This window comes from Tauraco erythrolophus, chromosome 5, assembly GCF_009769465.1.
Source record: "Tauraco erythrolophus isolate bTauEry1 chromosome 5, bTauEry1.pri, whole genome shotgun sequence".
NCBI lineage: Eukaryota > Metazoa > Chordata > Aves > Musophagiformes > Musophagidae > Tauraco > Tauraco erythrolophus.
Genome location: NC_141469.1, coordinates 1,337,168 through 1,481,346, shown reverse-complemented (window position 1 = coordinate 1,481,346; position 144,179 = coordinate 1,337,168). Strand labels below are relative to the sequence as shown.

At 49.6% G+C, this 144,179-nt stretch overlaps 1 protein-coding gene across 1 annotated transcript; it reads right to left on the bottom strand.

The window, feature by feature from the left end:
- Positions 1-42,306: 42,306 nt before the first annotated feature.
- On the bottom strand, positions 42,307-139,016 carry ADAMTS3 (ADAM metallopeptidase with thrombospondin type 1 motif 3). The gene is made up of 22 exons (XM_086611529.1): positions 138,948-139,016; positions 138,369-138,396; positions 130,883-131,283; positions 107,529-107,685; positions 67,975-68,174; positions 63,835-63,918; positions 63,237-63,393; positions 62,217-62,322; positions 61,175-61,318; positions 59,562-59,694; positions 58,967-59,080; positions 58,034-58,179; positions 57,330-57,505; positions 56,593-56,726; positions 55,805-55,928; positions 52,515-52,595; positions 50,752-50,915; positions 49,998-50,163; positions 49,184-49,316; positions 48,571-48,778; positions 47,730-47,847; positions 42,307-42,884 (listed from the first exon to the last, which is right to left on the bottom strand). Exons 1-22 carry the CDS (start codon positions 139,014-139,016, stop codon positions 42,307-42,309), a joined length of 3,621 nt encoding a protein of 1,206 aa, XP_086467655.1.
- Between the last annotated feature and the right edge of the window lie 5,163 nt (positions 139,017-144,179).

Here is a 144,179-nt window from a genome sequence, read left to right as displayed (position 1 = left end):
ACTGACACAAGGCTAGAAGCAACCGCAGGACTGAACTCCACGTTTCCGCAGGTGAGAGGACTGGGAAGCAATTGTAGCATCCTTGCACATCAGAGTTTCTGCTTCAAAGCAGAAAACAATCACTGAAGGTACGGGGTGTTTAAAGACAACAAAGTTCCCAGCTGCTCATTTAATAAAAATTCCTTTCTCTCATGGAACACTCTGCTCAGACATAAACTGAAATCCATCAATCAGCACGTCACCTACTGCTCTGCAGGACTATTGTTCCATCAGTGTTGAGATACTGATCTGCAGTATCAGTTTTTCCAGGGTAAACGTGGCTGCTGCTCTTGAAGTGAAGAGGAGAAAACCAGCAAACAAATGGACAACTACAGTAACAGAGTACCTGAATTTTGTTCCAGTAATTGGCTCTAAAAATTCCAGCACCATAAGTAAATTCAGGGTGACTTCTTGATCATGGCAAAACATGAACAGAAATCGTCTCAAGGCTATAAAAGTAAAACAGATGCACGCTGACAGGGCACATTTTAAAATAATTCTTCTCAAGATCTCTACGCAGGAGTCTACTTGCAGAAAACAGAAAGGTAAAAGCAGTTGGAGGAAGCAAACTCTATAAAGGAACCAGATGAATTGGCATCATCAATTTAATTGTTTGGGGTTTTTAATCCTCCCTGTTCAGTACCAGACAGCCTTCCAGATTTCCTCTCCAGAGGGGTAATTCAGGACTCCAGGAACGCTACAGGACAATCCACCTGTTCTTATTGTCATTGTCCTTCGGTATTGTGCCTCTGGCTGGTCTTTCTCTGGAAATACAGACACAACCATCATTCCCGAGTGAACAATTCATCTCCCACCTTTCTGTTCTGACATCTCCTCAGAGCTCTTGATGTTCCAGGTACAGCTCAACAAGGCAAAAATGGAAATCCGGATCTTCCCACTTAAGCTAACTCTTTCCAAGTCACACAAGGCCGTACTCTGCTCTCTGCCACTCAAGCTCATCACTTTTAAGTCACTACTAACTCTTTCCCTCCCATCCAACAGCCAGTTAAACCTGGGTTATTATTCTTGCTGTTTTTCAGGTTGGGCTTCCCTATCCACCCACGCGACAGGTTTTCCCAGCCACTGTTCTCACCACACTACATTTATACTACTGTCATACACTCAACACTGTCTAGAAAAAGCAGTCTGGCTTCACTTCCACATTTAAAATGCTTCTGTAAACTCAACCTTCCTGATTGATTGTTTTGATCACCATCGGAGTATCTTCTTTACCAATCCTTCACTACCTTTACTTTAAAAATCAGCACTCCACGCAAGCTCTGATGCGCACGACTTGTTACTGGTTACTCAAAGCCAACACTAGAATGTTGCTTATAACCCTACACCACTCATATCCACTGACTCAACTGCTCATGATTCCCATAAATCCTTTTTTTCTCCACCATGTATTACTACTCATCCTAGCAGAAGGTGTCCTACACACATTTGCGAGTCATCTCATTGACCCGTCCTCCAACTTCGACGCCTCGCGTCACGCTTTCCCTTATCCACCACTATCTTAACTACAATTTCATCTCTTTCAGAAGAAATATTTTTTAAACACAACTGTGTACAGTGCGAACTCCGAAGTTGTAGTCAAGTAACAGCAACGTACACAGGTTCCAACCATCACTGAGCCAACTACTGCATCACCATCACCACACACATCAAATAAATAACGCAAGTTACTGTATGTAAAGACGAGGAAACTTCACAGATCACACACTAGACCAGGCACATGACAAGAAAAAGATCGAGGTGGAACAAATGGCTATTGCAAAGCAGAAAAATATCTATTAGGAGCATGGACATAAAGGTCAGAAGGAAAGCAGGCAGAACAAAAAAGCAATTTTTTTCATGACATACAAGGGAAGTGGTGAGAAAAGCAAACATAAGATAGTGGCTACATGAAGAAAGCAAAGCCAAGTGATGGTTCAACATTTGCCAGAAGTGTCCCGTTTCATTGAACCTTCACAGGCAAGTGTTTTTTAAGCCAAACTCCTACTCAAGAGTGATGGGAGCCAAAAATAATAGAAAATACTAAGAAAGGGAAAAAAAAAGATGTGATAAACGTGGAAGTTGAATGGTCCATCAGGATGTAAGGATGTTAAGACCAAAGCGCCGCTGCACAGAAAGACAAAACAGCTCTCATCTGCTCAAACTCAATAAGAAGAATTTTCAATTTTGAATACTTTTAATCAATAAATCAGTTTTTGGTTTGGGGAACAGACAGAGAAGAGGAGAATAAATAAATTTGCAGGTGAAAATTAATTATAAAGAAGGACCTTTCCCAAGGGAAGACGATACAGCCTGAAAGACTGATTTTATCCATTCTTATTGCTTGCTTCATGCATTTACAGGTCAGTTGTAGTTTCTGCAGTTAATGTTTCAACTGTATTTTTTCATCTCTGTAAATACAGTAGAAATACATAGTAATCACACCAGTAATGTTAATCACCATCTTCATTAAAATTCATTTACTCAACAAGTCTCTCCTTTCCACACGAAGTAGAAAAACAACCTTCTGACTACCAAAGCAAAATTTTAAACCCAGCTTTGTACACATTTTTACACCTCCTGGAGGAGGAAACTGGAAATTGCTATAGACACCCAGTTAATTTTTTTTTTTTCCAAGTTACTGTTACTTGCCAAACAATTTTATGTCATAACACATAAAAAGTATCTTGGTTCTTTCAGTGCCATGCCCATGCCAACAGAGGAAAACAACCCTGCTCTCTTCCTACAACTGCTTGTTCCCCAGGTAACAATTAACATTCAGGCAACAAACTCTTAAGTGGGGCTGGAAATAAAATAAACTTTCAACCATCACTACTGGAACAGAAAGATGTCCCTTCATTAAATGTCCTGAATAACACACTGGAATGCATTATTTCAGCGATGACAGAGCCTGTTGCTGTAGAAACCACTGACACAACACAAGTACTGGCACACACTGTGGTCCCAGACAGCCTGTGTGCCACACAGACCCTACTTTTCCTTCCTGGATGCCTCTTTTCTAGTGGAAGGCATTACACCAGTTTCATGACTTGCTTAATTTATGCTTTGACAGCGCTACATGGCAGCGTAACAACCAAAAACCAAGCCCCTTTCCTTAAATGACACGTTTAATACAGCAGAGTGCCCTTAGGAGATGCTCTGGAGGCCACACAGAGACCACCAGTTCACCCACCCTGAACCCAGCACAACACCCAGGCACAGCAACATCCCTCCTTCTGCACCTGAAAGACTACTGCTCATTTTCATCAACTGTCCTTAAGCATCAATTCACAGAAGTCACCCCAACACACCGAAAGCTTCCTGCAGCAGAAGCAAAGCCGAGCTGCACCAGCAGCAGCAAACATTTCCGCACTTGTATCCCAATTAATGCCATCCCAGTTACCAACAGGGGATGGGGAAGGCAAGTCAGCCTGAGTTATCACACCCAACAACTCTCTACTGCTTTGTATTAACTAACAGTAACTCTCTCCCACCACATAAACACACCTAATACTTAACCAACATCTGCAAAAAATTTATCATGTCCAGACAAATGGAATACGGAATATTGACCTTAACTGGCTGGATTCAGTATTTCCATTTACTTAGTTTATTTTTTATTAGTGCTTGCCTTACATTTTGGACTATTTTCAAGATCTATGCAGCTGGGAAAATCCATCTGAAAGCAAACAGCAGTAAATAAAGCCACTAGAGAAAAATTTTCTACTCCAAAATCTATTAGTTTGGGGAGGGAGTGATGCATTTGAGGTTTGTTTGGGTTTCTCATTCTAAAAAACTTATTTTTACATAGCATGCCCAAACAGCAAACACATCCTGTTTTTACAAATGTTTCCCTGCAAGGAAATTAAGTGAAAATGCTCAGTCACCATCATAAAAGAAAATATCCATCTTTGTTATACCTACACACTTGAATTTCCTGTATTTTTAACATGTTTTTTCATAAATAAGACTGTGTATAACACACACAATGACATCTAAACTACAGATCATATCTACTGAAACAGTTAAAGTAGTAATTTACAACAGACTCATGAAACATTTTACAAACAGAAAATGTCGTTTGTGATTTTTTTTTAAAAGCTGAAATAGAGTTCAAACAGTGAGGCAAAACACAAGTATAAAACAGAAACCTCATTTTGCTGATTTGGGGGGTACAGACACATTGGGACAAGGGTAATGCAAATTAGAGAGGTTCATCCCAGTTTCCAGAAGGAGCCATATGGACACACAGAACAAATGAAAAAAGATCACAGCAATTACTGCGAACTGGGAAGTTCAAGTTACACACAGTAATAAGTAATGTCAACAAGGCAAAATTCAGGGGCAAAACCCAAGTCAATTTCTCAAAGGATACCAAGAGAAGTGTACAAGCAGCGGAACTGATGAAAAAGCAATGTTCTCCTACAGAAATGGCTGCTTCCAAAACATTGACAGTATTCCATGGTAACACTTGAACTTCACAACAGAAAAAGAAGAAACTGTCAAAACCCCTTGAAGTCCTTTTCTCGAAAATGCAGAGCTACATTTACATGAGAAGACTAAATATTTTTTCCAAAACTAGCTGAGAAGGATGTATTTAGAAGCTGCCACCACCACTGAACACTCTCAAAACACCAGCAGCTCCATGACTTGTGTTTGGCAGTTTTTAGAGAGCTGCTCAAGAGCAGAACGGACCAGCAGAACCAACCTGCCACGCTTCACCTCTCTGCCTGCACGACACGCACCATACCCAACACCTGCACCTAAACCCAGCAAAACAGGAAGCATGGGAGTCAGGGAAATAAACAGTGGAACAGCTAATTGAAAACAATAATTAATTATCACATCATTAATTAGAGTATCTATTGGATTTATGGTAATAGAGGGTGTCAATATAGCCCATGGTACAACATTTGGTTCTACTCCAGCCACAGCTATACAGGATAAAAGAGATTCAGCATCAGAAATAACATTTAGTTCTACCTGATCTCAGCTATTTAGAGACTCCCAGAAGGCGCCTGCAATGACACCAGAGGAGCATCTGACTAAGACAGATGCCTTCAAAGCGTGAGATGCTTCCAACAGTACATTCCAAGAAGCGGAAACTAAAATCAGAAAGCAGAAATTATGACACACATGTTGTCGGTTAAAGTATCCAAAGGGAATGTCTCACTCAACCTGACCTTACTCCCCGCTTTCATCAACATCCCAAAGACTCAGCCAGATCCCTTCAGCCAACTATTCTGGGATGCACCAGCAACATAGACTCAATTAAACAACATACTGGTTTCTTTTAAGTAAAAGGTAGTCTCTTTAGGTGTTCCTCACCAACATAGGCTGCAGCTCCACTGCAGGTTGTTCCATCTCCCACAGCCAGGAGGAAATAGCCCACACCTTTTGTAGGAAGGGCCTAAGCCTTAATTAATTACATAACTACAAACTCATACCAGCTGGATGCATATCTATATTCAGGGAAAGAAATAACCATACTTTCAGATGAATTAAAGACTTGTTCCTATCATGGTTTGATATAAAAGCCTTTTCTAGCTCAAAAAACCCATCTTTATATGAAGTCTGTAATCAATGGAAGCCTATGGACAGCCTTATTGCCCCCCAAGCAACTCAGAGGACAAAACCTCTGCACCAGCTTTCACCAGTAAAGAGCAGGTTCACTCCAGATCAAGGTCAGGTCAGTGAGCTGAGCCCATTCCTACTTACTCAGGAGCACGGATGAACAGCTTGAACAGGATGATGGATCCAACAGCTTCATCAGCATTTGCGAGCTCCAGCAGCGGCTCTCGGCACACACACAGGATTCCGAGTTCAAATGGAATTTTTCCCAAGAGGAACAGAAGTTCCTACAGCAAGAGATGAACAAACTATTAGCCCCAAATGCAATGGAAGACGACTGACTTTTACATGTGAGATGCCACTTGCCACCTCCCCCCAGCAGAGAAGAGTTCACAGCCAAGACACAAACCGCTCTGGGAGACGAGGAGTAAACTGGTATTTGGATAAACTGGAAGGGAAACAATTTCCAGTATTAATAATGCTGCAGCAAGGCCCTATCCAAAGCCATAGGCAGTGAACTTGACTTAAAAAGCTCACTTTGATTGAGAAACCTTTGGAATTACTGCACCCGTAACAAATCCTCACTGCCTTCCAGGAAGCCCAGGATATAAAAGATGTTCCTGAGAAATAGAATTTCATTGTCTTTTGCTTTGGAGAAAAACATTCTGCAGACAGACTTTTAAAATCCCTGGTTTGTTCTGCAGCTACTGCCAGAATCAGCCAAGGAATCAAGATTCTCCACAAATCCTACAGAGCTACAAACTGCCATGACAGCACCACGTCCTTCTGCAAAGCAGGAGGCACAATTTTACACCTGTGCTGCAGAGATACACACCTTCCACAGGGAAATTCCAGCCATGATCCCAGCTTTTACCAACACCTGATGAAAACATGGAAAGCAAGCTGCACTTGGCCAGCCATCTGGCTCAGAGCCATCTCCAGGATCACCACACACTGGGCCATGAAGAGATGGAGAGCGGCCCAGCCAAGGAGGACATGGGGATACCAGTGGACAAAAAGCCTGGACACGGGCCAGCAAGGATCACCACATTTACCCTGGGCTGCAGAAAGAGAAGCACGGCCAGCAGGTCACCCTGGGTGGGTCTTCCCCTCTACTCACCTCTCCTGAGACCCAGCCCGGAGCGCCGCATCCGGGGTCCGCAGAACGAGCCATCACGGACCTCTTGGAGCAGGTCCAGAGGGGAGGGAAAACAAAATGGCAGGAACCCCTCTGCTGTGAGATGGTCGGCCCGGGGCAGAGATGGCTCCAGGAGACCTTATCCCAGCCTTTCCATGAACAAAGGGGGGAGAGAAGGAAGATGGGACGGGCTGTTGTCCCACCGTCCGCAGTGACCAGACCGGGGCGACGGCTGCAGACGGGATCGGCCATTTTAGATGGATCCAGGGAAGGGCTGGGCTCCTGGGGCCGTTGGCTCAGCCTTTTGCAGGGGCTTTTCTTCTTGGGGGGTCCCTGTTCTTTTTGGGGGTTTTTTTCCTCCTTTTGCTGGCGTTTCCTTTCCCTTTGGAGTTTTCCTGCTCTTTTTAGCACAGTTTTCCTGCTCTTTTGACACAGTTTTCCTGCTCTTTCGGGTTTGCTCGCCCTTTGCCAGGTGGCAGCTTTCCCTCTTGGTGCCCTTTTCTCTCTCTTTTGTGAGCAGTTTTTTTTTCTTGGGGGTTTTCTGTTCTTTAGTGCAGTTTTCAAGTTGTTTTGCTGGTGTTGTCCTTTCATTTTTTTCCTTTTTCAGGTGTTTCTTGTCCTTTAGATGGTGTTTTTTTCTTTCACTTGCGGGTGGCTTTTCTCTTCGGCTGGTTCTTGGGATCTTAGGGTGGTGGCTTTTGCTTTAGGTTTTTTTTCCGTTGGGTTTTCAGCTGCTTTTCCTGTTTTTCTCTTTTCTTTCAAGTTTTCCTTTGGGGTTTTGTGCTCTTTAGGTGCACTTTCAGCGCAGTTTTTATCTTTTCTTTTCTTCTCCTCATGTCTTTAACTTTGGAGCCTTTTTTTTGGTGTCTCCTGCTGCTGGAGCCTGTTGGTTTTTTTTTGTCTTCTGATGCTCTATTTTTTTTGGAGTTGTCTTCTCCTGGTGTCTTTTTTTGAGTCTTTTTTATCCTCTACTGGAGCCTTTTTTTTACGTTTTCTTGGGGTGCCTCCTGCTCCTGGAGTCTTGGTTTTTTTGGGGTGCCTCCTGCTGCTGGAGTCTTGGTTTTTTTGGGGTCTTTCCCCCCCCGGTGCTCGTGCCTTCTTTCCCCCTGCGGCTTGTGCCTTTTTGGTGGCTTTTTTTTGGCTGCTGGTCACTTTTTGGTGGCTGTTTTTTCAGCTGCTGGTGGCTTTTTTCCCCCCCTCCAAGTCTCCCGGGATATCACTCTTCTGCAGTGCATGTGCTGTAGATAAATACATATATTTCAGTTAGAAGCCTGAAATCTCTGGCTTCTCTGTAAAAGAGTGGCATTTTTGGGGAGAAGTGCCAACTGCAAACCTGACCAGCACATAAAAACCGCCATCTGCTGCTACATCCAACCTCTGCACCTTCACAACAGATCGACTCAGCCTCCTTGGAGAGACTGGTACGGCCACCAAGATTCACCAGTTAAATAACTTCTGTTCCACAGAGATCACAAACTCTGTGCTCTGTTCCACATTATTTAAAGGTTTTTACCCCTCACTGCCAGGTTTCCCTGTACCCTTAGACAGAACCAATGTTGGAACCAGCAGTTGCCCAAGTTTGGCTTTTGCTTCTTTGTGGTTGTTAGCCATTATGTTTCAAAGAAACCCACACACAACTTTAAGTTAAACCAGTCTATTTTTAGCAGTGCAGAAGCTCTGATTAATATTTTTTTCGTTTTAGTATTTGCTGTAGGACAGCCAGTCACGTTTAATCATATCCATAGGTTACCTCAATGAATACAAACATGTTACATGACCTTTAAATAAAGGAACGTCCACATGTTCTGAAGTAACAGAAGTAACTGCATATTCATAAGTCATTACCATAAGTCCCAGCTGCCAGCAGAAAATCCATTTGTATTTTTTAATAAGGTGCAATATTATGGTCTGTTTCAACATGATAAACTATCCATTTCCCCACAGATAAAACAACATCACTTGAATATCACCAACAGACCATGTGAAGAGATAAAATTCAGAATGTAAACCTGCAAATTCTAAGACTTTACAGTCTTTGAAACCAGGGTGGACATGCCAAGCACCTTGGCACACCCGATCCCAGGGAATCATTCATGGTGCGGATGCACGTTCCTTCCCACCCACCCAGCAGCAACTCACACTTTACCCTGAACTCCTACAACTGGTATTACACATTTTGGGTGGCAGTTTGGTACAGCTTGCACAGTGATCAGAAAGGCACTCGAGCCAGGGGCTCCTCCTCATTTTTCCAAGATCCAAAACTTTGAAGCCAGCTCAGGCAGGGAGCACGTTCCTCAAAAAAGCTTCCTCCTTGCATGAGGAGTCTTACTGGGGAAAGAAGTGTTCTGCTGAACTCCTCTGGAACAACACGGAATTAACTCCGTGCAGTTATTCCACCCGAATCTCAAGCCCCAAACTCTCCATTCCACACCTAATTCCAAACCCAGAACGTTCCAGAACAGAACGTTCCAGAACAGAACGTTCCACACTCCAGAACGTTCGTAGGGAAGAACCACTAAACCCACCCCGCCAGCTGGCCGCTCTGCCGCCCTGCGAGGCCTCACGCCGGACGCAGCTCCACCGCCGCGCACCCGGTGTCCGTCCACAGCCATCGCTGCCGCCCCATGCGGTTCCCGCAGCATGAAGCCCCATCAGCCGGTTGCCATGTGCCCCCCATCTGCCCAACAATCAGGGCCCCCACCAGCCAACAGCCAAGTGGCCAGCCGCCCAAGGCGCCAGCTCTGCCGCTCCGGGCAGCAGCACTCGGGGCACTGCCACAGGTCGGCAGCCGCGGCACAGACTGTACCTGGTGCCCGGCTGAGCTGCCGGCCGTCCTCCGGAGAGCCAACACGCACGGCTGTCTTCTCCACAGCTGCTGGGGCAGGAGCAGATCCCAACCAGGACAGGGGGCATCGTGACCTGCAGGTGTCAGTTCTGGAATCCGTACAGAACATGAGGCACACATACCCACTGAAAATGCCACCTCCTCATCCTGGTTCCCTGGCTGTCATGTAACCAGTGGATCTGCCCAGGGAGATTCCCCAGGTCCCCGTCGTTTGGCTTCAGCAACCACCTCAGGCTTTAATTGAGGGCATTCCTTTCTCCAGTGCCCTCGTTTTCCACAGTAGGCACACTGATCTCATGGCAATGTTTGGAAACTCCCTTGAGATGCTCGAAGAGGCCATGCTCTTCCTCTGCCTCCACAGGGTCCCTGGGGTCCTGCACTTCCTTCTTCTAATGCCAAGATAGTTGCTGTGGCTCTTGTTGTATCCCATTTTCTCCTTTCTTTGCTTTCTCTGATCCTGTACACCCTTCGCGCTGCTTCAATTAATTTCTCTAAATCCCACACTTCAGGCTCTTTTGGTTTGTGGAGTTTTCTTCTAATATCTTCTGATGACTGGCCCAAAACCAACGATACCAATTGTTGCCGCCCTGCATCACATGAGGGGTCTAAGGTGGTGTATTTATGCATTGCCAATCAGAATCTAAGAATTCCATGCGGATTCAGTTTGCCCTTGCTTCACAGCATGGAGTGCTGACCAATTTACAGCCTTCAGGATCATGTTCTCTAACCCAAACTTTATCCAATTTTGATTATCACTTTCATATGCGACAGTCTGTGTTATCATCCCTATCCCAGTGCAGGGCAGTCTGGGCAACACAAGGATCAACTCCCCCTGCCAGTGTTCCAGCTCTGACTTGAGCCTGTGTGAGATTTTTGGGAAGTTTTTAACTGTTTCTCAGTTTCAGTCACTGCATTTAACATCATGTCTACATCTTTCTAGCCCAGGTCTTGATTTTTAAGTGTTAATTCAAACCAATGCCAAAACAAGCTGGGGCAAATTTAAGAAATCATCCTGAGTGGCAAAAGGAATGTGCTATTAAGAGAAAATTATATCAGCGTAGACCACCTCATCCCATTTAGAATTTCTTCTGAGGAACAGCATCAACAGCAATAGAGTATTATAATTCCATCATCATTATTAAAAGCATTAGAATTATATATTCTAAGTGTTATTCTATTCTAAGGATTATTTTTCAGCCATGTTTCCTCATCTTCCAGTTTATATCACGGCCACCACTGGTTACAGTATTTAACTAAAGTTTGCTTATTTACATTTCCTCCATCAAAAACGTACCAGGATACATCTCAATGGACTCTTTTCAAAACCCACTCTGCTGACCACCCATTATTTACTGAATTATTATTATCCCAATCCTATTAGCAAAAAAATGACTAAAATTAAAAAAATCACACCACCTTGGTATAACTAATTATCATGAAAATAACTCCTTCACTCTCACTAACCAATTGCTTCGTCCATCTCCGTTTCCCTCGCAGGAGGGCAGAACCGCGGATCACGACTCCGCGCTCGCTCCGTGCTCTAAGTACGTCCCAGTCACTCACACACAAACAGGATGAAAACAAGTTTTACAACCAGAAAAATATCCAACCATGAAAACAATTAATACAACTCTTAGAAGCACACAAACAAGTGCACACGAGTCAATCATTAATATTTCAGCTTCCAGATGGTTTCTGGTGGGACTGGGACCCACAACTGTAATCGCTTTTATTGGCTCTGGTGGGACTGGAACCCACAACTGGAATCCCTTCAGTAACCAAAGCACACCTTGAAGGCACTGGCTGCCCAGTACATGCTGCCCTGCACCAGTCTCACCTTCCAGCTCACCGAGAGCTGCCCTAACGGACCGCTCCCCCAAAAAGCAAACCTTTCCAAAGATGGTCCTTGTCTGCTCCCGCAGCAATCCGATCGAGGCGAGGATCCCTCCGAAGAAATCCCTGGGGGCGCCCAAGGGAGTCCTGTTCTCACGGGTCCTGCAGCCCAGCACAGAGGGTCCCACCTGGGTCGCCAAATCCGGTACCTGAAAAGGAAACAGAACTTTCCAAGCCTCCTTCTGGAGTTTTGGAAAGGGACATTCTTTATGGCGGCACCGGGAGCACAGGGGATTTCTCCTCCTGGCTGCACACCCGGCTTCTGGACAGAACATCAGTTCTACACTGCAATCATGCATATTCATAACGTGTTTACATGTCCTTAAACAATTAGATCATTTTCTCTTATTTTACATCTAAATTCCTTGACAAGCTCAGTTCTCTCCTCCACCCCTTTCTTTTGCATCTGAGGTGTGTTCATGGCAGGTGGTCTGTGGTCACCATCTCCCCCTGCCAGAATTCCCTTTTTCCCAAGCTCCCAGTAAGAAAAACAGGAGAACAAAGTTTGTGAAGTTTCTGGGATGTTCCCTCCAAGGGCCGGCACTTCTGGACAAAGAGTCTCCTTTTACTCACTGCTGACAGCTCCAAGGATGCTCATCTCAGTATTTCCTTTAGGTGTGTGTCCATCACCTACTGCCTGCTAAACCCTTCATGGACCTCTTACACAAAAGCTTTAACCCCTTCATTGCTGGGTAACACTCTGCTGAGGGGTGCTACAGCACAGCTGCTCTCCACACACAGACACTACCACGCAGCAACAACAAAAAATTAATTATCCTTTATTTCTGACTTATTTTTAACACCTTTAGTATTCCTGTTCATCTCTTTCTTCGTAAGTGTTTCAACTCCAGGCTCCTTCATCAGGCTGCTGCCTGCTTAAGTGAAACCATCCTCCCTGCTACATTTCTTCCCACTGTGGCTTTCATCAGGAGCATTACCTGTTACTCACCGAGCACGACCTCACCCAACAACTCAATGCCTTTGGCCTTCAGACAACCTGGACAAACAGCAGCTTCTCCCCATCTTACTAAATCAGATCCAGGTTACACTAAAGAGCCTGGTAGACAATGAAAACCTCATCAAGATCCCCTGGCTGGGTACATTTGTTGTCCAGGATGTAGAAAGGGGTGTGCTATCATCCCTTTTTCCTTTTCCACCAAAACAAACTCAACTGTGAGCAGGGGAATAGGTGAAAGGAATGGACAAAGCAGGGAAGCAGAGAGTTTTATTAACCACAAACCCACAGACAATGAACACTGAATGGACTTGATTGAGCTGCCACGCCAAGATGTTCCCATCAGGCCATGGCAAGAGCTGAACACAGCACTACAAAAAGAGTGACAGGGGCTCAGAATAATGAACCTCTCACCAGGTTATGGAGGCAGGGGATGACATTTGGGAACAAGGCTTAGCTGACTGGAAGGGATTCACTCATCAGGGCCAGCCCAGCCTGGAACAGCAAGTCCTGCTCAGCCAGCAAGTGAATTCAGACCCTTTATCAACAGCAGGAGTGGATTTTCACACCTCTCCTCAAATACCATTGAGGGGTTAAGTCAGCCATGAAGGCCCCTCATCACCCTCACTCCAGCAGTGAAGACTCTTGCCAACCTTATCCCAAATCTCACCAAGCCATGCCCACCTGGCCACCAGCCAGGCTGAGCACCAAGGAACACACCAGCAGCAGCCATGAAGAGCAGACAGTGCTGGGCCAGCCCTCTGCAAAGCCAACACCAAAAACCAACCCCTGTGCTTGGCACAGGCACACTTGCACCCTAGTGAAGGCTATTTCATCCTTTCACCACAATTGTTCTAGCAAACTTGTATATTAGTTTTTTTCCTAAAAACGATGAAATACTTCCTGGAGCAGATCCTTCCAACATATTTCAGTTACAGAAAACCTTGTTTCCACATATATAAAACCTTCAGCAAGGACCTCGAGAATTCAAGTGTGAATTATGAGAATTTATTTGAAGTCACAAGCAGCAGAGGTCAAGGTTTTAAATACAAGGGCAGTGAACAGCTTCAGCTGCTTGTCACTCAGGCTACTACAGCAAGGGGAGTTTTCCCCAAATTTCATGTCAAGTGTGTCTCTTGGAAGCTCAACAGGTAAACCAACCAACACCTAGTCCAAGGCTGATTTTCTTTATACTTGAAGTAGCACAGACCCACCAGGAAGAACTAGAATGAAAGAGTTGATCTAAGGAAATATCTCCCTGCCAGCTGCCCTCCGCATAACTTCCACTTCAGGTAGCAGAGCTGTGCCACTCATGAAAGACAAGAAAAATGTCTTGCAGGTCCTCACAAAACCTGTCTGGAAAGACAAGGATACCAGGACCCACCAGCAATTTCCGGGACTTTTTGCTTACAGGTGTTGTCTTTGTGCTTCATTTCCACAGGTTCTTTTTCACCAAGCTCCTTGATTTTTATCTTGTGAAGTCTTTTGTCCAAGTTGAGTTTGTGTTAACTGTGAGCACCATCTGCAGTAACAGAAGCCACCCTAAACCACCGGGTGTTTAACAGAAGTGAGGACTAACCTATTTAAACAAAACCTACAGCACAAACAGGGGTTACTTCCCTAAGAGTTGGAATTTGCAACAGGCTTCCCATATTTCAGGGTTTTTTTAAAAGTGCATCTGCTAATATTTTGAAATGTATCACCAGTGAGCAAAGCTATTTGTCCAAACCTTAAGGGAAAGATGTTGGGTCCTCTAATTAATGCAGCAAGAGCACAACCACCCCATTGCTGACTTCAGTTCACTTGACATCCACACAGGTTCTGGAGAAGAACATGAAGGGTAACTGCTTCAAAACAAACAGAACACACTGCAGCCATCAAAAGGTCAGTGTCCTCCTATTCTTTCATTTCAGACTATAGAGCTCACCAGCCAGTTCTCAGGAATCATTGACCAAATCCACTTGGAACCACACTGTACCAACTGACTGAATTAGCCTAAATTTTCTCCCCTCCCTAAGGAAGAGTGTTCATGGGCAAGGTGGAGGTAGCAGTGACCAGCAGTCACATCATCCTTGTAGACACCAAGAAGAAAGCTTTCTTGAATCCAGGTGTTACCAACTAGAAATAGAAACCAGGGTGCACTCACAGACCTGTGAGATGCTGGCAGACTCAGCCACTCCAGACTCCCAGAAACTCTCTGAAGGAGCCTCACCAAGGCCCCACTGAAGACGACTCAGCCAGGAAGGAATGAACCAACCCTCTCCACCACAACGGCAACTTCTCAGTCACCCACAGGGTGACAGCAACACAGCAGTCCCATCCCCACTAAGGAGCAGATGGGAAAAGCACCCATCTGATCTGCAAAATCACCCTGCAGCAGCCCATGCACCTCACCAGGTCGTTCAGTCCAAGTGGTTACTGGTGTTAACTCCAAATGCAGCTGGACTCTGATCCAGGATAGAAGTGCTGTCACAGAAGCGATACAAAATAATTCTACCTAGATCCAAGTAAAGCAAAAAAGCAGTAGTCCCACATGTTCGTGTGGGGATGCCAACCCTTTGTTTTGACAATCATTTCCAAGACCAACAATTCAGGCGTTTCTGATGTTTTTCAAGTCATTGCTGAGTAACCAATGATTTTTCTGAAGTCAAAGTCTATTTATGTTCCTCTGAAAAGGGCAGGCAAGTTCAGTTGTTGAAATAAACCACAACTGCTCCAGAAAAGCCTTCTGAGGACAGTTCCTGAACACAGGCCACCATCTCACACGTACACCCTGCAGCTGAGCCCAATGCTAAAACACACAACCAGGCAGTATTTGCTGGGAGCCAGCTGTTACCAACCTGGAGCCATCATTCCTTGACACACATGGAAGACAGGAGACATGCCTAGTCACATGCTGGACACAGTATTTAACTGGAATTTAACCAGCATAGAGGGAAGGAAATCTCTCAGCAGCAGTTTGTACCAGCAGGAACAGCCAGCCAGTGCGCTCCCAGAGCTTTCGGAGTTACAGACCCTCCTGTTTCTCTGCTCCCTGCCGTGCCTGAACCAGCACCAAGCATCTCAACAACCCAAAGTTCAAACTCTCCAGGGAAGTTGTCTCCCTGCACCCAGTTTTTGACCCCATCCCTTCCTCCTCCAGACACACAGTACTAGCACAGGGGAACCGGCACTGAATGGCACAAGCTGACCCAGCCCAAGAGTCCCACTCAGTGCTGAGACGAAGAGCTGAAACAGCAGGCACAGCCCTGCAGCACAAGACTCCTGTAGCTCCAGGCCTTCAGCCAACAAGCACAGGCAGTGAGCCTCAGTCAGCCTGTGCCCATCCTGCTAGCATGGCTGCACAACTGCTGCCAGGCTTCTGCTACAGCCACGGCTCTGCCTCCTGGGTTGGCCAGCAAGTTCACAAGTTAGCTCAGCACATGGTTTCTACTATTGTCCTTTTTCTGTCATCTTTGCTTCTTCCCTTGCCTCTGTCACAACAGAAGCTTCATTCTTTCATCTCAGCCAAACATGTCTGTCATGCCATCTGTTATGCCACCAGTACAAGACGGTGTCTTTCAGCATGTGCCGCTGCTGAACCCTTCACTGCCCTGGAGCCTCACCAAGGATCACTTAAGTCATCTACAACAACTGACACAAACACCACCCTCCCCAGAGAGCCTTTGCTCCACTCACCTAAGTGAACTTTTTCATGAGAACCAGTTCCTTCTCCTTGTTATACTGGGAGCCTTCTGGTGCTACCCTTGCCATGCTTCTTTTGGCCAGTAGAACCTCACCAACTGCCCCCAGCCTTTGCATCCCATTTTCTCTCTTCTGTGCAAGTTGGACTATTTGACCAATCTCCCAGGAAGAGCAATATGTTAACTTGAGAACGACGGCCTGTTGTGCCAGCTCAGCATACCATAATAATAATAAAAAGGATGGCTTAACTGTCTTTCTGAAGCCAGAACACCCCTGGCCTCACTTCTCCATTAAATATTTTCTTCCCTTTGCAACCAAAGCCTTTGAGGTGTTTGGCAAGTGTCAACCAGGGGATCAAAAATAACCACCCTGCCAGCGAGGGCTGCCAGCGCAACAGGAGGAGGATTCCAAGGCTGTCCCTGCCAACACTCAGCTGCTGAGAACAGGCCCAACTCCACAACACCCATTCTGAAGGACCATGCCAGGCTCACCAGCATCATCACCAGCACAGCCACAGCCCAGTTGAAGGCTGAGCCCTGTGAAGGTCACAGAGCTGAGAAACTACTTCTGTCCCAATAAACATTTAAAACGCTGCAGCCACCAGTGAACTGTCACTGCAGGAAGAAAAGCTGCTTTTCAGACACCTGAAATCTTCCATAAGGTACCACTGGAACTGAATGTACAGTGTAAGTTGTGAGAAGCCATTACCAAAACCAGTACCTTGTAGTTCACTTAAGGGCACCTGTTCACACAACAGCAGCTCAGAGGTACCGAGTGAACATCTCACCAGAACTACATTATAACTAATGCCAACACCTCTAAAAGCACTTCATCTTTTAATCATTTTTTTTAAGCACTAACAAAAAAGCTTTTCAGACACATTGAAAAAGTTGATGCCATTTTATTTTAACAAAAAATCTAAGACTTGTTCCTTGCATCTTGATGTTCATTTCTCAACTTGCATATAGCTGCTCAGATCAGAGCTACTTCTACAAACCACCATTAGGAGCAGGTCACCTACAACTTGTCATTTGTCAGCTCTTGTGAAAATTTTTATAACATACAAGTCAACATTCACATCTTGAAGTTAAATTTAACACCTACAGACCAAAAACACCACCAAGAAATATCACAAGCTACATGCCAACACAGGACTAGAGCTAATATGCTGCATGACACTGTATCCCAATCACCTAATGGATAATAAAGAAGCTTTTATGCTTATCCAAACAGAAAATGAAACCATCCTGTAAATATGAAGTCCACCCTGGGTAAAGATTAACACTGCTGACTGAAGATCCTCGTACCAGCAACTCACAGCACGTCTTCGACTAGGAGGACAGCACATAGCCATTAGCTGCTGCTTCAGGGCTGCTGTTGTGCCAGTCACCCGAGTGTCACCAGGATCACCCTGGCAAAGCCAGGGAGCCCACACAGGAGCTACCAGCAGGGCAGGGCACGATCTTCCCCTCCAATCCAGACAATTCCTGGGAGCACCAACTCAAGAGCTACACAGGAGTTACTCACCTTCCACCTCTTCCTCTGCTGTTGGGTTGGGCTCACCCTTCAACCACCCCTCTGGGTTTTGATGTCAGCTGCAATCCTTACCCAGACAACTGTGACATGGGAAAAGGGGACAGTAAGACTCTGCGTACTGGGCTACCTGTGTACATTTAAGTCATGTCTTGCTCCTCAGTTATTTTCCAGGCCACAACATGACAAGACACATCATGAAAAGGGATATATCAGATCTTTCTTCCTGGTTCTCTTGAACTCGAGTCCCAGCTCTGAAACGTTCAGTGCTTGTACTGAGTTTTTTTTATAGCCCCAGTGTTTCTAGTGTCACCCTGTGCCCCTTCCTTGTCAGCCCTGTGCTCCAAACTGCTTCATTTATCTTGTCTCTCAAATCCCTGCTACCACACCAGCCTGTTTTGTACACCACAGCTTCAACAAGAACCAAAACTCTCTCCCTCCACACAGTGGCAAAACACTTGACTGCCACCTACATGAACATGTGTTACACTTGGGCTACAGAAGGGTAAAACCAACCATCACCAGCTCAGGCAACAGCACCCAGACATGAGAAAACACTGCAGTGCATTCTCCTCATTCCAGCTGAACTCACACCAGCTCCACAGGGGAACACAATTTACAACAGCAATGGGATACATGTCAGACCTGAAACCTTGCCAAGTCCATCCTAGGTCAGTGGCCTCTCACTAGCCATGTCTGTAAGATTGATGTAGTGCCAGAGAGATGGATTTAGTGCTTTCTTTCTTAGCGCTAAATCAAGCAAGCACTCTATCTATCTGTTCGGATCTAGAGGGCTGAAATTCTCCCTGCTACCTCTGCATTCCTGCCTGGGAAATACTCCTCGCAGCTGCCTCCACCTCAATCTACAAGAAAAAGAAATCAAGTTTCACCTGGACCCTCCTGGTTCTGTGCAGCTCCCATACTTCAGGAAGGGGACAGCAAATGGAGGAGTGGTGTCTAGTCCAACAGCAGGTGATGCTGACAGAACAGTGGGGCTCATGCCCATGCTGCAACATCTTTGGCCAATGCTCTTCCCTTGGCAGTGCAAGATACATTCCAGCAGGCACACATCTCCCCTAAAAGCAAACAAAATGTAACAAAAACATCAGGAGTTAGGAAGAATTCTCAGAAGTATGAAGGACTCTTGATCCTATACAACACTACAAAGTGTAGTCCAGGAAGGAGCTACAGACCTGATGCAACATCCCAGGGCCTGACTACATTCTCTGATCCCACCAGCAAACTCCTGGATTCAGCACAACCTGCTCTGATGACCTGGCCAGGGAACGAAGACCCAGAGATGGAGGCTCAGTCCCAAACTCAAACTGAGGAGCACAACTCAACAGTACCCAAGTCACCCAAAAGCAGGCTGGGACACCACAGCACTGAAAGCTGCAGAGTCTCCAGCTACTGCACAGACCTGTGGTCAGAGAGGACCACAACCTGCATACATCCCAGCAAGCCTTTGCTTTAATACTACAGCTTATAAGCTCAACTGTGGGCAACAGTGTTCTTCCATTTGCCTCCATTTTTGTTTATTTTTCCACAAAGTAACAGGTGAGACTGCTCAGGGAACCTATCAGCACCTCAAATCTCTGCCAACTCACAAGTTTTTCTGCCTGCTGGTATGACATCAGTGCATGAACCAGCAGGAGCACCAAATCTGCTACACCAACTCGTTCCACAGAAGGCTACCAAGAGCCCTCTTGAAGAACTCCTTGAAGAGACAAGTTTTTCTATTTTGTTTGGAGACAAAAGGGAGTCTGCACCAGGCAATTGAATACGTCCCATCTATTTAGGGGAAAATGGTAAGTTAACAGAGTGTTTTGAGAAAGCTCTGCCACAGAAGTTGGAAAATATCTTGATTATGATGGTGATAAAAGCTTTATTTGACTAAAAGCATGTTAATACACATGCTTCCAAGGAAGCTTTATATATTCTGTTTTTACACCATCAAATTTGGATAAAGTTTTGTAACAGCTGTTATCTAAACCAGCTTTAAGAAAACATCCAAACTGTCTTACCTTTTTTGCTACCAAACCTGAAGAACAGCTTGGGTGCTGCCGTTTTCATCAACACTTGAACACCTCCAAATTAAGAAATAACTGCTAAAAAAGAAGGAAAAAGTTAATGAAGGCAACATAACCCTTCTGCCTCCCACTGTCTGCCATACAAGAATCCTGCTCTTCACCACAAAAACTTGAAAAGTTTGCATGCTCATGATTTGCACAAAAACTACCAAAAAAAGAGACTTTCCCACAAACCCAGCTGTGCTGGACACCCCCCCCAGCACCAGAGCTAGAACCCGCACCCACCCACAACTGGAGATGGAAACCCAACAGGGAAAAGCCTTGAATACCCCTCAAACAGCTCAATAAGAAGAAATTTTAAAACTTGTTGCTTCAAAAACTCCATTTTGAACTAATCATTTCTTATTTAAGAAACTCAGAAAAGAAAAACTGCCCCAAAGCAGCCCAATCACAGCCACACCTGCCAACACCCATTACCTGACACATTATTAACTGCTCTAATTTAAAAAAAAAAAAACACAACAAACCCCGAAAAAACACTAATTCAGCATAAAAATACAAAGAAACCCGCGCAAACACCGAAACCAACCCCCGCACGAGCCGCCGCCTCCCGCCAGCGGCCCTTATGGCCTCCCGCCCGGCTCATGATTGGCGCGGGCGGCGTGACGATCCCAGCGCTGATTGGGCACCGGCACTCAGGCCCCGCCCCTCCCGCAGGTGCGCGGCGGCCCCCGAGGCCACACGAAGCCCTGGGCGGGGCGCGCGCCGCTGCAGTACCGCGTGCGGCAGCCAGGGGGCGCCATGGCGGGACGGCGGGAGCAGGTGCGGGGGGGGGCGCGGCGGGGGGCGGGGGGGGTCCCGCTGGGGGGGGGGGGGGGGGGGTCGGGCGTCGGGTCCGGCCGCGGTGCGAGGAGGGGGTGTCCGGGGCCGGGGGGGTCGGGGGGGTGCCCGGGGCTGGGGGTGCTACCGTGGAACAGAAGCAGGTGTGGGAAGCGGGGAATGTGGTTGTGAAAGAAGTTGGGACTTGATTTCACTTGATTGTTCTGAAAATCACATCAAAGGCGAAATAATTGTCTGTATATGGAAGCATCAAAGTAATTAAGGCCTGCAGAGGGTGGTATGGGAGTAGTGTACATATATTTAATATATATATGTTTTACAAATATATACCATATATATGTTTATATAGTCATGGTATATATATACTCATACAGTATATATGTACTATATATAACACATAATAATAATAATAATATAATGATAATTAGATAAATTAATATATAATAATTTATAATAATTATGCATAATAATTGTATATAATATAATAATTATATAAAAATATAATACTATATTATATTTTATATAATGTATATTATATTATACATAGAATAAAAATATATAATATATAATATACATATTATATTTGTATGATATTTATGTAGTCATATAGTATATATATAATTCCCATGGTATTATGGGAAAAGTGGAAAGCCACGTGGTGTGTTAGTTATAATTGTCGTTGTGCCCACGTGAAATAATGACAAATTTAGTGAGAAAGTGGTATTGGCTGTAGACGTAGTGCATTCGGTGTCTTTGGAAATTAATTGCTGGAGCTTTCCGTGGGATTTGGGTTAACCCTGTTTGCAAAATTCTTTTTGCCGTCGGGAAGCAAGGAAAGCTGCTTGGAATCTCTGGGGCAGGGAAGCTCCTCTTCCCTCTGCAAAAACTCCTCTTAATGCAGATGTCGGCTGTTTGCTCGCGGACGTCGGCGAGAAGGGCTCTACAGGGCGCGTTTGCACGAATTCCCATGTCATTATGGGCACGGTGCCAACGGGGCACGGCGGGCACAGAGCTGGGCAACTACTGTATTTTGCAGGGAGAGAGAGACGGGTCACTTCAGCCTGCGGGTGCGGGCGGTGTGGGTGAGGGTGGAGGGGGAAGAAATCCAAGGAATGTGCCGCTGTCGGAGCGGGTGTTTCGGTGCATTTCCCACGGACGCGTTTTCCCGGGAAGCACGGCAGGCGGGTCTGTCAGTGTCGTGCTGCGGGGTGCGAGCCATCGTTTTGATGTCGCCTGTGACGTTTTTGGTACGGCCCGTGATGTCGAGAATGATGCCGCACAGGGATGTTTCACAGCGATCCGAAGGGACGGGGATAGTTTGGGAATTTATGACGTCAGGGAGCCAAGACGTCACGTAGGGGCTGGAGGACACCAGCAGTTCACCCCTTGGAAGCAGCTTACGGAGGGGCTCGGCCCGGTGCGTGACCGCATCGCTGCCACAGCTGTGTTTGCGTCACCGGGAGGCAGTGACGCAGCCGCAGGCGGAGCCGTCGGATTGGTCGGCGCGGGTGACGCGCCGGCCGCCCGAAGCTTTAAGGCGGCCCGGGGCGCAGTACCGGGCGTCGCCGCCAGGGGGCGCCCCAGCGCGGGGGCGGTGCGCGGCAGCGGGCGGCAGCGCAGGGAGCGGCGGGGCCGGGGGGACCCTGGCGGGGCCGGGGGGGCGGGAAGGGAAGCGAAGGGGGTCCTCGCCGTGCCCGGGCTCTCGGGGGTCGGCACCGGGCGGCCCGGGGGCTCCGCTGTGCCTCCTGGCGAGCGCCAGGCCCCGCCGCGGGGAAGGGGGGTGCAGAGCCGGGGAGTTCGGAGGGTGCCCGGGGCGGGGGGTGCTGCCCCTTTTCCCCCGGTGGCGCACAGAGGGTGCGGGGCTCGGCTGGGATGGGGGGTCGGTGGGTCCCCCCCCGGTGTGCGGCGGTGGGGGGGCAGCGCTGTCCCGGAGCAGCCCCGGGGGCTCGGCCGGGGGGTGCGGGGCCCCGTGCGCAGGTGCCGCCTCGCGGGGGACGGTCCCGCCGGCACCGCGGCTGTTGCTTTCGGGGTCCCGCCCGTCCTGGGCCGGGGCACGGCGACCCCCCGAGCGGGCTCCGGGCCCGGGGGGCTTTGGGGTGGGGGCTGCGGGTGCTGCCGCGCCGGGAGGGCTCTCGGGGGCTGGCAGATGCGGGGGGTGCAGGGTGTGCAGTCATGCTGGGAACGGTGCTCGGGGTGTCCCTGGGGGGGTTGACGTGGCTTTGGGACAGGTTTTGTGCTCCCCGTGTCACGCAGGAACTGCTGGATTCAACAGGACGCCCAAAGGAGACGTTTGCTCTGGATGGCTCTGGGCCGCACTGGTTTCCAGCCCCGGACAGGCCAGGATGGTTTGGCTGCACAGGTGGGGCATTCCCTGGGCACCAGGGCATGGCTTGGCATCCAAACCCCCCCGAATGGGTGATTGAGTGACTGTCAGCATTTCTTGGGGTTCTGCAAAGAGGGGAGCAGAGATGGTGGTTCCCACCCTCATGCCAGTGAGTACCAGGGGCAGGTGGAGACCACTGAGAGCTGCAGGCACTGGAATTGGCTCCACCTGCATTCTGGTGCCTGGGTGGGTCCCCAGTTCCTGCTGGTTCTCAGCTTCAGATATCAGGAGTTACTTTGAAGAATGTTTTTTGTTTCTTCCTTCAGAAGCCCCAGAGCTGCAGCTGGTTCCCAGTAGGGCCTGGACTGGGAGGAAGGATGGCGTCCCCTGAGCTGCTGGGGGCCGCGGGGCTGGGACCAGAACGGCCGCAGCGGCTCTGCAGGTCACCCGGACAAGAACAGCCTTTGTGCAGGAGTTTCTGGTAAGCCCCAGGGTGTAATTAAATGCTTTTTTGTGTGGTTTTGGTTAATGTCCTTTTTTGGCTGAAGTGTTTCAGCAGCTGTTTGCCAGTCCCCTGGGTGAGCTTGCCAGCCAGGGGCTACAGGTAAGGTGTAAGTTGAAACTCAAGGCTCAAGGGTAAAGTTTTGACTTGGCACAGGAGTTGTTGTGTTTGTGCTTTGATTTTTACCCCCGTTTTTTTTCCTTTCCAGAAAACAGAGTGTTTTAGTGTCCCCTGTCTCTCCCGGACCCTTCCCGTCCGTGTCCCGGACTCCGCAGTCTCTCAGCCGCTGGGTTGTCACCAGGAGCCCACAAGTGACCGGGCGCAGATGCGGTGCCAGCTGCCAGCCACCATGTTGCCCGGCTGCAGGAGCTGCTGTTGCTGCGCTGCCCGCACTCCGGCAGCTCCGCAGGGCTCTGCCACGTGCCGGGCACGACGGCCGCTCGCTCGCAGGGCCGCTGGCATCGCCGGGGCAGCCACGGCTCCAGGAACCGGCTGGCGCCGCGGCTGCTCCCGCAGCTGGTGAGTGAGGACTTTGGTGGCGGCTGCGGGGACTTTGCTTGGGCAGCGGGGAGAGAGGAGCGGAGCTCCCGGGGTTGGGGCTACCGCAGTGCCGGGGGCTGATGCCCCCCTGCAGGACACGCTGCGAGGGGCTCGGGGAGCCGGGGGGGGGTGCTGCCCGTGCCCCTGCCCGGGTGTGTTGAGAAAAGCCCGGCCCTGGCGGTGCCATCGGTCGGTCTGTACCGTGTGACGGCGCATTGACTGTGCCCCTCTGTGCCAGTGCCCGCTCTGCGCCGCAGCCTGATGGGGCGATGGAGTTTCGCTGGAGCCGTGGGCAGCGTTCGTGCTGCAGTGCGACAGACTGAAGGGCGGCCCGGCCCCGGGCGTGAGGACTCTGCTCCGTGGGAGCTGCGCGCTGTTCCCGAAGGATAAAGGACACCCCGACAGCCGAGGTACCGCCGGCATCCCAGCCCAGGGCTGGTGACTCCCAGTGGGTTTCTGCACTGACCCTCTGGGTCCCCTCTCGGGGGGCAGCAGCTGCAGCTCGGCCTGTGGGGCCGGGGGTCCCCGGCAGCTCCCGATTCCAGCCGCGGGGTCAGCCCCTGCTCAAACCATCAACCAGCAACGGCCGTACAGGCTCTGCACGCCGCGTCTCCCACCCGGTCCTGTCCCCAGCAAGAGGGACTCCTGTCCCACCTCCCAGCCCGCTGCAGAGGGGCTGTGGGAGGAGCCTGGGCTACTGGCCCTCGCTGCCTGCCGCGGCTGTGGCCATGGAGAAGCTGTGGAGGGCCCTTGGCACACCCTGCAGCCCTGGCACGCGCCGGCTGGCAGCCCAGGGTGCGTACGAGCAGTCCCTGTGCCACTGGGGTTTGCCCGTGGTGACGGGTTTTGGTGCCTCTGGGCAGCCGGCACGGGAAGAGGCACCGTGGCCGCACAGACGAGGTCGGGGACGCCGGGCTCCTCCGATGGCACGGCCACACGGGGAGATGCGTTTGCACCGGGGGTCCCTGGGCACGGGGAGCTCCCCCGGCATCCCACCGCGGGCGTTTGGGGGTGGTTCTGAGCCACACAGGGAGCCATTGTTTAACTTAAAAACTTATTTTTCAGCTCAGAACGTGCTGCGGTGGGAGCAGCTGCTTCAGGGGCCTGTGCCAGCTCCCGCAGCCCCGTCGGAGACACGGTGAAGCCGGCCTGGCCAGGCCCAGGACCGATGGCCGTGCCGGTGCTGCTGGTCCCTCAGGAGGTGTCGGTGACCCGGGCGATGCCGCGTGGCTGTGCCAATGTGTGGGGAAGGCTCATCCCGGCACCCGGTGAGGAGCACGGCACGGAGGCGGCGAGCGCCGGGGGACGCCGGCGGGGAGGATGTGGCCGGTGAGGTGAGTGCCCGGACGCGTTGGCGGAGCGGAGCTGTGCGGGGCGAGCGGGGCTCGTGGCTCCAGGGCCGGCTGTGCTGGGGGGGATCTCCGGGTGCCACAGGAGGCACCGGGGCCCCCAGGGTCAGAGGGGTGGGTGAGGGCCAAGCTCCCCCCAGGACAATGGGAGGGGGCTGCTGGCTTGTGGGTAGGTGCTGGGGGCTGCCGTGCTCCAGAGGGTCGGGCAGTCGGGAGCTCCGGGAGCGGTTTTGTGCTTGTGACACTTGGGGTTTGCCCGTCGTCCCGCTGGTGGGGCGGCGAGGGGCAGGACTGTGCCCCGTCAGGGCTCCCTGCAGGGCCCTTTGGGGGAAGGAGGGGTCCCGGCGGGGCGGTGCTGCTGTGGGTGCCGCTATGTGTCCCTCGGGGCTCAGCACCGCAGGGCCAGGGCCTGCACCTGCCCAGGCAGGGTCCCCCCGTGGCCAGAGGCTGTTTGTGGGTGCAGGGGGGGCCCTGGGGGCCCCGTGGTTCTTGTCCCCGCAGCCCACCCTGAGCCAGGGCTGGGCGGGTCTGGGCTGTGTGTTTTGGGGGGCCGTGGCTGCGAGGGGCATTTGGGGAGGTGGGAGTGGGCGCTGTTGGGATCCAGCCCAGACCCTGCTGGCACTGGTGCGGTGCCGGCCCCGGCCCCACTCTGGGCTGCTGGCTGGCTGTGCGTCTGGTGCTGCGCAGGGCGGGATTCCAGCTACAATTTGGCTCTCGTCCACCCTTCTGGGGGAAATGGGGTGTTTCTGGGGTCCTGTCCCCATTTCTCCCTCCCTCCCCTCATCACAGGGGTGCGGTGCTGAGCTGCTGCTGCCGAGGGGGCCGAGCAGAGCTGCCCGTGCCTGGAAGCTCCGGGGGCTCTTTGGGCCGTGCCGCAGTGCCAGGAGCTGATTGTTCCACATCTCTCCCTGTGCAGGGATGGACGGACAGAGAAGACACAGCCACACCGGGAGCCGCCTGCGCCGGAGGGACCGATGTGGGATGTGGAGCCTCAGGAAGAAGCCGGGCTGCCCGCACCGAGGCCGATGCTGCCGCCTGCCCTGCCCGTGGCCCCACTCCTGGCTGGGGACGTGTCCGCCTGCGCCCGCCCGGAGACACTGCAGGGACTGTGTGGCTCCAGGTGAGTTGTTTGGGCCCCTGTTTATTTCAGGTCCAGCTCGGTTTGGGCTCCATTTGTTTCAGGTCCAGCTCTTGGATGGTTCCTGTCCAGTTTTGGTTGCAGCGTGGTTGCAGCTCGTTTGTTTCTGCTCTGGGTTCAGGTCCAGCTGGTGGACAGCTCTGGCCAGTTTCAGCTGCTGTTGGTTGTGGCTCCAGCTGATTAGCACCTCCATGTTCCATGGTTCTGCTCCCATTTGGTTTCTGCTCCAGCTCGTTTGCAGCTCCATCTCGTTTGCAGCTTCAGCTCATTGTTTCTTCCTCTGTTTTTTTTCAGGTCCTGCTCTTGCATGGCTCCAGTTCCATTTTGGCTGCAGCTCGTTTTCATCTCCAGTGCAGATTGGTCTCCAGTTCCATTTGCTGCTTCAGCTCCTCTTCAGCTCCAGTTGGTTTTCGCTTCCAGTTCCTGGCCTGCTCCATCTCCAGCTGATTACAGCTTGTGCTTGTTGGAACCAATGAGCTTGGCTTTTGGCCAGGTCGTAAATCAATCACTGTCATGACTTGTATATGAATATGACCTGTCATAATTGCACAGTGTCTCAATATGGCAATGCCTATTCCGGTGGTTGTACGTGCCTTGAATAAACAGTTGGATCCTCGAAAAATGTGTGAAAAGTGCTTTTTCGCCCAGAGACTATCTCATGCGTTTAATTTTGCCTGGTGCATGCCAGCGTCCCAAACTTCGGGGAACAACGCGACCGGACCCCCACCTCCGGCAGGGGTCCACGCAACCTGCCCACCCCCCTCCCAGCCACCCAGGCCCCAACAGCCTCCCACCTCCCCCCAGCCCAAACCCCAACAGCCTCCCACCTCCCCCCAGCCCAGACCCCAACAGCCTCCCGCCTCCCACCTCCCCCCAGCCCAGACCCCAACACCCTCCCACCTCCCCACTGCTGTGGCCAACTCGGCCCCTGGGTTTGGCCCCAGAAACAGCCGACCGGGTCTCTGTTTCCGAGCCCAAACTCCCAGCACTGAGTCTCTGCTCCAGCCCCCAAAGCCCCTTTCCCAGCCCCGGGAACGCAGCTCCAGGCTCCGTTCTCGGGCCCGGGAAACACCCGGCTCCCCCGCTGCTGCTGAGCCCCGAACCCCCCAGCCCCACGTGTGATGTCGGGACGGGCCCGGGAGCCCCGGCGGTGTCGGGCGGTGCTTGGAACTGACCGGGGGGACCCGCGGGGCGGGCCCGGCCCCGTGTGGCCGCGGGCGGCTCGGGCGAGGACGGGGGGCGCCGGGCTCCGGCCCTCCGGGCTTTATTGTGCCCCGGCGCCCCGAGCCCCGCGGCTCTGCCCGCTGCTCCGCGGAGCCAGCGGCAGCGCGGCCGCCCGGGCACCGGCACGTACCGACCCACCCGCCTCCGCCCCGGCCCCGACACCCCCCCGGGGCCGCGGCCCCTTCGCCGCCGCCGGCCCCGGGCCCCCCTGCCCCGGCCGGGCCCCGCGGCTGCCGCGGACCGACCCCCCGCGCCTCACCTGGCCCCGCCGGCGGAGCCCGGCCCGGCCGCTGCCGCGCGCGGCGCCACCGGAGCGGAACGAGAGGAGCGAGAGCGCGCGCGGCCGCCGCGGCTCAAATCTGCTCGGCCCCGCCCCGCGCACGCGCCCTGCGGCCCCGCCCCGCGCACGCGCCCTGAGGCTCCGCCCCTCCGCGCCCCGCCCCGCGCACGCCCCCCGAGGCCCCGCCCCTCCGCGCCCCGCCCCTCGCCCTGAGGCCCCGCCCCCTGAGGCCCCGCCCCGCGCACGCGCTCTGAGGCCCCGCCCCGCGCACGCGCCTTGAGGCCCCGCCCCTCCGCGCCCCGCCCCGCGCACGCGCCCATTTCTCCGCCGCCAGAAGCCGCCGGCAGCGATCGCAGCGGACGTCGGTAGCGGAGCGCGGACGGGACCCTTCCCTCGGGACGCGGGGCTGCAGCGCCGGCTCGGCCCGGGGCGGTGAGGTCGGTGCGGGGCCGGTACTCGCGGTCTGCTCGGTGCTCGCGGTCTGCTCGGTGCTCGCGGTCCGGTCGGCGCTCGGGTTTCTGTCAGCGTCGGGTCTCGCGGGCGCCCGGTGTCGGCGAGGGGCTCCCGGTCGGTGCCCGCCTGTTCCCGAGCAGCCAGTCTGCAGGCCCCGGAGCCGGCGGGCCGGGGCAGGGTCCTGGCTGGGCCCGGTCTCGCGGGCAGCGGGAGCCGCGCTCCGGGACCCGGCCTGGTTCGGGAAGCGGGAACCGGCGGCCGGGTCTCGGGGCCGCAGCCCCGCGCTGTCCGCTCCTGCTGCCGGCGCGGGGCTGGAGCTGCTCCGCCGGGGCGCCGGGCGCGGTGCCACTTCTGCCGCGGTGGGTGCGGAGGAGCCGGGGCTCTGCCGGTGCCGCGGTCACGGAATAACGGCGGCGGCTCGGCGCTGGCATTCAATAAAGGCTGGAACGGGTGGGGGCGGCTCGGTGGGACCGTGCGCAGCGCTCTCCCGCCTGTCCCGGGTTCTGCTCCGCGGGGACCGGAGAGGGGCTGCAGCCGCTGCCGGCCCCGGAGCTCCGACACGCGGGCCGGGGGGCTGTGAGCCCTGGGACGGGCCCCACGAGCCCGGTTTCTCAGCTGAAATAAAGGACTTGGTCTCTGCTCCACATCCCTGCATCACACGACACGGTCTCTATTTCTTGTGTCTACAACAACCTGAAACAGCCGCGGCTCAAGATGGAAAAACGCAGCACTTGGTTTCTCGTTCTCAGCCCGGTCTCGGGCCCCAACACACAGCAGTTGGTCCCTGTTTCTGAGCACCCAACTGGCCCACTGAGCCGTGTTCCAAGCCCCAGACACAAGGGACTTAGTGTCTGGGGCCAAGACCGGAACATGCATAACAGCCAACACTCCCTGAGCCCCATACACCCCTGGATCCAGCCCCTGTGCCCAGTTCTGAGTGTGCCAAACGCAGGACTTGGGCTGCTTCAGAGCCCCAGACTGGCCCATGAGCATAGCCTCCAGCCCCTGTAATGCAGCACTTAGTCTCCCCATGAGCCTGGTTTTGGGACCCCAAAACGCATGACTTAGTCTCTCTCCATGAGCCTGCATTCAGGATCCCAAAACGCAGGACTTAGTCTCTCTCCATGAGCATGGTTTTGGGACCCCCAAACGCAGGACTTAGTCTGTGTCACTGGGCCAATGAGCCTGGTGTCATGATTGGAGAACACAGCGCCTGGGTTCGGGACCCCAAAACGCAGGACTTAGTCTCTCTCCATGAGCCTGGGTTCAGGAATGCAGGACTTAGTCTGGGCCAAGGAGCCGGGTGTCACGGCTGCAGAACGCAGCACTTGGTCTCTCTCTGTGAGCCCCAACACTGACCCAGGGAGCCCACTTGCCCACCCCAAGAACACAGCACTGGGTCTCTGTTTCTGATGGCCAAGTGACCCCGGGTTCCAGACGGGAAAATGCAGGATTTGGCTTCTCGTTTCTGGCCCAACGCCCAGCTCTGGGTCCCAGTTTCGGGGCCCTCACTCTGCCCACAAGAGCCTTGTTTCGGTCTCCGGTTCTGAGCCACACACGCAGCGCTCGGTCTCTGTTTCCCAGCCCGGTTTCCAGCCCCGCACACGAGGGACTCGGTCACGGTGTGTACCGGCCTCCGCCCCGTGTGCCCGAGCCCCGAACCCCGCGGGGTCCCTCTCTGTTCACACGCCCCAAACCAGCAGCTGCAGCCGGTTCCGGGTCTGCACAGCGCGGGACTTGGGCTCTGGGCCGGAGCCGGGCCCGGAGCCCCCCCGGCAGCCGCTGTCCCGGACGGGGCAGGCGGGACTCGCTCTCCGCAGCCCCCGACCGGGGCCGGGCTCCCCAAACCGCGGGGCGGGGACTCCGCTCGGGCTCTGCTGAGCCTCAGCCCCCGCCCGGGACCGGCTGTGCGCCCCCAGCCGCCGCCGGAGCCCCGGACCGCCCCGGGACCGGGTGTCTGTCCCCGGGCCCCGAACCGGCCCCGGCAGCCCGGGACTCGCTCTCCGCCCCGAGCCGGGGCTGGAGCCCCGATGCCGGTCCCCGAGCCCCGCGGCTGGGTCTGCGCCCGGGAGCCCCGGCGGGGCCGGGAACGGACCGGGAAGGGGCCGGGAACCGGCGGAGCGGCGCGGACAAGGCCGCCGCGCTCCGTCCCCCCGGCCGGTGCCGGTGCCGCCCCCGCGCCGCGCCCGCCGCCCGCCCCGGCAGAGCCGCCCCCGGGCCGCGCCCCCCGCGCCGCGCGCACTCACCGCTCCGGGGCCGCGCCCCCGCCCGCCGGGCGCGCCCCGCGGCACGCCCACTCCTTTTACGGGCATCGCCCCGCCCACCGGGCCGCCCCGCGTCCTGCGGGCCGCCCCGGGTCCTACCGCCCGCCCGCTGTCTCTGCCGTTACGGACGTTTGAGGCGATTGACTAAACGCGATGAACTCGGGTCCGGCACAGAAATAAAACAGAAAATGCAGCGAATGTGACGTTTCCCTTTACTCAGTGACCGAAACGCGACCCAGCGAGCACAGGAACCGGGGAGGGGGGAGCCCCCTGCCCAGCCCCCTGCCCCCCCCAGCGCCCACCCCGGCACAGGGCGGGGGGTCCCGCACCCCCACACAGACACAGACACATCCAGCCATTTCTCCCGGAACAGCCCCCCCGGCCCCTCCGCCCCCCGCAGCGCAGCCCCCGGCAGCCCCGCAGCCGCGGAGCGGGGCTGGGCTCCCCGGCACGGCCGGGCTCCGCGCAGCCCCTCGCCACCGACCCGCGGCCCCGGGGATGGCCGCAGCCCCCGGCCGCCCCCGCCACCGACCGAGCGGAGCTGCCGGGGCGCCGGGCACCCCGGGCCGAGGGAGGGCAGCGCCGGAGCCGCACTCGGGGGGTCCAGCAGCACCGGGTGCCCCCCTGCCACCCTCCTGCCCAAAAACCTCCGCCCCCGCCCCCGCCGGAGCCCACAGCAGGGGCGGAGCCGTCCTCATCAGCCGGGAATTGCCCACAGCTGGGGGGCTGCCCCACCCACTGCTGAACCAGATGGGAAAAGGAAAAAAAAAAAAAACACAGAAAAAACCGATATTTAAAAAGAAAAAAAAAGGAAAAAAAAGGAAAAAGTGAAAAAAAAAACCAGGAAAAAAAGATTAAAAAAAAAAAGGAAATAAAGGAAAAAAGCGAAACAAACTAGGAAAAACAGATAGGAAAAGGAAAAATAGAAAAAACAAAAAACACACACAAGGAAAAAAAAAAGAAAAAAAATCCCAGGAAAACCATGTAAAAAAGAGAAAATACAAAAAAACCCCACAACCCCAGAATTGAAAAAGCCCAGGAAAAACAGATCAATAAAGAAAAGTAAAAAAAAAAAAAAAGAAAGAGAAAAGGGGAAAAAAAAAAACCAACCCAGAAAACAAGGGAAAACAGAAAATACCCAGGAAAATGAGATTAAAAAAGGGGAAAAAAAAAAGGAAAAAAGAGAGAAAAAAAAGAAAAAATATAAAAGTGGGGAAAAAAACAAAATAAAAGAAAAAAGAAAAATAAAATTCTAACTAAACCCTAAAAAGTAGAGGTGCAAAACAAGTGCAATGAAGAGCTGATCCAGCCTCCCCAACCCATGGGCAGGTGGAGGGGAGCAGAGGAAGCTGGTAAAGCCCCTCCCTATTTAAAAAAAACCCAAACACACAAACCAAAACCCCCCAAAATCCCAAACAAACCATGCCAAAAACATAATTAAAGCACAAAGCAGCGGTGCACTGAGCTGCTGAGAAGCAGGAGGAGGAACAACCCAGCCCAGTTCAGCCCCCATCCCACCTTGGCCAGTGCCCCGCACCCCAGAGCAGTGGGGGTGCTGGTCCCAGCGGGGGCATTTTTTTGGCCCGTCCCTCTCCCTCCTTGAGCCGCTTTCATCGATGGTTTTGTTAAATGGTGGCACTGGTGAGGGGGCATGCCGGGGGATTCAGGACGGGGGGGCTCCTCACGGACAAGAGCCAGGACCATGCCAATACATGTGGTGAAATTAAATTAAACTGGGAAAAAAAAGAATTATAAAAGATCCCTTTCCTGCAGGAAGGCTGCCCGCTCAAGCCCTTTTGGTGCAGGCGATGCCCTAAGGCGATGCCCCGAGTGCCACAGCACCTTTCCCATGTGCCCCTTCCCTGTCTGTCGTGGGGTGGGCTCATTTTCCAAACGCTCCTTTGCTGGCTGTGCTGTCGTCCTCCTCCTCCTCCTCTCCTGTGTCGGGGCCCAGTGCCCTGGGGGGAGCCTGGAGAGCCTGCCAGAGCTGTGCCAGTCTCTCCCACGGCAGCAAACCATCATTTGGCTCTCCCAGCCCACCCGTATTTGCCCAGCAAACGATGAATGAGCCTCCCACCCCCCTGGCTGTTTCCAGCCCCTTTCGACTCTGGAGCCTTAAAATCCCCAGTGTCCATCTGTCCCCCTGGAACTGGGCCCACCACCCATGGGGGGGGCTGCTCCACAGCTTTGCTCAGTGTCTTCACAGCAGCAGGAATGTTTTCAGGGCAGGTTCTCCCAGTTGGTTTGGGTGCTTTATAAAAGGAAATATTGCTGGAGAGTTTATAAGCAAAAGCTGTAAATATTTTCGTGGAAACCAACAGGACGGTGAGGAAACATGCCCAGAACACAGGGGGGATCCCATTGTCTTCCTAAGATGAAAGGGAGATTTCTTCCAGTGGCACAGACTGTGCCCATCACGTGCTGGTTTTCTAATTACTTATTTTCACATCCAAAAAAAAAAAAAAAGAGAGGATTCCCCACGGTCAGGCAAGGTCTGTTTAACAGGACACTTTTCTCTTGACTTCCCGAGTCCTCTGGAATGTCAAGGTCTTGGTGCGTCATCTATGGAGCAGAGGGGGATGAACCCGTCACCATCCCACCCCGTCCCAGGCTGCAAGGGTTGTGTCCTGCAGTGCCCTGACCCACGGCGCTCCAGGACATCTTGCAGCTCTCCGGGACATCTTGCAGTGCTCCAGACAGGGGTGACTTAGTGGGAAGAGGGAACCGGACTCATCTGTATGTTGGTGCAGGAGGAAAAGGCTGGGACTGACTTCCCTTATTTGCGTTGTTTCAAGGAACAATCCCTTGGATTCACATTTCTCTGGATATCTTTTCTGGCTCCTGTTCTCTTCATTACTCAGGTTATCTCTTCCACGCTTTCTTCTCCCTTCCTGTGTCCATCGGTTGTCTGCAACATAACATTTTTCCCGTGTCCTCCACAAAACTTCTGCTACTGTTGAAGCCAGTGATATAATTCTGATATTTTCTTTTCGTCTTTCTAAAAACTGGGAGGGGAAAATAACTTCCCCCCTTGTGCTGGTTGTCTTGTCTGGAGCCAAGACCAAACCGGTCCTTTGGCCACCCAGTGACGTTTCCTTGTCAGTCTGAAACACGGGCTGGAAGCCAGTTGCCATCTCACATCAACTGAGCTTTACTGGCCGTGGGGTATCTCAGCTGTGGGAAAGAGGCAACTGAAGATAAAAAAAATGCACTTGGATTCTGTTCTGTATTGGGAAAGAGGGAGATGGTGGTGGTTTGAACCTGCGTTTGCTGATGTGGAGCATCATTCCTGATCCGATCGCGGGATGCTGCACAGCCCGGAGCTGCCCCTGTTGCTCTGACCTGCTTTCTGTCAAGCACACTTGTCCTCCAACGGGACCAGAGTGGTTTTGGCATATCCTTACCGTGAGCAAGAGCTCTGCTGTGACATTCTGGTCATTGCATCCTGCTGTGTCGACGTTCCTGCACAGCTACGACGACGTGACCCAGCGTGCTGCTGCCTGGCAAGCCCTGCTCGCTGCTCCCAGCGAGGTCTCCCTTCCTCCTGGTCGCCGGTATAAGACGGCTGTGGATGTGAGCGGGTGGGATTGGGCTGGCTGGCAGATGGGGAACCTCATTTTTGCACTAGTGAACGGGTTGTGTTAGAAGGATTGTGTGCTGGAAGGGGATCTTCATCACCTTATATCCCCCTTCCACGTATTGCGTGTGAAATGACGGGCCCTGCGGCAAGAAGGCAAGCGGAAGGATTTGTTTCTGCTGCCCAGTTGCCTGTTTCTGGATTCAGAAACAACTGGATGAGGTGGTGGCTTGTGGGGTGGTTGCTGGACGGTGTCTCCTACCTGCCAACCAACTGGTCAGGGTCTCCTTTCTCGAAAGAAGCAAAGGGAAGCTCTACGGTGCTGATGAGGAATCTCCAGCACTGCTGGAGCCTTTTACAGCTGCTTTTTTTGATTTGTATTTAATCCTGTTCTGACAGCTCCTGCTCTGGAGTCACGTTGACATAAAAACATGAAGCTGAAGCTGTGAAATTACAAAGAGGAAGAGGCAATGCTCGTGGTCACCTGCTGAACCACAACGAGCAAAGCACAAACACCAGTTAATGAATTGGATTGAGCTATTTCTATGTGTATTTGCTCTTTTTAAATCTTTTTTGTTTGTTTGTTTTTTGTTTTGATGTAGGGGAGAGTCCTTGCTGGCTCTTCACCCTTCAGCTGTGTAGAAGTTGAGCATCACCTCACCAAACGCAGTGTTTCACCACTCGCCTTCTCCACAAGGTCGAAATTTGCTACTACAGCTGTACCAGCTCGGTACGAGCCGTGGTGTTGCACCACAAACCCAGCTGGTTTTGAGCACGCTGTGTGCTCTGATGCCCTCCACCTGGCAGTAGCTGCTGGTGCTTCCATTATGTGTGTTGAAATGGTGTGTCGTTTTTAAATTCGTACCCCCTAACTAGAGGCAGGGCAGTAGGTCACCAGATGGATTCTGTTTTACCCCCGAGCTCAGCAACAGCTGTGTTTGGTTTCATGTAATGATCCCTCAGGTTTTGATTTCGTAAGTGGAGATGGCTGGTGTCAGATTCATCAAAAAAAAAAACAAACCCCAAAAAACTTAAGATCAAGAAGAACGTTGATTTGATGGAGCGGATTTGAGAAGCATCCAAAGGGGAAAGGGATTTTCTCACTGAAATCAAAAAGCTGGTGACCGTGAAATGTGTTGGCTTTAATGGGATAAATGGGTCCAGGGTGGTGGTGGTGGGGGGTGTGCGAGTGGGTTTTCTGCTTGGTGGTGGTTGTGTGGGTTCACGTCCTTGTTTGTTCGAGGATTTTTTAACAGCTAGAGAAGAATCAGGTCTGGGTACAGCTCTGGGTCATAGAATCATAGAATCATAGAATGGTTAGGGCTGGAAGGGACCTTCAAAGGTCATCTAGTCCAACCCCCCTGCAAGGAACAGGGATATCTCCAACTAGATCAGGTTGCTCAGGGCCTCGTCCAACCTGGCCTTGAACGTCTCCAGGGATGGAGCAGCCACCACCTCTCTGGGCAACCTGTTCCAGTGTTCTACAACTCTCATGGTAAAAAATTTTTTCCTAATATCCAATCTGAATCTACCTCCCTCTATTTTAAAACCATTACCCCTTGTCCTATCAAGTCCTATCCTACCCGGGTCGTTACAGCCCGGTACCGGCGCGCGGAACGAGTGCTATACCCAGTGTCCTTGCAGTGGGTCCGAACATTCCATAACAGCTCGCCCTACTCCCTTCTTCTGTAGACACCCCACTGAAGCAACCCGTGTTTGACAGCCTCCTGGGCAGTATGAAGGTTCTTCTGCTAGTAGGGGCAGGAATTCTTTGAGTTGTAAACAAACACGTTCTAGCTAGCACGATTCGGAAAGCGCCCACCTTCTTGCTTGGGTTTTATGGAATATGTCAACCAAATACAGATCTCACCGGACAGAAATCCCAGATGAGATGTTAGTTCATCCCCATTTTACTGGGGCGGTACCACCTAATGGATACGAGGAGACAGCTGCCCCAGTCGGCGTGTGGCTCCGTTTTTAGACCCATCAGAGATGTCAGAACATGCTGAAGCAGCTCTCTGCTGGTCACAGACCCACACCGCCGTCTTTCGGGGTTGGTGGGGGGATGGAGGCAGGAGGGGCCAGAGGCTCTGCTAATAACGCTCCTATTTTTGAGCTGCTTTACAGAGCTTTACAGGCAGACTGAAAAAAAGCTTGAGAATACAAACATTTTTGGAAAACTCTTCGGTTTTGTAAGCTGGTTCTGGATGCTGTATGTTTGTGTACAGAAATAAAGCCTTCCCTTTTCTCAAGGTGGGGAGGGAGAGTGAGTCAGTACCCGACTCATTGCTGGCACTCATCAGGCCAAGATCAGTCCCTGGCTTTAACAGGGACTTAAAAAAATATATAAATTTGCTTAAAAAAAAAATAAATAACAACTTCATGTTCTTGATGTAATCTGTGCATCACAGAATCGTAGAATCATGTGATTATGTGATTTCATAAAAGGTGTTTACTTTCAGGTGTTGCTCAGCACAACGCAGACACGTGGTGGCTGATGCTTCACGTGGCCTTAATCTTCCAAAATCCGTTAAATAAATTGAAATTAAGACAGCACGTAAAGCCCGTGTTGGTATTACAGCCGCCACCGTTGCTCTCCAACAGACACGTGTTCTGATCTGCACAGGTCGGAAGAAATAAAGCCATTTATTTGCACCAGCTCTGTGTTAATGAGTGTACTTAATAGGTCTGCATGGAAGAAAAAAAGCTGATTTTCATGTTTTGCAAATGCTGGATTCTGCAGTGAGTTCCTGTTTGTCCTCAGGCTCATGTCCCAGCAGCGTGGTGGAAGGTTAGTTTTATTTAAGGTGGGGTTGTTTGCTTGTTGTGTGGGTTTTTGAGTTGGTTGTGCTGTTTGATTGTTGTTCTTTTTTTTTTTAAAAAAAAAAAATCTTTTATTTCAGGGAGGTTCAATGATTCTGAATTAGAAACCATTTTAATTGATGCTCCGCGAGACGTAGGTGGGAGGATTCCGTGGAGGTAGGGCCCGAGGGAACGGCAAAGAGTGGGAACGCTGCGGCAGCACGACCCGATCCGTCAGCCGGAGATCCAGCTGTGGTAACAGAATTGATACAGATTTATTTGGAATAAACTGAAATTGGCAACAAAACAGACTCTTCTCAATATTTTCTGGGCGTTACGAGGACATAAGACGTGGCAGAATTTCACCCTATGTTCCTTCTCCCTGTTTTTCCACTGGATGAGAAACTCTCTAGTGGGCACTGAAAAAAGTAATTGATTGTCACAAACAGCCTGAGCCAGATTCAAAGAAAAATTGTGCAATTTCAGGCCCGATAAAATAACTAGAAAACATGGCTAGATACCCTTTGAGACACTATTGGCAATGATTTAAAAAAATTTGGATCTGAGTCTTCTAACACACTGACACGTACCAATCAGTGCTGAATTGTAGAATTAAAAAAAAAAAAAAAAAAAACATTTATATACAGGCCTTGGGGAGGGGGGTACACAGGAATTAAAATTATCATAGTTCAGTCAAGGTACCCACATGGGTGCTGTTCCTTTTTAGGCTGCCCCGGCAGTAAAAGAGATTCTACATTTAACACTTGGACATTTTTATTTAGTTAAATCAGCCATTGCACACATTGCAGCTATGTATTGTTGGTGTCGTATTTTTATTTTTTAAATTTTTAATTAATACATGCCCTCCTAGATATATTCAATTAGTGTTATCACCATGGGAACAAGATGCTGATTCGTCAACTTATAATTCACTTGTTGATTTTCCCAAGCCTGAACTTCCTCTGTGTGTTCTAAAAACTTGGGAAGGACTCCTGCTATTTGGAATACAGAGGGTTGGCATCTTGCTGAGATACCAGTGACGACTGCTGGAACGTGCCTTAATTCCAATGGAAATGGCAACAGGCTCAGCCCGTCAACGGGACCTCTCTGTAATTTCAGGAGCTGCTGCTGGAGTGGAAACCAGCCCAGTTTACAACTGGTGTTGCTGGTTGCGATCCGTTTTCCCCAACAGCCACATCTTGAACTGGCATCAGCAGAGCTCTGCTACGCTTTCCAGTGGTGCTTAGGTGGATCTTAGGATTTTTTTAAGTCTCTTGCTATGAAACGTTAGTGTTTGTGCTCTTTAGGAGCACTGGAATTCAACTAGACACTTACTCCAGATTTACTTGCCCAGCTTAAAACCGTCAAAGACATACTCAGAGGATGTAAGTCTTGGCAGAACGTAGTAAGACAGAGGTTTAGCCCCTGCCAGAAGCCAAACGGAGTGATACCAACTTCTCCTCTCAATGCATTGGGTTGGAAATTTGGCCTCTTAGTCTTAATTTTCTGTCCTGCTTTTTTTTTTTTTTTTAAGTAATTCAGCGTTTTTCATGACATCGCTTGGCATTAAAATCACTAATCACAGCCCAAATACCGAAATACTACTGGCAAACTCCAGTGCAAAGCACTGCTCCAGAAGGTGATGCCCCACCGTACGTGTCCGTGGTGGAGGCAGCGGCTGTGCCGCTTCTGCAGGTTGGTGACCGCTCGGTGGGTCTGCCGGTGATGGGACCAGTGATGGCTCATCGCTCTGCTACGGCTGCGCTGGTGGAACTGGTGTGTCCTCAGCCAGGCTGGACACGAGGTTCCCTGCCAGCAGACGTATGCTGGTGGGACACGTGGGACAGAGGACACTCCTTGCTGGCATCTGCATCCTGACTTGTTCATATTCGCCATGTGTGTACGTGTGGCAACTGGATCTCTCCCTTGGCCTCTCTTTAACCTCTTTTGGGTTAAAACTCTGAAGTTTCTCTAAACTCTACCCTCTGAGATGAAGACCTCCCTGTTCTCTTGCCAGATTATCACAGAATGGTTTGGGTTGGAAGGGACATTCAAGATCATCTTGTTCCGACCCCTTCCACCAGACCAGGTTGCTCAAAGCCTCATCCCACCTGGCCTGGAACACTTCCAGGGATGGGGCAGCCACAGTTTCTCTGGGCAACCTGTTCCAGTGCCTCATCACCCTCAGAGGGAAGAATTTCTTCCTTGGATCTAATCAAAATCCACCCTCTTTCAGTTTAAATCCATCGCCCCTTGTCCTATCACTACATACCCTTGTCAAAAGTCCCTCCCCAGCTTTCTTCTCTAGAAGTTCCAGCCCAGATCTACTGTTCTTGAAAATGGGCAACCAGAACTGCAGAAAAATTGTCATCAGCTTTTTGGAGTGGTGCCAGAGCGACGTCCCTCGGGCCGTGGGGCACTACGACACGAGTGTCCCCACTCGCCCCCGTGCCCCACCGTCCTGTGGTCACAGGGAAGGTGTGACTTTGGGTCAACACCAGCTACAGCTGGAAGGAAGCCTGTACTCACCAAACGAAAGCTATGGATGTGTTTTGGTGTGGGTGGTCTCCAAACCTCAGGTGAAGATAGATGGACCAGAAGGCCAGAACGCCTTCTAAAACATCACTTGTACTGAACTAAGATGGGCAAAGGTGGGTTTTTTGGTTTGTTTTTAGTGTCTGGTGCAGACCTGAAATCCTCTCATCCGCTCACAAACCTTTTCCAGGTAAAGGAGAGAAGAGCGGCTGCCTCCTGCTCAACTGGCAGGGAGGCCCTTAGACACCCCTTCCCAAAAAACAAAGCCCAAAATGTTACGTGTTGCTGTCAAAAGGGTTGGAGCTGCTCCCTGGATGGGAGCAGGGATGGACCAGGATGTGTTTGGATCACTGGAAACATGCTCCTTGCTTTGCTTTCCCCCGATTTCTCTGCAGCCCGCGCTCTCCAAGGGTTAAAGCAGGACCTCTGCTTTTAAAAATCAACTTAAATATTGAATTCCAATGAACTTTTTTCCAAGACGCTACAGGTCCTGCCTGGGATGCCAACGGCCCCGCATTTTGCCAAAGGTGACATTTAAAAAGGAAAAACCAGACTCTGCCACGTGAATCAAAGCAGAGCAAGACGTGTTGTGTTCAAGATTTTATTGCTACGTGCTCCCCCAGTACAACAAACAGCATCAGTAGTGTACACTTTACAGGAAGAGGAATGAGCTTGGGAGAGAAGGAACCCAAGAGGTACAAGGAATATCTACACCCACGTTGTGTATACGTAAAAGAGAGAGAGAAAAGACAACGTGACTTTTGGGGAAGTTGGAAGGAAAAACCCACACCCTGTTGGTCTGTTTGAGGCTCAGGGGTTGTCCCACCACCTGCGTTAACACGGATTTGGGGGACCTTCAAAGCCCTGCGGGCAGGGAGCAGCAATTCTTCAGAGGTGTCAGTACTCCGGTGGGTCAGGTCATGCACGTCGCGACGCAAGAGGCGTCTTGCCAAGGGTGACCCACATCCTCATTGACTCCTGACAACAATTTTCATCCTGATTTCTTCCTAGTGATTCCAGAGAATCACTACAGATGTTCCCAGGGTTTCATCTTTGGGGTCCTGATCTACTTTAGAGCGTTTTAGAGATACAAATTCACTGTCCTTTTGAATGGGTCGATGATGAGGACTTTTTTCAGGCAAGCAAAAATTGCACTTGCAACTTTATTAATAACCTATTTCGAAATGACAGATGCCTGGATTAAAAAACTGTCATAAGACTTTTTTTTTTTGTACGTGTTTGAAGAATAAGATCGACGATTTCTCTACAGTAGTTTAGTAAAATTCCTGTTTTATCCGTATGACAAGGCATTTCCAGGTATCTAATGACATCTCTCTATTTTATCTTGGCAAAAAGAATAGTCGACTGCCCTTCGTGTAAATATTTAGTACATAAAATACTATCAGGAAATCAACTTTTAATAAATATCTTTAGTTCTCAATCCTATATACAAGTACTTTACAGCGACACACAGGAGAGAGCGCGACCGGGCGGACTGGGAACGAGATGGTTATTGCCATAAATTACTCGACACGTTATTGCAGTCAGATGCACGGTGGTTGTGGAGATTTTGAGGTGAACCACGCTGAAAAATAAATATCTCTCTCGCCTTTAGACCAATGTTTCCAGTAGGAAAACAACAAAAAAAAAATCTATTTTAAGCCTTGCCACAGCTATTTCTTGTGAGCGCCTGTTCTACCTCCGTGATGCTTTGTTGGCTTCAGAAATAAATGGATCATCTGGAAAACAGAACCCGCTTCTGCCTCGTGAAGGTGACAGGACTTCCAGTCTGTCCATGGTTCCCTACACTGGGCTGAGCTCTTTGGCAAAAGGAGATGGCTGGGACGGCACCGCTTCTCCGACGCCGACGCGACGCCGGCTCGGCGGCGGTCGCTGCTCCTTCCGCGGGCACGGAAAAATGTTTTTCCCACCTGTGACCGGGAAGACGCTGAAGTTTCCGGATCTCCTTTTAACGGGCGGGTGGCTGTAAGTAGACTGGGACCTTTGGGGTGACGCTATTTCCAAAGAATCACAGAATGTCAGGGATTGGAAGGGACCTCAAAGGATCATCTAAGTCCAATCCCCCAAGAAAGCACCAGGAGGGGCAATTCGTGGGAAAACGGAACTCCTCCTTCTATGAGAACGCTGCCCAAAAAATCAGCTCTTGGAAGGGAAATAAGGCAGCACCCAGCAGCAGGCACCTGGCAATCGTCCGGAGCGCAACGTAGGTAAACAGTTGTCTGACAGCACAAAACTCTTAAAAATAATACTGATTTTCTGCAATATACAGTATTTACACAACGGCCGCAAATTCGCTCATACAACATCCGTTTCTATAGATAAATTAGCAAAAAACGAGTCTTCTGGATTCAGTTGTCCCACTGTGGAAGTGTTTTGTCTAGTGTAAACGTTTGGGACCTCTTGTAGGTACTCTACAGGTGAGTGTTTACAACCAGAAGTAACGAGGTGAGAGCCGAGGTCAGGGCTGCTCTTCCCTACCGGAGCTTGGCCGATGTCCTCGGCAGCTTCCGCTCACGGTTCGGAATATTCTTTGGTGCTTTCCTCCAACGCGTTCCAGCTGGCCGGGTAACGCGGCACGAGAGGAGGACGGGAGCGACTAGGAAGTGAACCAGCACTTCTTGCTCTTCATATTTACAAGGAAAAGGAGTCGATGACCTGCAGTGTCCTGCTTGTGGAAAGCAGCGTGCACCAGAGCGTCCGGAAGGAAGGAAATTAAACCCAAAGCGCCCAACGAAGCCTCTTTCAACGGCTGCCCTCCCCAAGGCATTCGCGTTCATCGTTCCACAGTGGAGGACCTCGAAGGCCAGCTCTTCCCAACGTGTTTCTCACTCTTCCTGGAGGTTCTCGACGGAGAAGGGGCACCCGCTGTGGTGTTACCAGCTGGCCCTGCAGGAAGAGCTGCTGCCAACGCAAGGGCGTTACGAGGACCGAGGCTGCTGCTGTTGGCAGGCGACTGGTGGAGCAAAGCAAAGAGCCCGGGAGCCTTCCGTGCCTGAGGAGCTCTCCGCTGCGGAAATTCAGCACCTTTGGGCTTGGCGTTGGGTGGGGAGACGTGCGTACCTGTGTCCTCTTCCGCAAAGGGAAGCCTGTCCGGAGAACTTCTGCCAGGCAGGAGCTGTGCGTAGTGGGGCGCTACAGGAGTTGGCACCATCAAAGCCTGGGGCAGATCGCTCCCATCAAACATCACGTCCTCTTGGGTTTCAGCAGCTTGGGTCAGGAACGGCGGTGGGAGGGTGCTGCTGCGCTTGCTGCAGGACTCGCAGCACAGCTTGTTGTAGCCCGGGATGGAGCAGTAACGGGCAAGGACTTCCATCTGGCAGAAGATGGATTTGTCTCCCATACAGGGCTCATCTGCAAAACAAACATAAGGTTGATGGTAAACCTAGTGAAGAGCAATGAAATGCCTGGGCAGCGTTTGGTGGGCACTGACAAAGTTCTGCTCATGTTTCATAAATGATGGGTGCCCTGAGATGCTTCATCCCCAGACAGAACTCACCACCACCCTAAAAAATAACCCTAGTTGGGAAAGAAATCAGTGGTCACATTGAAAATGTCCACTTCTGTGCCCACCAAGAGTTGCGGACAGGGATGCTGTAGTGGCAGAGGGCCTCAAGACAACGATCTCCAGCGCGAACCTACGAGAGGTCCCACATAACAGCAGCAGGTCTACCCACCCCAAAACACCTTCACTTCTAGCCTGAGGCCATCACCCACCAACAGCATTAAAACCAATGAAATCTTCCCTTAAAGAAATTAAATCCCAAGTGGTATCTCTGGAAGATGCCTTAAAAGAAAATGTTATAGTTGGATAAAGTTTTGTTTGGATAAAGTCGGAGTTTTTCCGTGACCTGACCGTGATGGCAGAACTGCTGGAAAGCTTTCAACAGACAGGTCACGCCTTGAAGTTAAACGTGTGGCATTCCTTTCAGTCAGGGAAAAGATGTGAAAGAGGTTAAGGATCTATCAGAGATCCCCAAAAAGTCAACGTTGCTCATTTCCACAAATGAGCAGCTCAGTGCGTCCAGTAACTCTTCAAACGCTCTTCAAAACTCTTCAAACTCTTCAAAACTCTTCAAAACCTTCTTCTCTCTTGGGAAGAGATCACCAAACAGTTTCCATCAGCGGAATTTCCCTAAGGTATCACGGCGGGTTTGAAACGCTATCGATGGATTTTACTTAATAAGAGTACGTAAAATTACAACGTGAAGAGCCAAAAGTTAATCCCAGCTAACGAGAAGGTCTGTTCCACGTCCAGTCCCCCACGCACAGAAATTTCATCCTTCCTTATTACTCTCCTCCCTGTGGCTAACTCATCCTACCGCTCGTTTATTCCGTTACTTATCTGTGTCGTTTGGAACGTCGCGTGCCCTGGCAGCATGAACACCCAACCCAGTAACCCAAGAAGGCGCCTTGGAAGGTCCCCTCGTCCAGCCTTGACGCTGCTCAGAAGAGCATCGTGCTATTTTCAAGTCAAGGCATCAGGAGGCAGAGAGGGGTCATCACCTTCCCAGACATCTACATGGACCCTCCAAGCAGACGGAGCCTTTCAGGGTCGTGCTCCTGCCAAACCTGTCTCTCTCCCATGGAGGACTCAGCCCAGCGACTGGGACCCTTGAGTCAAGGTGGGGTGTCTGTGCTGGAGACCCCTCGGACTTCTACCAGGGGTAGCGGTGCTCCAGGAGCAGAGCAGGACCCTCCAAACACCTAACACTTCCCAGGACACAAACCCAGCGATGGGGACCAACGAGCAGCTCGGCGCGTCCAGTAACATTTCCAACGCTTTGGGGAGAGATCACCAAACAGTTTCCATCAGCGGAATTTTCCTAAGGTATTGCGGCGGGTTTGAAACGCTATCGATGGATTTTACTTAATAAGAGTACGTAAAAATTACCACGTGAAGAGCCAAAAGTTAACCCCAGCTAACGAGAAGGTCTGTTCCACGTCCAGTCCCCCACTCATAGAATCATAGAATCATAGAATGGTTAGGGCTGGAAGGGACCTCCAAAGGTCATCTAGTCCAACCCCCCTGCAAGGAACAGGGATATCTCCAACTAGATCAGGTTGCTCAGGGCCTCATCCAACCTGGCCTTGAACGTCTCCAGGGATGGAGCATCCACCACCTCTCTGGGCAACCTGTTCCAGTGTTCTACAACTCTCATGGTAAAAAATTTTTTCCTAATATCCAACCTGAATCTACCTCCCTCTATTTTAAAACCATTACCCTTCGTCCTATCACAACTGGCCCTCCTGAATAGCCTCTCCCCATCTTTCCTGTAGGCCCCCTTGAGGTACTGGAAGACCGCTATAAGGTCACCCCGGAGCCTCCTCATGGTCAGCAGTTTTGCAGTCGACGTTTCAGCGACAACAGACGGCACGTAACACCACTTGCCAAGCTCTGAAATTAAATCAGCTTTTTGTACCATGATATTTTTCCACCTGCCCACAGATGCTGTCTCAGCACCCTGTTGGGCAACCGAGTTTTCCTGGTTTAGAACATCACCCGTAGCCCAACCTCTCGATCCGTGTAAATCGGCTTAATTCCACTGGACGCCGCCAAATTACACACATGTCCAGCACTGGGGTTGTGGGATGTTGTTTATAAATAGCAAATTATAGGACTGTGGCATGTAACATAAGAATTTCCCTCGCTCCTCATCCTGATGGGCTTCCTTGGAGAGATGTTTGTTGGTTCCTGACAAACCCAGCGTTCAATCCGCAGCTTTGCCTGGGAATACACGTACTCCGTGAAGGCACCACCAGACTATTTTCAGCAGGAATTTAGCCCGGGAAATTCCAGGGCTATATTTGTAACGTGTCTAAACTAGGAAAACTAATATTGAAAAACAAATCTTTGCATCCTATATAGAACCATCTTGATGCTTCCGTGGAAATGAAAGCACCTGATGTGGAAAATTACGGCAGTCATCTTGTCAACACACCGTCCTTTCTGTCACTACATAAGTCAAAGAAAACAGTACCAACTAGGGTGAGAAACCAAAAAAGAAAGTACCCAACAATTATTTTTGCCTTTCCATAGCAACGACACATCTTATTCAGTCCTTTCCTCTCATGGTTCTTTTTTGCAATAGCGGTTTGGGATGGTTTAGATTCCGTGACTCAAGCCATAGTGCAAAGATTTGGTTTTGAACTTGTCTCCTTTCAGAAGGTTCTGTAAGAACAATCTTGGAGCTGTATGCTCACACAATCCCTTTTTTTGCCTTTTTAGGTTAATTCTGCACAACCTAGTGAACCACTTCCTATTCAGTGTGTAAGTGCTCGTATCGTTCCGCTGATGTTCCAGCTAAAAATTCTTCTCACCATTTGTTACTTGCTTCACGGTAGCTGAGAGTAGAGTCATAGAATCACGGAATGGTTTGGGTTGGAAGGGACCTCAAAGACCATCCAGTTCCAACCCCCTTGCCATGGGCAGGGACACCCTCCACTACACCGGGTTGCCCAAAGCCTCATCCAACCGGAAAGACGCAAGAAAGCGCATCGACCCCCCAGGGAATCATAGAATCATAGAATGGTTATGGCTGGAAGGGACCCTCAAAGGTCATCTAGTCCAACCCCCCTGCAAGGAACAGGGATATCTCCAACTAGATCAGGTTGCTCAGGGCCTCGTCCAACCTGGCCTTGAACGTCTCCAGGGATGGAGCATCCACCACCTCTCTGGGCAACCTGTTCCAGTGTTCTACAACTCTCATGGTAAAAAATTTTTTCCTAATATCCAACCTGAATCTACCTCCCTCTACTTTAAAACCATTACCCCTTGTCCTATCACAACAAAAGAATCTTCTGGAGATGAAGCTACTGGATTTAAATCAACTAAAAATCTTTCATGTCACATTTCAGAATGGACCCAGCTCTCGCAGAAGGCACCGCTGTAACTCTACGTACGCTGCTTGCTGACAGCATCCCGCCCAGAAACCTCGCTGAAAAGTTGGTATTTAGGGATTAAAAATCTAAAACAACGCGTGCTCTCTTCTTCGCTCTGTATCTTGTGAGGCAGAGCAGGGGCAGCTCATACAAAGACTTTTCGAGGGTCTGTTCTACACAGGTTCTTAGGTGGAGCTCATCTGCTTGGCTAAGTACCACAAACCCCATTCTCCTACCTGGCACAGCCACAAAAACCCAACTGCCACTCGGATTATTGCCGCAGATAAAATCCTGCCTCCCGTTTCCTTCTAATCCCAGAGACCCCTAAGTGAAATATCCACAGGAGGTGAACCCATTGTTCCACACTACGAGACTCAGCTCCACCGAGGCGCACGGTGGAAGAGCTGGTGGCTCTCCTTCTGGGCACAGCCACGTTTTTTCATGGAATGGAAGAGAAACCCTGATGTGCCACACGGCACGAAAGAAATCGCGCCAACCACGGCAAACGTTGGAGACAACTCCGCTCAGACAAAACTCTCCGCCAAGGTGCAGCCCTTATTTCTTCCAGTTTTGGCAACGTTATCACCAGTGAAAAAGAGGGTTTTCAACCTACTCGTGTAGAGAGCCATAGGTAGGGATTTGCTCCCACCTAGTGGAGACCACGGTTTGTAACTCCTCGTTGTCCCAAAACTTTTCTGCTCCCACCGCTGTCACTGGCAGAAGACACATTGTAAGAGCACAAGTAGACACTTCTACCAGCCACGTGGGAAGCAGGTGGATCTGCTCTGTGGGAAAACACACGGCGCCTTCCAAGAACTCTGTTTTTTCTACCAGCAGAGTGTCAGGATTACCGTGAGGGATTTAAAAACCAAATAAACCTCAAGTCTTATAAAGTCAAGGACCCAAAGGAAGAAAGGCTTTGCTGTCGTAAAAAGCTTAAAAATCTGTTCAAAAAATTCTACGAGAACGGTGAAAGGAGATTCCCAGGAACCTTATTAATGCTCTGAGGTTCCTTTCCCCCCCCCTCCTCAATTGGCAGGCTTGTAAAACTTATCCTGGGATTTAGAGGTCGAGCAGGGTTTACTTTGGATTGACCTTCACCTCGAGCACCAATTTTTGCAAACGCAACTGAGGCCAACGGGTTGAAATCCCCGAATTCGGCGTGTTCACCGGAGAGATGCCGGTGTGTGAGAAGCACCGATGGCCCGGAGCTACGGCACCGATATGCATCAGACCCAACAACGGGGCGCCTTGGGCTGGGAAAAAGCTGGAGAACCTCCAAGGAAGGGGGTGTTTTCTTCCAAGACGTTCTCTTACCGTTGCATGGAGCGAGTTTACACACCCGCGCCGATTCCGGCTTTTCTCCCTCGCACCGGTCACCAGCACGGCACACGATCTGCCGGGTCTCGGTTCCCTCCCCGCAGGTCACGGAACACTACGGAACAGACACAAGACAACTGAGGGCGTTCAGCTTTCACAGCAATGTGCAAAAATTGATGGGTCTAAAATAGCCCGAGGTCGGCTTTCAGGTCAGGTTATACATTCCAGCAATTTGTTTGGAAAGTTGACTTGAGCGAAGGCTGACGTTAGGGAGAAGGAGGCAGAGGAGGATGGTGTTTTCCTCGGTTCTTGCTTTCTGAAATGTTCAATTTATTATTAGAGCATATTATGAATTTTGCCAATTAGCCTTCCTGCAGCCGATACCTGAGCTTGACAACGTAACCTAAAGAGAAGACAAAGGGCAGAGAAAACTCCGCGCTCACGGAGTCGGCTGTAGGGTTCAGCTGTTTGTTCCTGAGCCACTGGAACAACATCAACACTTGGAGAAACGCTGCAATTCCAAGTTGGGAAAAAAATGTCACGCTATCCTCAGGAGCGGGGAAGTGAGAAGTTGGAAACTTGGAGAAAAACAAGCAAAATGTCAACATTTGTCTTGCAGGATTGTGGCTCTGATATCGTATCTTCCTTGCTGGTTTCTGGAGAAGCCTGGAGAGCTTGAGAAGCTCCAGCAGCCAGACGGCGTCTCAGCTGCAGACTTCCAGGTTTTGGAAAACTGCCTCGTGCAGCGCAGAGCGCTCAGCCCAGGCTCGGACCTGACCTGGGAGGCAGGAGATGTCAGCAAAGGAACGTCACCGGCTCGCGACGGCCACGTGCCTACCTGGGACCAGGGCCCAGCCTTCCACTGCGCGGGGCAGGGCACCCGGTTGCAGGGCCGGCGGCTCTCCGGCCGCTCTCCGCCGCAGTACTTGAAATGGACGGAGCGGTTGGCGCCGTCGTGAAGGGGTTGAACGCAACGCACCGTACGGATCTGGTAGCCGGAATTCCCACAGGTCTTGGTGCAGTACTCCCACTCATCTGCTGCCCAGCTGGGAAGTAAAAAGGGGGAAGATACCATCACGACTTTTTATCTACCATCCATAGCGTCGCCAGGTCAGGCAGCCCTTACTATCCAATATTTTTGTGATGAAAGCCCTCGATAAGGTCAGGAACCGTTCTGATATGGGCAGAAAAAAACATCCATAACACAGGAACTCCAGTCTAGAGCGCTGCCAGCATCCTGTTCCAGGCCAGGTTGGATGGGGCTTTGGGCAACCTGGTGTAGTGGAGGGTGTCCCTGCCCATGGCAGGGGGGTTGGAACGAGATGATCTTTGAGGTCCCTTCCAACCCAAACCATTCCATGATTCTACGATCCTACCCAACGCGGCTTGGGTTACCTTCCGCGCCTACCACCCGGAGCCGTCGTTGGCATCGTCAAACGAGCCGTACTTACAGGGGCTGGGTGCACTCCTGAAGGTTGCACATCCTCCGAATGGGCTTTGGCTTTTTGCCGGCTTCGCAGAAGCTGCGATGGACCATTTTGTTATCGCTTTTCCTGCGGCACCCGTATTTGGTGTACTGGAACCCTGGGAAACGTTGCAGAAAAATCAGGGAAAAACAGCCCTTGTTAGAATTGTTGGTTTCAATGTTAAGTTTTAGGGCCTGTTCAACGGTTTTACATGACGGATTATTTGCGAAGTATTTAAACGCGCTCAGAGTTTGTCCCATCATCAGGCACGAGACCGCTGCGCAGCGCTCCAGTTGTGACACTGCGATTGGTTTTTAAGGGCAGAAGGGACAGTTATGACCCCTTAGTCCCACCTCTGCATCACACCCAACTCACGGGCAGAAACCACCTCCTGAACATCAAGCAGCGGGTCACTGGCTAACTGGTCCACTCCCAGAACCCATCGCCTGCTCGACTGCTGAACGTAAGAGTTAAAGTTATTTTGACATTTGCCTACGAGTAACGTACGTACCAGAAGTGAAGTGAACGCTCAGCAAACATCTGAGTTGGTACTTCCAAAGTGGCTTTGGGTGCTGAACTTAAACACCTAAAAAGGACTTTTTCATTCCAGGCTGCAAGTGTGACACTTTTGAATAATCAGGCACTTGAAATATTCTAAGCTTGGGCACCCAAAATAACCAACCACTTGGGAAAAAAAGGACAGCCAAGATTTCCAAAGCATCCACTTCCCCCACCTCTTCCTTCTCCACTTTTGGTAATTTCTCATTCCTTACTCAAAGGTGCTACATCATCTGTTTACCTCCACCGCAGGGTTTGGAGCACTGCGACCAACTCTTCAACGCCCACTCGAAAGTATCGATCTCTTCCTGAAGGACATTGTTGCTGTTGATGGTTGGTACCGAATCCTCATGAATGATGTATTTGTAGGTCAGGCTAGATCTTGTGTCGTTCTCCCGGGGGATGATCTATTAATAAACAAACGTAAACATGGTACAAAAACCAGAGCTGTGATTTATTCCTCGGCACAGTAAAGAAACTGAGGCCTGGCTCTTCGGGGAAGCATGGAAACTGCTAGTTAATACATTGGGCAAAAATATCTGGTTTTTGTCTTCAAGGTTAGAACCAAAGGTAGTAAGATCAACACAGAGCCATGTAAAACGAGAAACATTTCCAGGCTAGCGTCCTAAGCTGGCCAAGTAGGACACTGTCATCTGGGATCAAAGGATGATGTGGCCCCATCATCTACTTGGCTAAAGAGCAGGGCTGGTCTCAGACATGGTTTGACACGCGGTGCCCTTTTTTGGTCCACTCAAGTCCAACAACTCAATGTTGGGCTTCGGATGGACGTACCACCCCTGCGTGAACAGGGAGCGGTTTCCAAGAGGGGTAATGGATAATGAGACAAGGGCTTGAGGCCACCAGCTGTCTCACCAGCACGTGGCTTTCAGAGCATTCCCCAGCAGCGTTTGATCTCGGCACAAGCTCCAGGCTGGCCGTGCGCTTGTTAATAAAGACAAACCCACCACATTCTTGCTGCTCAACACGTAACCTACCAGCACGACCACCGCATCGTGCAAGGGCCCGGCGGTGTGGAGCGTCTCTATGTCGTCTTCGATGTTGTACTCCCATTCCACGCCCAGGTCGATGAAGGATCGGGATCTGGCCTCCTCCCCTTTCCCATTCAGAATGTAGTGTCCTGTAGCCTGGTTCTTGATTGCTGAAAGGATGGAGAACAGTGCCAGGCGTGCCTCCCACCGCATCGCTGGCCATCACGGTGGCTCGTGTACAACTTGACAGGAGATATTACGGAACGCCTTTAGCCAAAACCCACCGCGCTAGAGTGCTCTAGGTGCCCTGGCTCCCAGGAAGGCCCTCCAAGGCCACCTCATGCAGCCTCCACATGCCACCCCAGTTTGACGACAGATGCGTTCGCGTCTTTGCTTCAATTCTGCATCTGCTTATCCACGAGAATTTGGTATAGATACACAACTAGAGACAGCCTGAAGCACCTCCTCCTACGTGACGTGCCCATTTCCCACGCCGGCTTAGGTCCCAAGAAGGGCAAGTAGCAAGGAACTCAGGCCAAACCTTCAGAACCACCCGTCTTCCTTATTTGCGTACGACCACAATCAGGATTACCGGGAACGCCACATAACAGACACCTCAGCAGACTTTAAGTACATTTCTTATCTTTCTCAGACTACGAAAACGGCGACTTTTTCATCACATCTTAGTTTTTTCTGCGTACACATGGATGCACCAGATGCTAAAATCAGTAAGGAAAGAGCTGAGGCATTTGAACCCTTGGGAAACAACTTGGGTTTGGCTTCCTGCACCACACCCTCCAAGTCACGTAGTGTGGGGATTACTGTTATGCTCCAACTGGAAGCCAATACGTTAGAAATCTGAAAGATGGACTCTCATTTTTAATTTTGTCCAGCTTTTTCCAGTGCGCCGTAAAACACGCTAAGAAGAACTACGTAGACATCTCACAAGTTGCTGTGATGACAGTAACCCAAATGCAGGAGCTCTGCAGCACTGGGGGAGCAGCTCCGTGAAGCCGAGTGCTGCCAAAGCAAAGTTGTGCTTCTCTGACAGTTACTACCAAGCTACCCATGGTCCAAAATGAAGCTCTGGGACCTCAAAAGCCAAGTTTCCTCCTTTGACTTGAAATAATTTATTTTCTTTTTCTTTTTTTCTATTCCTACTTCTTTTTAGTAACTAATCCAACTCTGCCTACAGGGTTTACAACCCAGACGCTGCCCTAGCACGTGAGGAGCTGATTACAAGGCCATTAAAATCCATGGAAGATCTTCACCCCTCTCCTGTGAGCTAAAAATCCCGTAAGCGTTAGAAAACGGTCAGCAGTAAGACACAGATTGATCGACAACCGTGCTACGTGAGAAAAATCTGAAATGAAATGCAAACATATCACAAACTCCTCAATCTTTTTTCCATTAAAACAGCTGCTGCTTCCAATCTGTAGCAAATAAGAAGAATTTCAGACACCAGGTTTGACTGACATCAATACAACACAGAGTTTTCACCCTGGCAGAGCCCGTTGAGACGCGTGTGATGACAACCCTCTTGTTAGTAAACATGCAAACTGGGACCAGTTTAATATATTGAAGAATTTAGATGAGAAGTAAACGTTTGTTTGCTGAGCTTAAGCTGAAGGACTCAGTCCTTCACATGCGGTTTTGCAATCTACCCGAAACGCTTCAATTTGGTTATCTCACTTCTCAGGTTCTTCTGCAGGAGCGCCCCGTGCTTCTCTGCATGCCTCAAAGCCAGACCTGAGGAGAGAAACACTTACCAAGAAAGTGAGGAGAAGCCTCGTCTTCTTGGACAAACACATGTCGAGCACCAGGAGGGATATCAAACATCTTAAGGTACCCTTTGGCATGTGTAGTGGTCAGTGGAGGAAGCAGAGATGGAAAGAAAAAGTAATAGCCATGGTTAGGAGCGCGCTACACCATCCAGCTTCTACTTGCAGAAGAGGGCATCCATCGCCAACCGAGACGCCGGGTCAGAAAGAAACGGAGCAAATAGGTTTGTAACGGATGTGCCAGGACCTCCTCGTGTTTTTTCTCTTTCAGGGAGAGAAGAGAAACCAGTTACAAACCTATTTGCCCAGCCACACTGCTATAGGCTGTAACAATTAACAGCTCAGGCAAAAATATGTTTCCTACGCTCCTCAGCATACGAGGGGCAAACCCTCAAGTATTCCGGATTGTTTTTCCCAAATCACTCGTCGGCCAGGCTGTGAGACTGAGTTTACTTAATGTCACCTTGGATGTTAACGTCTCAAGTGTGTCTGCTTACTTCTGGGACATCAAGGACGGGAGGAAGGTGGGCGTAGTACAGAGCGTGTTGGTGCTACACACCAGAAAAGGCTTGTCCGTACAGTCCTTAGCCCAAAATTATCCACAACTGCCAACGGGAAAAGCATCAATTACATTCCTGCTGCTGGAGCGACGGGGCTGGATTCGACTCTCTACAGCTGCAGGTGAAAAGCTGTTCCCAAAGAAAAGGATTCTTATTTGAAATTTCAATTATTTATCAGTCCAAACCACAGGTCATTAGTGTAACATTAAGTACTGTCATTAGGAAGACTAAAATCCCTCCCAGGGACCTGCCAACAGGTTTTAAACATCACGTTTTAAACAAGAGCACGGTGAGCACTCTGAGCGCACGGCGTTTTCCTAATTCTATTATTTTCTGCAGATTTAATGATGCTAAATCTCTGTAGATCCCTTTTTTAGAGCTGAGAAAGCATCTCTGTTTTGTCCTCCGCAACCATCCCTAGTCACCCAGCCCCGTGACAGACGCGGCGTAGACGGGACCGGAGTTTTACAATTTGCGCGTTGCGAACGCAAGACGCGGCGTTCCAGTAATTCTGTGTCATCCTGGGCGTTCTGGGACTAACGATTTGTCATGCACCTGACCTACAGCAGCATCTTGGAAAAATCTAAGAGGAAAAAGGAGAGCTACGAATACATAAAATCACGGTCTCGGCTGACGAGTGACGGCGCAAACGGCATTTTCCGATTTTTTCGTGGATCGTCTCTTGAGCGTACGAAGCATAAAGCTTTTGCCTGATCTGGCGTTATCTGTTGACATCTGAACGGGAGATGAGAACTGCAGCAAGACCTCTCCAGTCGCCATGGATGCCTCTCCTTCTGCAAGCACTCGAAACTTACCCAGGGTGTTTTTAGACTCCGTTGTTTCGGAAAGGGAAACATTGCGAGCTCCTTTGGGCAACGTGAAGGCTCCTCTGGTCTTCCCTTAAACAGAACGTCTGGAATTAGTGCTATGGGAGCCCAGCCTCAGCATTTCATTGACTACTTTTGTCAGCCAGATGGTCTTTACAGGTGTAAAGTACAAACCAGGTGACGTATTCTACGGCATTGAAAGCGGAATTAGACACATCTGGCAAATTTTAGTAGTCAATGAAAGTCAGACCCGTGAAAGCTCAGGTAGGTGATTTTTAAGTGGGATACTTGCAGATTTCACTTTCCAGAAACTTGAATTCTTTTTGGCACCTCTTGCTTAAATGTTTCCCTGTTGGAAGAGGTCGATTAGTCTTTTCAATGGCTAGATTGCCAAAGTTACTGTAAACCAATACACATTTCACACGCGCTTCTACCACCTCCGTAAACATTTGCAATGAAGAGGCTGATGAAGGACAGTCTTCCTCGAGCTATCCCCTAGCACTGCCTGTCGCTTCGCAGCGTCGTGCTTTCCAGACATGGAAAACACTGAGCCATGGCTCCATCGCACGTTGTCACCAGCCCGTGGGTTCCCAGTGGCCTGTGGGTTCCCAGTGGCCCGTGGAAGAAACACGGAGCCTGAACGTGGTGGGTCACCATCATACCTTGGCCTCTCGTTTCCCTGGTACCTTCCCGGTGCGTGGTTGCTCCGGACCATTCGTACAGCCAACAGAAACCAGACTCATCAGACAAAGCTCTTACGGGACTGGATCCAAACTTGGGACACAAATATCCTCTCTGCCCCCCAAATCCCGATCGTTATCTTAGAGAAAAAATCAGAAATGCTCTTAGAAGGCTGAGCACTTATTTCTGTTGATTTTTTTTTGCTTTTTTTTAAGGAAAATGCAGTGGGTGCCAGCTCCAGAATTACACAGGCTTGTATATGAGGCTCAAGTTACTACTTGAGTACACTACTCCCAAAGTCTGAATGATTCCTGCATGATTCCATGTCCAATCCATCAGCCTCCAGGGAACCCTCCCTTTCAGAAGGGCTCGTTATTGTAATTTGATAATTACAATCAATAAACATTTCCAACTGGTTTGGAATAATGACTAAGTATTTTCGGCAGAATATTTTACGTATTTTACGTACAGTCTGGCTTCCCCAGACTGAATAAAAAACCAATACAGGAAAGTCTTAAAATTCAAATATGTACAAGATAATACTGGCCTGGCTGAACAAATAACTGGTAACATGGAAATTTCTGAAGAATTCCAAGGAGATCTTGAGTTATTATTGATATGTCATATATGATATGCAAAACACCCCAGGGTGCAGTCAGAAAATTTTAATCGGGTCGTTCTTAGTTCTGAGCCAGCAGAATCTATCGTCTGTTCCACTGGATCTCAGCCACACAACTTAAAGGGTAAGAGAAATGAGGATTCCTGCCAAAATGTTTTGATGTTTGGTTCAGAATGCAGCGGAATTTATTTTTAATTTGTTTATTTGCCTAAAGGGCTGCAGTCTGTGAGAAAGCATCATAAAACCACAATGTGAGTGAGGATCCACATCCTCATTTCATCGGTGCAGAAACTCAGCCTTCCGTTTAAAACTCTGGAGTTTGGGTTGGAGAGGGAAAAACTTGGGAAAAGTTTCATCTTCAACGAGAGAAAAACCAGGCTCCCTGAGTCCTCCTACAGACAGAGGCACGCTGCTCGAGCGACACCATTTCCTTACTGGGGACTAAACTGGTTTGGCCCATCAGCTCACAACTTGTCTTTTGTTACCTTGAAGCGTTTCGCATTCCTGATGGCTCTGCCAAAGCAGGGAGTACGACAGAAACACCAGAGACCACAGAAACCTTATCCAGAGGCAGGGAAGTGCTATTCCTACCGAGCTTTTTGGGAGTGCGGGTGAAGGTGCCCTTCACCGTTCGGCAGTGCGAGTTGTCCCCGCCGCAGACGCCGCACTTGTCTTCCACCTTATTGGAGCCGATTTCCTTGTCACAGCCCACTTTCTGCAGGAGGAAGAGGAAAAAAATAAAAAAAAGAGAGAGAAGGGTTTGTCATCAGGTGTCAGAGTCAGTTATGGTGGGAAGTCACCGCAAAATTAACGGAGAGAGGAAATTACCACCCACCACCAATCTAGTTTATTTAAACACAAATTAGTTGCGAATCTGGTGCTGGATATCGGTTTTCATGGGAAAAACAGGAAGTGATTCTTGGTTTATATTCACTGTCCTTCAAGGAGGAGGCCCTGAGCAACCTGATCTAGTTGGAGATATCCCTGTTCCTTGCAGGGGGGTTGGACTAGATGACCTTTGAAGGTCCCTTCCAGCCCTAACCATTCTATGATTCTATGATTCAAGACTGAGATCAGAAAGACAGAAAAATCAACACAATTCTTGCCAGGCACAAAACCAAGTGCCAAAAAGGCAAATGAAACAATGGGTTGTCGAGAAGCGGAGTGTTTCCGTGGCACAGGTCTGTGCCGGTGCTCTCATTTAATTTGAATCTCAAGGAATTATGAGGAATATGATGCTGCAAATATTGAACGCAGAAGCATCTGCAAAGGTTGTCCCAGCAGTGTTGGCTGAGCTGTTCCGGTCGCTTGGAACCGGCGCTGCGGTGTGACCCGGTGCAGCTCGGACTCGGCGGTGGCCTCGGGAAGGTGTCACTCACCACGCACTCTCCGCGGACGCAGATGCTGTAGGGGTCTTTGTAGGAGCAGCGAGTCCCGTCGTGGGCCAGCTGCTTCATGGAGGCAACATCTCCGGTTTCTTTGGACTGGCAGTACAGGTGACACCTCTTGTGAGCTGCACGGCAAGGAAAGAGGGGGAAGGGCATCAATTAAGAGCAATCCAGATGTGCTCCAGAAAAATATCCCACTCCAGGAGGGAAGAGAATATGACAAGAGAAAAAAAAGACTTGGAACAGAGAGCTAGGGGGAAAAAAAAGCAACTAATTGGCTTTTCTGTGAATTATGGGCTTATCGCTTGGCGCCTCTTGCTCCATCAGGTTTTCACTAAGAGGAGGATGCCCCATCCCTGGAAGTGTTCAAGGCCAGGTTGGATGAGGCTTTGGGCAACCTGGTGTAGTGGAGGGTGTCCCTGCCCATGGCAGGGGGGTTGGAACTAGATGATCTTTGAGGTCCCTTCCAACCCAAACCATTCCATGATTCTATGATGGAAGGCAGTGGAAGCTGGCTGGCCTAAGGCTGGGGAGATGGCAACTACCTCGCAGGGCACCTGTCCTTTCCTTTCCTTGGGACCATCCTTTTTTCCTGCTTTTTAGTCTCACCCGCACTCGCTCACACATCAGTTATTTGTGGTCTCTGCGGGGCTGGTGAACAAGACCCCCCCCCAGGCTCCAGGGGGCTGCAGGACGGACTCTTGACGCAGGCCAAGGGCAGGACTCACCGTCGGGGTGTTCGTAGGGCAGCCAGTGGTGCTTGCTGTTCTGATACTCGAAGTGGGAATTGCGTTGCTGACACTGCTGCGCTCTGAAGTCCTCAAAGTGCTTCGGGCACTCCTCCGTGTTGCAGAGCTGAAACTCAAAATTGACACCAGCGCAGTCTTCGCCTCCGTTAATGGGCCTGCCAAGAGAAAACATCCCAGAGATTCTAAAACCCTCTGGACGTCACATCTAAGGAGTCATCTTCCATCTTAGGCGAGCTCTCACGCTCTATTTTAAGAGATGATTGTGCAAAAAAGAGGTGTGAAGTGAGACAAGTGGAGCAGAGCAGTTGCACTGCACGGACACACGTTGGCACGGTGGGCTCAGCGCTTGCCCACGCATCCCAAAACGCAGACGTAACAGATGTGCACACATGTGCTGCCTATAGTCCATTTACAACTGGAGATTATCCGACTGTAATGGATATGCTGAGCTCACACTCTGTGTGCTCCTCCCTTACACATCAGCTAAGTCCTTGGGATGGTTCTCCTCTGGAAATTCTGGATTCTCCAAAAATCATCCTGGCTCCCTGCAAAAAGCCACCTTTCAAGGGGCTCGAACAGAACGTGAATTTTGGCAGACTCCATCCAAAACCCAACTTCCACTTCAAGTGACCCCTGTGAGGAGTCCCAGCTGACCGGAACCCCCTCCCAGCCAGAAGACCTACACCGGATTGTTGCACTGCCGCGTTCGAAAGCGAACTCCAGTTCCGCAGGTCCGTGAGCAGGAGCCAAATTTCGTCCAGGGTCCCCAGTTGCCGTCCTGCTTCAGCTGGTTGGCGTTCTTCCACATGCAGTGACCTTTGTAGCACCACTGGGAGAAACGGGGCGAGGAAAACGGGTGAGGGCAGTGACAAAACCCAAACCAAATGTATAATCGCAGTAGAATTCCAAGAATGGAGAGGTGAGCTCCTGGGCTGAGAAGGAACATCTCAGAGATCCCCCTCCCATGGACAAACTCATGAAGATTCAACACGTTCCACCTTCCTCTTCACTTTGTTTAACTAATTATTTGTCTCTTTTGAGTCTGAGTCGCAACCACCTTTCTGAAGGAATTTTTATGTTCTGAATATTAGCAGGATAAAGTTTTTGCTGAGGATTAGTTGTGGTTTTCTCTTTTTTTCCCCCTCATACTGGCCAAATCTCATACTTATGCACGCAGGCTGGAGCAGAGGGCTCGGCACCGGGCAGAGGGGTGTTTTGCTGCTGGTGAGGGCATCCTCACATGGTGTGAGCGGCTCTCCTGTATCTCAAAATACATGGAGTTTGCTAAAGAAACACTTATTTGAGTGTCATTTTATAATTAAAAACAACTTAGCAGTTGGACACCCACCAACGGGGATATCAAAAGGGAAAAATAAAAAGCTAATCCTAAGCCTGCACAAACATTGAGCCACGGATGTCTGGTCCACAAGCCCTAAGAAGAGATCCTACAGCAACAGAATCATCTGCTACCATGACTCCTAAAGACACTTCATGGACACTTTGCAGAGGAGATGAGAATCCAAAAAAACCTCACCTTTAACCCAAATGAATGCAACTGTCGTTCTTTTTTTTTTTTTTTTTTTTCAATGCAAACATAGGGAAACCACCACACTCACTTTTCCAGGGGCACACTCTGTCCCGTCGAGGGGAGGTCCTTTCTTCGTCTTGCAGAAATAGGGGTTGTCTGGATGGCTACACCACAGCTGCTTGCACGGGTCAAAGGTTCGGAACTGAAAGGCACAACATTTGTGAGATGAAACTCCAGAGCAGATGATTAATATTTTTCAGACAAGGATTCAACCCACCCACTCAGTTCATCTCACGCCCAGAGCGACCAGTAAGCATAAAATCTTCAGAAAGAAAAAGGGCAAAAGTATCTTCAGAAAGAAAAGGGCAGTGCTTATTCCCTGCATCCCCTAGTCCTGAGCTGGTGAGGAGAGGAAAGGAGAAGACACCCAGAAATCAGAGGAAAATGATGGTTTTTTCCCCTTCTTCCTTAGGATCACTACCACAAGTCTGCGTCACGTGGACCGTGCTGCCTCCACTTGACACCAAATGACCCAAACGCCTGGGTTTCACCCAGAAATCCCTCTCTCCTCTTTATCCATCTCTTTAACTGCTCTTCCATGAGGAGCAAACGTGGGTATTGCAGCTCTTGAGTATGGCCAGACACCAACTGGATGAACGAAGGTTTGTCTTTCCCGGACGTACCGCCGTGCACATCTTATAGCCAACGCCAAAATCAAAGCGGCACTGCTCGTCCATGGAATAATTGATGCCTGGTAGTTCAGGAAGCTTGGGCCAATCGTGTTCGAAAGGGTCGTCGAGAAGACAGTCATAAGAGCTGTGGAAACAATACACAGGAAAAAAAATATTATGAGAAGATGTAGTGATTTTTTTGGGTTTTTTTTGGTCAGCAAGATGAAAGTACTTATTCTTAGTAAGGGAATATTCATGTTCTCCAACCTCTTTTCTGTCCTGTTGACATAGTTAATGCTTTCCAAAGGAGGAATACCGCCTGGAGCAACATGACCACGCACTTGATGGGAAGATCCCACAGCAAAATCCCTGCATTTACTGGCGATGGAGGAGCAGTGTCTCCAGCCCTGTCCTGCCCTCGCTATACGTGTGAAATTTGCACTTTACTTCCCTGTCACCAGAGGCAGAAAACAAACCCTCCTCCGCTCTCGGTGCCCAAGGGCAACATCTCCACCTGCTTCGACCTGGAGTGTGGTTCCTACAAACCCGCTGTAGTCAGAGGGAGTCTTTCCACTGACTTCATGGAGCTCTGAGATAGGACAGTAGTCCAAAAATACGTCTTCTCACCTGGCATCTCCTGTACTCAGAGGGTTGAAGCCCTGCCTGTGCAAAGGGCAAGAACAAAGCTTGCTTTTTTCTTGTTTCTCTTCAACTCTCATGTTTTCAAACAGTGATACTGGTGGGGTGCTCCTCCTGCACTGGGATATTGCACTTAAAGCTCTAAGGTCTCAATCAACGACTCTCTAACACTTTACGTTACGAAGAGCGTTTCTTCTGTAGGAGACGGGGGTCAACTCATGAAGTTTCCACTCAGTTTTGACTGGGAAAAGCTGCTGTTTGCGACGGAGAAGAACACCTGTGTAAGGACTGGATGAAGATGCTCCTCAAGTCAGTGGAGCAGAGACCTGTTCTCCCTCTCTGCCTAATTCAGATACATATGGCATGCCACCCTCTCTCTTCCACAACTTCTGCTCGTTCCTTTTCTGACTTTAGGGCTTCATCCTGCCAGTTTCAGAGCACAACCCCTAGAGAAATCAAAAACCTCGGGAGAACACCAGCCACCTGACATCAAGTCTGCCAGAGAGTCTCCTGCTGCCATCCCCCAAGAACGCCACGGACTTCGAGTGCAGCCCGAAGCGAGGAAGCCTTGTTCCTGCTTTACAGCTTTTCCAACATCCATTGGAAGGGGGAAAGAGTACGGCAAGAAACAGGTCATCAGCTCAACGGCGACGGCCGGACGTAGAGACGGTGGTGTCCCCGAGCACGGAGCAGCCCACCGCAACGCCTCCGAGGGCTGAATCCCCACTCGGGAGCCGAGAGCGGTCCGGCCCGGAGCATCCCACCCCACAGGACCTCTGTGGGATGATAAACACCTCTGTGTTTATCAACAGGGCTTCCCCATCCAAGGGGTCCATTCCTGACACCGCTCCCTGCTCTCCGCGCCGCGACCGCCACCCCTCTCCGCGGTCCAGCGGCGGGCAGCGCGCTGCCCCGCATCCCAGTGGCTGCAAACGCTCCCGTTGCCTTCGGCAAAGCAGCTCCCACCAGCGCTGCTGGCTCCTTACTGGATGTATCTCTTGAGCTCCTGGCCGCTGCAGCGGGACCAGTGGTAGCGGTGAAAGGCCGCCTGCACGAGGGGGGCCATCACGCTGCCCATCGCCGTCTCGTCCCCGCATCGGTTCCCCTGCCCGTCGTGCTCCATGCCCAGCCTGCGACAAAGAACAAAGCTCTTCAACTGGGACAACAACCGTCAAGAAAACAGTTTCTCGTGGAATCACGTGAAATGGAATTTTTCTTTGCGTTCTACAGATACCACCTGCGTTTTGGACTGCTCTTCTTTGGTGATAGAACACAAGGAGTCTCTGAATACTCTTTCATTCATACTTTATTTGTTAATAGCAGGAAGGAACTCCCTAGATGACGATGACTTCTTATGCTTCGGATAAAGGAAAACAATTCTGCTCATTACGGAGCAGCAAATTCAGACATTGAATGTTCGTGTTCGGACACTCACTTCTCAAAAGCCTCTATTTAAACACAGAGCCAACACAGCTCTCATGTTCCATCCCCAAAGAGCTAACACAGTGGGCACGTTACATCTCCAAGCAGGGACCTGGTCACCTCCAGTTGGGCTCAGTTCCTCCCAGTGAGCTGCACAAGTAGCCTGTGCTACTTAAGGAAGACAAAAATCAGATCCTCAGTGCTTGGCATCAGTTCATCCAGACAGTGAACAGAGATCTTGGCTTAATTGGTGACTCCCAACTTTACGTTTTACCATTCTTGAAGAGGTGTCAAATGTAACAAATCAGCACTGCCAGTCCAGGAGAAGGAATTGAGGACGCCTGACCAGCTGCTGTCTCCACTGCCCGGGCCCTCCAGGTTCCTTACCAACCTCCTCCTCACCCTAGAGAAAACCAGTTCTCCCTCTTCTCTTCCCCTTCCTTCCCCCACTTACCTCTTGATTGCTTAAACCACTGATGCTCTGCAAAGGGATGGAAATAAAATCAGGACAGCTGCCACCCAGCCGTTCAAACCAAACCACCTGCAGCACGCAGGAGATGCGGCCCCGTGTTTTGTTGGCAATCTGACTGCGAAAGGTGGACTTACACGTGACCGGTTTCGTGAGCAACAACAAAAGCTGATGAAAACCCATCCTCGTGGTTGAGAGTACAGCTCCGCACCGGGTGACACATGCCAGTAACAGGAGCGTATCCTGTCGAGAGAAACCACGTCTGATTCTTTTACCCATGACATTTATTTTAAACGAGACCTCCCCGATAAACTTACTGCCTGAGAAGAACCTAGGATCATCTTCCTCATCTGTGTGACTTCAGGCACTTACACATACCACCAAAACCACACAAGATCCCTGTTCCATTAAAAGGCAGAGCTACAGGCTGGGATTTTCTGCGTTGTCTTGGCATTAGTACCTTCACCCACGCGCTGCCTGGTGCACACTGCACGTCTTGGCCTCAGGGAAAGCTAAAATCTTTCTGAAGACAAGGGAGTCTGCCTTCCATCTCAACCCAATCCACTTCACTCCAGGCGTGCCAGCCCAGAGCTGGAGGAGAACTCGGACCCTTATCTCCCCTTGGAAGGGGAAGGGAGCATGGAGGCACTGAGCACCAACACCTAAGACATCTCCAACGGGACAACCACAACATGGTCTCACCCGGACTCTTCTTTATCTGCACTGACATAAATCACATTTATGCCCCATCCCTGGCAGTGTTCCAGGCCAGGTTGGATGAGGCTTTGGGCAACCTGGTGTAGTGGAGGGTGTCCCTGTCCATGGCAGGGGGGTTGGAACTGGATGATCTTTGAGGTCCCTTCCAACCCAGACCATTCTGTGATTCTATGATTCTACGACACAAGTCACACTGTCTGAATTTACTTCCCATTACCATTAGTCCCTTGAGCCATAAATATTAACTCAGTTATCAAAGTAGATGGTGCACCATCTACACCTCAACACCTCCTTAAGCATTGGCTGAACAGAGGCCTGTGTTGCTCATTGTCCCAGGATCATCTAACGTCGTTTTCAAATCATCTTTATTTTTTTTTCTGGCAGGCTCTAGCCAAGAAACACCAAGTCCAGACAGCTCTGCTCCAGGTCAGCTGCATTACCTTGCATACCTGCGGGCCCAAAATCTTGCCTGGTTAAGAAGATGGCATGATCGTGGTGCTCGGAGTGACTGGGATCCGGCTTCTGCTGCTGATACGCCCAGCGGCAGACGTTCTCCAGGCTTCTCGAGGGATTCCCCCTTTCGATCAAGCTAATGGACTGAAAGAGCAAGGTGTCAGACCCAAGAGCTCCTAAAGGTACGGAATTCAGACAACGTGTACCGAAACGCTGCTTCAACATCTGCTTCTGCAGACGAAAGACATCAGCCTGGTCTTTGGACTTGCCCGAATTCCATGTCTGAGTTCAACGGACCAGGTCTGGTCTTTATCGAGCCCTAAGGAGCGGTAGTGCTTTCCTAACATCCTGAAGGATCTAACAAGAGTTTGTTTCAAAACTCTCCGAGTGTGTTTTAGCTGCAAAATCAACGTATTGCTACACGTACTGCCCGGGGTAAAAGGTGGGCATGAGGGCATCTAGCACAGGGAAAGCAGTTCCCTGGCACCAGCTGCTCAGCACACTTGTGTTTCCGCAGCCCTGCGTGTCATTCCCAAGGACTACGCTGACCAAGAAGACGGAGGAGCGGATCGGAGGCTTGCTCACCTTCGCGTAGCCCAGCATGATCATCCGCACCAGCACGACGTTGATGTGGACGCCCAGCGACTCGTCGTGGTAAATCTCATTCACCTGACGGGGAAAAAAAGGGAAAAATTAAAAAGGAAAAAAAAACCACTGATGATCCCAAGGGAACTTCCAAGCCATGTGCACGTTGTTTCAAGAGCTTATAACACTATAGTCTTCTCCAAGGAGGAGTCAAGTTTCACATCACTTCCATGCAGTGAGAACTAGAGATTACTCTTCCCATCATCACATACCCCCTCGCACAGAACTTCCCGACGTACGTGCCAAGACTCCTCTCCAGTTTAACGGCCGTTGGATCAGGGCCAACAGAAAAGGTGATGGAGGGGGGAAAAAAAAGACTCCACGTCGAAACCCTGCCAACACTTCTCTGAAGGCTTGATTTCACCCTTTGATAAACCTAACGAGGGAAGCGAGGAGATTCCTGAAAGCATGGTTAGAGTCGAGCGTTCCGAGTTCACGGAGGGATTTCAAAGCAGTTAAGAGTTTGCTTGAACCGCAGCTAAAGCCGTCGCCATCCATCCCACGTGGCCACCTCTGCTATGCCATCTGGCCACTCCGGCTGTGGGGGGATCCAGGAGTCTGTTCCTATTTGTTTCATCGACTGGTTGTCTCCCTTGAAAGAGTTTAAACCCATGGGATGAGCGTTTCAGCGGGGAGAGCGAGGGAGCCTGTTTTTGCTCATTTTGTGAAAGATTCTGCTGCCAGCAGCTCTCACTCAAGGAAACGTGCCGTTAACTTCAGCACAGGTTTGTCCTTGGAAGATACCAGAGGATTGATGTGACTTAAGGCCATTTTTGCGTTCTGAAGCTCTGGGTTCGGGAAGGCAGAACATCGAGACAACGACACGAACGACGAGGCTCCATTTCTGCACACGCGTAGGCACGTGGTTGACTTTAAAGATGTGACTAGTACTCTGATTCTAAATCAATCTTAAAATTAACGGGGAAAGTGTTTCCAAATCCCAGAAATGCTTTGAAAATTTTCATCTCCAAGTTTTGAAGTCAACGGCATTGCCGGAGATGTAAAGGCTGTAGAACACCTTCTAGGGTAACGATATCTCCAAAGAGACTTGATTTCTGCAAGTCAACACGTTCCATTGAAAAAAATTCCTCAACTACATGAAAGGCTGCCCAGGGAGGTGGTTGAGTCCCCATCCCTGGACGTGTTTAAGAATAGGGTGGATGATCTACTTGAGGATATGGTTTAATGGGGATTAGGGATGGTTGGACTCGATGATCTCTAAGATCTTTTCCAACCTAGAAATCTATGAATCTATGAATCTATGAAAGCACGTAACATGTATGTGATCTGGGACGACTCACTACATCAAAACCAACTGCTGGCCTGAGAAAACACCCATCCATAAGACAACCCCTGAGACCTCCCAACGCCAGTCCTCAAGGACTGCAGGAAACGGAGAGGAAAGCGCCAACATCCGAGCCCGTGGGGAGCCCGCCCGGATCAGCCCGTGGCTTGGCACCAAACCCGCTCCGTGCTCTCCAGGGAGAGCCCTACGCATCGTTTCAAAGCAGAATTTTGATTCAAGTGATTCAAAAATCACTTGAATTTTGATTCAAGTGATGCCAAAAATCAAGAATTTTGATTTCTTTAGCCTCATTTCCAAAGGAAAGAAAGATTAGATAGTCGTTCCCTCTGTTAGTTCTAACGCCCCAATACGTTTTGGCCCCGTTTACCACTTTCTGGCATCACTTGCAAAACAAAGACCTCAAAGAAATTAAGTATCCAGAAATTCTGTGAAAATAAGCAGATGATTAGAAAGAACAGTCTCGTTCCTGCTCACAGGAAGGAAGGACTGCGTATCCGTAACTGCACACGCACGCGGAGCTCGGAGAATGCTCCCAGCACAAGGGAAGCTTTCGTCCCATCTGCCACGGTGGGTTTTCTTTTGAAGAAATATTTTTTTAGAAGCAACTAAAACTGCTGCTCTAATTTTTAGAGATAAATTAGAATTATGTGGTCGCTTTTGTACTAAAAAAGAGTGTTTGTGGGAGCGAAGTTAGAAAACTGGAATTACGCAGATGGGTCAAAAATTGTTCTTCTTGAAGACGGTCCTTGTGCCTGGGAAGGTGAGAAATGTCCTGGCACCAGAGGATAAATTAGGGGGCTAAACCACCTGCAGATCATCAAAGAAGCTACTCATCCCCCCTCAAAAGAAAATAAATATTATATTCTGAGTAACTGGTGAAAAATAAACACCAGCTCCGAGGGTGGTGTATTTGAGCAGGATTTATTTTTGAGTCAGGCTAAACAGCACTTTCCCCTTCCCCTCAGGGAAGAAGGTGGGTGTGAGTCGTCTGGACGGTGGGACCTGGCACAACGATTTTCATCAATTACACCAAATGCTCCGTTTGACTCTCCGTGGGTTTTGGGAGCCCAACGACTTTGTGTTTCTGCCTTGATGAAACTACTCACAGTTCTGTGTCTGACTTGGTCGAGGAATTCAGAAGTTAAGGATTAACACCATCAGCTGCTCTGCTCTTCACATCACTGGAAATGAAACAGCTTTGAAAAAAAATAATCGACTACTGGTCTACTGACCACCCACGGGTACAAATCACTAGATTCAAGGGCAAGGAGTGAGCTGAGCTCTTTTGGTGACACCTTCACATGCCACCGTAGTTTTTACCGGAGGCTGAGGGCAACATGAGATTAAAATTGAGGTGAATCGATATGTGGGAGAAACGAGCTACAAGAACAGCTCCCTAACTCGTAACCTTGACCCAGGAGGTAAGCTATCTATCTCCTGCTTCACCTGCATCTTGTTTAAAAAGTCATAGAAAAAAAGATGACCGTAGCTAAAATCTCGACGGGAACGACGAGGTGGTTACAAAAGCATTCCTTCTAGAAGAGAGAATGACCTTCGCCAAAGCCACAGCTTCTCAGGGCAGCGGTGCTGGGGCTTGTGTGGGATCTGCACTGGCACCTACTCCCAGGAGATGGAGCCACAGATGTTTAAGGAAACATGGAAGAGCTTTGGGACAGCGTATCAGCCCTGCTGCACACAAAGTTAAACGCTTTTAAGACTAAAAAGACAATATTCTGAAACCATCTTCAACGACCATCTATTGTCGATGTCTGATGAGGCACGTGGGCAAAAGAAAATGGCTCCCGGCTTGTGGTGTAGCAGGAATATTCTGCTACTCACAGGAGCAGTAACTTTTCATCTCAAACTTTCTGGATCCAAAAGTTCACTTGCTTCCACATGGAACTGCGCAGAAAAGAAGGAGCGCTGACTTGCCTCTTCTCCTCTACCTGAGGAAACAGCTGCCAGGACATTCTGGGTTTGAGAGCAGAAAAAGTCAGGAGATGCCTCAGCTCAGCCCTGTGTTCAGGTCCTGCTCCGTACTTCCAGACAGAGGCAGAGGGAACGGAAAACGGGAGCGAGAGATGGAGAGATGCAGCAGTGCAGGTAGTGTGTGTGCATGGAGACCTGTGGTGGAATTTTTAGACGTACCTGGCACCATCTGTTCTTACTGAAGCTCATCGTGAATCATAGAATCATAGAATCGTAGAATGGTTAGGGCTGGAAGGGACCTTCAAAGGTCATCTAGTCCAACCTCCCTGCAAGGAACAGGGATATCTCCAACTAGATCAGGTTGCTCAGGGCCTTGTCCAACCTGGCCTTGAACATCTCCAGGGATGGAGCATCCACCCTGGAGTGAAGTTCTCATTGACTTCAGCACGTGGACAACAAAATAAAATCTTTCTTTAGAGAGAAGGCGATAGGAGCGGAACTGCGAGGCTGATGGATAGTGATCACCAAAAGAGGAATTCTGTCAACAGCAACTTGCAATTTTCCTTGGGAACTGCGTTGTGGGACGTTAGGAATTATTAGAAATGTATCAAGTTTACATTTTTTCCCCACTGTTTTTCAACTATTTCCAAATTCTTGGAACTACCCTACAAAACCACTGCGAAAAAGATCATTAAAGGAACATCTTGAAGAGAGAAAACTGCATCCAACAGCAGCCAAACCCATCATACTTGTGCCAAGAGCGGTCTCCCAGCAACTCCTGCGAGAGATTCCGAAAGCCTTTCGCCTTCCCAAACACAGAGCGCGGCGCTGCAGCAGATACTCACGATGTTCATGAGGGTGAGGAGGTAGTTTTGAACGTGTTCCTTGCCGTGGAATCGGACCACGGAGTCGTCCACGCCCAGCAGCACCTCGATGTTGTACTCGTCGCCTCCCGCGTGCCGGCGTCGCCGCAGCGTTTCGTTCAGCTGCCGTTCCACGGCGCCGGACAGGGAACTCAGCTCTCCCGGGCCACCGAGCAGAGACTCTACAAGAAAGAGAAAGACAACAACGTCTACTCTCATACCGTTCCAGAAACGCCCTCCTGCACGTCCTCCTCCTCTGTCGAGTCACCGCTTCTCCGGATAAAATAAATCGGGAACTCTGAAGAGATTATTCTGGTGGTGTAGGGGTAGGGGAAAGCAGCAGACACCCAACGAAAAAAAGTCATTCAACCATATGGTTCTACGATTCATCACATGGGTCTTACTGCAAGCAGAAAATCCATCCTGAAGGACATTTAGGTCAACTACTTCGCTTCCTAACCCAGAATTTACCCTCTCTTTTTTTTTGCAGCACACCAGGCGTGGGTTCCAGAGCGCCACAGACATGGGAAGCCTCAGGACTCACCGGGGAACTTGTACAACGCTGAACTTGGAGCTTTAGAGCTCACAAGTCACCTGCTCAGCCCCGATTCATGTTGGAAAGATGTCCAACAGCAGCGTTGCGTGCTCCCCCTCACACCCCATCACCGGAACAGCTAAGCTTGGCTTTCTGACTGACTTCACTATTTTTGTAATTCTGGGTTTAAAAAGGGGGAGCTGGAACATCCTCTCCGGCGCAGATCATGGGATACCAGAAGGGTCCCTTGGCGACAGGGGTCAAGGGGCAGAGTTCAGATAAACCACTGTGAACTGGCTTTTAAGGGGATGCATTCAATAGCCCGCATCTGCAACAACTCAAAAGCTGTTTCTTCCACTTCAAGACCATAATGCAAAACAGCACCGTGGATTTTTGGCAGGAAAAAAGTCACAGCTGTAGGCTGAGTTCTTCCTAAATCTAAGCCAACACACCAACAGGCTCTAAGCAATACACAACGGTCAAGAGGCCTGTTTGGAACATCTCACTGCACAAACCACCAGCTACGTCCCGCAGCCCTCCCTAGGAACGGGGCTGGTTTTGTGTCGCCGGCTCTACAACGCTCCGGGAGCATCTCCATTCCCCACTCATCCATTTAGAAGACATGAGACAACACAGCCCGTGAACACCCAGGGATCTTCCTGCACTATGAGCCCAGCAAAAGCAACCAGCGTCCCACGGATGGAAAGGAGAGGACGGTCCTGCATTCCGCTCACGTTGTCTCAAGCTGTAACGGGGCATCTCCCCAAGCGATGGCACAGCTTTCAAGTCCTTCTTTACGCCACAGTAGATGAAGGCCGAGGTTGCAAGGACACAAACTGGCCCTTCACAAGCTTTCAGGCAAGACTCCCAGTTAACTGGATGCAAGTCTTGCTTGCGGAAGGAGAGCAGGACCAGAGCCAACGCTGCAAAACGTGCTGGATGGCCACGCCGTAACTCACCTTGAGCAGATCCAACGACCCGCTGAATCCGCTGGGAAGCCTCTCCAGGTATCCCAGCGGTCTGCAGTGACACATAAATAACTCTCCCCAAACCCCACATCAAACGGCCAGGTTGTCCCCAGTTGTTTTCAGAAGCTTCACCCGTGGCTGCGGGTGAGAGACCGGGTCTTCAAACAGCTTTACAACTCAACCGCGAGCCCTCTCGCTCTCCGGAATGCCAACCCTGTGATAGCACACAAGTGGGAAATTCATAAGACAAGCTCCAATTCTAAAAATCACCGGAGCTGGCAAAGCCGCCGGGCGCGGCGTCCAACGGAAACACACCGCTCACGTCACCGCGTCATGAATGGAAGCGTTGGAGATGGCTCCAGAAAGAACCAAGTATCCGCGCCGCGCAGCACCTTTGGCTTGGCCATTGCTTCCCTCCTTAAACCGGTGGTTTTGTGGTTCCAACGAAGAGGAGAATCTCTTTTTTGTGTGCACGGGAGCAGGCAGAGGCAGCCACAAAGGGTGTCTTTTTTCCACCCCCCTACCACGCAGCCACTTTCCGCACACCGAGGGTATTCTCGCCACGCCAGTGTTTTCCACGCATGCACCCCCAGAACGTTTTTCAACTGTGCAATCCCAACAAAGCAAGAAAAAATAACCTCGCTCGAGGAAAAAAAAAAAAGTAATAACCATTTTTGGCCAAGATTTGGAAAAAAAAAAAAAAAAAGAAAAAGTAGCTCTGGAAGCATTTTCAAGCACTGAGCCTCCCATCTCCTGGAAGGCAACTTGTAGACTTCTTTCCACGGAAATCCCAAAACTCCCCCGGACTGGGCTCGGTGGCAAAAAGCCAACCGTTTCATGGCTGCTGCGTATGCCATGAAACATCTCGGGGCTTCCGAGGAGATCAAGCCGTACCCACTCGAGGTAGCGTTTGCTGGTGCTGATTGGTTTTTAATTTTTTGTCTGCTGCTCTTGGCACTACAGAAGCACGTTAGTCCTTAACAGAAATGCTAACAGGGCAAAAGAACCAGCTGATGGGAGCTACTTATCTGCTAGGAATTCCTTGGGAAGCCTCATTCTGTGTGTTGCCTTTCTCCACACCTTGCTGGGACGCGGAGCTGTGGGGTCCTGTCCAAGAAACACCGGATGAAGCGATTTTTTTTCCCCATGGCTCAGCACTTAAGTGTCTTTAGAGTCAATCAATCACAATGAAAGCCAGGCTGGATGAACTAACGATGGCTTTGTTAGCGAATGCCACCATCCGCCGCCAAGCACTTAACAGAAGGCACGGGCGCCGGGATGACGGCGTGACACACGAGGAGATGCTCACGTTCCTACAGCCCAGTCTTGACATCTCTTTCTTCGTGCTCATGATTCAGCAAAGTCCTGGGGCACTAATGGAAATTTTACAAGAGGCCACAGGGTCAGCGAACCTTTCCACAGTGCTGAAGTCTGTTCCAAATACCTCAATCGACCTCAAGTTATTTACCATGATTGATCATCGTTAATGTTGGCTAATTCTAACAAGTTTATTCTGCGCTCACTGGCTTCAGCCGAGGCCTGGGGAAGGGGGATCAGCAGATATCCTGTCCAAGCAGCGCAGAAAGCGTCCTCAGACGTGTTCTGCTCAGGAGATGGCATCATTAGTCTTATAAAATACACACATGTAATTGAGAACCTCCCAGGCAGGCACACACAAACACGTTAGATGTTTTATCTAATCCGCTCCGCAGAAGGTTGTCCAAGTTGGCCTATGGCCTATGCATCAACATTGCTCCAAACAAGACTAATTCCAGACCTTCTGTACTGCAATAAACACCAAACACATCCATCCTTGTCCTTCTGACCCTCCCTCTTGCCAAAACCACAAGACACACGGATTGTTTCTGTTACTCCACGTTGTGCACTCGTACCCATCCGCACGCATCCGCTGAGCTTCGGGGACAGACGGACATCCGCGGCGCCAGTGAACGGGCGGTACCTACTGGTGGTTGGTACTGTTGGAACCTACTGTTGGTAGTTGGCACTACACACTGTCGGAACTCAGGACACCAAAGACAGCCACGTCTCTAGAAGTCATCAGGCAACGGATACGAAACGCAGGTGTCGTGACTGCCCCCGCGTCCGGCCACAGCCTTCGCGTGCAACGGGCTGCAAAGAAAACCGGCGAAGACAAACGCATCGTCATCTTTGCACGTTAATCCAGGGCTCAGGAAAAGCTGAGGTCCTTGGAGCGACTGTAACTACGGAGCGTCGGCGCCGCAGGGAGCACACCACCTGTACATATGGAAACCCAGGGGTTCAGCACCGAGATGAGCAGTTTTCACGTAGGTGGTGCCGTAGATTTGTGGGTGAATGCTACAGGAGCACCTCTGGACACCCCCTTACCTGCACGCTGGAGCTGCTGTCACCCAGTAACGGAGAAATCAATCCTTCCTTACACAACTCTTCTCTAGAGCACAGAGCAAGTAATTCAGACACAAGACCAAGTTGGAGAAACGACCCCCTCCTTACGAGCAAGAGATCCCAGCAATGCTTACCGAAGGGAATTATTTAAATTCATCATTTGAAGACAAAGGTTCTTGGCACGTTAATCCACAAAGTCTGCCCGGAGGCTCTGAGCGCGCCGCCCAACGCGACATTCTCCGCTACGCCCCGAGGAAACTCGTCTGTTTGTCTGCGGATTTGTGCTACAAAGACTAATCCTTCCTAATCTCATTGGGGAATGAGCTGGGTCATTATCTCTTCCTTTTTTTATTTCGTCAGTCACCTGCATCTTTTACATCTTGATCCTACCTGTCAGAAACAGATCAGCCCGAGCCCTTTCACCAAGTGAAAAGGTGGTGGAAACACTTGAGTAGGCAGATGACCCACACACGTGCAGGTGGGAGTTATTTTTTTCTCTTTTCGCGCCGCGTCGATCAGAGCCTGCCTGACCACGCATCAGCCAGCAAACAGGAGGAGAGCAAAGAATGACATCCTCCTCCAGTCCTGCTGGGGTTCCTCTGCCAAGAAAAACCTGGAGTTTTGCGCATGTAGCAAAGGAAGGAATGGAAATGAAGCAGAGACGCACCAGAAGGAAACCTCCCCCGTGTGCTCTGGCATCGTGTTTTGCTGAAAACCACAGCTGCTGACCTCACCTTGGGCAACCTCGAGAGACTTGGACCCACGCTGCTCGATCGGATGGTGGGCTTCTGTCAGGCACAAATCCATCTACAGAGCCTCTCCGTGAACCCAGACGCGTGCATTCCCAGAGCCATAAGCCCTTTGCAGACCAGTAAAGCCCACCTCCCTTCTAAGTCCTTTTTCAGGAAGCCTGAACTTTTAACATGAACACCTACGTCAAAAATTGGGCATCACTGTACCCCTCCTAAACGCCTTCCTGGATTTAAAAAAAGAAAAAAAAGATATTCTGGGTTACAGCATGTATCTTTCCTAGAACTTCAAAAGAATGGAACTCTGGTTCTTTCCCTACTATTCAATAAAGCTGGGATCTGTCCAAGTCTATGTATCACGAATGCTGTCATCGGTCAAACCTCATGCCCCGTCCCTGGCAGTGTTCAAGGCCAGGTTGGATGAGGCTTTGGGCAACCTGGTGTAGTGGAGGGTGTCCCTGCCCATGGCAGGGGGGTTGGAACTGGATGATCTTTGAGGGCCCTTCCAACCCAAACCATTCCATGATTCTAAGAGAATACACACGCTCCAAGATCTACAGCTGGAAGTAGAAGACAGAGAAGAACGCAGGGTAACTATCAACCTGCCCGTTGTCACGGCACTCCTTGACCCAAAGGCACACCGAGAGCAAGGTGATGCCTCTCCAGGACACCTGGCTCACAGCCACCACATCTGCCTTCTGATCCTGCTGAACTGATACAGCATCTGCTGCTGCTCTGGGGGCCTTCACATTTATGTCTTTTCCTGGAGGGAAGCCCAGCACGCCCTGCTGCTGCTGTCGCAGCCCAGGGTCCCTCAAGCTGGAAAGCAAGAGACTTGGTGGGCAGGGGGTCTTGACTCACTGTGACCTACATCATTTAGCCATAGGTTTCGTGCCCAGTATTAATAGCCATGTTCTTGATCATAGAATCACAGAATGGTTTGGGTTGGAAGGGACCTTCAAGATCATCTCGTTCCAAACCCCCTGCCACAGGCAGGGACACCCTCCACTACACCAGGTTGCTCAAAGCCTCATCCAGCCTGGCCTGGAACACTTCCACAGCTTCTCGGGGCAACCTGTTCCAGTGCCTCATCACCTTCGGAGTCAAGAATTCCCTTCTGAGATGTAATCTAAATCTCCCCTCTTCCAGCTTAAAGCCATTGCCCCGTGTCCTGTCACTACATGCCCTTGCTAAAAAGTCCCTTGTAAAAATTTGTAAAGATTGTGTTGTACTGTCTCCTGAGAAAAAGACCAAATGGAGGAGAAGGGATTGCATTTCTGGAAGGATTCTGAGCATAAGCATGAAAACTGATCAACGGAGATGAGATCCATGGGGAGAAAGGAACCATGAGCAAAGACAGAAAGAAAAGAAGAGGGGCTGCAGGCATGCAGGTGAGGTTCTTCCGAGCCTGGTGCAGACCCGGCAACGGTGCTGGAGAAGGATGGCTCTGATCATCAGCCAGGAGAGCTGCGGCTGCTTCCCTGCGCCCACCCACCGCGCACCACGGGTAGGGCCACGGGGAAGCGGGATGATGTCACCCAGGCAGCCGTAAGCTACAGCTTCTTTTTGGCCAAAGATTCTGACCCACTGACAAATTCAGAAGAAGCAAGCATTCAATTGCCTAATTTAGCCTTTTCCTGAAAATCCAGCTGGCAACAGCATCGAGGGAGGCTCCACGACTTCACTAATTCACAATGAAAATCATGAGAAACCAGTTTGGAACAAATTGAGATCAATGAACGCTCCTCCTTAACGAGTGTGTTAATGTACAAAATGTCCCCCAGGACACTTTATATCCCCAAGGACACATTCTGCAGCAACTGAAAAATTCCATTCTGCTATTTTGGAAGAAATGAAACTAGGCCAACTCATAACGTCACTTCTAAAGTTGCACCAAGTAGCTCTTGCACATTTTTCTACTTGTTAAGCACTGGATGAACATGAGTTTCCACCATTGCCTTCTCTCCTAGTTACATTTTCTTGAAGCTCTCCAATTTCTTCAGCTCCCCAAACCCACGTTACCAGTGTGGAGACAGCCAACCTCACTAAGTTCTTCTCCGCCCTTTCTCTCCGTCTCAGTGCTCGGATCTTTCAGGCTGTCACACAGCTCAGTCTATTTATTTTAGATTTTTGCCAGATTTTTGAGGCACTGCTGGTACTGTCTAATTCATAGAATCATAGAATCGTCTGGTTGGAAGAGACCCTCAAGATCATCGAGTCCAACCATTCACCCTGCACTGTCAGGGTCCCTAAACCATGTTCCTCAAAACCAAACCCACACGGTTTTTGAACACTTCCAGGGATGGGGACTCCACCACCTCCCTGGGCAGCTTGTCCCAATACTTCACAACCCTCTCTGTAAAGAAATTCTTCCTGATATCTAACCTAAATTTCCCCTGGAACCTAAATTCACCTAAATTGTGAGGGATCGGTGCTTGCAAAAGAAACCACCCAGGTGAAGTGGAAAATATTACGACAGGATGTTCTCATTAGGTTCTGGGATGTGCTGGAACCTGGGTGCTTTGACTTATTAATTCCTTCAAAAAGAAGAAGCAAAATCCTATGAAGTTAAGCATTCTCCCTTATCTTTTTCTTGAAGAATTTCATGAAATTGCCCTTGACTCTAGAAGCATCAGGATGACTTTCTGACAGTACCACAACCGTCTCTGTGGCATGAGAAGAACCTGTCCTTTACTTAAGGGTCACTGCCCCGAACCCCCCTGACCACACAACACACCTGTTAAAGGGTTCCAGAAGCCAGTGGGCGCCCTACACGGTGCCTCTCTGGGATATTCCACAATAAATACATATTACCTCCGGAATTTTGGTAACGCAGAGCAACCTTCTGCAGAAACGTAGTGCGGATACGCAGAGGAGAGAATTGGATTTAATGCCTCCCTCAAGAACAACCACTTGAGCGTTAATAAATCCATATCAAAAAAACCCAGAAGGAACCACAAGTCATCCCTCCTCTCCACTGAAGACCACTGTAAATTTGTCATCAAAAGAGAGGGGGAGACAGGTCAAGTCGTCACCCACCCATACCTACGCAACAGAAGTCAACATATAGAATTGTAAAGAGAAGGAAGAGCTTCCATCCCTTGTAGGCTGTGGCCAGTTTTAGGTTAAATAGAGAACGTGTTTCATTTTAAGCTTTAAAAAAATACATCTGTCTTAAAAAGAACGTGAATTTATTTGCACGTCAAAACCTAACGGAGCCAAGGTGTGGTTTAAGTATGTTTACAGACAGTCATCTTCACTGAGGGTGGCCAAAGGGGCTGCAGAAAGGCCAAAAAAGCAACTTGTCATGCAGCACCAACACAGAAGTGGGCTGAAATTACGGAGAACCTCACCAAACGCAGGCATCGCTTTACAGACCAGATAACGCAGCGTTCAACATACCGACTCAAGATATTTAGGAATTAAAGCATTACGAAGAAAAACTCCACGTGAGTAAAGCTGCCCAGGAGATGCCAAGAAACCAAGGCAGGAGAGAGCAAAATTGAAGCCATGAACATGCTTCAGGTGCTCGTTCTGCTCTACGTTGCACGACACGTGCGGATGGAAAACACCGATGAGAGTGCAAGCACACGACCTGCCCTTTCCAAGGAGAAGACACAACCCTTGGGCAAGGTGGAAACCACCAATCTGAGCTGGATCAGATATTTATCATTTAGGTTGCGTGACATGAAATGGGATTGGGACTTGGGATCAGAGGAGGCATTAGCAGAGGACAAAGGTCCCAGAGCATTTCCTAATGGAAACGGTGTCATCCGTCATTTCAGAGCTTTAGGACCCTGAGGACTGGTGAGGAAGGTTTAAAATGTGCCACTGAACCAGCATCCCATCAAGGACATGAGGTTTTTTTACCTAGTAAGATTATGAACTTTCATTTTCCAGGCTCATCTTTTGTTGAAGGTCTCCCTTGAGGATCAGGGATATGACATCAGAGACGGAATGGAGATTTTTGGAATAATACCCTCCCGCTGCCTCCTCAGCATTTCTGTTCTTCATCAATCGACTGGGAGATGACTTCCGAGTCGGTACGGGTTATTTAGAGGTGCGTGACGGGTGTCAGAGGTGAGCTCAGAAGGAAGCAGCAAACGTGATGGGAGATGGTCATCTGACGAGTCGGTGTTAGAGCTGTGGCAACGTGGCAGAGAGAGCGTGGGGGAAGCCCGGGAGGAGGAAACACCACCGGAATGGAGGCAGGACCTCGAGACCTGGCAGCCTAGAGCAGGACTGCCTGCGATGGCGAGGGAACGCTGGCTCTGGCCTGACGGAATCAATATTCCGTGAAACAAAAATAGTAGCGATGAGCTTCAGACACGACTCCACTTTCACAGTAGCTTAACCACACTGGGGAATTAAGAGCAGGGAAAAAAAAATAAATTCCTGTGACTTCCTACGCAGTCTGGGTATCTTTCACCCTCCCGAGCTGATTACGCTAATTCCAGCTGAGAGCATCAGCTCTGTTTATCTTCTCTTCAGCGGGACCTGCAGAGCGACCGGGACTGGTGGAATTCCAAACAAACAGGGATTATAGGAAGGTCTGAACCTCGGGGCTGCAGGATTAGTCATTAAACGCATGAACTCAAGGGGCCACAAACACAAACATGACCTGACTTTGTTGTTCGACTTAAAAGAGAAAAGAAAATATTTTCAAGTGCTGACTGCTTCCATAAAGCATTTGCTTCTCTGGTACCTTCGCGATTCCAGCTGCGGAAGAATTTGGGGAAGGAGGGAAGATTTCCTGCACTGTGCTCCTTGTTGGCTCTGGCGTAACGGGAAGGGCTCTTCCTCTTCCACCCATCATCGGCAAACCCAGTTCTGATTGGCACCAGCGGCACGCTGAGGAAGCCACGTAGAACCACCAAAGCCATAACTCTCTATACATGTGAACATGTTCAGAGCCAACTCAGGATAAACTTTTCCAATGGGAGTGACTAGAATTTCACTCCATCATTTTCCTGTCATCACTGCCCTACCTGGCATGAGGGCTTTCTAGAACCGTAGGTTATCCCTGGCAGCAAACACACGCAGAACAAAGCCAGAACTTCAACGCAACTAAGGAAACTGGAATTAAATATACCTGAATCTGGGCCAACTATTAACTCTTCTTTTTCCATCCCATGACCAGAAACTACACCACAGAATGGCTGTGAGATCATTTCTCTAAAGACCTTCCTTCCATAGTCCTGATGAGATACAAACCGGTTTGGTCTTTACGCACGTTGGAAACTCCTTCCGTACGTTTTGTAGCTTTAAGTAAAACCAGCTGTCAGCACCCTGTTGTAGGAAATTCTGCCAAGACCCACACGAAGCACTCATTGGGTCGTCGGATGGACTCGCAGGAGGGGTCACAAGTCATGTCAGATAACTCCACGTCTAGTGGATGACCGTCAAAAAGAAGACGACTCAGTCTCACGATCAAACTCACTCTTTGCTTGAGGACTACTGGCTTCTCCTTGGACCTTGAGAAGCCCAAGAGCCCAGGAAGGCTGCTCTCCACATCCCCTACTGCAGCACAGAGGAGCAGTAATGGAGCGTAGCAAGTCAGAGCCTACTTCCCGCGTCGCCCCACGGCCTAAGGAACACGCCAACACCTCGCCTTGCCACCGCTAATACCAGCTCACGGCTCTGCTTTGGCTTAACACGGGCCTCGGGACTTGGCCGGCCGTGCCCCGGCTCATCTGCTCTTCACCTTATTTTTAGCTCGGTTTTAGCTGGAGCGGGGCATCGCCCATGGACAGGTGACTGCCGCCCGGCTGTTCCGGCCGTTGCCGATGGTCTGATGATTAAGGCGTCCCTCGTTGTAGCTGCTGCTTCCCTCCGTGCCGTATCACCACGAGGAGTTGTGCTAGATAGACAAAACCAGTTAATCAACCCAAGGGACCACCACACAACGCTGCCCATGGAGCCAGACACTGCCTGACGCCCTCCACCAAGAAGACCCAAGATCCATGAGGAGCCATGGCACATGGCAAGGGGGGATGACGACCACGGGGCAGGTATCCGCGAGCTTCCGCACATCGGTTTTAGCTGTGTTTTTTTTTAAATAATTGGATAATGTAAATTATACGTGTCGGCAGCGTCGCTGCTGTACTAGAAGTAACCGCTGCGTTTCCATCGGGCTGTTAAAACATCAACTAGACTAACGACAAAATTTAATTCTTCTGGATCCATGCAGGAAAGTCTTTTCTTCTACCTGCCCGGAGCGATAACCTGAAGGAGAAGTGCCGTGGCGGTGCCCGGGCATGGACAGCCAACAGCAACTGGAGAGCCTGCCTAGGGAGAAGGGCTCTCCCAGCTTCCTGAAGTGGAAATTGGATCCTTCCAGAAAAATGACTCCCCTCTTGAATGGCTTAGCAACAACTCCTGCTTTCAAAAACCCAAAGTTTTCACTAAAGAAGAGATTTATCCGTCAACAAATCCCACAACGATTACTCCTAGGAGAGGAAGCGGTTCAGTTTTGTTTCCCTCCTCGCAGAACGAGGGAGTGAACAAGAAGAAAAATAATATAGATGTGAATTTTCTCAATATCCTTTGCTGCTAAGGCACGGCCGTGGCCGGGCACCCCCACGGCGGGCAGCTGCGGGTGCCACCTGGCCGCGCCGGCGTGTTCCGCTCGCACGAACGACCCGAGAGCAAGAGTTGAAAGTGGAGATGGGCAAGGAATGACCATGGAGAGAAAGGATCTTGGCACAGGCTGAGGCTTTTTACCATGAATCAGGATGCTGCTAATAAATCTATAAGTGATAAATAATTATTTTTTTTTTTTTCTCTCCAGAATAGTGGAATGAGACGCATTTGTGCCCCTGGTCAGTGTTAAACTGAAGCTTTTGCATTTCAACACCACGAAAACATTCTATCAGGTAAGGGCCGTAATTTATTTGTAAAGATGAAGAAGACTCAAGCATTTGGGTCTGACTCTTCAAGGGCCCCGACCGCTGTCTTACGCGCCTGGTTACAACCAGCACAGGACACACAGCAGAAGATGGCGGGTCACACAGCAGGTACACACGAAGCAAGCAAACCCATTCCTTTTTTAATTCACACAACACCAAGTTCTTCCATTAAATACCAGTGTAAGAGCACGACGGCTCCTGTCGTAACTGCAGGAGCAATCGTGATGTTAGACGTGACGCTCAAATCATTCATGGAGTGAGCCCACTAAACACAACCATAACAAAAGATGAAAAACAAGAATCATAGAATCATAGAATGGTTAGGGCTGGAAGGGACCTTCAAAGGTCATCTAGTCCAACCCCCCTGCAAGGAACAGGGATATCTCCAACTAGATCAGGTTGCTCAGGGCCTCGTCCAACCTGGCCTTGAACGTCTCCAGGGATGGAGCAGCCACCACCTCTCTGGGCAACCTGTTCCAGTGTTCTACAACTCTCATGGTAAAAAATTTTTTCCTAATATCCAATCTGAAAGAAGGAAAAAAGTCACATTTTGCAAGACCATCAGAGGTATAAATGCCTGAAAGTATGGAAAAAGCTTCATTAGAGGCTCTGGTGTTCAGTTTGCAGATGAGAAAAAGTAAGTCAGGAACAATTTCCAGACTGGTCCACTGCTGAATCGCGTACCTGGACGCCTGCGCTGCTGCTAACACACGTTTGGGTACGTGAGGACTCTTAGAGGGGTCAGCCCTTCACTTCCAAAGTTTCCAGCTGGTAAAAGCGCAGAGGGCATGACTTCCCAAGTCAGACATTCTCCTAGGAACATCAGAGAGCTCTGCATGAACAACCCTAAAAGTACTCGTGCCTTCAGGTATCATTAAATCCATCAAAATCATTTTCATTTCACAAAGGAGCCCACGCAGGAAGTCCTTGGATTCCTAATTTGAATAATGCATTACAAAAGGACAAGGCAATTCCGAAAGGAGAGCACCTTTAAAGTCTACCACATTTTGAAAACATCAGATGCGTTCATAACACATTTGCTAACTTGGAACTTGCTGGAAGAAGAGTTGCCTGTATTTTTGGGCAGCTGAGATCCCCCTGAGATCCCTAAAGGCTTCAGAAGAGTGCCAGGGCCTGAACTCTTTAAACAGGTATTTTCAGCAGCAGACCACTGTTAGGAATTTTCAACGCTCGAGGAAGTTGCTTTAACAGAGATGTAGCCCCCCCAGTGCTCATTAATTAAGCTTAAAACTATTTCAGTCCTGGTTTGGATTCCTTACTCCCAGGCATCTAGGAGCCCCATCCCTGGCAGTGTTCAAGGCCAGGTTGGATGAGGCTTTGGGCAACCTGGTGTAGTGGAGGTTGTCCCTGCCCATGGCAGGGGGGTTGGAACTGGATGATCTTGGAGGTCCCTTCCAACCCAAACCATTCTGTGATCTGTGCCAGCTTCTATCAGATGTTTGCAGGCACAGAGAGAGTGAAGCCTCCTACCTGGGACAGGAGGGCTGGAGGGGACTGGCAGGAGCACTAGGGCAGTGCTCTGCACGCTCAGGGGACCACAAGATCATAGAATTGTGCAATCACACATTCTACTCTATACTGTTCACTGGATGCCTAGTTCAGAAGAGTCCCAGGAAACATCAAGTGCACGGACCACTGGGCACCTGGGAACAGAGAGCTCTTCCCAGCGAGCTCCAGATGCGACTCAAAGTCATAACTACCATGTGCCTTAGAGGAAGATTATTTCCTCGTCTCACACCTTGACACCAGACACAGCAGCAGGACGCATCCGTAAGCCGGCCGGGCAATTGACACGGCACCAGAAGCAGAAACACGCCCACCCCACCGCTGGCCTCTTGGAAATAAGGTTAAAAAATAAATAATCGGTTGAATGTCAAAGCATGGGGCTGGGGGAGGTGGACGGTAGAGGAACAGTCCTCACAAATTATCAGTAAAACCAGGAATAACTGCAGCAAAAAATAGAGTTCAAAGAAAGAGACTCTACCTGTGCGAGTCAGAGCGACACTTCTTCTGTCTTATTTCAACCCTGAAACGTCGAACCTTCTCGTAGACTTTCTAAGCTGACCTGAGAACATGTCCATGACAAGGGGAGGGCTGACCACCGCTGCTGCTGTGGACCTCACACTGCTCTCTCAGCACCTCTTGGCCGTGGAAGCTCTGACCCTCTGGTGTGACGGGACCAGCAACGCGAGATGATTCTCCTCTCCAGGTGACAGAACCAGAAAACTGTATTTATAAGTAGACAAACTGCAGGTGGCATTGGAAAAAGGAAAAGCCAAGGAGAACAGTTTCTTCATCATGAAAGCTTAACAAAATTCTTCCTGGAATAGACTTTCTTCACCTTTTTCCCTCATTTGCTGTCATCCAAGAGGCTCAACCATCTTCTGTGCTGTTGGGCACCCACCTACTATGCCAGCTGTTCCTTTCACTTAGGTGAAGGGAGACGTATAAACAGTGGCTTAGTTTTCAACTGGGAAAGCAATTTCTTCCCACCCGTGTGGAACCCTCTACTGCCACAGCAGACGTGCCAGAGGAGCACGGCGTGGCCGGCGCTCATCTCCACTCCCAGCCACAGCCGTCACCTTCACCGAGCGGCTCGCTGGCTGCTGTCAACAACAATTACGCTCGAGTCATCGCTTTATCCGCCGTAAGCCTCTGCAAGTCTGCAAAGCCTACGGCACCAGCCAGGCAGAAGAGCACGACATCGAGACGGGACGCGGCTCCGTTCCATACGGGATGACCTGGAGCTGGGAGGCGTGCCTTGCTAAAAGCAGAAGAGCAGTCAAGAGACAAATGGCTCTCCCGAGTTGATGGAAGACGTGGAGCTTGGCTACCACTGAGGAAGGACTTCCATGTGCCACCAACATGCAATCTGCTGCATGGTTCCTGCCTATGGAGAAGCAGAAGGAACGGCTCCCTCCCGAAGAGCTTCAAGCTGAAGGGCTACGCCGTACTGACGTGGCCGGAGCCAACATCGCTCTCCAGCTGGAGAGGAGAGCTGTGAAAAGCTGAAGCTGATGCAGCTAAGCTTTTCCATTAATGTAATTACCAGTCGTGAAAACACATCGTAAAAATCCAAGGAAAAAACGTCAGTTGTGAAGAGGTGGGGCACGGTAACCTGCTACTTGAAAAAACGCTGAGGTACGAGAACGTTTTGATGGCAACACACTGGAAAACCCAACAAGGTACGTGAAATCTTTTCCTGTAAAAGGCAACAGACACAAGCACACTTCTCACTGACTCCTCTTGAACCTCCATGAGCCTGAGCAGACCCCCAACACCACAAACCAGCGCTGATGACCAGTTAATGCCGAGAGTTCGGTCCTCTACTGCCTTAGCAACCTTCCTCTGCTCTGTACAGATGGAGCTCTGAAATCCCGACGATACGGCTGGAGGACACCGGCCGGAGCGGGCGTTTGGCCTGATACAATAAACCATCCGAAGCCTAAAAGGACAAATGAGAAGCAGAGGAAGGAAGAGATGAAGCTCCATCAAAACGTCAAAGCTGGAGGCTTTGCACATAAAGAAGTGCAAGAAGATTTCTGAATTTATTGGAACTGAAACAATTTCTTTTTAGCTCTCAGATGTTCCCATTGGCCCACAGAAGAGGTGCAACAAGGAATTGCTGGGCCTCTTTCCCTTCTAAACCCAATGAACCTCTTTCCAGGTATAAAAGGCAAAATTCTTCTTCAACTTCTTCAGTCTCTCTCCTGATGCGGTTCCAGTAGACCCGGGGCTGGGTTTGCTGGTTTCTCGACGTGTGTGGGTTCCAGCTGTTACTGACCCACCCGCACGGACGTGGCACTGCTGTCCCTTCATCCAGGAAGGCTGATGTGTCTGGAAACACACAGCTCTGGTAGATTAGGTCAAACACGGAAGGTGTTGGCCACAACAAATGAGCACCTCTGCATATTATTAAACACCAGATTTGGTTTCAGAAGAGATATTTAATGTTGGCATTTTAACAAGACAGTACCTACAGAAGTGAATGACACGATGGCATGTCTGTAAGGACAGCCTACAAGAGCTATCCAGCAGGAGCAATCATCCCCCAGTTTACATTAGGGAAAACCACTGTGTTTGACCAACAATTTTTCATTTTCATCCCACCTGAGATTTAGACTTATTTTTAGTGTTAGCGGATTTAATGAGAAGAATTCAGCTTCACTCCTGAGGGACACTAAGAAAGAGAAAATCATTCAGCTGAGCTGACAGAGCTGAAAGGAGGAAATAGTTAACCTGGACACTGAAGAAGATGTTCTCCTGAAGTATGACAACATGTACAGGAGTAGCACAAGCACCAGAGTGCAAATTTCAGAATGTCACTTGACCACTAGTCAGTGTTACCTTCTTGAGTCCTTCACTCAAGTCATCGTCAACGAGAAACAGTCATTTTCAGAGCAATATATAGTGATGTACTTGACTGAGCAGCTCTATTCTCCGACAAAGTTAAAACACTGGAGTATTACTGCTACAGATAGAACCTACTAATTACACTAAGTCATTAATTCAATAATAATGAACGCACGGCCACCAGCGCAGACCAAAGCCAACGCTGTGAACATAACGGGTGGACCCAGCTGGGAGATGGCTTACGCCGAGACAAACATTTAAAGGAGAGAGAAGAATGGAACTCACAGTATTCAGGCACATAAAAGGAATAACTGAGTGTGCAAAACTGGAAAAAAATGGGGGAAAAGATTTATGCAGTCCATATTACCGAGACAAAGAGAACTTCAAACGCCCTTCCAACGATGCCATGAGTCACAAATTACGCGGGTGTTCGACAACGGGTCATTTGCTTCCAAGGTCTTACCACCCCGTTACTCGTTAATGTAGCTGAAAGCATAATTGTCCTTAATTGTTCAGTTGTCACTAAGTGGATTCCAACCTTCTGACATTACAAAGCCCAACAGCTGTTTTTCGGAGACCGGCCTTTCGATGAGCCCGTGCACCTGCGGCGATGCCGACCCAAGTCCAAGGCAGGGCTCCTCCACCGCCAGCGACCAGCTGCCAGGCTTCAGATGGAAGTCCACGAGCACGGTAGGCTGAAGGGCGCAACGCTGTTGGCTCTCTGCCTGTACCCCAACAGATGGCCACCCAGGACCATCTCGGCCAAGTTTTCCTGGCAGCTGAAAAACAGTTCCTCAGATGTTTAGTCTGGAGCGTGGCAATTCCTATTGGAGAGTCCCCGGCAAACTCCGACTGCGGCAAACGTGAGATTGTGGATGCAACGTCAAGCCCAGCGACTCCAGCACCAACACTCTCGCTGTGTGTGGGTCAAGGCAAGGTGCACGGATGATGTTAAGATATCGCACGGCGCCCGTCAACACCCAAGCTATTGACCCCTCATCCTCTAACAAATGCTGCGCACCGTTACTGCGCTGTAAGAAGGAAACTATACATACACCAACTTATCTTTCTGAAGAAGCACCATCTTAGAATCACAGAATGGTTAGGGTGGGAAGGGACCTCAAAGATCATCCAGTTCCAACCCCCCTGCCATGGGCAGGGACACCCTCCACTACACCAGGTTGCTCAAAGCCTCATCCAACCTGGCCTTGAACACTTCCAGGGATGGGGCATCTAATGTATATACACCCCCCCCACCCCCCCAGGTTTACATAGACAAGTTCCCTTAAGACCTTTAGGTACCAAGGTGTATAAAATGGAAGTTCTGAGGACTCTTTCATTTGGCCATCAACCCTATCTCAAGCCAAAATACTTAATTGAACTAATCTGTACATAAGAACTGGGTGGAATGATGAAGATGGAAAATTTTTTTTTTTGACAAAAAAAAAAGCCTTGAAGTGGGGGATTATACATATATTGCAGATAGTTCTGGGTTGACAAGTGCTGATTCTTTATGACAAAATAACAGTCGATGTCACGCACGCACTACTGCAGGTTTTGGGAAATCACAGAAAGTCTGTCGGACTCTCCTGTCCCCCTAGTCAGGCATTTTCTGTAAGAGACAATTTTGAAACTGGAAGGGTTAAAAGGCCAGGAGGGAGGGAACAGCTCCGAACCGAAAGCCCGTTCTCAAACCCCACATTTCCGTACGAAGCACAACCTCTCCTACCCACAGCTCTGCTATAATTATTTAGAATATGACCCAAGCATTGCGTACTTCTAAAAGCCAAGTACCAAACGGGTCCACAAACATAAAACCCAACAACCAAACGTCTGACATCACATACATGCAGACGTCACAGTATTTTCAGTAAAAAAAAAATCAAACACGCAGCTTACAAGTTTTAATTTTGACTGTCCTACCACAAAACTGGTTTATGAACGGGAGAGAATCCCACGTGAGCTTTCCTGTTTCCTCCCAGGGAGGGGGAAAAAGTTTTCTGCAGGGCCCAAACACCATGTCCTCAGCAACCACAACAGAAGTTCCTTCGTTACGGATTCGCTACGCTTCCATACTTTCCTTTTTTCATATAGACTCTTACACACAGAAGCACTTTTTTTTTCCCTTTCCATCTCACCAAATTCCTACTAGCGAGCCAACCTCGACTGCACCTCACGCAGATGTGTTCTAACTCAGATGTGTTCTAACTCAGAGTGTTTCCACACAGGGTATTTTCATCGTTCCCCTCTCCTTCTCCCCATCCCAACAGCACATCCCCAGCCAAAACAGCACAGAGCCATAAATTCTCCCGTCCGGACTTCCATCTCTTTCTGGCCTGAAAGACGGTGCCGTTGACGTTGGCTCGACAAAGCGGTAACTAAGGAGAGAGTTTTTTCAGAGAAGTTCATTTCTGCTCTGCCTGTGCTGTCCGAGAGTGGAGGCAAGTTCTGCTGGAAGCACCAGTACTCCCAGTACAGACGCTGTTCACTTCTTTATGCCCAGAACTCATCATCTCCCTCCCAACACTCACGGTTCGATCTCAAGACCGCTCAGATCAAACCCTAAATTCCCAACTCTTACGTTCAAACGAATCCGAACGCAATAGTTGATCGTGATCGACAGAACCTCAACGTAAGGTGTGAATATCCAAAAGGCCATTTATTTGTGGAGTGGCCGCTTGGTGCCCCGTATGCCTCTTCGACAGCGCGCTCTCTCTACGAAGCTGCTCCTCGAAGCCAAGGAATTTCCCTGCTGGAGGAGCGTTGCCAACTTTCCCTACTTGGCGAGCAGGGTCCCATTCTTGCGCCTCTCTCGATTTCCTGTACAGTATGTTTTAACGAGCCCTCCAGTCTGGTGGAAAGCTAAGAGGGACGGCGAAAAAGAAAAAATAATAATAATAATCAAAAAAAAAACCACTAACCTGAGACGGGAGAAGATTTAGGAGGAATTTTCCATGGACTATACAACGGGTCTGATTATAAATATGTCAAAAAGAGAGAGTCCTCCTCCTTGAAAGGCAGATGAAATGCTAGAGGGAAGGCAGCCCTGGGGTGCACGCTGCTGTGGGGTGGGCCAGGGTGAAGAAAGGCGTCCAGAATACGACAAGAATTGTTTTAAAGGGCACATAAGTGATTTCTGGGCCTGAGTAGACAGCAGCCTTCACTTGACCGGGCAGCCTGGTCACAATGCTACACGCAACGAGGATGGTTAAGATGTCCAAATAATGCCAAGTTAAAACTCCTGGGGATTATCTCTGACTTTCAGAAGCTAGAGGTCCAGATTAGACAGCCTTTTACGGCCAAATTTGGTGCTGAGTTTTCTGTCTGCCCTTGCACAGCTTTAGACACATAAAAGGACCCCTTAAGCTACCATCAACCAGTTGAGCCTAATGACTTTTAAACAAAATTACCAAGAAAAAGCTTAGTCAAATATTACTTGTGTTGCAGGAGCACGTGAAACGTGAATACGGGACGAACAGCAGCTGGAAAGACAGTCCAAGGCACCAAACAAGACGAAGAGGATGGCTGAAGGAAAGCTGAAGCAGGTGTTGGAAGAAAACACCATTTCCTTTTGCACGGCCAAGTATCTGGATAGTTTGTGCGACAGTGACATCATTGGACGTGGTCAACAGCAGATAGAGTCTTGACTCGTGTTGTGATGAGGAAAAAAGCAGCATGGAAAACTAGCTGAGGAACTGGTAGAGAGATGACTTCATACAGATTGAGGAGGAGGTACCGGCGGTGGGACTCATGGCTGCGGAGCGCGAAGCAGCTCACGGCACAGAACACGGCGAAGCACGCACATGCTGAGCTGCCTCAGAAGAGCTGACAGACAGACAGAAGAAAAAGCCTTTTAATTTGGGCAGAGGTATATTATCCTCTGGGAATTTTTCTGAGAAGGTTGCCTCAATTTTTACCCTCAATTAAGTTCTAAACACTACTGACGATTGGCCAAAATTCTCTATTTCCAGACGTCAACGTAGAGACAAGCAAAGGCCTCTCAAGCCAAACAAAATAAAGGTGGTTGATATTGGGAAAGAGGAGATCTAAAAGCGAACTGGGATTCTCAGCTACAGGAAACCAGTTTTTCTCTTGTGACTTAAGAGTCACTTGAAAAACTGAGAGTACTTGACCTTGAGAAACACCCACCTTGAACGACTACGGCAGGCAACGCACAGCTCCAGGCTCTTTCTTTTTGAAAGACTTGATATTCTGCCCCTCTACTCTGCTCTCGTGAGACCCCACCTGGAATACTGTGTTCAGCTCTGGAGTCCCCAACACAAGAAGGACATGGAGCTGCTGGAGTGGGTCCAGAGGAGGCCACAAAGATGATCCGAGGGCTGGAGCACCTCTGCTATGGAGACAGGCTGAGAGTTGGGGCTGTTCAGCCTGGAGAAGAGAAGGCTCCGGGGTGATCTTATTGCAGCTTTCCAGTACCTAAAGGGGCTACAGGAAAGCTGGAGAGGGGCTTTTTACAAGGGTGTGTAGTGACAGGACAAGGGGCAATGGATTTAAACTGAAAGAGGGGAGATTTAGATTGGATATAAGAAAGAAATATTTCACTCAGAGGGTGGTGAGGCACTGGCACAGGTTGCCCAGAGAAGTTGTGGCTGCCCCATCCCTGGAAGTGTTCAAGGCCAGGTTGGACGAGGCTTTGGGCAACCTGGTGTAGTGGAGGGTGTCCCTGCCCATGGCAGGGGGGTTGGAACTAGATGATCTTTAAGGTCCCTTCCAACCCAAACCATTCTATGATTCTATGATATGATTTCAGTACTGTCATCCAAACCCACAGACTTCAGCTCGGATCCAATTACTCACTAACACAAAGGCGACCTTATCCCTACCCTGGCTTCACATTTGGGAGTGTGGTTGCACCAGCCAGATCCCCAAAGGATGGCAGCCTGAGTAAAGTAAGAGTAACTAGTAATACAGCAGAAGCACAGAAGTGGCGTGAAAGCAAAAAATCCCGATTTAATAAAAAAAAAAGCATCAAAGTCTCAGTCACAGATAACACGCCTCTCTCATGCCACGCAGAATTTCAGCCGTTTTTCAAAATTCCACTGGCATAAACATAAAGGAAAAGCTCCAACCCTAAACTCTCGCTGCGTGCTGTTGCACTTGGGTTCCTGCTTCTTTTTCCATGCGTGCACTGTAAGTCAGCATTCCAAGACCAACAAACATCTCCCAAGCCAAGTTATTTCCAAACAGTACATGTACCACCATACCAGCAAAAATACGTAGGAAGCTTCTCCTCTAATGCCACCGAAAAAGACGGAAGGGGGTGCACCCCCAACATGGTGATCCACACAAACGAGGTCTGGGGTTTCAACGAGGAAGACAACGAAAAGCTTCAATAAAACAACTAGAGCAAAAAGATTGTTCTATTTCTGAACTGAAAATAATAAATCGTGTCCAAGTCAGCTCTCTGTTACGCCACGTGAAATCCAACGTAGTCATCGGTGAGATGGAGTAGCTGCTTGGCACTTGGGAAGGTGGGATTTGGTGGTAAGCTCTGCCACTGACTGTGGAGCAGCCTCCTCCTTACCTTGGCTATCAGCCTGCCCGCTTCTACTCGGGGTAGTGATTTACACAGTCTTTGAAAATCCCACTCAAGCTGTAAATATTACAATTATCCCAAATAAACCTCCACAGAAAGCGCTGAGTGCAGCTTATCACGTCCCAAGTAACTAAAGGGTTTCATGGAGGCTTTTGCTGTCCAAGGAAAAATGGAAAACGGAGTCTCCTTTTGTTAAGAAAGAAAAAAGGGACCAAGTACAGAACAGCAGGACTTGCTAGGAGGAAAATGACTGAAGTCTTCACCTTCCCAAGGGAGCTCCCTGCCCAGCAAAGCAGCTGCCTTTCCTTCCCAGAACCCAGCTCTCCATGCTTGGGAAAGCCAGCCGCTGCCTCAGTTTCCCTGGCATTACATCCAGAATCCTGCCTTTTACCTTTGCAGCAGCTTAAAACAGGTCAGGAAACTGTTTGCTTACCTTATGGAGAAAAAGGAACGCGTTCTCCCACCTCAATTCTGCTCACTCATGGCTTGTTCATCCTCCCCAGGGTATAAACTGGGAGTCAGGTGGAGCGTAATGCCACCTCCTCTCTGTGCAACAGCCCCTTTCCTTAAAAAACCACACAAATCTACGCTGGAAGTTGTGCTACTCGAGATACTCACCAGTTACCTGGAAAAGGCAACCCAGGAAAAGGTAAAAAAGAAGGATGGGGATGGGATGGGGGGCTGCGGGAAGCTGGCAGGGACAGCCACAAAGGAGGAACTGCTCATGGATCATGAGTGATGAAGAACGGATTTCTCCTTGGACTGGAAGAGAGACGACGAGGAGGGAAAAGCAAGATGGATACAAAACCTGAAAACACCCAGGAAAGCTCCATATTATTCTCCTAATGTAGGAGCTGGGAGGGGATGGAATAAAACGATCAGGTAACGGGGTTAATTAAAACGAACCGAGGTCCTCCGCGGTACGGAACCGAGTCGTTGCTACAGGAGAAGCTCTGAAGGTGGTAACCAAGAGGAGGCAGGAGAGGTCCGTGGTGGCCGGTGAGCGCGGCCCGGGGAAGCCAAAGGCCACTGATGGCTGGGTGGACATGTCCAAGGCAGGAGGGCTTTGTCGGAGCGCTGCTCCTACATGCTTTCCCTCGCTCAGCTCCTGGCCAAGGAGGTTACTGAACCGAACGGCAATTCCTAGAGCTCAGTGTGGGCGTTTTTTTTGTCCCAGTAACTAGGTGATTCAGGACATATAGCCCACACCACCGTTAAAGCCAAACTTCACCAAAGAATGTCTTCCAGTCGTAGCCACTCCAGTTCCGCAGCTCCCCCGTACTAAGCAAAGGAAGAAAGATTACGGATTTTTTTGTACTAATGCAGATTTCTTTAGGCTTTAAAAATGGAGAAAGGACAGCTTGGGACAGAGGACTCTGCATTTTCGAGGAGCATTACATCTCATGAACAGCTGTCAATCAACCTGCATGGCCAAGGTTCAAGAAAACGAGCTCTTCACTTTTTAATCCCGATAGACACAGACAACAAAGAACCTGCAGGAGATGCTGCTGCCTTTTCTCCATCGCTTCCCCCACCAACGCCCCAAGTTTATTCTTTACACAGGAAGAAAAATCAGGGCATCCTAAGTATGTGGCACTAAAAAGCCCAGTCCAGAAAAGGGTGTTTGGGTTTTAGTGCCTGCTGATCTCCTTTCCCACCAGGAATTGTGAACTAGCCTGGAGACGGAAAGAACCCGCGCATCTGCTCACCGCAAGCGCGAGTAAGAAGTTCCTAACAACCACGCAGATGTTTCCAACTAGAAAAGTGGATGGGATGGCCAGATGTCTTTCATTGTCCTATTTTTCCAAGCAGCTCGACAAACTTCAGATGTAAAAAAATCAATGAGAAGGACGAGTCTGTCTCGCCAGCGAAAATAAAAAGCGGGTTTGAAAAAAAAAAAAAAAAGGCAAACGAAGCAGATCTGCGGAGGTCAGAACTTGGTTGGCCTTTGTCCAATTAAGTCAGGGTGTGATCAGCCACCAAAATACGGCACGGCGTGACGTGAACGGAACTGGTGGTCCCTCAAATACCAGATTCATGGATTTCTCTCACCTTGTGTTCCCTATTAAAGTCACTAAAAGACGACTTTTCTTCTGGTAGTGAATGTTCTGGGCATCAGAAACTTGGAACCTTTGAAGTGCTGGAAGTAATGAAAATAGATTGTTACTTAGTCTTGGCGGGGAAAACTCAGCAAACTGATTAAGAAAAAGGACTTGAAATAAATCAAGGATCAACCCTGCGAAAGCAAATTGAGAAAAACACCATTAAAATGCCAAAGCACAGACTCCAACCCATCTGTTTGCAAATCCACTCGCCCCGAGCGATAAGAAAAACCAGTTAGTTGGCTGGGGAAGCACCTGAGCAGAACCCAGTTATCTGGTGGAGCAGCTTCAAGGACTGTTAAGGACAAACTATTTACACCAGTCATCGAAAGGAATTAGGTGGTTCCTGGGTACTCACTGAGCGCTGGTTTGAAAAAAAAAAAATAATTGGGTAATAAATTATTTTATGATCTGGAATTCTGTTGCTATCACAGAGCTAAAAAAGAAATTCCGGGCTTTCGCTGAAAATCACCCAAATCTATTATATTATTAGTTATATCATCTGTGATGGTATTAATTATATTTTATTCATAAGTCACAGAGCATAATGAGTTACCCTTCCATTGAAACGTATTTTTCAGGGATTTTCAAACCAGCTTTTGTCCCAGATCAAACTAAAGCGACAGATACACTTCACATGACTCTCAGCCTAGCTGAATTTTCCAAAAACACGGCAAACGGAGCTTTGGGGAATAATAAAGGAAGCCTCAAGCAGGTAACTTATTGAGAAAAAAAATACCACCACGTAAGAATGAACCAGCTGTCAGGGAAGCAGCACCCAGCTCTGTCCTGGATGGTGCTCCTGGGCCACAGAACCCGTGGCCAGCCGGCATGTGTCCTTTCCAAGGAGGCTGTGATATGCATACTGGAGTTTGTTCACGTAGCTTAGGAAATAAAAAGCTCCAGATTTACTCCAGGATTGCTTCTTGAAGAACTGATCTTGCCCTAAGCAAGGGGAAAAAGGGCACAAAGAATCTTGAGCATCCAGTCACAGCTACTCAAGAAAAGCCAAATGAAAATTGACATCTAAGACTGGGAGAAGCTGAAGATGCTCATTTCGAGCTGGTGTCGGTCAGGAAGTCCAAGACCTAAGTGAGAAATAAAGCAGCAGGGACAAAAAGCACCAAGCACCAAACGCATCCTGTATTGTAGGGAGGGTAACGCAGAGATGGGTTGCAGGAGGTATTTCGGTTGGGTTTTCAACTGCCTTCACTTGTGAACGTCACAGGTTCTCAAACTGTCGATAAAACGCAACTGTCACCTTCACAGTTGTGGTCAACAATGGCCAAGAAGCCATCATCACCAGCGGTTCCGCTCCAGCTGTTTTCAGAGCTCCCAAGGAACATCCTCAGCTGCTGCTTCTCTTCCCCAGAGCCCCCTCCAACGTCCACGCTCCTGCACCTCCTTCCGACCCCGGCAGAGCTGCTGGGAGAGGCAGGAGGTGATGGGACTCAGCACTCCATCGCTTCTCAGTGCTGGACAACTGGTCCTTGGATTATGAGAGAATTCCCTGCCGGCACTGCGACGGCGGCTGCCAGGCGAGCCAGTGGTCGAGCCGTGGTGGGACCAGTGGGTGGTGGTGGCCAGCAGCCAGTGCCTCCTGTGGAGTGGGTCCACGCCGGGCCCTGCAGGCTTTTCCTGCCTCCTCACCTCCATCCCGCTGGGACCACTGTTGCTGACGGAAACGGGGGCTGCAGAAATCCATCCTGAAACAAGGCTGGCTTCCAGTAGCTGGTGGTGTGGACCTTCTCAAATACAGCATACCACCTTGCGGCGCGTTTGGAGCAGATTCGAGCAGGAATTCAACGTAAGAGAACTGAGTAAACACTAAATTGGTTAACTATTACAACGGTAACCTTCACATGAAAGGGAGCAACCAAGCCCAGAGGATTAACAAGATGCCCCGGGGCAGGAAACAGCCGCAGACCTGTCACGGACTGTCCCACCACCCTTCGACTTCTGCAAATCATTAACAGAGTTACTACCACCCGTCACCCTGATATCGCTACCCGACTGATTGCTGGGGAGAGAAGCACTTTCTAAAGTTTTCTCCTACCACTGAGGCCACGAGCCATCAGAGTGTGCTGACGTCTCCAACACGCTTTTTAACACACAGGTGACACTAGCCCGGACCACCGCACTTAATGCCATAAGGCCACTGCATTAACGCAGGACTGCGGCAAGTTGTAACCCCTTGTAGCTCAGCTGCTCCATGACTCACAGTCTACAAGGGACAATGGCTTCAAACTGGAAGAGGGGAGATATAGATTGGATCTAAGGAAGAAATTTTTCACTCAGAGGGTGGTGAGGCACTGGCACAGGTTGCCCAGAGAAGCTGTGGCTGCCCCATCCCTGGAAGTGTTCAAGGCCAGGTTGGATGAGGTTTTGGACAACCTGGTGTAGTGGAGGGTGTACCTGCCCATGGCAGGGGAGTTGGAACTGGATGATCTTTGAGGTCCCTTCCAACCCAAACCATACCATGAGCTGCCTACCAGCAGCCTTTACAAAGAATTGAGCAGAATATCTTCTGCTGTTTGTCAGGACAAAAGCAGCCAACAACCCCAAAGCTGCGTTCAGGAAAAATCTCCGATTCTGTTCTGTTCCTGCAGCAAATAAAAAGTTACTCAAAGGGCCAGAGTTTGTCCATGTTTAGCAACAGGTGACCGGTTCCCAAGCAGAAGCAACGACACCAGAGCTGCTGCCTGACAATGTGCCTACTCCAGCATGGACATGAGACAGCGGCGCACCAGAGAAGCACATCCGAGTCCTTAAACCTCCTTACACCTCCCCCTGCTCTCATGTCAGGGCTGATATGAAGCTGGACCAGCAGCATCATCCATCCCTCGCTCTGGCCCAGCTGTCCGAGCCCCGAGTCCATTCTGTCCTCCAAGGAGGATGTGAGCACAGCAATCCAACTTTCTGCAGATGCCTAGGTCCACGGTTAGGTAGCCCATGCAGAAATCTGGCAGAAGGAGGAAAACCTTCCTGTTTCTTGCCACCTGATGGACAGAGTCCCTTGCCATGAACAGCAGAAAGGAGAACTTTTACCTACAGGTTTAAGCCGTGAGCACAGCATGAGCAAATATTTGAGTAGGCAAAAGGTCTCTGAACTGCCCCATCTGCTGAGCCCCTGCAGAAACTCAGAGGAGGAGGGCAAGGAGAGAAAACTCCACAAGCCAGCAAGGCTCTTCACTGCTGCCCGAGTTTCCTTCCCAAACCACAGCATCCGACAGAGCCTATCCCACATTTCCCAGAGGTCGGCCTCTCCCCATCGCCGCGGCAGGAGAAGCCAGCTGCCCTTAGACAGCAATTCCCTCTTTCCCAACTCAAACTGCAGACTCAGACTTGGGTGACTTTTAATAACCTCCAGAATCCGAACTATCTCAACCATCTTCTCCCACGTTATTAGAAGACGCGCGAGAACGACGAGGCAACGCATCCTGGCAAAAAAAACCTCCAGTGTTTCCACAGCAAACAACAGCTGGGCCATGCTGTCCGTCTGCCGCGCTTTCCCATCGTGGTTTGGAAAGACTTGACGGCTCAGAAGACACCTGGACCAGAGTCACCCATGAGGACGATGTTCTCATGTAGTCATTTCCACGGGCGCCCGTGCCAGCCTCGCTGCCCAGCGCCGTGCCCTCCCCCTAAGGCAAACAAGGCAAGTTCACTGAACTGGGTTGCCCAGTTGCCCCTCGGTTTGGATTCGTACCTATTTCTGCGTTTCTAAAAATACACCGGGCAGCTAACCCATTAAATTCAGGTGCCTCATAATGGGGGGGGGAAAAGCCAAAACTACCCAAAATTCAGAGGAAGAAAACCCAGCAGCAGTCACAGGGTATGAAAATTACCATTTTATACTGTGATACAAACTGCTGCATTTCAATCCACTTTCCCATCAAAGACATCAGTTAAAAAAGTCAACTGGAGAACAGAGACTGATTAAAAAAGGATTTTTTTTTTTTTTTCCCAGCCAGAGTCTCTTGGTGCTTTGAGAGCATCACGTTTCAGCACTAAATTTGTAGGATGCGCATGTAAACCACCGAAACGAGCATCAGCCCCCGCGAGCTGCGGGAGGATTCATCTCCTCAAGCTCCTGACCTCTAATTCGCATAAATTCATCTCGACAAGGCAGCTCTTCTGCTTCCAATTAGCGTGTCTTCTCCGACAGGGACTGCTCCTTCCAGCTGGAGGGGAGCGGGGCTGGGGAAGGGCAGGATCATAGAATGATGGAATGGTTTGGGTTGGAAGGGACCTCAAAGATCATCTAGTTCCACCCCCTCTGCCATGGGCAGGGACACCCTCCACTACACCAGGTTGCCCAAAGCCTCATCCAACCTGGCCTTGAACACTTCCAGGGATGGGGCAGCCACAGCTTCTCTGGGCAACCTGTGCCAGTGCCTCACCACCCTCAATGTTAAAAATTTCTTCCTTAGATCCCATCAAAATCTCCCCTCTTTCAGTTTAATGCCATTACCCTGGGCAAAGAGGCACAGGAAGTGTCCTATCAGTACACACCCTTGTCAGAAGTCCCTCTCCAGCTTTCTTGTAGCCCCTTCAGGTACTGGAAGGTCTCCCCGGAGCTTTCTCTTCTCCAGGCTGAACAGCCCCAACTCTCTCAGCCTGTCTCCATAGCAGAGGTGCTCCCAGCCCGCAGAAGGGTCACACACCTATAGGGACCACCACCCCGCTCCCTCTGCTCCCGTTCCCACCTTAGCCAGCCAATGTCCAAGCATTTTTAACCATCTCACAAGTATCCGTCCTATCAAACTCACTAGTAGTAATGAGCTACTTCTCACCTGAGCTAGGGAGCTCAGTTCCACGATGCTGCCCAGCACTTGGGACAGATATTGTGCACCTAGATTAACAATGACCTTCCCCTCAAAGCTTCTCCTCGCCTCCCACCTCAACCATTAGAAACAAAACTGGCAGCAGAGAGGAAATCTCAGCAAGAGTTCCTTCTTCTTTGACTCTATATGTTTAGCTGATGCTACGAATCTCCTTTTGGGAACCAGGCTGCTCTGAAAAGCATCGTCTCCAGTTAGTGAGCTACTCAGAGCTGACACGTACGGCAAAACCAGCGCTGGTGACCATTGTGCTGGGGAGAAGACGGTGCTCACCAGCATTTGCCATTACAAAGAACCAGGTGGAGGGTCTAACATCTCCTTGTCTGTCAGAGACAACAGGGACTCCTGTGAGATCTTTACTAGATGATCACTAGATGATCTTTAAGGTCCCTTCCAACCCTAACCACTCTATGAGATGCTCCTCTCCAACGTGACGCTGGAATCACCCGTTATGCTGGACACGTGCTGAAAGGGCACAAAGGGTGGTCCTCACCTTGGTGTGTCTTCACCTCTTAGGAGGTTACTTCAAGACCATCATCTCTAAACAAAAGAGGCTCCATTCACATGGGAACAGCTGCTTACAGAATACGGAATGATCTGCGCTGCCCGTTACCACCACTGTTCGTTGAAAGAACTCTTCTTCCTATGTAACTTGGGGGCAAAAGGAGTATTTATTGGGAAAAAGCACAAGCCTTGGAATGGCTGCAAGCTGCATGTACTGATCCTTCTGCATTTTTTCAGTTTTCCCTTCATACAGATTTCTGTGTGTTTTACTACTCTGGCTTTAGGTGCCTGCGGTTGGAATCAAGCCTTTACCCTCGGTTGTATTTAAGAAGAGTTTTCCTTTGTTATTGCCAAGAACTGAAGATGACTTAAACAGATGGACGTCCCTGCTCCCACCATCGGGAGGTAAGCGCAACCTCCCCGACACACACCGAGTGCCTAAGTCACTTTCTAGCACCTTTTGATCCATTCTTACTCAAGTTTCTTCTCAAAAAAAAATATTACGAGCTTTTTCTTGGCTATGAAGTCCGGGTTTTCTTTTACTCATACACGTTTCCGAGCACAGGATAAAGCTTGTGCAGCACAGACTATAGAATCATAGAATGGTTAGGGCTGGAAGGGACCTTCAAAGGTCATCTAGTCCAACCCCCCTGCAAGGAACAAGGATATCTCCAACTAGATCAGGTTGCTCAGGGCCTCGTCCAACCTGGCCTTGAACGTCTCCAGGGATGGAGCAGCCACCACCTTTCTGGGCAACCTGCTCCGGTGTTCTACAACTCTCATGGTAAAAAATTTTTTCCTAATATCCAACCTGAATCTACCTCCCTCTATTTTAAAACCATTACCCCTTGTCCTATCACAACTGGCCCTCCTGAACAGCCTCTCCCCATCTTTCCTGTAGGCCCCCTTGAGGTACTGGAAGACCGCTATAAGGTCACCCCGGAGCCTCCTCTTCTCCAGGCTGAACAGCCCCAACTCTTTCAGCCTGTCCTCATAGGAAAGGTGCTCCAGCCCTCTTATCATCTTGATGGCCCTCCTCTGGACCCTCTCCAACTGGTCCATGTCCTTCTTATGTTGGGGACATGAATGAATCTTACATTTACATCTGCTGCACCTTGAATATAACTTCATCACATCTTACTAACTCCTCTTAAAATAAGGGATGAGTACTTGTAGCAAACACGTTTGTCTTCCCAGCTATGCCGTAGACCTCCTGTTTGATTATGTTCTGCGCTCCTTGATGACCTACACTTTTCGACCCTGTGGTCTAACACGTCCAGGTATGATTTATGCAAATGCTTTTTGTGTATTAACTCAACCTTTAATGCAGAGCAATTATTAAATAAGTTGTGGAACGTCAAGGCTGGATGGGGAATCTGCCAGGAAGCACCCAGCTACCTCATTGCCCACTGAATTTCTGGACGCTGATTGTTACTGTTCAGAAAGTTTTTACTGGATGAGAGGTAATGGACAACAGTTGGAACAAGGGAAATTCCAGTGAGACAGGAGGAAGAGGGGCAGAAATCATCACGAGGGTAATCAAACACGGGAACGGGGGCCCAGAAGGGTTGTGGGATGTCCATCCTTGGAAATACCGACAACAGAACTGTTGAGGTATCGCGCTTGGATTCTATGAAACGTTGAGCCACAGAGGCCAGACAGACAGGTGCACAAAGGCAACCCAGAGATCATAGAATGGTTAGGGCTGGAAGGGACCTTCAAAGGTCATCTAGTCCAACCCCCCTGCAAGGAACAGGGATATCTCCAACTAGATCAGGTTGCTCAGGGCCTTGTCCAACCAAGATGTCCGAGAAGACAGCAGGATTCACACAAGCACCTGAAGTTTTCTCCATTCACAGCTCAAATTTTGGATGCTCATCTGAGGGAAGAATTGGATCGTTTTTACTTTTTGAAGCTAGGTGTAAAGACACAAGCCTTTATCACAGAGCTCTGGCAACTAATTGCTAAACTGCAGCCCCCAGCACATTAGCAGAAATAAGGGACATCGAGTTGACTTGAATGGGGAAGAAAACCATCTCATTAAGCCAACTCCACGGCCAACTGTCCAGTCTCCCTACAGGTCTCTGGTGACAGACACCATTAAAAAAGAGAGGAGAGACAGGAAGTATTAAACCAAAGGTGCTGTCAAAGTACCAGATGAATCCCAAACTCCACCTGAGGAGAAGTGGGCCAAGCCCAACCATCAACTCTGAGGGCAAAGAAAGCAGATGTGAAGCCTGACCGTGTACGCAAGCGTACGGAGGACACACATCCCGGGCCACGCTCACCAGGGGCTATTCTGCGCTGAAACCAAAGCATCCGTCGCTCTGTAGAACCCAACAGCAAAAACGTTGTATTTTGTGTTAATCAGTTGATTCCGCAGTTGCACTGACTGATACTGATCTCCAAGCACGGGAGGTTGCACCTCCTTCAGCTTATGCCTAACCAGGCTGAGAGCACACTTCTGCGGTGCGCACACACACTCAAACCCTTGGAGAGGGCTGTAATTCCACTGCACTCAAAGATATTCCTCATCTACTTCCCTTTCTAGAAGTGCTTGATGGTTTTCTCATTATTCTTCCTCCCACTTCTCCTCCTCCTTAGATCCCTTCCCTTTTTTCCTCCGTGTACTGTAAACACATCCATCACCAACACTCGTTTTCCTTTGTTCTACGCCGTGCTGCTCCTGTTTGAGAAAGTACTTTGTTGACTAACTGTCCTTTGATTAAGCAAACTGTTACTGGAAAAAAAAAAAGAAAAAAAACCCCGAAAAAAACTAACCCCACAAACCAATATTCCATCAAGAACTTCAATGAATTCTATTAAGTTTCAATTTTATAGAAGGTGGCTGATTTACAAGCAAAAGCTGGAGCAGTTCTGGATAAAGAAGTAGGATGTCTTTAGGTAAGTTCCTACACAGGTTATGGCCTCCAACACAACTTACACAGGAACACCTAGATTCTAAGAGAGCACGACACAAAACGTGGTGTACTAAGTCTCCACAGAAACCAGTTTCATCTTTCCCATCACTACTGGTGCACAAGCTTGCGTGGTGTGCCATGCAGTATCCAAAAGATCCTCCATCAGAACACAGGTCATGAGAAACTCGGCTGAGAAAGAGCTCTGACACCTCCTGGCACGACGACGTCTCTGGGAAACCCTAATGTGCTTGGGGAAGCGCTGAGGGAGGTCTCCAAAGCAGGCAATAGTCATCCCATTCTTCTACCTTCGATTCCAGGGTTTCATTCCCAGGCAACCAGGAGCAATTCCCAAATCATTTCTTCCTCCTACATGTTTCCCACCTGGGACAAAGACACTGGAACCCAGCGCCATGGCAACCCCATCAGCCACACAAGCGCTTTGGTTCTTTAGGGAAAATGAAAGTTCTGAAAGGAAGCTGGGAGATAAAGGCTCCTATTCCTTGTTTCCCACTGTTAGGAAGTAATTACAAAAATACTTTCATCTGAAGCGCTCTCTGGGTGGATAACTTGTCATTTAAAAAAGATCCTACGATGTGAAGAGGAAGATAAAAAAGGAAAACTCATCATCCCACGGCCACGAACCTGAGTTTTCTCCCCGATTTCCGAGGACTTGGATCAGGCTTTTAGGTTTCTCAGGAATAAAATTCAGATTTGACTTTACCACACTCCTGAGCCTCGTTCAGTAGGACGTGCAAAGGTGGCCTCCTGGGTGCGACTTCGATTCTCAACTCTCCTGTCCCTTTGCCCGTTTCGGTTGCTTCTGGAACGCTTTCAAGGAATAAGGTTAATGATCCCACATCCTGGGGATGTTTGTCAGCTTATGAACAAAGCAGAACACATCCTTTTCTTCCCGTCCAGGCAGAATGATATCATCTTGATACTTTCAAAACCTTCCGACTCGGGCTTGGCCGGAAAGCGTTTCTCTCCATTCCTAAGCAAAAAGCTGTTTTGGTGATAAAATCTTCAAGTTTTCTTTAAATGCTGTTTTAAACAACAGCCTCATACATTCTTCTGGGGTTTTTTCAGCTCTGTATGCACAGCTCGTTCGCTCTCTGTCCCCCAGACCTTTCACCCCCCATATGGAATCTTTTGATCTTTGTTTCTTTTTGCCTTTTTTTTTTTTTTTAGTAGCCATTATTTGGGACTAGCACTCATGATGTGAACACTGATGGCGAGTACCCGCAGTACTCGACCAAAATGAGAAGCACAGATGTTCGGGGTCTTTAGGATCAGGATTTAAATGACTGGGGAAGCTGAGCTTACAGATTGTCATCCCAGGGCAACCTGGGATGGAAAAGCCGTTAGGAGACAACCGTGTGTATTTCCACCCATGGAGAACTCTAGAGAACGTCCTGCCCTACGATCTGATTCCCAGACTACACCTCACCAGATGCTCATCCCAGATGTTTAACAACAGACGTCCAGCGTCTTTCACAGACAGTCTCAGAAGCTGCACTGCCTCCTCCTCCTCCTCCTCCCCCGGCACAGCCTTCTCGCTGAGCACCGACCCTCCCACAGCAAGCAGAGCTTAAAGTATTTACAGAAACAGTGTAGAGCCTTGTATGACGTGCCTTCACGATACAGTACCAGACACAGAATCATGGAATCATGGAATGGTTTGGGTTGGAAGGGACCTCCAAGATCATCTCGTTCCAACCCCCCTGCCGTGGGCAGGGACACCCTCCACTACACTAGGCTGCTCAAAGCCTCATCCAACCTGGCCTTGAACACTTCCAGAGATCAACACGGGCGATGCTACAGTAGTAACACTTCAGAACAAGGTTGTTCTCTAAGCAGCTCACTCGTTTCAGTCTAACGATAACCGCTGGGTAGGTTAAACGTGGTGACCCATCATGGCTCAAACTAGGAGTTCCCACCTTTTCATCCTGCCGGATTAACGGGCGGTCAGAGGCTGTTGGCTGTGGAAATAACACCTCCTCCTCCCTCTGTGCATCTATCACCTCTTCTAAAGCTGAAAAGTCTCGTTAGGATTGCTGGGCTGCTAAGGCCCCACTCTCAATAAACGCATGTCGGGGTGTGTTTCTCCTCCAGCACCAGCTGAACGAAAGCATGCTGCATTAGCTGGGAATTTCTATGAAATTCTGAGTCACCTACTTCTCCGTGCTCCTACCAAGCCTAGTGAGAAGGTCCTCTGTAGCCTGAGCAGCTGATCTCAACTCCCCATCCCCGGCTGTAAGCACGTACCTGCTCATTCATATCAGGCTACCCAGTTCATGGTGTTTGATTCCACGTCACTTGGGAGCACAGATACAAATCTGCAATCATCCTCTCCAATTCAGATAAAAATTAGGACAGTACATGTCTTTTGAAAACGTGGTATGAGTCATGATTACATTAAACATGATGAGCTGAGCAGTTTTCACATGGTTTTCCGAGTGACTCCTGTCTGACCCAGTTCTTCACAAGGAAGAACAATCAAGATTCTTTCCTGTTCCCAGGGGAGAAGTCCACTTGACGTTTGCTGATGCTGTGTCACATCCTACTACGCTTAAGTGGTTTTTCAATAGCTGGGACCTCCCGGGGGAGGCCTTGGCCACCGTCCTGCAGAAGAGGAAGAGCTTCCTCTGTCCAGAAGAACTAACCCAGGCTCAGCACTTCAAACCAGCCCAAGGCTTAACCAGTGCAACGGGGACTGCAGGCACCAACGAGGGGGTTATTTTTTTAAAATTATTTTAGTATTAACTGGTCAGGACCTACTACTTAAGGCAGGTCCCTGCGTTGCCTCGCATGAGCAGAAGACAGATCAGGTTCCAAGAAACACAGTAAAACAAGATCCTGTGAATTAGCAGACAGATTACCCGTGAAAGACAAACAACCACTCCTGCCACCAGTCTATCAAAACATGGAAAATTATCCGTGTTTCCCTGATGTCACAGAGCCAGAGCACGGGCATTTTATCAGCATTTAGCATGTGCTATCTTATCACTTCACTTTTCTTTCTGAAATATTCACGGTTCTTCCCATCTTCTGATAAGTGTCTTGAGGAGCTCTTCCCTCTGCTTAACGAAAGAGGTAAAAAAATCCCCAACTTTAAAAAAAGACTATATGAGCACTTCATGTTGTGAAGGTGCAGAAGCTCCCAGCACTCCTCCTCGCACAGGCATAGAATCATAGAACCATAGAATGGTTAGAGTTGGAAGGGATGTCAAAGATCATCTAGTTCCAAACCCCCTGCCATGGGCAGGGACACCCTCCACTACACCAGGTTGCCCAAAGCCTCATCCAACCTGGCCTTGAACACTTCCAGGGATGGGGCAGCCACAACTTCTCTGGGCAACCTGTGCCAGTGCCTCACCACCCTCAGAGGGAAAAATTTCTTCCTTATATCTAATCTAAATGTCCCCTCCTTCAGTTTACATGCCGAGGGAAGGAGAACCAAGACCTATCCATCAATGTTAACAGGTTCGCCGTCCTACAGCACTCCTCAAACCAACAAGGCAGGATTTCCCATCTGACTTCTCCACTGTTTCACGTAACACACGTCTAAGGAAACCAACCTTCACCCAAAGCCTACGATGAAGACAACAGGGTAGTGCACGCCGCACGCCGTCATTCCCTAAAGAGGCTACAGATAGCCATGGATACTGCCAACGAGCATCAGCACCGGGTGCTGCTTCAGGGGTAGGGTTATGTTGATGAACAAGTGGAAAGACTAAAACCACCCTATCCAGTAGCTTGAGGCATCCTAATACCTTCTCCAAAACCCCAGATGTCTGGTTCCCACCTTTCTAAGAAAGCTCACTGAAGCTTCATCACGAATAACTGCAATTAAAAAAAAACAAACAAACAGGAAAGAGAAGTAGATAGATCACAGATCCTGTGCCTATTTCCATGAGAACGCAGCGCACGAACCAATAAAAGCTCCACTGATCATTGCTGAAAGCTTGACCTTACGATGGCAGTTTTTTTGCCTTACAACTCCTACGCTCGTTCTGTCCGACGGTTTGAAAAACGTCCAACCAATTCCCAAACGTTCAAATATCCTGCAGGAATACCAGATGTCCCGTCAGACTGAAAGCTTCCTCCACGCAGCTGGAGCTACCAGCTTTCATGACAACAGCATCTCATACGAACGACTTCTCGTAGCGAGAACACAACGCAGCATGTCCTGTTTCACCGTGGAGGAAGGCTTTTACACGTTTCCCTGTTTTTATACCGACTTCACAGACAACAACAACAACTTGAAGTACTTTTTAATCTTAACATCCAGTTCCTTGAGTCATCTATTACTGAAACCTTGGATTCTCATCTCCATCCGTTAAATACGCGGCCGAGCTTCTAATGTGCCACCAGACTGTACTCCGTGTTCCTGCCTCTGGCCCAGGCACCGGGCACGTGGGGTGTGGAGCAGAGGCAGAGAAGATCAGGAAAGATTTTTCATCCATCTATATGCAGCCTGCTACTTAACCCCTGCCAACTCGTTCACAAAGGGGCATAACAGCCAGATCTACTTCCTGAACTTCAAACTGTTGGCAGTAAGAGAGATTCTCTGGGAGCATGAGGAACGCTGACCTTTTTTTGAGTTAGAAGAGCCGCAGTGTTAACCCATCTCATGGGCTAAACATTTCCTCTGGCTCCACGGGCTTCGGCAGCTTGCTTGGATCTTAAAAAGCGTCTTGAAGACAGAAGGATAAAGTTCATATAAGTTTGTTGTGCATAATATGAGCCAAGTTGAAACTGTACCAAACAACAGCGCAGACAAGACTATGGTCTACTTCATATAAGGGTAACAGGACAAGGAAGACCAGGCTTTACCCAACTGGGAGCAGGCAGTAACCTGGCTGGGTCAATGATGATGAAAGCTGGCTAAAAGCAAAGCAATCGCTCCAGCTGAAAAGTAACCAGGAGGGTAAATTAGCCAGTCTCCATCTAACTTTTTTCTTTGAAAACCAGGAAAGATGGGAAAGACTTCTAGTTTTCACAACGGACTGGCAAGCGGAGACCTTTAGACACATCTGAAAATTCAAGACCACCGGAAGCTCTCCCCTAGAAGAAAACTCATCAATGCAATTTAAGAACCCCCCGTAGGGGAAAGTTCAAGATACAACCAGTAGTTGCAACACCTACAACATTCTCCACGCTGGCCACACTGCTACTAGGGCCAGGGTCAGCCAGGGCTTGTAGACGTGGGCTCTGGAGAGGTTCTCCAGCCACTTTTACACTAAAAATAAGCACCACTCGCCTGATGTTGTAACTGACCTTTCACATAAGCAAACGATCTAACTGATGAGCAAAACCAAGACGGTGCCAGAATACATAAATGTGGAAGCCAAAAAAACCCTACGACATCTTCTATTTTGCAGTAGTGAGTCTTCCACGCTAGGTGAGGTTTTACCCAAGAATATCAACTTTTAGGATGGAATGGTCTTGGATATGTTACAGGAATAGAGCTTGGTTAAAATATGACAGCAATCCCCCTTTTCCCACCACGATAAGCTGCATGTTCTGCAGGACAGGAGCACACCTGGCATCACTGAGCACCTTCAGCTACGTACGCTTACGCACATGAGTCATCCACAGATCTGAGGCTGTTACTCCAGGAACTTCAAATTAAAAACTTACCAACTCGTTAGTTTTAAGTACAGCAGTATAAAAGCAGATGAACAGTTTTCCTTGAATGTCCATTTCAAACTAGGCAAGAAAGGGGAGGAAGGAAGACTATCTTGCAGATGACAGAAAATAAAGGCTAAAATACTAGTCCCAGAGAGCAGGATAAAGGGACAGAACCTGGGTTGAGATCCCTAACTGGCTGATTTTGCATTACACAAGTTGAAATATAGAGATATTTCATATAAATATGTGTGTGATACATGAACAGAACACCTCCCAGAGCATACCATGGACACAGACTGCTGGGCTGTAACCATTTCATTCCTTTTTGCTGGGGGTAGAACAGGTTGGTGCCCTGGGATCTGCACAGCGCAGTGCTCTAAAGCACCAGTGGGGCTTCCGAGTGCTCCCAGCAACATCACACCACATTCAGCCGTTTCGGGGCGAGCCTGGCACTCAGGTGGCAGACACGAGCACCTCTCGTCTCTCATCCCCTCCAGTCCATTTAAAACATAAAGCTGTTGCTTTCTCAGAGTTATATGGGATGCAGCAAGTTCCCTTAGTCTGTCTGTTTCATCAAGCTCTCATTCCTTTCACGACGCTCCTTTCTCATGGAATGCCCTCATGGTATCCATATCCATCCTTCTGGTCCTCAGTTCCACTTGCCAAGATGACCCATATTACATACTGCACAGATCTTTTCCAGACAATCGCTAAAATAGCACCAACACAGCACGACAGAAACAGATCCTCTCTGCCAAAGGATGGAATAAAGGGAAATTGCTCTGAAATTCTTGATAAACCAGAAATCAGCTACAAACACCTGGCTTTGACACGAACTAGAAAGATCACTAAGTTATAAAAAAGGAGGTGCTGCTCTTGACTGCTCCCTCTGACCAAACAAAAGAAGATGGGAAGACGCTGAAGACAAAGACCCTCAAAGGACTAACCAAATCCCAAAGAACACCCAAAGATTCTGAGGTAGGACTCATCATTTAGCTGTCTACTGTCTCACTGATCTTCCCACGTTACGAATTACGATGTAGAAACTCCTGAATATTGTTATTGCACGTTCCTGCTAACCCTGCTTTTTCCGAGACAAAACTCTGCAAACCCACCAAATAATTTAAGCCCATGAGGACCGGCAACGAGGGACTGCTTGATTCCTCTCTGCTTATTATTTGTATCTAATTCTAGTTCCGTGTGTTGTATGCAGTTGTTCTTCTGAAACCCTTTTAAGTTCCAAGAACATGCGAACACAAAATACGAACAGGAATTTGAGAAGCTGAGAGAAGCTGAAACAAAGGCCGAGCACTGATGGGGAACGGCGCTTTCATCCTCAGCCCGTAGCGTCGAAAACCTCAACGTTCACTACGCAACGCGTTGGCTTGTAAGGACTTGTATCGTGTTAAAAGGGAGGAAGAAACACACAAGCAAAAGGATTCAACGACACAATAATTATTTCCTGATGGACCAACCACGTAATCTTCAAGACGGAGGAGAACCCTTGGATACGTCAAAATCTATCCGATCAAGACAACTACCTTCAAACTGCATTAACTGCAACCAGTAGAAGGAGGAACCAGTATCAGTCATTGGCACAATTTGGCTACGACTCAGAAAAAGACAGGATCCAAATCTCAAACAGAAGGTGGATGGACAGGCGAGTCTTAATAACAACTTAGAACATTGGAGTCATGAGAGTATTTCTGTTAACTTTTCACGTCCCACAATATCTTACCAACTTACGCGGAGCTCAGACTTGCTTCTGCTTAAATCGGTAGAAACTTTGCCCTTGGTTTAAGGAAGGAAAAACCAAGCATTTGGCAACGTGTCTTGACCAGAACGCTTCGTGGCTGAGCTCCTTCCTCCTAGATGACAGCACACGGGCTCTGCTTTTGGCACAGAAACTGCACGTACGACTCTGATGTCATTTCAGTAAAACATTTCAACGCTTTCTTTTCAAACAGCTCAGTCAAAACCACCTCTTTCCAAAGCCACCGTAGGCTGGAGTTACCTGGAATGGATTGGTGAACCATCAGCACAGGGGTACCGTACCTTCCGTATGGACATCAGGGAGCACGTCGGCGGGACGCTGCGCTACAGCCGATCGCCTGTACACCATGTGGATTCTTCCCTTTTCCTCTTCCATTTGCTTTCCTCTTTCCAAAGGCTCGATGAAGTATTCATCCTTATCAGTCCTTATCATTCCAGCCTGGTGAGGAAGAGAGAAAGCACGCCACCATGTCATTTGAGAGCCTAAAGACCCGGCCTGATGCTTGTAAAACGAATATGAAGAGGGGTGAAGCCCAAACCAGTGTGTTACTGTACCATAACACTCAAATTACCGCTGGGTTTCCTTTGCACGGACTTCTTGCCAGAGGTGATGCCCCTCTGCGCTTCGGGGACCTTCATCTGGCTGAGGCCGCAGTTCAAAGGCACTAAGAGAAGTTCTTGCACGTGCATGAGATACCTGACCCCTTCAAAAACCCAGCTGAGACCCAAGGCACAGAGGAGGTGCCCATTTGTACGCTGTGCACAGCTGGTTTGCAATCTAAGCACGGCACGCCGAGCGCTGCGTACTGCTAATCCTTAACCTATAGGATTATTGCCCTGCAGGGGCAATGGATTTAAACTGGAAGAGGGGAGATTTAGATTGGATATAAGGAAGAAATCCTTCCCTGTGAGGGTGGTGAGGCACTGGCACAGGTAGCCCAGAGAAGCTGTGGCTGCCCCATCCCTGGAAGTGTTCAAGGCCAAGTTGGATGAGGCTTTGGGCAACCTGGTGTAGTGGAGGGTGTCCCTGCCCATGGCAGGGGGGGTGGAACTGGATGATCTTTGAGGTCACTTCCAACCCAAACCATTCCATGATTCTATGTTCAAGTAATCCAAATATATTCTGAACCCCTTACGGCCCAGACCCTTAATTTTACAACATTAAAGTCAGCAGAAGCCACATGGTTTCCCACCTAAACGAACACACACTGTTCCATCCTGTAACTACGTACCTACTCACAATCCTTCAAAACCCTTTTTATGTCTTCTGCCTGGAAAAGCTGCGGGACAGCTCTGCAGACAAGGCCCTGGTGATCACCACAACTCAACTCACTGGACTAAGTCATACCAGTTTAAGTCCAGTTTCAGGGAAGAGAGGCTCGTGGCCAGGAGGAAAGATTTCACTGCTGGCACTTGAATATAAATCACAGTAAATAACGGTGAGGGCAATACACGCACGGAAACAGTCACTGAAACCCCTGCTTGTATCCAAGGGCAGCAAGGCTCAACATTGTCCAGCACAGCCAGTGAAAGTGAGAACATCTTGTACTGGAAGAATGGATACAGAAGATTTAAAAACACTGGAAAGCATCAATGGGATACGTAATTCTGAGGAATCTGCAAGTTATCATCAAAGATGTTGACGTACAAAACATGAATGTTGGTATGAAACATAGCAGAGCAACTACTAACAAGCATTGTCCCTAAGGCCATCCTTCTGGAGAACCTTCTCCTTGCAAGGAAAGCAACACGGGGACGGCTCCCGGCACGCTTCCCTCCCCTGACCCCACCAGATGCCCCCGAGGTGGGCTCTGCGGGCAGGGAGTTGGCAGGGAGGGGGGATGGACCCAGCCTGCCCATGGACCACAGGGAGCCCGAGTCCTGTCCTGCACAGCCTCTGCCGAGGTGCCGGGACCAGGACGTCGGCGGCGGCTCTGACGTGCCGCGGCAAACGTCCCAACCTGCAGCAAGACTCCTGCAAACTTCTTGCTCAGGAGTTAAAGCGTGAGATGTGCTCAGCTGGAAACCCAAGTGTGTGGAACCTCCTGTTCTCAGCCCACCTGCATCGGTCCCATGGGTGACTTGGCTCTTGGACACGTCTTTAAGAGGGCAGGACATACCTTCACCTACAGTCACCGCTTGGTCGCTGTCACCGGAGCGATGCCCTGGTTTCTCCCATAAACCAAAGAAACTCCTACGAGAGAGCTCAGTTCCCGGAATGTCGTAACGGAAGATTTCGCTACACGTAAGGTAGGAATTACACTGACGGCAACCATGGACATGGACCAAGTATGAACCCAAAAAAACCAACCCCAAAACCAAAGGGGCCGATCCCAATAGTTCTGCCAACTCCTCCAGTCCCCCCAGCCCTGCTGCAGGAGGTCCAGGTGCAACTCTTGGCTGTAAATGCTACACAGAATTATTTTTTAATTTTTTTTTTTGCAACAAATGGAGATTGTCATAGTCCAAGCTTAGCTAATTTGTCAAATACAAGTCGACGGCCTTGTGAAGGTACGTGACAGAGCATAAAAATAAACGTTCATAAAAACATTCCAAATGTCACAAACAGCACTTGACCACACGCTTTCCATGTTCTGTGTGTTTGCTTCCATCTACACTCAAATTTCCAGTGAATTTCTTCAAGTATCAGCTGAACTACATAAATCCAAACGCTACGTCCTTCCTCTCTTTTCACGGCATGAGTAGCAGCAGTAAGTAAGATTTTTGGTTGGAATAACTCAGGTTAGCATCTCAAGCCAGTTTTTCACGTGGCTAGTACACATCGTTAGACTGGGAATTAAGAATTCTTCTTTGTGTGTTAATGGCTTATTTGCTTGCCACTTTTCTGAGCAAAACCAAGTTTGTCACCTACAGCTCCTACGTCACTTGTCTTGGCATAAAGCCTTTTTTCTACAAACCCCATTTTCTATGAAGCTGTTGCCTGAGAGTTTAAAGCAGGTCTACCCAAAGCTTGGCTTCGCTTTCCACCTCCGACGCGCACGCTTTTTCTTGTCCGCGTCAAATCTACCAAGAAAGAGCCACGATTGTACTTTTGAGCCTTGCTGTAAGAGAAATGGAAGAATAATCCGCAAGCGTCGAGCAGCGTTTCCATTTTCACAGCCCTCCATAAAACACTTGGACACTCCTGATGTGTTCCATCCCCCTTAAGTCACAACTTCTCTGCTCCTCAGAAGCCTCCAAAGCTCCCAGACGCCAATAACTGGGTCACAATGATGTGAGACAGAAACAGCTGCTGTTTTAAAAGTCGAATTTTTCATTATGAGGAGCAGCACCCAAAGCAAACACGTCGTTTCACCTCATCGCGCAGCTCACGAGACAAAAAAAAATGCAAATTTACAAAGTACAACCACTGAGACAAAAAGGCATCGACTGGGGCTGACCTCTCCATGCCAACACACCTGGCACAACAGCCTGGCACAACTATTGCCGCACACCCCGCGCTCTTCTTGGCCCTTCAAACACACCTGGAACACGCACAGGATCGGGCCCCGTCCCGTTCCCAAGCTGGATCCCACTTAAGTCAGGCTGTATCTCAAACCCACCTTTTTTTTTTCGCCTTATAAACCAGCTTTTACGGATAATCCCTTACACAGCCATCAGGTATACCTCTACCTTTTGTTCATCACCATGGTGGTGGCCAACTCCACCCATTTCAGTGGATCTGAAGTTCTTAAGGAGATTCACACCCATAATCATGCCAAACACGACGCGATTTCTCCGCAAAATGTGCCGAAAGAGCGGAAGGGCTGGATTTCCAACCGGTCACCACCAACACGGGGTTCCTGGAGAGCTACAGCTCCGGCAGATCCGGTGCGAGGGCAACGACCTGACCTCCAGTACGACTTAAAGTTCTTCACCTCCAGAAGTTAATTAAAACTACACGTTGTCCAACGGCTCCCACGGAGCGACGGCTGCGCGCACCGAGCGTTCTCCACGCACGGCGACGTGCTTTTGGGAAGAACATTGCTCCCCACGGTCCTGAGACAGAGGAAGAATTGCAGCGAAGACCAGACAATTGTGCCTGTGTCCTCCAAGCAAGCAGGAATGCAGAATTCCAGCTTTCTTGCCATCCTGACGATCCCCCTCGCCCAATTTTGTCGATAAAAATTGAAATTATCCAAATGAACGGAGAAAGAGGAGCATAAGCAGGTGGTGCACGTTCACCTGAATCTCTGCTGTGAACTCCACTGTCTTCCTCACCAGCTGGAGAGAAAAGCCAGCATGTGCTGAGAGCACCGATTTTTCAAGGCTCACGTGGAGAAAAGACTACGGTGGATTTTCAAGAACGAAGTACGTAGTGGAATATTTTTTTTTTTTTTTCCCCACAAAAGCACATTTATGGAGCAATACCGGAAAGCACAGTCTGAAATCGTGGAATGCTATTCATTTGATTATTTTTTCTTCTAAATGAACAACATTCCAAATTTCCATCAACTGAAGGATGCAGTTGGAAACCTGCGTTAAGTCCTCGGAGGACTTCCCAGAGGACAGCAAACGATGCGTTCCTTACCGGACAATCCATTGACAAAGCAAAAACTGGAAAAAAAAAACTTTTTTTTTTTTTTTCCTTCCCTAAATGCAGAAAGATGCAGACAATAATAAGAGAATTACAAACAAATAATATAAAGCCTTGAGAAAATAACCTACAAGGGCAGATTAAACCGAGGAACCGCTTCCTGAGCCAAAATCAACAGCATTTCAGGGGGAACACGATTCCACACAAATATTCACGGGGTTTTAGGTGCAAGAGAGGAAAGAGCCATTCATTGAGGGAGCACAACAGGGAACTGTGGAGTGACCAGGACGAATGGACACGTTTAACGTCAATACTAGAGTCAACATCACGGGTGGGATTTTCAGAAGTATTTTAGGAAGTGAAACGCCCCGTTTCTAGCCGTTGGCAATAAGGGCAAGTCACTTAATTCTCAGGTGTGGTTGGAAAAGCCCACCCTCCCATGGCCCCAAGTGAAAGAGGCAGTTGAGCGAGGCAGAGTCACACCACTGGCCATTATCCAGCCAAGGGCTGCCCACACTCGCCGCCGAACATTACTGGAGAGAAGGAAATGCTTTGCTAAGGTCTCCAGGGCATTTATTTTACAACATACATCTCTGACAGCATAACCCCATCCTACCTATATAGCTATCCCCTATACCTTTGCCCAAGAGTTGTGGCTGCCCCATCCCTGGAAGTGTTCAAGGCCAGGTTGGATGAGGCTTGGAGCAACCTGGTGTAGTGGAGGGTGTCCCTGCCCATGGCAGGGGGGTTGGAACTAGATGATCTTGAAAATCCCTTCCAACCCAAACCATTCTACGATTTTTAATTTATTTTTGTATTTTGTCCTTTCTCTCCTCCCAGTTAGAAACTAGGAGTAACATGTAAATACTTTTCTGGCAGTTGATGGGGATTACACACCCTCAAGTGAAACGCTGGGCTACCTGATGGAGCTTTCATGCAACGAACCCTTGCACAGGCTTTTAGGAAAATGACAACTGCTCCGGCTGAACACACACGACGGACCTGCTGTGCCCGAGGCGTAAAACTTGATGATTTTAAAAAAGTCAGTCATCCAACCTAGAATTGATTATGCTGCGCAGCAAAGGAGACAGGATCAACAGAGCTTCAGTGCATCCCCCTAGATGAAAACTTTCATCTGTATGACAGACACTTCTTCTCTGCCTGAGGATACACAAATCCTTCTGTGATACAGAGAATAATCTGGAAATGCCACCAACTGTGTCTTCACTGTGAAGACTTCAAATAGGGGAGATTAAAAGCTTAAAAAAAAAATAATTTAACAACACGTTCAAGGCTCTGCATTCATCTCCAAACGGAGTGGGTTGTCAATAATACGAGAAGCAGATTAATAAGCAGGCTGGAGTTTGCTCAGCAGTAGGAGGTTGCCTGTGGGAAGTCCCTGATAAGAAACGAGCAAGCTATAGAATCCTAGAGTGGTTTGGGTTGGAAGGGACCTCAGATATCATCCAATTCCAACCCCCCTGCCATGGGCAGGGACACCCTCCACTACAACCAGGTTGCTCAAAGCCTGATCCAACCTGGCCTTGAACACTTCCAGGGATGGAAAAGGTAAAGAGAAAAAACAGTAAAACACAAAGGGACCTGAGGATGCAAAAATCACCTTCCTTCCAGAAGACAGTTCCAACCTCAGACCCCTCGGTAGCACACGGGTGCAAATACAGAGTAATGAGAAGAGGCTGTGTAGTTGGACTCTACCTAGGAGGGATGTAGAAACGAGCAGAAGGGAACAGCTCTCCCCAGAGCCCCTGTGGAAGCAGGCACGCGTGATGGAGCCAGACAGTTAACTTTCCAGTCGAAGGATAGCTAAGGAATCAGTGGGAAAAGGGAAAACTGCCTGCACAAGACAGCCACCCCTGTTTTAGGGGAGAGACTACGCTCAGGAGGATCCTCCTACTTGCTTAGAAGAATCAGACCTAAGTCCAATGACTGCAGCCAACATGGGTGAGTAAGACAGTAAGACTTCCAGAGCCCATGACTCTTCAGATCAATGGTCATCCGAGTGTGAGCAAAGGGACTGTCACTTCCCAAGGACAGGAGAGCAGAGCCCAAAGACACTTGGGTCTGTGAAATTACATACTTCATGGTTCGACGAGCGTGTACGGCAGCTGTGTATTCCATCTTGACGTCTGTCCTCAAGGAAAGTCCTCTCTGATGAGACAAAAGACAGGGACTCTCAGGCTACGTGTCGGTCACCACTAGGCATCAGCCCTCCTGCCTCACCTGGTGCAACTGTCCTCTGCTCCAAACCTGCCAAGATGTTTCTCCAAGTGGAACAGTGTAGGCAAGGGAGTCCTTAGACTGAATGAAAGAAAGAGAAGTAGGATACTGGCAGCAGCAAGTCGGAGTAAGAATCACGACAAACAGTGACATATTGTCCAAGCTTACAAAAATGCCAAGGAATTACTCCCCTCCTCCTGGAGATTTCTCCAAGTTTTTATTTTCTTCCATTCTTCAAAGCATGTGGTGGAGGCAGAAGAGGGCTTTATTGGACGGAGAGAAGCTGAGCACCATTCTCCTTCATGAGGTGCTATGTAAGCAAGAGGGACACCGTGTACGCCAAGCCTACGTCCACCTTCCACCACCATTTCCTAAGAGGACCCAACCAAGACGGACTCCCAGCACTCTGGCTTCCTACACAGTAACTCAATGAATCCATCACCGCACACGCCTTAAAAACGAAACGCAGAAACACGCACAGCATCCCTAAGTGTTGGATAGAGGAATATCATCACAGTGGGGATATCTGAATCTGTTCTCACTCTGGGCCACAGGTCACTTGTTTGGCTCGTAACAACATCTCACAAAAGGTTCTCCACACGTGCTAAGTTGGAAGAAGAAAGTGGCTTGCGCTGAGCCGAGTGGTTTAACTCACCTACCACCAACGCCGACCGGGCCAGAACGGCGGCAGGAGGACTCGAGATGAAGCTGTGAGATCTCAGAAAACGCTTTGTGCCGATCATTCTATCGATGAAACTGGAAAACGTTGCCAGGGCTCTCTCCCCCCACCCCTCTTATTTCTCCCTTTTTCCCCGTTGGACAATCACAGGTGGCTGACAGCTCTGTCCCGCCGCCACCTAAATAGAAGCCCCATTGAAAAGCATCAAGAGCTCTTGTGTTCCCTCGAGCTCACATCCCAGCAGCAGCCGAGCAGACACCGCACCCTGCCAAGACAAACACATGGGACTTGGCCAAAGAGGAGGGGGGCAGCTTCTGGAGACAGCCCTCCAGTCTAAACTTCTTGAGGAGTCGATATAAACACGCTTTTGTAGAAAAAAAAAAAAGGTGCTGCCTCGTCTGAAAACACAGATTCAGCCCCAAAACACTACTACCTTTCACCCTCGCTGTTGGTTTAAGGTGTGTGCAGCTCAAGGACGGGGCAGAACCTGCGTCACGGCTACCTGCTGCTCGCTTGGTTAATCCGAAGGCGAAAACCTTTCGGAGTCGCACGGAACACTGGTTGGTTTGTAGGAAGAAAATCAGAAGTGAAGAAGGATGCTCTGCCTGCAGCACGCTTCCCGTCGCCTGTCTCCACCGAAACGGAGCTGCAGTGGGTGGAAATGGATTGTACGTTTACTACAGGTGGATCTTCAGGGTTACGCCTTCAAGTCACCGGGTGGATGTCATTTCTCGTGCCACGTGGGATCCATGTTTTGTCAAGAATCGAGTGTTCTACTCGCATGTATCAAGGCTATGTCCCTAACCCAGCAGGACAACTCACCTGGCTGCTCAATTCACACACTCCCCTGGCATTTATTGTTTTTTTTTCACTGGGAATGACTGTGGACTCCGGCTAGAAATGATGGATCGGGCTGGGATTTTGCAAAATTATTGCGGTAGGTCCAGGGCCGATGGCTAGCTGCAGCCTTTTGGCAAGGGGCCTTTCTGTCCGCCCCATCGTGCCCCAGACACGTGGGGAAAGGTCAACCAGCTCCCGACCACCACGGGGACACCAGAACAAGTTCATTAGGTGAAGCAGTACCAGCACCCATTCCTGACACCCCTTTTCACCGGGGTGACTCGGAAGGGTGATGTACCTGAGCACGTGCACGGTGTAGATCGTGCACATCCAGTATCACATCTGTTAAGTGAACATGGTGGGGGAAGCCATCACCACTGCTGGTCAGTGTGCACCACTGACCAAGGCATTCAATTCCTGACACCCACATTCAAAAGGAGTCGAATTTTAGCAAAGAATCTATCAGGTGAACAAAACACCAGTAATAAAAAAGGAATATCAGAGTACAGTCTACCACTCAACAGAACTGGCAAACAGAAGCCCATTTGCATAATCCTATGGCTTCATTTATTAAGCCAGCACGGATACATACATCTTACTCTCACAATGAAGTGGGTCCATCATCTGCTGGGGTTAAAATCGGTGACAGAACGCCTATAGATACCTTTCTGACAGCACATATACATCTTCCTGCTAGATAAGAGATTTGGTAGACAGAGAGTCTCCCTTTGTAGCTCCCAAAGCATTGCTCTGCGCTCTGCTTAGTCCCAAGCCAGAATGATTCACTCAGCCACCCACAAAATACCCTCCCAGCACGTCATACGCCTCGGTTCAGCGAGACTTCTGCGGATGGACGGACTCGAGTGACTTCATACATCCAGATGAGACCCATGACTTGTAGAGAGAACACACCTGGCAAACCAGGGAAGGGTTCCCCTTCCACTCGTGACGCTACTGAGATATCTGCAACGCTTAGCTACTTTTTTCCTCTTTTTCCATTTGTTCTACTCTCTGTATTTAAGGCTTGCCAAATTGCATAGACCAACATATATGATGATTAATCAAAATAAAGTGAAAGCAATCAAGTATCACACATTCTCTTCTATTTATGACACTTCCAAGCAAGTTAGACTCATTGATCTCTATTATTTCATCACGACGTTGCGTACAACACACGGTACCGATCTGATAAACGAGGCTACAGATAATTTAAGAATTATTTAAAGTACAGAGAAGATGCGATGTCACTATAGAAGGTTCACCAACGTGACCATAAACGGCATTCATTCCAAAATCCAGGCAATTTAGCAAAACTGCAAATTTGCTCTTAACCTCACTAAAAACGCCAAGGGAGAAGTCCACCAAGGGAGAAAGGCACGGGCCATCGCTCTGCCCGCGGCACCCGTTGCTGCGAGCTGCTAACGGAGCTGCAGCTAAATGAGAAGGAGAACTAATTGCCCTGTCCTCAGCACAGACCACGGAAACGGAGGGCAGCCCCAGGACCATCGGTCCTCGGTGCCGCGGAGCCCGGGCAGCCCATGTGCTCCCGGAGAAAGGGAGCCGGCAGGAACGGTTTTCCACCACTTGAGCAGACTTTATAAAAAAATAAAGGTGGTAGAACATTAAATGGACAAGCAAAGACCTGGAAGCATGGGGAAGAAGAGCTGGAGAGAGTTAAAAGCCTGCGGCACGGACACGAGCCACCTCAGAAATGATGTGTGAATCCAGGAGACGGCACCGCGACCCACGGTGGGTTTCCAGTCTCGCGGAGCTGGCGGGGAAGGGGAACAGCCATCCAAGAGGACATACTCCTCTTGCTGCACATCTTCTGCATGTTAAAGCGTTTATGGCGTCGACACATTTGGCATATTAAAAAATACTACATGTTAGAAGAATGCTGGAAAACAGTAACAGGGCAGTGCTCCGCACGTTTGGAGGAACAGATGTTACTGATACAGGTGCTGGGTGCCTACAGCAGGAAAGGGGAGGTTTGCAGGAGAAGGAGGTTCCTTCTCTCCCCCACGGATGGACCTCCAGCCCCACGGACCCTCCAGGGCCCTGGGGCTCTGGGCAGACACCCGGCTTGGAGGCAAAACACCCGCAACGCGCCGGCTCCTTCGGCACCGGCACCCTTGGAGTGACCTCTAGTATAGCCAGCAGGAACGCAACAGCTCGTTGTCCCTCTTTGGAAGATCAATGTTGCATAAAATCCATGTTATATCACACGTTTCATCTGTTGCAGGACTCCTGCCAGTGCATTTCATAGAATCATAGAATGGTTTGGGTTGGAAGGGACCTCAAAGATCATCTAGTTCCAACTCCCCTGCCATGGGCAGGGACACCCTCCACTACACCAGGTTGCCCAAAGCCTCATCCAACCTGGACTTGAACACCTTGAACACACAGAATTAAAGTAAAAGCTCCTCAATCATTTTAGTCTTAATTCTTGAAGGTTGTTAAACACAGACAGCACCGAGCAATGTTAAGATTTTTCTTATTAAATAAGTGCTAAGACTGAGATAGCATTTATTTAAAACCATTAAACCCAATTTTGAATCCAATGAAATATTCCGACAGCACACGCTGCTCCGGTTGGTCAGCCAGCTGAATTACTCACACAGCAGAAGTTTGTGACTAATCATTTAATAACTGATTTTTAAAACAACAACAACAAAAAAATCTGCAGCCACAAAGAAAAATATTATTTGTTCCACTGAATACCAGGATGAAGATTCAGAAACAGGATGAAAACGTAGGAATGTTTAAGATCCTCTTCCAAACTGCGGACACAATTTAGGAATAAGAAGCTCGGAGACACTCGTACTAAAATACGGAACCTCAAACTGACCAGAAACAATACACTCATTTCCTGAACTGTGGAGAGTTCTTCCTGTGGCCAATAAACTCAACCGAAACACAACCACGTCCTTCATTTGAAATATAAACATGTTCTTCATTTGAAATAATTTTATTATCTGAATAATAAAGCCATCGCTACGAGATTACTAATCTCATAACCTGATCAAGACACTAATTCATGCTCCACTTGAAGGAGCAAAAGACACTTGGAAGAGCCACCAAACTAACCAAGACTCTGTTGAATTCGCAGAGAAGAAAAGAAAATGGCAACCTATTACTGGGTCATTGCGCGGGACTGGAATTCAGCTTTTTGGCTGAATTTCCTCTATAAACATCCACAAGAAAATTCCTTTATGCTGAAATTTCTCATGTTTGGTTTGAATCCAAACGTTGGGTTTCTTTTTTCTCTCTTTCAGAAAGTCTAAGAAAAGCCAATGGAACTCCTTAAGAGTTATAGGAAAGCAAAAAGAAAAAACCAACTCGGATTTTATGTGGAAAAAAATCCGCCTCTGTTTTCTATTCCTGGAAAACCGACCCGGATTCATGTTAACGGCAAACTGCCGTGCAAGACTGGCACACCAAACGCTTTGTCCTTAAAGCAGGAATTGTGGGTTTAAAATATCAGTTATTAAAAATTGGAAAAGAGGGGTGGAACGGGCTCGGTGCAGACAAGTGTCTCCCAACGACGGCGGCGCGAGGCTGGTAACGATTTTCCGGTGAAACGAGCCGGGCAACGGCAAAAGTCGCTTCCGTGCCAGGAGCCCGAGCGGGTGCACGATAAGGGGCACTCAGGCCCTTTGCCACAGGTCCAGGGCTGCCAGTTTTTGCAGAGAATCTGGTGTTTTTGCAACTCCTGGAGTCAACGGGATTCCACGAGGGTCATAACTGCCTCGAAAAAGTGGAAAGGGAGGAAAAAAAAAAAAGCAAAGACATTGATAGCCTCTAAAGAAGGAAAAATAAGAACTTCAACTCCAAAACTACAAAGCAAATAAAATAATCGCCAAACCTTAACATCTCATGATCTGGAGGATGGAGAAGGGGACTCGAGGTCAGCAGCACCGCGGCTATGGTGGCGCACAAACGCGGCGTTTATCGATCTCCTGCCCAAACTGAGAGAGGGCAGGTCTAGATTGGAAATAAGGAAGAAATTTTTCCCTCTGAGGGTGGTGAGGCACTGGCACAGGTTGCCCAGAGAAGCTGTGGCTGCCCCATCCCTGGAAGTGTTCAAGGCCAGGCTGGATGAGGCTTTGGGCAACCTGGTCTAGTGGAGGGTGTCCCTGCCCATGGCAGGGGGGTTGGAACTGGATGATCTTGAGATCCCTTCCAACCCAAACCATTCTAGGATTGTATAATTTAACACAATAAAAGAAGCCGTGTGCATTCATGATTTTCTTTCCTGTTTCCCTTATTTTTTTCCTGGATCCCACCGCTTGTTTCCCAAGCAGTCTTACACTCTACTCTCTCATTTTCTTGCTGCTGCCGTACCACCCAACACCTTGGATGGAAATAATCCTTCCTGAAACAGAACCCTTCAGTACCACTTTGGGAAGGAATTCAAACAAGAATATCCTTCCCCAGGAAAAGCTGAATTTGATACAGCTGCTGATGGATAAAACAAGACGTTCTTGCCAAAGATGCAGACACGGGAGCGACAGTTGGACTGGGCAGAAGTCCAACACCGCCTCAAAAGCTGACAGCGTTGGGAACTGTAAGAGCAGTCTGCTGGAAACTGTTCCTTTATTGATCCCAACCTGCTCTCATTCTGCAAGGATCCATCTGCAGAAGGGACCTCCAAGAGGGAAATATCCCTTCAAGTGAAAAAGGGCAGGAATGTCAGCACCTTCTACACCACCATCCCCTAAAATCACCACGTCCAGAGCCCCGCTGCCCAGGTGAGCTTTCAGAAGGAGCTGGAGATGAGAGAAAGCAAAAGGCTGACTAGGTATGTCACTTCTATATACATCCCATGAGAAATCTGCACAGTTTCCATCACATCTATGTTCTGAGTTTTGTCCTGGACTGCCGAAACAAGCTCCAGAGAGGGGAGAAAAACCAAGAGAGTATGGAGGCAGCGTGTCAACAATACAGGGTATATCCAAGGCTATTCTACTCCAGGACCTCACTTCCTGAGTCGGATGCCATCAGAAGGATGGGACAAACCTCAGACAACCTTGGCTCTCAGGTCTCCGAATGAAGTTCTGGGTCAGGGAAAGGAATTCAGAGGCCAGCTGCTCCATAGGACCAGAGTTACAAAGCGACAGGAAACCCAGAAGCCAAAATATCATTTTGACCTGAGATATCCATTAGAGTTGATCATCCTAACTGCCAAAAAAGCACCTTTTCAGTCGTTTCTGTCATCTCAGGGGTGCGTGGTAGGACCTGAGTCAGGCTAGCAAGGCTGCTTCTGCTCTGGCAGAGCATTTCTTCTCCCTGGAAGCCTCAGAGACCTTCATTGGAGGCCTCATCAAAACACTTCTCATTAAGAGGTATGAACGAGACCCTCTGCTGCTCAGAGATGTCTGCCCAGAGTCAAAGAGAGACAAAACCAATCGCATTAAAAAAAATGCAGCTAAAGAGTTGAAAGTCAAGTCACGCTCTGCCTTGCTTCTGATCCACCAAGGAGCTAAAACCTGGAGGACAGATCCTAACGGCAGTGCCCTAGAGGACAGCAGCCAAAGCCTCCTGCTGCAGACAGGTAGAGGAACACGTCCCTCTAAGTCCTGCTCTCCGTCTCAGAAAGCAGAAGAAGGTGGTATGGCATCTGGACAGGCTGCTGGCTGTCCCACAAGGGAAGACCACCCAAGGATGCATCCTACAACACCGCTTTTGCCACGGAGTGACTGCAAATTACTCCTGTGGAGCCTGAAAGTCTGCTGGGGATGCTGCAGCACATCACTGCTAAACCCTGTTTTTGAATTACATCCCGATGTGCCACCAAAACCAGCAGTAGTAACGCCAACTCCGTCACGCCTACGGCTGCCTCCGACGGGCACCGGGAAGCCTTCAGTGTCCAGTGCTCCTGCACTCTGCACCAGCTGGAAAAATCTGGACTCGAGAGCAGACTCGGTGGTATTCCAACGGTGAAATGAAGGGATGATGTTTTTCTTGGATCAGACAGAAATAGGGCAACTTTCTTCCCTCCTCCGCCTCTGCGGAGCACCCACACCACAGTCACACTGGTACAGGGGAACTCTACATACAAGGGCAAAGGAGCAGCTTAGCCAAATTTATTTTCCAGCAAGATGAGCTCAAGAAGGGCTGGAAACCCACAACTGTTCTGCAGGGACCCGCTGCTGGAACACCAACTGGGACCTGTCCAAACGCACGCAGGAGAGATGTTTCATTTCACATCTTCACAGCCACAAACAAGCAGCCCTTTCATGGCTCAACCACCTTCTCGCCTCTGGAAGCTGCTCCGGTGGTGAAACGAGGAGTAAGCAAAGACAGACAGTAGGAACACAGTCATTCTGGTTTTTAAAACACGACACCTCCAGCCGGGGACGCGTGGCCCTAAAATATACTGCTTCACACAGGCGCCCTTTCCTTAGAACATTCCACCTGGAAAATACTTCAAAATAAACCAAAAAACGCTATTTTCAAGTTGAACTGCCAGACTACCCTCAAGGAGCACAAGGGTTCTCTCTCTAAAACATCCCGACACGCACACAGACACAACTAAAGTACCAGAAAAAAACCAAACATTCAGCAGGTTTGTCCTTGAAATCCCTTTTTTCTGACACGGCACGGGATGCCGAGCTCTCTCCTGCGACAGCGGTCCAGGCAACGCGTCTGCGTGCCAAGAGTGCCCGATCCCAGGATGTGCACAACAGGTGCAGGGATCTTACTAAAACCAGGCTGGCACAGTCCTCTTGATTCAAGACAGACACATCCATAACTACCACCTAGTAGGTTGACACACACCTTACATCTACGTTACGTTCAAGTTGTTTACGGATCGCTCCGGAGCCAAAGGTGCACAGCACTCAGTGATGTGTTCAGACATTTTTTTTACGTGGCTAATAACGTGGAAAAAGTCAAAAAGTCCATTAATCTTCGAATGGACGTGCTGTTCAGAAAGAAAAACCTTGTTCCTCAACCAAAACTAACGACAACACTATTCAAACAGACACCTTTTTTTAAGTTGGCTGTTGATAAGTGAGCAGAAAAGGGTTTTTCTCCCCTTTCCTTCTCATCAAGCATCACTTACACCATGGCATAAATGAAAAAGGAACTTAAAAGTATTAAATATTTGGACAGCTCATAAAGGAGAAAACCTTCAAAAAATTCTGTAGTGCCGCGTTGAGCCACCTCGACATGTTCCCGCATCCCTCAGAGGGCCACGTTCCCGGCAGGAGCCACGCGGGCTCCAGCAGCCCCGGGATTTGTCCGGAATTTCGAGCCCCGGGTTTAAGCGTGGAATTACTGTAATCACAGCGACGAGGGGCAAACAGGAGTTACTTCCAAGGTGGACTTGGAAGACCTTGCTGAAGGCTGCTGGCTGTCCCACTTCTTGCTCTTTCCTTCTCCCCCTCAGGAATGATGCTTAGGGAAGACTACTGGAGAGGTAATTCTCCATTTTGTCCATGATCCCTTTTCTAAGAAGGGATTTTCTTGGTCCCAACTCATAGTCCAAGGCCCCAGAGATCTGTGACCCTCTGCCAGTGCTCCCCAGCAGCCCCCTCGCTCTTTGCCCCGGCAGGAGCCGATTTCTGTTGTATCCCGTTGGACAGACAGGGACCGTGGTGTGGGGCTGTGCCATGTACTTCATTTATTTTCCTTATTTAACCAGATCCTGTTTTTTCCTTTCCCAGGATTCTTTTCAGCACCTTTTGCCAGGGGAAGCAGCAGAGACAGGGCTGCTCCCGGCCCTCTCCGTGCAGGAGGAGAAGGGCTCCTGCAGGAGCGATTCCTTGGGGTCAGCCCGGCCGTCAGGCCCTTCCCTCCTGTGCTCCGTTTTCAAAAGACACGACATCTTTTTCCGTTTGGAAAACCTATTACCCAAACCGATGGCGTGTTTCCATGCTATGGAAGATATCTGTGCAGCTCCTTATATTTTGGCCCCGTTGGATCGACATGATGTCCATAGCAGCGCTACTGGATACCTACTCAGTTTTTCCTATGACCAAGCAATCCTTGGAACAAAGGGTGAGGGAGCTGCAGCCCGTAGGAAAATCAGCGTTTCGGAGGAGGACTTTGTGGTTCCATCAGCCTTAAAAACGTAAAGCACACAACCAGGTGGAAACTCCGAGCGTAATCCTTTCTACTACTTCCTACACCAAGTACAAAGCACGGAGGTTTCCCCCGTTCACCGTCCTTCAACTGGCAGCCAGACGTTGGTATGAACAACAGGTTCCTAAAACCATCTGCTGAAGCCAAGAGGTTCTCTCTGCACCTCTGAAGAAGAGATTTCCTTCCAATTGGGTTTAATCTTTCTTTGGCCGTGGGCTGAGGTTCCTTGAGGAACAGGGCAGGAGGCAGAGATGGGGATGAGTCGGGACCTGGAAGGCTTCACATCTCCCTGCTCACGTCACCTTTTGCAAGTGCTCTCCATGCAATTCATGCATCCGCCTATGGTATCTGTCTTGGAGACACAAATTCTTTGGCGTTTTACTACAACAGAGAAAACTTCACAAAAAAAGAGTTTCGAGGAGAGCTTCGGAAGAGACGGAAGGTTTTACGTGGGAAAGGGCAATCAGTTCTAAGCAAGAACGGGAGAAATGCAAGGCAGGAGGAGAGGAGGAGACCCAAGGGCTAAGGAGCGAGGCAAAGCTATCAGTAGCCCAAATCTGGCCCCGTTAGAAAAAACTTATAAAAACAAACAAGAAAAAATAAACGGAGCTTGAGAAACCATTTGCTCAAAAACTTGGACTACACTACACAAAGGAAGGATGAAGTACCCGTTTGTTTTGAGAGACAACTCCAAGGAGAAGCAAACTAAACAGATAAAAGAACTTCTACATTATGCTATTTTACACTATATTGACAATTTACTTCAATCACCATCACCTCCCTCCTCAACACTTCTCTCTGTTTTAGGCAAGAAGACTCAAGTCCTCACTAAGTGACACGATGGCACTGCATTCTTCCAAGTTTCTGGAGCTTCTCAACTTGGAGAAATCCTCTTTACTACAGATTACTGCATCTGAAAAGTCTGCCGTCGCACCGAGGGGTCGAGATGCTCCGATGATCTTCCCACAGCAGCCCTGCTCGACACCGCGTCCTCAATAATGACCTTCTTTAGGACGCTGGAATCAACCTCATCAAGAGCTTCCCATGTGCTATAAGGAGCTGCTCAGCAGCAGTGCGAGTGTTTGGCTCCAAAAAGCTGTTCTAATACGCTGAGATAAAACATCACCAGCTCCTAGAAAGCTGTTTCTCCATTTAGTAACATGTTCTGGCCAGCTTGGGGGAAATCACGTCGAAACAACACATGAGTACCAACACGTGAACAAGGAGTAAGCCTGAATACCTCAGCCTTGATGGAACAAGGGCAACAAAAAAACATTCCAAACAAATCAAAAAGCCCTGAAACTCCTCAGATCCTGGTATGCACTTAAGCACCTCAAAGAACTCCATAACCATTAGTGAGAAGAACGCCAAAACCACCGAGGGCGGGAAACCCTCGCCAGCTTCCTTTCACAAAGTTAAGGAGTTTAACAAGTCCCAACTTTGAAGATGCCTGTGCTAGAGGATTGTCATGTCAGGGAACACCACCAAACTCCGAGGACATGCTGAAACTCCCCAAATACCGACGGCTGCACGTTAGCTTGTGGGAAAGCCTGATGGTCAAGACACACACAAGTTTCTCCATGTCTCCACATCCTTACAAAAAAGGGACAACAATTAGCAAGTGAGAAATGATCCATGACAAAGGACAGATCTGAGCAGATTTGGGTTCTTTTAGTCTTGATGGTTGGTCTGGCTTCAGGGATTGCCCTGAACACTCAAAGACAGGTACACCACCGCAGATCTTTCATCTGCCAACAGTTGTACTTTCGAGCGAGCGTACGCAGCCCCGGACTTGAAGGCCACGGTTTTCCAATAACAAAACAAGTCCCATTTTACGTGGTATCTGAAGTTGAAGATTAAAGACTCATCGTACTGCTGGCCCTTTCATTTAAAACCAGGAGGTTAAGGCTCTAGAAGAAACAGACGCCAACATCCACACTCGGCGTTGCCTACACGTGAATATAAACCAGATCCCAACTCGAACGCGGAGGCACACGTCTATGAAAACATCGTTCAAAGCCTAAGTACGAGCTGAAGGCATCGCATAGCAACAACTTTTTGGGGTTTGTTTCAAGAGGAAGAAAGCTAATTGAGAAACTGAAGTCGTTTTCTCTACGGCAAAAGGTAGAGACTGATTTAAAACCTTTATTTTGTTATTTCTAAACGCCAAGTTCTGTTTATTTACCATCTGAAACATCCAAAATGATGTTTTGAGGCTGGTCATTTTCTCCATCTTCCACAGCGTCGCACCAGGAACAAGCAACTCATGAAAACTGCCACCTGCCCCAAACCTACTTTGAGCTTAGTTCGACCTCCTTGAACATCTTGTAGTCATTGTCCCACTTTTCTAAACCATACGCTCCTCTAGATGCACACCAACGCTTTCTTAGCAGCAAATTACAAAGTCAGACTAACTTTAGCAACTTCCAAACAGTCAAGCCACTAAACCTCCTGGAGCATCCCAGAGCAGGAAGCCTACCACACCAGTGAGACACAAAAATAATGGCCAGCATACGCTGCCCTAGGAGGAGATTCCCTACCCTGCTTGGGAATCGACATTAACCATTTCATTTAGTGCAGAGACACCAAAACGCATTCCCATGGCATCCAGAAGAGATGGCACCACTAACACAATCTAACATCTTAAATCAGATCTAATAAACCAAGTTCTCCATGACTCTTGGAATGCTCTGGTCTTTACACGGAGGACAAAAGGAAAGATGCTGCTCAGATGTAAACAGGGAAGGGGCTGGGCAGCTCCTGCAGGAAGGCTTGTCATAACCTTTAGCAACGTTTACTCCCCCTAGTAAGTCTGAGCCTAAGAGCTGAGGTGGAAGGCAGAGGAGTACCGAGGTGAGATGCTACCATAGGGCACTAAAAGGAAGGAAAAGGAGACACAACGAGGCACAGGAACACCAGAATTTAAGGACTACAGATACATGAGGGGAGAACACGTACCCCACAAGCGCTGTCTGGATAAGCAGAGCCTTCTGCCTGGCCTTGCCATGCCACCCAACTGCACGTCCTTCCACTGTTACAACATATTCTGCCTCTGAACATCTGCCAAACCAAAGCCAAACGCAGAAGAGGGAAGGGATCCTATGGCAGACTTCAATCCAGGCCGCTGTCCGCAAACCCATGATTTTACCATCTGCAGATCAAAGCCGTGATGAGCTCTTCTCCTTTAACCCTTCTCTGCTAAGAGATCATAGGCTTCCATTTCTCAAACCCACGGAGCCCCAGGATGCCGGTACCTTCAGCTGATGAACGTCAGCACGACACTGGGATGAACTTCTCGAAGAAGTATCAGGTTTTCCGTCAGCACTCGTCCCTTCCTGACACCAGATCGACACCGCTGCATCACGACAGCACCAACCAACCGCGACAGACTGCGCTGCAGAGCGAGCTTTAGCAACAGGAACACAGCACGTACCACTCATCGACTACCAGAAGGCTGAATTCCATGAGGCACCTCCAAACTGCACAACTCCCCCGAAGCAGAGCAGGCAGGACTTCTCCACCTGCCCTCGGAACCGCGGAGGGATGATTTTGCTTGATGGCTCTAAGTCAGTTCTAAGTCCTGCTGCAACTCTGGCAAGTATTTGATAAACTCTGTCCACACCGTGACAACAAATACTGCTGTTTTGACCAAAACAACAGCAGAAATACTCTGAAGAAACCCGTGGAAGCATCAGCTTTCTGTAACACAATAAAAAACCCAACAGGCAGCTTCTAAAAGGGTGTTTGCTCTGACAAGTGCATGCACGTGCGTGCTGTTTTTTAAACAAACAGGGTTATTTTTAAGGGATATTAAGCAGATGTGGAGGTAGGAATACGTAAAACCGACGGCGTGCAACTGCAAAAGTAGATACATAAACTACTTAGAAGCATTCAAATATTCTGTTTTTTAAATATAAGTTTATATTCAGGAAGAAACCACGGGCAAAATCTTCCTTTACTAGTGCCAATGCCCATTATTCCATATATTGACACTCAAGCAACCAAAATTCATCACCCTCACGTTCCCCGTAACCCTACGTGTAGAGCTGAGAGCAAACACTGAACAACATGGAAGTCAGCAACGTCTACGAAGACCACGTTATCACGGCACGGCGTTCTGCCCCACCATCAGCAGTCAAGTCATTTAAGTCATGATTAAACATCTCCAAGTCATGATTAAACATCTCCTTACGCACAAAATAAAATCTGGGAGGTCTTTCGTTAACTTGAGGCAAGCCAAGTGTGCTTTTTCCGTTCCTTTTGATATCAAACTTCTTGGATAAGTTATACATCGAGCGAATTGCTACCACAGTGACTCCCTTCCCCTTCTCCCAGGAGGGAAGAACCTTACTGGCTACACTGGAGAGCGTCTAAATTCTTCTGAAGTCAAAAATAAATCTTTCCAACAGACACAAGGCCCTAGAATTTCTCACTCTTGTTCCAGTTTCTGTTAAGCCACATTATCTCACTCTTCACATCTTTAGCATACACTGAGGATCAAACATTCGAGACGCACGGTGCAGCAACAGAGAAGCCAGAAAGGCTAAATTCAGGTTAATTCTGCTAACCTTGGAGCTGGCGGAAGAAAAAACCCAGGAAAACCATCTGAAATCCCATTAACCTTCAGGATTATTGATTTATTTTGCACTCGGTTGCTCGGAGCTCCAAAAGACTGTTACAACAGGTGGGGGAAATCAGGAAGCGAAAGTGCTCAAGAAGATGTTTTTCAAAATGTGAGCTGGTTCTGAGGTGGGTCGCCGGAACGGAGCAGCAGGATGGCCACCGCGGTGGCACGGCCGACGGCAGCTGAGGTCGGTCCTGGCAAGAGGGGTGTGAAAGCACCACGGGCAGGGATGAGAGTCATGGCAGCTTCGTGCCATGTCTGTGCTCCCACGCTGGCTTCCAGCCCTGCTACATGGTGGGTGGCTCAGGGGCTTGGAGAAGCCCCTCAAAGTCACAGAATCATAGAATGTCAGGGATTGGAAGGGACCTCAAAGGATCATCTAGTCCAATCCCCCTGCCAGAGCAGGACCACCTAGATCAGATCACACAAGAACACGTCCAGGCAGGTTTTGAACATCTCCAGAGAAGGAGACTCCACAACCTCTCTGGGCAGCCTGGTCCAGTGTTCTGGTACCCTCACTGGGAAGAAGTTATTGCTCATGTTTAAGCGGAACCTCCTATGTTCCACCTTATATCCATTCCCCCTTGTCCTATCATTGGATGCCAGTGAGAGGAGCCTGGCTCCATCCTCATGGCAGTCACCCTTTACATATTTATAAACACTAATGAGGTCCCCCCTCAGTCTCCTCCAAGCTAAAGAGACCCAGCTCCCTGCACGAGACAGCCTGGGTGGAGATGAACAAAGACAACAGTGACTCAGGAGCATTTACTCACTGTCCTCCTCCAACAAAAGCACGTGTTCTCCTAGGCCAGCCCCTAAAACCACGGGAAGCACAGGAAGGGCTTCTCCTGGGTGCTACGGGAAAAGAGTGGCAATAAGCCACACAACTGAGAAATCTCCTGTTCTTTACTCAGGACCCGTTTAGTATCTGCTGTCTTCGTGCACACGTGGAGGTTGGTGAGGACAGCAGCTATGACACTGCAGTCAACTGAAAACACAACACCAGCAGCTTGCCAGCCACGTGGCAATCTCTGCTGAAGCTGCTGCGCTCCTTCATCTTACTCCATTTAACCCAACTTCTTGTCTTAGAGCGCTGCCTCACTCGACACAAGAACTTCCTTCAGGATTACTGCTCAAACACAACTCTCAACCCAGGGGTCTCATTCATTGTAGGTGTGAAGCTGCATCTACCCCGGCAGATGTCTGCACGGCCTTTGGAAACACACCACGCTGCCGACAGATTCTCCTAAAAAAACCCAAAACCCGAAGAAAACACATCGAACTGATGTGAGCTCATCACCTTAGCTGTAAACACCACCAGTATGTCCTTGCTGCAGGTAAGGAAAGTCAAGGAGTTCTGGTTGCACACAGCCCAAAGCTCCGAGCTGGAGATGTTTCCGCGTTGCCCGGACAGCGGAGGGAGGTTTGCCAGGCAGTACGTATCGCGGAAGGCAATCAAATCCCTAACACGTGGCACGTGACGGGAAGAGGGAAACCTATTTCCTAGAAGGGATACTTGTTGCAGACTTGTTCTTATGATTCCTCCCCTGAAGAGCAGCCGAGTAACCACGACATTAATCCTCCTGGACGTTGCAGGCGTGTTCCACCACTGCTCCCGCTACTTCAAGAGCACAAGGTGGGTATTGTTAGCTTGCTTTACCGCATGATTGCATTAACCAATGGTATGTGTGCTCCATGTATGCCCAGGCTTTCAATATGGGATTTGTGCACGGAGCCAGCCGCTGTGTCTGCTGAAGCCACGCCGAAATAGCAGGAGTGGTCAACCAACACGGTCATGGGGCCGGCGCAGTTTTGAGAATGAACCCTTCAGAGATGTGAACCGCTCGATTCTGGTACGCGACCCTCTGGTGAAACTAAACTGCATGTAAAAAAAAGCCCAAAGCATCCTTATTTTCACAGAATCATAGAACGGTTAGGGCTGGAAGGGACCTTCAAAGGTCATCTAGTCCAACCCCCCTGCAAGGAACAGGGATATCTCCAACTAGATCAGGTTGCTCAGGGCCTCGTCCAACCTGGCCTTGAACGTCTCCAGGGATGGAGCATCCACCACCTCTCTGGGCAACCTGTTCCAGTGTTCTACAACTCTCATGGTAACAAATATTTTCCTAATATCCAATCTGATATATTATTTTCCTAATATTCAATCTGGTAATTTTATAAATAAACCCTTGAAAACCTGAACCTGTCATTCTTCTCGGGCTACAGGGCAGCCCGCGATTTTGCTACTCCACAAGTACGATCCGGACGCCAAATTCTACGTTCACTCACCAAAAGGTCGTCTCTTAAATCCTGAAGTGACTTAATAATTAATTTTCCCGTTTGTAACACCTCATCAAGATCAGAAGGCAAACCCACAAAGCGCAGGTTTGAGTTCTCCCTCTCACACCAGCGACATTATGGACTTTGCTGATGAAACTCAAGAGAAGTGATGCCAGAACAAAGCAGTAGGACTGCACACATCGATACGCACGGAGGATTTTCTTAAATCTAAGGGATTTAAGAAATCCAGTTCTCGAAACGATACCGTTAGCAACGTGTAGCTGAAAGCACCAACAGCTGGGTACAGAGGGACACGACCCCAGACATGAATCCCATTAAACAAACCTTACCAGCCCATCGCAATTGCTAATCGCAACAGAAGCTCCGGGGATGTCCGTTATGTCTCCCACGTAGGCGCAGCTGGTCCACAGCGGCTCCCTTTTCCATAAGCTCTCTGGAGCAGTTCCAGCCTGACTCCTGTTACCAGCATCTCTTCCACTTTCCACAGAGTCCTCGTACCACTCCACTACGGCCTCGGGAGCCACTAAACGAGTGTTGGGTTTCAGCCGGAGGTGGAATTCCCTTCCGAACGCGGTGACGTTGAAGTACAGCTGTTTGGGGCTTTGGGGCACCTCCCGCGTCGATCTTCTTTGGTGGCTCGCAGAGAGGATGTTGGAGATGTAGCTTCCGTCTGCATCGGTACTAATTGGAATCACTAACCCGTACGGTCTCGGTCTGCTTTTCCGTAATTCTGCCAAGAGAAACACCCAAAACCAAACTCAAATTAGAACAGCAGCACGGAACGAGCCCGAAGACGACCAGACGTGCAGCTACGGAAGCGCGCGTCGCTCCCCTGCCCAAACCCCCGACGTGGCACTGCTGTTCCAGCCACTCTCAGTCCCCTCCACCCACCGGTCCAGCTGAAGAACAACAAAACCCCGTGGAGTTTCCCAGAGGACAGGGGACAGTGCCGCTTGCCACACCGACACGCGGGGAATGATGGACTAGATGGCCCGTCTGGAGAGAAGCCCGGCAATCTCGCGTAGGCAAACGTAAGGCACGTGTCAGCTGGAATATTCCGGCTCCAAATCTTCCCTTGGATACCCTACGGCTCATCCTCTTAATGCTATCAATTTTTATTGTAAAAACACTTCGTACTGCTTTTTTGCAGAGAAGGCACCTAAGAAAGGGGAAGAAGAGCGTTTGACACATCATCGTGCTAAGCAAGGTCCGATGGACAGGGCCAACATGAGAAGAAGGCTGTTCCAGCTTCCGGGGATGCATACAGATCATGCCAAGGTGGACAAGCTCAAGAAGCTGTGCCCAGTTATGCACCTCAAGAAAACACACACAGCAGACACCGGGATACACATTCGACGCATGCAAAACAGCCTCCACCTGCCAAAATTTTCAAGAAGCAGGTCTTTCATAGCTCTATTTTCATAAAAACTTAGAGAGAAACCCCTGGAATACTCATTGACATCAACCTGAGGAGTTTCCTGGGCTTTGGGTTTGCTTAACGGGCGCAGAAGGGTGGTGGTATAAGCAGTAACTCTTCCCTCTACAGATCTCCTCCAACAAATCCCCCAACCAGAACTTGCCATCGCCCTGCATACCTTGAGTGACAGAGCTGAAAAACTCCACAGGGGCCAATTACTGCAAAAACCAACACAGAACTTCACAAATGGACACCTCGTTCCTGCTCTTCCCTGAAATACGTAGAAGCTGTGATGATACCACCAGAACCTGTTGGCAGCACCGCAGAAACCCTCGGGCAATACCGCAGAAGCTCCGTGGCACGACGCTGGGCTAAAGCAACGTGTCCTGAACACACAGCGTGCTTCCAAGGAGAACTCACCACCTTTTCCTACCATTTTCTGTGGTTCCCACCAGTCAGCTCAGGACTCCTGCCTAATCAGCAGCAACAAGAGGTGACTGGAAACCTTCCAGCTGGGTTCGGAATTTGCCTAAGCGGACACAAATACCTCCCACCCCCCAAAAAAAGCCTCTTTCTGTGCAGTCCCATACCTGTATCCTGAAAATAGCATCCTTAGCCTAAGAGAACGATTTTTTCCCTCCCTGGTCTCTGCTGTTCTTAGGCTCTGACAAGAAAAGGAAGAGAATCTCCTGTTTTGCTCACAGAAAGGTCTTCTCCTGTTATGGGTTACCACCCTGCAGCCCCACATCAGGACACACACACACGTGTTTCCTGTTGCCTCAAAGTAATCTCACACCACTGCACAACAAGTCCATCTAATGAGTTTATCTCTTCCCTGAGACCTTTGTCACCTGGAAGTAATCAGGATATTGGGTGCCCAATTTTCATCCTGTAAAAGGAGAAGGAGAGGCGTTCCCGGGCCAGGTCACGCTGTGGGCCAAGCTTCTGCTCACAACTGGACCCAAGCCCAAGCCTTACTACCTGTGTATTAAACTACACCAGAGTTAAAAAGACACTTTAGCACAGAAATAATTATTCCCCAGCTCTTCTTTTCCTGGGAGAACTGGCTCAAGCAATACCAGAGTGATATTCCTGACACTTTTCATCTAAAAAACTCCAGCTCAGATACCAGTGCTAAGTGCCACTGAGAATCGCTCCAATCAATATTCTTAATTAAACGAGCTAAATTTTACCCGTTCCCAATGTGGATCACGTTTGAGCTGGGAACTGATGGAGCAAAAAGCTCAGTAACTAGCTCCTCTCTCCTGGTAGCAGCTTATTTTAAGACACTCACCCACTCCAACTAATAACTTTGGCAGGAAAACGTTCCCAACGGCTTCATACAACTGTTTTTTCTCCCATTTTCAGTTCCTGAGGGATTCGACAGAAGAACGATGGATGGTCCTAGCAGGACGTACGCAGACATTTAAATTCTTGCACTAGGAACAACTTTATATAATACACAAATATTATATATCCCAGGAAAGCAAAAAGTTCCTTACAATTTTCCAGTCCGTTGTCCTGAACACCTGCTCCACATCCCACAGCCTATTTTGTCACACACCTACAAGATCAGGTTCTACACCCGGGACATTATCCGTCGGATAATTCCCATGGAAAACACTGGGAATTCTGAGTCAGTGTTGCTCATCTCTCTCCTTAGAGAAGGGACCGAGTTAAAACTCGAAACTCATTTTAATTAATTAGACACCAGGCCACGAACAGGAGCCGGAGCCGCTGGTTGCGCATCCTACCCGGGTCAAAGTGAAAATCCAGATCCTCACATTCCCTGTGCTTCAGCCACAGGCTGACATTCCTCCTCTCCCCTGGCCAAGATTCTTCGTGGCTTTTTTTTTTTTATTTTTTTTTTTTTTATTTTTAAAGCGGGCTGTTCGACGCCAGAGACCACAGCCTGGCGATCCAATTCCGTGTTCGCCGCACAAGTGAGGAATTGCTCTGCCCATCTTGCAGCAGTATTCCCAGATTTCTACTTGTGGGGACAAAAAAAAAAAAAAAAAAGTTATTTTGCTAATGACAAGAACAGCCAGCTAGCCACAAGAAGGCAGGAACAAAGGGTGGAAAATAGGAGCTGTCAAGTTTTTGAGTCAGCAAAAGCCTTTTCCAGAGTCTCCGAATGCTGAGCTGGAAGAGGAAATGCCTTTTCTTCAAAGGCAATTAAAATTAAATGTGACATGGCTCAAGACTGAAGACATCTAAACTCCTCCGCCGACTTAGATTACCCTTTTTCCACAGCCTGTAGGGCCTTTGGAAACGCTATTCCAGCTGTAGGTGCTCCCTTTTCCTAAGCTAAAATTTCAGAGTCTCTCCCTCCTGCGAATTCCAAGCTCCCAGTAACGACCAGAGAAGAAACGCAGAGCACCAGAAAAAGCACGGAGCTTCCCATTTGCTTCCTTTTTTTTTTTTATAATCTGGCTTCGAACCGCTGCTCCGGTTGCACAATGTTGAAGGCAAAGGGAAGCACTTGAGAAAGAAAATCACCTTCTTTCGTTGTGTGCCAAGACATAATTAGCTGGAGAGTGCCGCTGGAAGGGGGCTGGCCGCCCTCCAACACACACCAAACTGAGGAATTGTCACCCCTGGCTCACGGAGGCGTCTTTGTGCCGCGCAACTGCGGACAACGGAGGTTCAAAAGTCCTAAACTCTTTTTTTTTTTTTAAATCCCCTGCATTTGGAAGAGTGTTATTTTTTTAGGAAGAAGATTTTGTGAAATACGTTGATGGAAAATCGCTCAGGTGGTTGTCCACAGCAGAACTCCAAAAGCACAAATATCCACTTAAGAAAGATTTCAAAAGCACAGTCTAAATTGAAATCAGTGGAAAAGGAGGAATTTCGGAAAGTTCACGCTACGTCTAAACCAAGCTACCCAAGTTTGAAGACATTAAATATTTAAGCCTCATGTAGCATTCATTATTCTGATTTTTTTTTTGCTCATACTGCACATAAATAAAGTTTGATAACAGGACTCTCCTTTTTCCAGCCTTCTACACTGCAGCCAGAGGACCAACTTTTATGAACAAACTACTTTTTGGATCACAGGAGCTCCTTCCCTATGACCGTGACCCATCATCATGTGTCCTCAAACCTTTTCTGCGCTGTGGCAAGGAGATGGAGATTAATTACTACGTCCAGTAACGACCTTGGCCTCTTTATATTGCTCATAAATATCTCCATCCGGAACAGCAACGTGGAAACCTACTCAAATCACACCAAAAGCACAACGGTTTTGGCAGAGATGATGCCGAGTGCTGCACAAGGATACAAACGTCTGGGAACTCCTGGTAACGCCCCATCCAAGCTGCCCAGCTCCAGGCTGCGTGCCGACTCCCACACTGTCCCACGCTGGCACGACCAGTGGCTACTGTCTGCTTCCAGAGCTCCCTCACCTCTCTTGGAGGACGTATCTGCATGTGGCTTGCAGGGTTGGGAAGCTCAACTACCCCGGCAAAAGGACTGGATGAAGGTAACAGCTCCAGAGCATCACTGGTCCTCATCTCCTGCACGGAATACACAAGCTATGACGCGATCGAACTGCCGGATGGCAGACATCCAGCCTGGCAGTGCAGGTCCTGGAGAAAAAAACAATTACCTGCTGCTGTAGGAATTAAGAGGACAGCATTTCCATAAAAAGACAATCCCACGTTCTCAGAGACTACGCTTCCATCCCACAGCTGACCACCATGGGACGCACACGGAGCCGTTCCAGTCGCTCAAAGTGCTGCTAAGTAACAAGAAGGGATGATGCCGTGAGAGATGGTCGACCCTGGCAGGAGTTTTGTCCTCCCTGTTTTCTGCCTCCATCGTCGGCTGGTGGTTTCCAGAAATGAAGGAGCAGTTTTGGTCCTTCTCTTGCAACAACCTGGATCACTTCAGAACTACCATTTCGGAAAAAATTCAGGAAACTTCATTTCTACCTTTAGGTGGCAGAAATGGCCAGAGAGAAAGTCAAGGCCGAACAGGAGGATGGATTTCTTGAGAATTCCCACACAACTCTGCACCCGAACAGGGATGAGGCTACGCCGCACGCTCCAGCGCCAGACCCTGCCAGCTGGATGCACAAACCCAAGGGGCTGCAAGAGGAGAGGCGCCCACGGTACGCCTCTCGCCAGCGGCCACGTTCCTTCGCTGCACCGTCCGCTCATCCCAGAGCCACAGATCCCTCAAGAAATTCTTTCCAGTATTTCCCACAGCCTCTGTGGAACAGCAGGTGAGCGGGTTTTGCCCAGGTTACGTGTCCCAGTTTTCTTCCAGAAGTTGCACCAAGCAGCGATGAGGCTCTGCAGCGTGGGAGGCTGAGGAAGGAGAAGCGAACCCCAACGCGGTTTTTCCTGTCGTCATTAAAACTCTGGAGGAAGCCACACTTGTTGAATCAGAATTTACGGGAGCAAACATTAAATATTAACAGTTTAAAAACATGAAGCGTAGGACAATGTGGTGAAAACTACATTGAGGGTGGCAAGGCACTGGAACAGGTCGCCCAGAGAAGCTGTGGCTGCCCCATCCCTGGCAGTGTTCAAGGCCAGGTTGGATGGGGCTTTGAGCAACCTGGTGTAGTGGAGGGTGCCCCTGCCCATGGCAGGGGGGTTGGAACGCGGTGATCCTTAGGATCTCTTCCAACCCAAACCATTCCATGATTCTATGAATGACCTGAAGTGTCACCTAGCTACTCATGCTCTGAAAATAGGGATTTCCCCTCAACAAAACACCATCGATCCCTGACAGCCAGAGCTACTCCCAGCCAGCCTGACCATGGGAAGCCATCAGGCTCTCACAGCCCTGCCAGCCTGAACCAAAAACCACCGGGATGCCACGCGGCTGAGCCAAGGAGACATGGAGGGGCACCAACCAATGCTGAGCCCCATCCCAAGGGGGTCCTGCACCGTCCAGCCGCACGACGGGCCGTCGGGACCGTAGACTCACGGATCTGCGAGCAGACAGACCCACCAGCCGATGGCCTCTTCATCTCCCACCCAGGCAGGGGAGGGTGAGATCATGTCAGCTGCAAAAGCTCCGGAGGTGCCAGGAGAGCGGGATTGGGAGACCGTCCCACGCTGAGCGCACGGACCTGGCGCTGGGGTGCCCGATTCACCCTCTGCCCTGCAGTATCTTCTCTCTCCCGCAGTGCCTGTGCGCCTCAAACGTCCCCCACTCCAGCAACGCCGGGACCGTGACCGAAAGGAAAAAGTTGAAGGAAAAAAAGCTCTTTTCCAGGTTAAGGAATTTTGTCTGATGTGCCGTATAATTTACAAGGCGCATTCTTGTATAGCTTTACGGTTTCTGAAATTCAAATACGACCCATTTCTCATGGAAACGACTCAAAATAAAACACAGGATCGGCATACCACTGGAAAAAACGCCTGTTTGCCAGTTAGGTTTAAACGTAGGGAACCGTCTCGATTCCCTTTGCTCCCTGATCACAGTGGAAATCAAGCTAAGCCCAGGAGAACGCAGTGCCAGCACTGAAATTGAGACGAGACCTCCAAAACTTCAAGAGAAATACTTGAGATTCTTTTCTGAACAAAACCTCCGATCAAAACCCGAACCAAAACCTCAAAACTACAGGTCTAACGGCAACTGGAAACAGCACTGCCCAGGGCCCATTCCCACTGCCATCGCTCTTCCCATTGGAAAGCTCTGGAGCTCACTCCGGTGCGCAGACACCCGCCCTTGACAGCAAATTTAACAATTTCACAAAGTTTCACGTTTCCTCGTTTCACAAGCGGGTAAGCTAAGGAGCCTGCGAGACGGCCCCGAGGCCCTGGCAGAGACCTCCAGCATCTTTCCACAACCTCTTTCATCCCACCTTTCACTCCAGTACCCTCATTCCTGGCACACACCAACCTTGCTGCCGCCAGTGGACCAGTTCACAACGCGACAGCGGACGACTACGGTCAGGCAGCTGCCAACAGAACACCAAGAGGCCTCGGCGTCAGACAAAATTTTTCCAGAAAGGGTTGAACACTTCCAGTACAGAAGAAAAATGGTCTGAAGACCTGGTTTGCCCTACCCAAACGGAGTAGGCATTTCCTCCTCGATTCAGAAACGAAGAATTGAAGACAAAGCGCGTGCCCCAGGGCTGATTTGCCGTGACACTCAGAGGGCTAGGTTAAATAAACTGCCATTTTTAACTCCTGTTGCTGTATTTTTCAGAAAGGAGGCACAAACGTATCAGGATGCAAAAACACCTAACGAGAGGGCGTGCAAATTCAAGTCGTGCCACATTGCTGGGAAACTACAAACGCTGCCGGGTGGCAACGGTGCGGGGCACGCAGGGGAACGCTCGCCTGCACACAGATCGTTTTCCCAGAAAATAAACTAGTTTGTTGAGTTTACTTCTTGCGTTTCTCTTTCGATAGCAGGAATAACGGTTAAAAACTTACCTATTTGGATCCGTTGCTCTCTGCCAGCCTGCAGAAGAGAAAAGAAACACAGGCACAAAGCTGTTAGTGCAATTCCTACGCAACGTGTGCCAGCAGAGCGCATAGAAGGCTGAAAAATTACTCGGTCTGTATCGCAGCGTTTTTTACATCTCTGCTTTTGGTTGCCAGGGATGGCATCTTTCCTCACCCGAATAAACAGCGATTCCCACCAACGGAGCCCATAGTGAGCTTAACATCAACAGAGCTACTGAGAAATCCCGACTCCCAACGCCCCGCTCCGCGTATCGCGACGCTGTGCCAAAAACAAAGTTCAGTGGCCAAAGAAAGGGCTTAATGCCCGCGCATTAAGCTGGGAGCAGCACGGGTGCCAGCGGCTGCTGCCGCTTCTCCTCCCTCTCCGTGCCAGAGCCCAGCCAAGCCCCCCGGGGCAGCGGCACAGCCCGGTGCCAAGGCCGGCGCGGTGCCAGGGCTCGGGCCGAGGCGGTGGCGGGGAGCGCCCGGGGAAGGGGGCAGCGGGGCCCCGCGGGTAGGGCGCAGGGAAGGCGACCGGGGTGCGGAGCGGTCCCCGCTGCCACTCACCTGCCGGGCGGCTGCGGCGCGGAGCCCCAGGAGCGCGGCTGCCACCACCCACAGGGGCGGGAGCACCATCCCGAGCCGGTGCCCGCGCCCCGCACGCTCCCGGCCGCGCTCCTCCCGCCCTGCGCCTCCGCCTTCTTCTTCTTCTTCCTCCTCCTCCTCCCTCCGGCGGCGGCGGCGGGTCCCCGCCGGGGCCGTCCCTGGCGGCGGTGGGGCGGCGAAGTCTCCGCGCCGGCTCCCGCTGGCGGCTGCGCGCTCCCTGCGCCGCGCAGCGCGACCTGCGCCGCTAATAAAGGCGCACCGGCCCCCCCGGGCGCGGCCCCGCCCTCGGCACGGCCCGGCACACCGACGTCAGGGGCCGCCGCCCCCGGCACCGGGGCTGCGAGCGTGGAAACGCCGTGACTGCACATACGGGCAGGCGGAGAAACCACCGCGGCCGTCCGGTGTGCCCGGAATCCGCCCGGAAAGGGAAAACTTTCCCGCCATCCGTATCCATCCCGCCTTGGCAGGGACGTGCCAGCTTCGCACCCTGGCAGCGGCTCCGAAAAGAGGGGCGCAGGCTGTGAGCGCATCCCCAAGTTTCCGTGTTTCCTCGGAGCAAAAGCTCTGGAGTCCCCGAGACTCCCGGAGCCCGGTTGCGGAGCGACCCCCCTCCTTCCCCTGCACAAAGGGCCATGTCGCCCGGCCTGGGCAGAACCCAAAATCCATCTCCTGCAGACAAAAATCCCAAAAAACATGCTCTGTACCTTCTTGGTCCCTTGTGTTTTCCTGGAAGATGTTGTGCAGCTGAGGCTACGCCATAACGAGCTGGTAAGAGATACCACCAGGAGTAACTCCAAGGGGGGAACGAAAAGCTTTACAAACACGTGTTAGGAGCCGGAGATAAACCACTCCTCCATCCTTGCTCCTCAGCAGTATTCCAAGCGAGGACGGAATTTTGTCAGGGTCGGGATTATCGCATCTGACGACAGAGGGTTACTACGGGAACATCTGGATCCTCATTGAAAACCGTGCTGTTCTCTTGCACCCTTTGTGTGACCGCTTAAAGGACACGTCACGACCAGTAAAACCCAGTTTCTGCTGGCCTCCGTCGAGCACCAACAAGGAGATCGTTGCTCCTCAAAGGTTTGCAGAATAAATGAGTCAAAGTCTAACTGTAATTATCTTCTAAACTGAACTGCCTGCCAGAAACCATCACATCTACAGGAAAAAAAAAACAACCCACTGGTTCTACTCAACCCCAGTTGCCTCATAGCGACACTTCAGAGGAGGAGCCTTGATTTTTGGGAGGTACCTTGGAATATTGAACCGTCGCAGGCTGTGGAGCAGCCCTGGCAGGGAACGCAGGTCCTGAACTGGCATTGCCCTCGTCTGCGTGGTAATTACGGACCGTTTCCCCGGGGGCTGTTCCGTACGGCGACATACCCGAGTGCCCGCCCGTTTTCTGCGGCGACACCATGAGCTGGCACCATCTCAGGTGCTTCGTGCAGGCTCCTTACGGGTGCGATTCATGACTCCATCTCCTTTTCTTCCATTTTACGTAGCTGAGCTCCAAGCCAGGCTTCTCCTCGATTTCCCTCTGCGATTTTACAAGCGTACCAGGTCAGGCTCCCCGCAACGGGCAACGCACAGGAGCTGCTTTAAGGAATTGGCGCCGCATCCCGCGGGAACCCTGCGGAAAAAGTCATTCCGGTGACTCCCTGTCGTCCAGGTGCTGCAGGAGCACGGCTCTGCGGAACTGCCAAGGGAATCCCTAAGCCTAGAAAGCCGTGACACAACAGAACCCAACTCGAGCCGTCCGCAACGCTGTTTCTATGATTTTAAAAATATTTTTTTTCAATATAGTTCTGTGTGTTACACCCTCAGTTGTGGAACTCTTCCAAATTCCCTAATACAGGTTTCTGGACATCAAAGAAACCAAGATCCACAAAAGGCAGACCTGGAGGCCGGAGCAGATCCGCTGTTTTGGGGTTTTTGAGAGCGAAGGACCGAGGTTTGACAGAATTATGTTAAAATTTCATGCCTCATCCAGAACACGGTCTCTAAGATATCTCACACGCTCTCACAGCAGAAGTGCCTGCAACACAAAACAATTTCACAGCAAGTTTTTTAATCACAACAAAAGTTCTAACTGAGAAACTATGAAAAAGAACGTTCCCTCTATGGAACAAAGACAAATTAACCGAACAGGAATTTCTGCAAGGCTGTTTAACACAAGCTTTCAAATATTTTTTTTTTTTTTTTTTGAGACAAACCCCCCGTAAACTTAATTATAACATCTACAAATAATAGCTACAGTCCAGACAAATCACAGTTTTCACTGATCATACACACACACAAGGCTTAATATTCAGTTTTGCAGTGACATTTCCTGCTGCTGAGGAATCATTAGAATTTACTGAATTTTTGATGTACTGTGCTCTTGGCCAGCCTGCATTGGATGACCTTCCTTAAGAGTGGCCAGCCTGGAGAGCGTTAATTCTCTTCTTTCCAAAATCAACGTATCACTAAAAATCAGCCAGGGGTAGACCAAGCTGCCCGTTTAAGATGGCAGAGAGATCGGCTCTGAACGCCTGTTTTAGAACACCAAAAATATTCTCTAAGCATCATGCAGATGGTTGCCTGTTTTCATAGAACCACAGGATGATAGAATGGTTTGGGTTGGAAGGGACCTCAAAGATCATCCAGTTCCAACCCCCCTGCCATGGGCAGGGTCACCCTCCACTACACCAGGTTGCCCAAAGCCTCATCCAACCTGGTCTGGAACACTTGCAGGGATGGGGCAGCCACAGCTTCTCTGGGCAACCTGTGCCAGTGCCTCACCACCCTCTGAGTGAAAAATTTCTTCCTTATATCTAATCTAAATCTCCCCTCTTTCAGTTTAAAGCCATTGCCCCTTGTCCTATCACTACATGCCCTTGTCCAAAGCCCCTCTCCAGCTTTCCTGTAGCCCTTTTAGGTACTGGAAGGTGCCGGAAGGTCTCCCTGGAGCCTTCTCTTCTCCAGGCTGTACAACCCCAACTCTCTCAGCCTGTCTCCATAGCAGAGGTGCTCCAGCCCTCGAATCATCTCCGTGGCCTCCTCTGGACCTGCTCATAGGAACTGCTGGAGCAGTGGGCCATGGAAGACGTGTTTCTTTGAGAAAAGACCGTGCAGGCTCGTTCACAAAAAGGCAGTCCAGACGAGGTAGTTACAGATTAATTTACTCTCTTCGCCACCTCCACGAATCAAAAAGCACATCCCTTCTACAGTGCTTGGCTTGGTTTTTTTTTTTACTTCTCCTCTTTTAATCTTTACCATTAAACCCCCAGTTTGTTACCGACTTCCAGATAGCAGCTCAAAGCCTCCTTCCATTAATGATTGATACATCAGGCCTCAGGTTCTCCTTCTCGCTCAAGCATGCCCTGATCTAAACACAACCCAGGGGCAGGATCCTCCGTCAGCCCGGGACACCGGAGCCCACATCTCGTTCCTGTGAAACCAGAGCACGCGGCCGTGACCTGGTCAGGTTTCCAGCCTGCTAACCGTTGGATTAATGAGATTTTTTTTTTTTTTTTCCCCCCAAGTAATTAGAGATGCAGGAGGCCTACAGTGCGACCGTTAAACCTAGGGCAATACAAACCACTTCCTCAGCACAGGACACATCTGAAAAGGCCGCCTGCTCCTCGTTTTGGAAACTCGTTACTATTTGCATCTCAGTGGTGCCCGAGGTCCCATTCAGGGACCGGAGCCCCATTGTAGCGGCATTGTGAGCGCGCACAATGAACCGGCCACACACAAAGACCTTTCAGATGTCGTCACACTACTGCCAAACCCACCAAAGCACCCAAACCCCACACGCACCAAGACCAAATTTTATGCTCCTCAATGGAAAGGCGTCCCCCCTCTGGCACGCTACCGGTTCGTGGTACCACTGCCCCCTGGCAGCAGCGTCTCGCCTGCCGCCGTCATGTCCCTTCTGCTCCCTGGGCAATCTGCTGGCATCCCTGGGAACGATGGTGCCACCAGCGGCTCCGGACCCGGTCGCTACGGCCACGCAGGTGGCATTACTATCGCCGTTACGCTCCGGAAGACCAGCTCCTCTCCAGCTCCACCATACGACACCTTGAGTCGCACACGCCAAAGCTGCAAAAGGCATTTTTTGCTGAGATACCACGGTTCGAGTTTTAGCCTTATTTGCCATCCAATGACTTGTACATTTGATTGCCAAGGTTTTTTTTTTTTTTTGGCATCTCCCTTCACGTGTGTTTGCCGCAACAGCGTAAGAAAGGGATTTCGGTGCCGGGCAGCACGGGGAACACAAGCACTCTGTTAACAGAAAGGGCTATACTTCTTCATAGTGCATTAAATCTGGGAATATTAAACCACAGAACCGTATTTAATTGTTTAAAAGACACTAGTCATCTAGCAGATTGTTAAATGAAGAAACATAGACCACTTATTATTTTTAAGAAAGCGACGTCAGATTTACGGTCACGATTTAACCACAGGACATGGGAAACTGGAGAGAAAAACGTGAGATATGAAAACTACCGTTGTCAAATACATTATGGAAAATAAAAAGCAATGGAAAGAGGCAGTGCTTGTGACAGTATCGTGCAACAGACACATTCCATAAAATTGTTCCTGTTTTCAGGCGGTTAATTTTGAAACGACGTGCGCCAAATAAACCGCGACTAAAACCACCTCGAATCCTCAACACAAATGAACAAATAGCCATAAATCAGTCTAAAAATAAGAGCCAGGAAGACCAAGGGTTTCATGGCCTGGGGCACTGAGAGAGCAATCAGTGGTCCTGGTGTTGCAAGAGGTTCCTGGAAGCGGGGAGGCTGCGACCCCAACGCGCCGTACGGACTGACGGCGCTGACGGCACACGCCGATGCCGGTGCTCACCTTGAGCCCTTGGGAGAAAAAGCAGATGGAAAACATCTTTCTCATCGTGTACAGTCACTGTGGGGCACGTGTTCTGCCTTAAAATTCTAGAGAATTGCCTCTCTGTGAGGGATGGACTGACTTGCACGGTACCTGTTGGCTGGAAATACGGGAGCTGCCGTGTGCTGCCACGCTGGGTTTTGCCGGCATTCCTCCGGTTGGAAAAATTCCCAATGGACTCTTCTATACGTCCACCCTTCCGGAGAGTGAGGGGCTGTGCCACCTCCTGGGATATACAGACGGACAGATGATACACACCTAGAGATAAGAGGTGAGGCTGAGCTCTGGCCGGACGCACCGGAA

Excerpts from the sequence above, each read along its gene's own strand:
- ADAMTS3 (XM_086611529.1), bottom strand. The coding sequence starts at position 139,016 with ATGGTGCTCCCGCCCCTGTGGGTGGTGGCAGCCGCGCTCCTGGGGCTC. Across the intron at positions 62,323-63,236 it reads TGGGCCCGCAGGTATGCAAG|GATACGCTCCTGTTACTGGC; the intron begins GTAATGCAGCTG and ends TTCTCTCGACAG. Across the intron at positions 61,319-62,216 it reads GCTCACGAAACCGGTCACGT|GCTGGGCATGGAGCACGACG; the intron begins GTAAGTCCACCT and ends TCTTTGTCGCAG.